The sequence below is a fragment of the Poecile atricapillus genome, chromosome 11, assembly GCF_030490865.1.
Source record: "Poecile atricapillus isolate bPoeAtr1 chromosome 11, bPoeAtr1.hap1, whole genome shotgun sequence".
In the NCBI taxonomy this organism is placed as follows: domain Eukaryota; kingdom Metazoa; phylum Chordata; class Aves; order Passeriformes; family Paridae; genus Poecile; species Poecile atricapillus.
This window is the reverse complement of record NC_081259.1, coordinates 18,825,459-18,954,374: the sequence shown is the minus strand read 5'-3', so window position 1 is coordinate 18,954,374 and position 128,916 is coordinate 18,825,459. Positions and strand designations below refer to the sequence as shown.

The window sequence follows — 128,916 nt, the reverse complement described above, 5'->3', positions numbered from 1 at the left end:
TCTGCTTTCATTCAGCCAACAGGGAGAGATTTGGAAATCCTTCTTCACGGAAATAATAACTAAGTTCAGAACTAAGTATTTGAAAATTGAGTGGCACTTCATGGTATACATTAAATACTGATGAGTGGTGCTTGAGCTTAAGCGATTTGGCAAATCTAGAAAAGGTCACTGAGCAATTAAGTAACCCCCAGAAGTTGTTTCAGGACATGTGTTCTTGCCTCTGGAAGGCAAATTATGAAACAGGTAGGAGACGGAGGATAAAGGTGTGCACGCTGCTGGAATGGATAATGTGTGCTGAGTGCAAAATTCACTTCCCCAGCTGCTGGATATGATATGCTGAGAGTTTCTTTCAGTTTGAGCTGTCTGGATATTTTTAAAGAATGAATAAAGGGATTTTATTCATCCTTTTAAAAAGGATGAATTAAATAGCTTCCCCCCCCAAAAAAACCCCCCGTAGTATTAATAAAGATGGTGCCTGGGCTTTGTGCCCGATTTGATTTCCTGCATTTTATACATGGCTAATACAACATATATTTCTGTATGCTTTCTATCACGCAAAAAAGCAACTAGAAAAATGTGATTCTGAGTACAAAAATGTTCATGAAGTAGACGAACAGACAGAGAGGTGCAGACTAAAGACTTGTTTCGAGTCCAGCCTCCAACATCAGCCAGTGGACACATTCCTGATGCACTTCACAGGGTCTCAAGTCCTGTTTCCTCTGAGAAAGATTGAGACCACCACAGCCATGTGCTGTGCCAGGCTGCATTCTTCCAGCCCTGTTTTTACCTCCCCATTTCTTATTTATATTCACCACAGAGATGCACAAAGACTTTCTTGTCAGCCAAGCTTGCTCTCCATAGCAGCAGGAAGTGCCTGAGAAACCTCTCTCAGAATCCACCACCTCCCTGGATACTTTGAGGGAGGCAGTGGCTACTGCTGGGAGTCTTTTGCAGGAAAATCCCATGAAAACACTTCCTTGATATCCTCTCAAACCTTCAGTGACCTTTGGCTCCAGGGCTCTCTGGTTCCAAGGGTTATCATCTCCACCTCTAATGGTCCATCACAGCTTTCTTGCCTTGCATTTCTTCAATAACTTTCCAAATCCACATAAATGTCCGGCATCCACAACACCCAGTGGCAAAAAGACCTATACATGAATTGTTTGTTTCTGTACAGTCAGGTGTATGCTCCGTATTTTTCTTAAAAATAATAAAACTTTTTAAAATAAGGAATATATTTTAATTTGTTTTGCAAGAAATTCTCAGATTAATGCATCCCACTTTATTTTTTAAAACTTTAAGAAACCTTGCACAACTTACATGTACTGGAGAATGGGCACAGATTGCTTTGAATGGGATGAAAAGCCCAGACAGATTTAAAAGCTCATTGTTTCTCAATAAGAACAGTGCTTAACTTCACTTGCAAACATGAGTCTGCTGTGCACTGTCCAATAATACCTTTAAAACTTTCCAACTGTGTCTGTTACTATCTCAAGTCCTGGGCCACTGTGGTATAATGGCTTTTGTTCCACTAGTGAGACGTCTACAAAAGGCAGCACTCATCCTGATAAAGGCAGGGTCACCTCACTCAACACCTTCCTCATGGCACTGAAGTGTCCTTGAGACACTCTGGACTTTCATGGCAGAAGCACAAATCCTCCAGACAACTTCCAGGTTGGTTCCCAGACACAGGCAATGCCAGCATTCCAGAAAACTGTTTTCTGGTTTGAATGGAATTTAATGCAGGAGCCTGGGTGATACCTTACTTCTACAGGGAGCATGAAATCCTTGGTGAAGGATATGCAGGAATCACACCAAAGCTGTCTCTTGGGGGAAGAAATGCCAGCATGGTGGAAAGTTTAGGTGATCTGCAGATTCTCTGCAGCAGTGGCTGTCAATCCCAGAGACACACTACACAGCACAGGAGACAAGACTGAGGCACTGGGAATGGTAGCACAGTAAATATAAAACCCTTCCCTTTCAGTCCTTTACCCTCAAGTTAGAATATTCTCCATCAGCCTCTTCAAGCACTTATTATTATTATAACAATTATTATATTATTAATATTATTATATTAATATAATATTATTAATATTATATTAATAATATTATATTATATTAACTTATTATATTAATATTATATTATTAATATTATATTATTAATATTATTATAACAATTATTTGACATTAGCACTGCTGGGATTAAGACATTTTTACATCTACCTTTATAATTAATGTAGTAAAGCCATGAAAATGCTTTTTTGGAAAGCAGCTGTGTTTTGAAAACACTGTTTTACAAACATATGAGGAAAAAAGCAGCTTGAGAATGATCTCCAACCTTCCACTGTGACCCCAAGCCTCATTTCTGTTCAGGTAGCAGAAATGCCTCTCAGAATGTACATTTTTCTTGATTAATATGAGAGCTTATGCCAAATGGCATCTGAGTTTTCCACTGACATCAAGCTGTTGTTAAACATTAGCAAATACTCTATCTCTGGAAAGCTGAGATAGGAAAACAAAATCTCTTCCATCACAAATGACATTCCAGCTATCACACTTGATATTTTGCTGAGAATAACAACTAAGATTTGATTTATTTGCATCCCTATATATCCAGGTTTTGTGTAACAACAAGAAGTAAGACTGAGTGAGGCTCTCACTCTTCTTTCTATCAAACAATATCAGAAGAAATCAGCTGAAACTGGCAAAATTAGGCTGTGAACTTGCTGGATGATCGGAATCATGCCCAGGTTCTGCACAGAATGACAACAGACATCTCTCAGTTTCCATGTAGAAAATAAATTAGACCGAACTGAGCAGCTGCCTTCCATATCAAAATTAGCAAAAACATGGAGTACAGAGAAGATACTCCACATTTATGAAATGGTGGTATTATCCTGACTCTATAAAACAACAGGAAAACAAAGGCAGCTCAAGTGCAAGAGGTACAAAAGGAGGTTGAGAAGTGAAAATGGGTTATAAAACTCTATCCTGAAGACATGTGCAGAGTTTAACCAAGCTTGCCCATTTGGCAAATGTCCCCTGTGAAGTCAGGGACAATGGAGGAATGCAGGAGGATGGGATGTTCATATTTACACTTGTCACAATTTCACAGATCAATTTCTTATGATGTGCAGGAAGAGAGCACCCTGAAGCAGAGAGATGCCCTGTGTCTGGTGCTGACTGAGAGAGGATAATCACAGAATCACATCCCCTTACCTTGGGTGCCGGTGAGTCAGTCAAACACTGCTGGGCTGTTTAGTGCAGACACCAGTGAGACTCCATTGGTGTGGGCTGAAGGGAACCGAACTCACAGTGCTGACAGGAAAAAATGATCAATCTCGTTTTAATTAACAAGAACAGACCAGTGGACTTTACAGCACAGCATCATTTCTACACTGCACCATATGCAATCCAACAGCAAGGCAGGAGCCTTTGAGTGATGGAGGAAAATCAGGCCTTTATTTGTGTTTTAGACTATGAAAGCAAACAAGGAAAATCCATGCTTTGGATCAATACTGCTCTCCTCCACATCCCCACTGTGCCATCTGTGGTGAGACAGGAATGTCTCCAGTATCTAATATTACAGGATTTGGGGAAGCTACACAGAGGTGAGATCCCATTCCCTGGCTGACAACAGAACTTCCACACAAGTTACTGGTCCTGCTGCAAGGGATTAAGCCCCCATTTTGTGTGTGGTAAATACGAGTAACTACATTAACCTTAAACTGAAGGAGAACATTTTGTTATATAAGCACATCCCTGCTCCTGTAATGCTATTCATATTAATACAAAACACAGGGGAGATTAAGCAAGTAAATTAAATTTATTAGCATTCTGCTGCTTGCTTCCTAACTAGTGTGGGATTCAGAGGACTAAAGGCTCCTTCTCATGTGGCACAGATTCCAGGTTAGGTGTCAGAGGGACAGCTCAACGTGGCAAGGTGGGTTTCAGTGTCACACTTTTTAGTGGAAGGCACAGCATCTGCTCAGATGCATGTCAGAATCTCTTGTCACTAACATTACACCTTTTTTTCTCTATTTTAAAAGGCTGCATATTAGGAACAGGAGCTGAAACATAATATTCTATTTCATTTTACTCTATTCAGGCACAAAGAGGCATAGATGTATTACACTAGCTAGACATATTTGGAGTCCTCTCTTCACCTGCTCCACTAAATCCTTGGTTGAACACATGATAACCCAGTAGTCTAGAAAGAGAATTCAGAATTAGGGTGGTGAGGAGGGAATAGCCTTCTTTGAAAATGCACAGAAGTTCAAGACATTTTCTTCCTCTTTATGCACACATAACTCTCCCTGACATCAGCTCTGGGACCGAGGCTTTAAGAAAGAATCAAAGATGTATTTCATTCTACAAGCTCACTGCAAGAACTGCTAAAATCAGTAAAATGCAACCTGAAGGGAAAAAAAATTTGGTTTTTCTTTACAAAAAAAACAAACTTTGACAGAGTTGTCCAAGCCAGAATTCCCATTATTGCTGTGTTTATATAGCAGTATGTAAAGGTTTACTTTAGGAAATGTGGTGAGTTAATCAGTGCAAGAGTTAAAAGCAGAGATAATTCCAGCTCCTCTTCATATCCAAGACTGTCAGGAATTCAGTTTACAACAATCCCTCTAAGTTCAGACTCTCCTCCTGCTAGGGTCACTCTTTACCCAGTGGTTAAATGAAAAACAGGGTTGATTGGGAGGGGAAGTCTTGGCAACAGCTTGGACTACTTCTCCTACAATCCTCATCAAATAAGGGGCACACAACAAATTGCTTATCTCAGATCTGCAATTCTCCCCTCCACCCAGCTGTAAATTTGAATTAATTAATAAACGCCCTTATGTTTTCAAGGTCATGGAAAATGAAAAGCACTCAGCAAAATGGATGCACTGACAGTGAAGGGTGTTTGTGGGTGGGGTTTTTATGTAAATGGAAAATCTCGGAGGCAGCAGCTCCTTCATCTGTGCCCCAAGTGCTAAAGTTAGACAACTTAAAAAGAAAATAAAGGAAATGCAAATAAATTATGTTTTGAACAAATGTGACCTTCCCTGGAAATAAGTGCAAGGCTTTATGCAGCAGAGTCTCAAATCACACAAGGAGGTCAAAGGCCCCATGAAGTCGCGGCTTCACAGTGGCTTTGGTGTGTCCCTGCCGACCGAGGGACAGAGGCCAGCTCTGCTTTCTGTCCCCAGCACCTGCTCCCCAAAGGCTCTCAGGGCTCATCACCGAGTGCCACACAGCCCGCAGGAGATAAGGCTTTTGTGGCACCTCTGTCCACCGAGCTGCTGCCAGCTCCTGGCTCTGTTTGAAGCACTCCAGCACGTCCCACAGCTGTGATAACCACGATACACAGAGCCACGCAGCTCCTCTGTCTGCCTGTAACAGCCACTGCTTTGGGAGCTTCCACAGCTGCCTCTAAAGCTCAAACACCTTCACAAATGATGTCATTTTGGGAGTAAGATCATAGAAGCACAGAATGGTCTGGGATGGAAAGGATCTTAAAGATCATCTAGTGAAGGTGTCATTGAGGAATGTGATATTTGACGAGTTAGGAATGCCAACCCTTAGATAAACAGAAACAAGGTGTGAACTTACGGGATCAGTCTCTGGAGAAACACTACAACTGAGTAACTTCTGAAAACAGAAAGGATAATTGAAAACACTCAGCTGGGAGCTCATGGTGCTTGAAGGGTGGACTCTCAAGCCAGTCTTAATCTTGATATGGTCACTGGAGAGACTGTGAAGTGTAAATGCAGATTAGTTGGGGTCCTCAGCACATTAAGGACTGGAGCTGCTGGAGCCAGTCCAGAGGAGCCACGGAGCTGCTCCCAGGGTGAAGCCCCTCTGCTCCAGAGCCAGGCCGGGAGAGGTGGGGGTGCTCACCTGGAGGAGGCTCCAGGGAGAGCTCAGAGCCCCTGCCAGTGCCTGAAGGAGGCTTATAAAAAAGAGAGGGACTTTTTGTATGGGCAGGTAATGCCAGAACAAGGGGCAATGGTTTTAAACTGCCAGAGGGCAGGGTTAGATGGGATAGTAGGAACGAATTTTTCCCTGAGAAGGTGGGCAGGCCCTGGCACAGGGTGCCCAGAACAGCTGGGGCTGCCCCTGCATGCCTGGCAGTGTCCAAGGCCAGGTTGGACATTGGGGTTTGGAGCACCCTGGGATAGTGGAAAGTGTTCCTGCTCATGGCAGGGAGTGGATGGGCTTTAAGGACCCTTCCAACCCAAACTATTCCAGGATTCTGTGGGACTCTGGTGCCAAACACAAGTCATCAGACTTTATTTCAACCTTACACTGATACTTAAAGTACGTGACATCAGAAACACATTGATTTGGTCTCAGATATTCACTTGAAAATGTAAAGCGTACTGCAAAGGGGTAGATTTTGTCAAGGAAAAAAGTGGAACAGTATGAAAGTGATGAGGAAAATCCAGTGCCTGCAGTTCCCACAGGTGGGTGGGTGTGTGAACACCTGACGTTCCTTAGGACAGCAGAGGCCACGGTACCAGAGCCGAGAACTACACTGGGGCCTTGCTTCAAATTTCTGAGTAAAAAACCTCAGAGTTCATCTGCCCCCAGGCTGACTCGTGCTGCCAGAACTGGATGAGGTGCTCTGGGGAGAGCAGGGCTGTGCAGTAACACAAGATGCTGCAATTTCGTCAGCACCCAGAGATCTGGGCAGGGAGGCTGCCAACCACAGACCACATTCCAAAGAAAGGAGGCACAACTGTGTGAAACATTAATAAATGGAACAAACCTAAGGAAACACCCCAACTACTAACAAAGCAACTAAAGCACAGGACAGCACTATTTATTACAGAAATCAAAGCAGTAAATCAAATATTCTGAACAGAACATTTTCACTAGCCTTTGATTTCCTCACTGTGAGGAATCCCATTCATGCCTTGCACACAGCTGGGTAGAAGCACATGGGAAGTGGTCAGTACCACGGGGAAACTTCCAGAATTGCTAAAAAGCACCTTTTGCTGCTTATTTTGATCCATTTCATGCATCTGTCACCCTTGACGTTGTTAATACATTATTTATCCAATTTGTGTGAGTTCCTCCAGTCCATGCCCAGCACTTGTGGCACACCTATGCTTGCATTTGACAATAAAGTCACGGTGATGTGATTTTATTGTTGCCATTATCACCACCACTAGTATTAAAAATCAATAACATAGACTGCTCAGCAAAATACCCAGTAGCAGAACCAACTGTTGTACACCTAACAATTATCAGCACATTATCAAATCCGTATGGATCTACGTCCCTGCACGGACAGCTCTGCTTTTGGCAGTTTCTATAATTTATTAACAGGAGCAGATACTTCTGCAGTGAGAAAATTAACTTGTATCACTGCAGCCGGTGAAGTTTCAGGCAAATCTGAAGCACACAGCAGTGACAAACCCTCAGCATCTAGATGGAATTTGCTATCTCATTTCTGATGAAACACATTTTAACCTGTCAGTCTCCTGACAGCTTTTACTTGTCTCTTTCTTCTACATTTTATTCTGTAATTTTTGAAAACTGGCAGCTTCTGTAGCCTTTTACAAAAAAAAAAAATCTAATCAAAACACATTGTAACCATTTTCCTCTATGTCTACTCTTCGAATCCAGAGCTAATCATGCAATTCCCCAAGGAAATTAGAATCTGCAAAAGCTTGTGTATTGGTCTCAACACAAAGCTCATTTAACTTTATATATATGTAAAATCACACACTGATGTCCAAAAAGTAGAAGCAAAATAGCAGAGGCTAATAAAGCAAAAATCTATCAGGAGATTGAAGTATCTGATGCCCTTGGTTTCCATCTGCCTCTCTCAGACCCACACTCTGAAATTTTTGCTTTAGTAAAGAATTAAGCTTTTATTTTGTTCATGCAGAAGCCAGAAATCACTCTTGGAAAATAGACACTAGAAACTGTTTTCCACAGAAAATTAATGCTGCAGTTTCCAGCTGAAATAGGGGAAAATATTTTACCTATATGTGCTTGTAACATTTTTCTCTGACAAAAAAAATGTTCAGCTTCTTCTATAGATTCCAACAAAGTTCCAAATCTACTGGCAAATTCTGAATGTTTGACAAGCACAATTTGAGAAAGCCTCGTGGGGAAGCAGTGATTAGAGAAGGCAACTGGCAGCTGGGAAGCCCACGCTGTATTCCCTGTTTCATTACTGATGTCTCTGGATGACCTTGTCAAGTCATTTAATGCCTTTCTGCTTGCCTTTCCCTATCTGCAAAATGCTTAGATAAACACCTCCCTTTTGGAAACACTCTAAAATTGTTTATTTTGGAAATAGTTCCTTGGATGCTCAACCAGCTCTCGAGTGCAACATCGGATGAAAAACACTAGGGCCACAGGACATAAATGTCAATCTAATATTTTCTAATTAAACCATCTAGATGAAACCATGCAGATTAAACCATCACAGCTTAATAGGTTAACCTCATCCCTGAAGGTTTTACTTCAGATGAGACAGTAGTTATTTTATTTTTATCAGCCAACACAACATCATCAATACAAAGCATACAGGTAAAGAAAAGCAGAAAAGAAAATGGCATATTTTTTCTGCTTAATTTGACTATTTAGCCAAGTTTCTTCTTGGTCAGATGTATTGTATTGCGGTGGTCAATGCACAGCACTGGGATTAAAGGAACTGGGATGGCGCCCTCATGGTGATGGTTTAACCATCAGGGGATGGTTAAACTCGTGGTGATGGGCATCCACAAGCCCATATGGGACAGTCCTGAATGGTACCTGGATCCTCCTGCCCCCTCAATGACCAGCTCGTGAACATTTTTATTGTTAATGGGCCAAGGTATGTAATATAAATGGAACATCAAAGTGCAGTCACGTCACCATCACTCCTTGTCCAGGGATAAAGTGTAGCATTTCATCATTGTACGAGCATCTAATAGCTAAAATGGGGAAGAGAGTGCAATTTTGATTTATTAATCCAGCTGTTTGCCCATGCTGGTTAAAACCATGACATACATTGAAAACAGTTTTTTCGACAGACCCCAAGTCAGGTACCACAAAAATCCCTGTTGTAACTCTAGGAATTGAAGGCAACCAAGAAGTGGAAAGGGAATCGAAGAGTGTAGGACACCGTTTTTACAGGGGCTTGCCGCGTTCTACCTGAGGACATACTGGCATCTTGGCCGGGTTCCACGGGCATGTCACAGGGGCGGCGACAGACAGCGAGAGCTTCACGTCCTCGTCCTCGTCCTCCTCCTCCTTGCTGCGCAGCTCCCACCGCGCTCCCTCACACGCCACAAAATGGCGGCCACGGTGTTCGCACTCCTCTCTCCCCTCAGCACCGGCGGGCGGACCCGCCACATCGGCACGGCCGGGGGCCCCTTTGGAGAAGGGAGAGGCTATAGCCACGCTACCCTCGGAGCGGGCGAGGAGGAAGAGAAAAAGTTAGGGGAAGAGAAAAAGTAAGGGGAAGAAAGGGAGAGAGCCAGGAGCTGTGCGCGGCACCGCTGAGGCGAAATAGGCGACAGCCCCTCATAAGGACGGGTCGCCACAGAGGATGCGGCGCGAGCCCCCCCCCCTCGCGCTGATTGGCGAACAATTCCCGCCACTCGCTCTCTCCGCCTTCCTATTGGCTCCTGCTTCCCGCCCAGCTCCCGCGCGCTGCCCGCAGCCGCCCCTCAGAGCCCTCAGCGCGGCATGGCGGCGGCGGCGGCTGGCGGCGGCTGTGGCTCCCAGCCCGGGCTGGCTTCGGCGCCGGGCAGCGCCGGCGACACCTCCCTCCTGGGCGGCGCCACAGTGTGGCCCTTGAAGCGCTACGGTCGCTTCCTCCCCCCGAAGGACGGTGACGATGAGGGGCAAAACACCTCTTGGAAGGTGCCGGCGGCGCGGGGAGGATAGCGGGGTGGTGTGGGGTAGCTGGCTCTGCTGTGAGGCAAACACGAATAAAATGAGGTCTTTCAGGTGTCTTTTTGCGAGTCCAGAGCTAAAGCAGGAATTGGGAGAGATTTTGCTTCGTGAATTATTAATGACAACACATCAGAGTGTTAGTGGCCCACTTTGTTTTATTCCTATATCGAGCAGTAACCTGTGGTACTAAAATCTAGAGACCAAGGTGGAAGAATCCAGAGGGTTGTTCTAAGTAGTTAAATCTGTATATGCAGGCATAATTAGTGAAAAAAATAATTTGATGTGCCTCTTGTCTGTGGGTGTGGAGGGCAAGTTGCATTAGTGAGATGTGAATTACACACCTGGCTTCTAACAGCGACCTTTGAGACCTTTCATTTGGCACTAGAAATGGGACTTGTAGGTTCTGTGCTTGCAGGGCTGGATTTTCCTTTGTCTGTCTTTTTAAAGGTGTTTGAATCAAATGAAGAATCAGGCCCTCTTGTCCTTACCATTGTGGAGTCTGGCCATTTCTTTATTTCCCAAGAGCGAACAGTGCTGGTAAGTTTGTCATCTATAAAGAGCATTTCTCCTTCATCATTTACCACCAGTATTAACTCTGTTTCTTTTCTCAGCTTCATTTTCTTTCCCCCTGAGTAGGAACTGTCAATCTTGTTTTGCTGATGGTAATTCTCATGTTCTCCTTTCCCTTCACATTTATCAGAACAATACTAAATACATGATTTCCTGCTGAGGATCAACGTTTCTTCTGCGGTTCTAAAAATCTAGGTGAAGAGGTAATGCTAAGTGTTGCTGATGTTGAAAGATGTTTGGGGTTTTTTTTTCATGATTCTTCTGACTAAGAAAACAGAAAAATGCTCTATTTAGAAATAGGTAAAACTATAATTTCTTACATCATTTGCCAATGACCTGCTAATATTTTGGTTTGACAATATGGTTTATCAAAGGGTTTGTGTTTTCTGTGTTGGATGATGAGATGTAACAAACAGCATAAGATTATTGGAGGCAAAATTCAAACTTGTGTCAGCTGGTTTTCCTGTAGCCTGCACTTGCTTAAGCATAACCAGTTACTAAGCTAAATGTTATAATGACAGCAAAAGGGAAATTGTGTGTAGGAGGAGTGGGTTTGATGCTCTTGACATAGAAGACCTTGCTGGAGGATGGAATTAAGTGTGTTCAGTGCACATCACCAGTACTCAGAGGTGATAACGAGTAGGAACTGGCTGATAAATATGTTAGAAAGGTATTACAAACCAGTGGAAGATGCTGCAGTATAAAGATAACAAAGCTTTTTTAATAGAACGTATAAGAGACTGTGTTGCACCTTGGAATATATGTAAGCTTATAAATTAGTTTTTACTGTGCCTCTTAAAGGGTCTTAAACTTGTAGAAATTAAAGTTTAGGGGAGAACCATGGATACCCTTGAAGTTTTTGGCCTGTGTGTTAGGAACATTGAATAGTTAATGCATGAGCTAACAGGGAGCTGTTACTGTGGATGGCCCTCAGGTCATTCAGTGAGGACAAGGTAAAAAGGGACCCTGGAAAGGTTTTGGCAGTTGTGTTGAGTAAGAGAAAGGAAATAAGTTTTGAAACTGGGGATGGAAATGAGACTTGCTGCCATCCCTTAGCACATTCTGCTTGGGATAACTCCGTGCAGGATGTTCCTGTTCCCAGTGGCTGTCCCTGTTAGTGATCAGTAACTGACATCACTCTAAAAGTCCTTGCAATAACCATATAAAAGCTAACAGCAACTTCTAATCACTAACCAAAGTGCAAAAAAGGCACAACCCAAAGCTGCAGCCCTTCAAAGACTTGTCTGGCAAAGGCTGAAGCTGGCAAGTAACAGGGCAGATAAAAGTGTGCTGTCAGAAAGGGTGAGGGATCAGAAAAGCTTCTAAAAACTTGGCTGAGAAAAGCACTTTTCTTGCAGCTCTTGTGTTTAGTGGCTAGTGAAGCTTTCAGGCAGCTCCTTTGCATGAAATGCCAGATGAGGAATTTCTGGGATCCATCAGGACTGTTCCAGCTTCTAAGAGACACTGAGATACTGCAGGAACTATCACATAGTGCAGGAGAGGAGGAACAGACATGCTCGGTAGATGTGACCAAAATACAGTACTGAGAGTTCAGAAGAAAAAGAGAAGTTGTTCTGGTTTTTTTCAAACATTTATTTTGGCAATACTTCTACGCCAACCTTAAAGTTGGAACACTGACATTTAGAGAGTTGTTAAAGGTTCTATCGAGTTGGTTTTTACAGGCTGTGGATTGGTGCAGCTGTTTGAGCAGGGGTGTTTGGGCTGGTGGCAGAGGTGTGTTCTGTGCATGCAGGACTGAACCGGTGGGAGAGGCACTGGTTCATGCTGGGGTTGTGTGTTTGTGAGATTGGACCAGCTGCAGCCCTCCCACTTGTCCTCTTAAACGTACCTGAGTGGCTGAAAACCCCAGCAAATACTCAGGGTGCTTGTTTTCATAGAATCCCAGGATGGTTTGGGCTGGGAGGGACCTCCCATCCCATCCAGTGCCAGCCCCTGCCACGGGCAGGGACACTTCACTGTCCCAGGCTGCTCAGAGCTCCATCCAACCTGTTGTTGAGCACTGCCAGGGATGGGACATTTTGCAAACTCCTTCCTGAGATGCCATGCGACAACAAACCAACTTGAAGTGCTGCTCAGGCTGCAGAAATCATCAGAAATGGTTAATCTCAGTGGTTCTGTCTCCCTCCAGTTGCAGCTGTCAGTGCTGTCACAAACCTGTCACAATATTTAACCAGGCTTTGCACGACTAAGTACAGACCGTGCTTGGAGGCTGTCACACACCAAATCCACTCACTGGGGGTCCATTATCCTGGACGTTCTGTCAGAGGGGATAATGCACAGCTTCTGCTCCAGAGGGAACAGATCAGCTTTGATGGAATGCTGCAGCTGCTGCCATGCTTTTACTTGTGCTCTCCTTTCCTCTTGCTGGCCTGGGCTGGGCTGTGTCACACCTGTGTGCTGCCTTACTAGGATTGAAGTTCCCTCTGATGTACTCACACAGCTGTTTTGTGCTGTGTTGGAACTGTATCCTTTAAATTGTTGATGTCTTGTCTTTTGATCTATCTCTTAATCCCTACTTTTCAGCCCTTTTGATGTGCTCCGTGCTCCCGGGTTTGAGGGAACTGGATAACAATTACTGTAGCTTTGTAGCTCTGCACAGGAACAGGGTGAGGCACAAGATCTGTGTCACAGGGCCACGTTGCCTTCTCAATGTGCAGAATGTGTATTTTTGTAAAATTGTTGCTGATGAATAATAAAAGGATTTGTTTCTGATTCTCATCTATGAACAACATTTCCACAAAACTGAAAGAGTTGGGAAAAAAATAAGAAATTTCTGTTTTCCTGATGGCTGGATTAATATCCATAGTAGGAACAATATTCAAGTGTTTCTGATTGCTATCAAAATATTTTCTCTATGATGGGTGTACTTACGTATTCTCTTAGTCCTTTTAATTTTATTTAAGTAGGAAAGTTAAAAAACCTTTTCCTTAGAGCCCACTGGCTCTTTTATGATCCGTTTCTAAGAACAATATTTATAAAATAGCAATAAAATACTCACATATCCTGACAACTGATTTTTTAATAAATACAGAAACAACTGTTTTCCTTTCAAAATACCATCTATTCCTTGTGTAATGGAATGAAGAGGAGGGTAAATGGAACTTCAGAGCATGGAACATAAAAATCCCTGATGTGTAATGCAAATTAAAGGGTGCTTTGATTTGTTTTGTTTTATTCTTTTTTAAACCAAATTCTTCATTTGGAATTAAATTACATAATGCATTTTTAGGACCTGTTTTTGCTGCAGTGTTGCCTAACAGAGTGGATATTTGATGGTAGGAAAACCTCATTCTTATATACTGTAGTCAGTGGAATTTTACAGGAATATCTCAACAGCTTCTCTGGTAATTTCTGGCCATGCTCAAGATACATTATGTTCTGTTTACCACAACTCTTATTTCCTTTCCCCTCTGTATCAGCACATCTTGGAAATTATATTTTGGTGTTTTATTCAGTGCAATTGTTTCTGGTGCTAGAATTCATGATATCCTACAAGTTAAACAAATTGAAATTGTGAAGAGGACTTAGTTAATAGGATAAAATTAATCCGGAGTAATTGATTTGTGACCCGATCTTTTGAAGAGTAGGCTAAATGTCCTTAGTGCCCTCCTGGTCCCCTCATGACTTCTAATAAGCTACCAGTGCTTAGGGTACAGTGGATTCTAACTCATTAATTAGGCAAGCATTCAGCAGGCATCCTCATGTTCCTGATGCTCTCTTTGCAGTGCCTGAAACTCAGGCACCAAATTTTGCAGATGAGATTCACCACAGTGCCCTGGGCAGAGATGGTCCCTGTGCAATAAATGAGGGCTCCTGAGAGAAACCTGGGCAGCGAGAGGCAGAGCACTGCAAAGCCACAGAAGGTTCTTCTTTTATTTAAGTTTCGTTGGCTTATTTAGTACCACAACCATAGTTCAAAAATCTCAATTTCAGTTTGTTTATTTCAACATGTTGATGTGACTGTTTTGGATGAGCTGGGAGTATCCTTCTGCATCAGCTTTCCCATTTCGGTTTCATGTCAAGGGCTTCTGCTCTTCCCTTTTCTCTTGCCCCAGTTCTCCTAAACCCAGCTCTCAGAATTTTTATTTTATTTGGAGATTATGATCAGTCTGGGGAAGTACATATTTTATATTGGGAATGGAAGAATACATTATGGGGACACCCTGAAAAGCTTTAGCATCCAGATCCCCTCTCTGTGTCCCTAGACAGATGTCACTGGGAAAAAAACCCCAAACAATTCAGGTTGTCGCTGTGAAGAGTCAAGGTTTGTGCTGGGGTGAGGGCTTATCTCTGCTGTCAGTGGCTGTGGTGTGAACCCACGGGAGCCCTGCTCCTGCAGGCAGGTTTGCACTTTGGCCAAAGCCATCCTCTGGCTGCGAGTCCCCTCAGGGGTGGCTCTGTGTCCTGGGTTCCCTCCCTCCTTCAGCCTCTGTGTACACACAGAGCACTCTGCCTAACGAGTTCTCTGCCTCTGTGTTCTCTGCCACAATCAAACAGCTTAAGAGCAACATTTGAGGGGGGGAAAAGGATCCTGCAAAGCTTAACATCCTTTTATTCCTTACTCCTGTTTGTCTGCCTCGATTGGCAGGGTTGGAAATGCGTGCAGGGACAGCTTTGTGCTTCCCTCACTCTACAGGTTGTCTTGTTTGGGGTTTTTTCTTGGCTCTCCTAATCTTGATTCAATTTTCAAGACAGCTCGTACTGCAGAAATCAAACCTGATGTATTTGGCCTTACTTAGATGCTGGAAATGGATACAAAAATGTCTACTTCCAGGTGTGTTACAAGGTAGTAATGAAGACTGCAGTGAAATTACATTAGAAGTTTAATTTTCACAACTGCAGTCTACAGTCATCAATTAAGAATTTTTACTTTTTAAATAGAAAATTGTTTATTCTAGGAAAAAACTGTAAAATGGTAACTCACATTCTCTTTTGGGAAGGCAAGGAGTTAAAAATTGCTATTTTTCAGATTTATGCAAACATTTGATTTAGAATCTATGTCATGTTTCAAGCTTGTCCAGCTTTTTTATTATAAAATAGAATATATATTTATTATAATTGTTATTATAATTATTATAACAACCTATTAATAACAAAATCCTTATTAAAGTGTCACCACTTACCTGTAAACACCTTCTCCAGTTTTTTGAAAGCATCTCAGTTTTGCCTGTCCTTTAACATTCTGTCTAATTCTTGAACATCATTCACAAGCTTTTTCTGCCTGCTTGCTCACACATCTTTATTTTTCCTGTCTCCTGAGGGAATGGTTCATAGCAGTCCTTGCAACTCCATCACCTCGGTTCTCTTTTGATAAGAACCACGCTGTGGGTTCACCTGGAAATAACATTTCCATTGCTCTGGTGCTCCCCCCTCATGTCATGGTACCTGACCTTGGGAAAGGCAAGGGTTAAGGAGCTGTCTCAGGTGCCTGCCTGGAAACTTTGGAAGCAGACTGCTCTGTTTTCCAGGGAATTGTGTCCCATGGTGCTGTCACAATGGTGTGAGCAGTATGTTGTCTGAGGCCTGTAGCAGCACCACCCTGGCACCTGTGCACTGTTAATTCACACAGTAAAACTCCCTTCATCTCAAACTGACCTCATTCTTTCCTGCACCTTCCAGAGTCCTTAATCCATGACATGATACAATGCATACATTCCTCGGAGCTGTGAACTTGGAGAACAAGCTGGTGTATTTGCATTTCATGGGCCTGCTAGAAGAGGCAGCCCAGACTGAAGAATGTGTCTCTGTATGGCATTCTGGGGTTTTGTTTGTCTTTTTTAATACTGCTTGTGATTTAAGGGCAGATTGGGTCGTGTTTGTGACCAAGCAAAAAAGCTTTTCCTCCTAAACTGTTGTTTACACTTAGTTTTGTTTGAAAACATCTGGCTTGTGCATGAGTGCATCCAGACTAACTGATGCAAGCCAGCATAGCTGAAATGCTACACAAATAACATTTCTTAGATACAGAGTCATTTTCTGTTCAGCTAGGGTTGCAGTCTAACAAAACATAGATAATCTATTCCTGCGTTGTTTAGCACCGTGGGGTTTCTAAATGCTACAATAAAAAATATTCATAAATCACACACAATACCTTCCAGCACAGCTCACAGCCCTCATTACACAGCAGGTTTCTGAATGCTGAAATGTGAAGTCAGAACAAAAGTATTTCCCAGTCTGTGCTGGACTCGATGGCTCTGAGGCTGGATCAGCATTTCTGGCTCCTGCCTCATGGCAGCTGTGGTCACATCTTGCCTACTTCCAAAACATTTGGGAAACATCTTGTTTTGTTTTCTCCTTCAGCTTAATTCCACCCAGTCCTCCCTCTGAGAAACTTAGATTTTGATCACAGATGTAGGAAAGTTTTCCTTTACCCAACTTCTGCTACAAGTAGTTGTGGACAACAACAGGGGTATGTGCCTGATGGCACTGGTGACCCAACTTAATAAAGTGCTGCCATTTCTCTCTTCACGTGGTGAACATTTGGGCTCCTGTGCCCCTGCCCTGTTCCAGGCTGCATTTTGGGGATATTCTGATTAATCTTACACTGCCATCTGGCTTTGCCCCTGCCTGGCTGACTGAAGCAGCTCCTGCTCAGGGGAGCAGGGACCAGCTGCTGTGTTCCCTACTCTGGCAGCCTGGTGGCAGCACCAATCCAGAGGGAACGCTGCTTTTTTCCGTGTCATCGCCCATGTCCAGAGCACGGTGCGAGCCAATCCATCACCTGTGGAAAGGCACAATGGACTGTAATCCCAAAATACTGCCTTGCACTTGCCAGGCCCTGCCCCACGCCCCGCTGCTGGCTGTTGGCAGAGACCCTCCTGGCTTCCAGCGTGGCTCAAGGGACACGTTTATTGTGCTCTTCCCTCCTGTTGCTCTGAATTCACTCACCTGGCTTCATATGCACTGCCCCAGGCCAGGCTGGATGGGGCTTGGAGCACCCTGGGACAGTGGGAGGTGTCCCTGCCCATGGCAGGGGTGGTACTGGATGAGCTTTAAGGCTCCTCCCAAACCAAACCAGGCTGTGAATACAGAGAAAACGATTTTAAAAATAAAGTGGTTAAACTTAAATTTCAGTTAAATGGAATTTTGGGGTTGGAGTTGGGTAATCAAATAAAAATTCTGAATGCTGGTTTTCCCCACTTGTTTTACCTCAGAAACAGGACATATAAAAGAACCTGGGAAACATCAATAAAATAGTTGGTAGGAAAGTTAAACAGTGACTGCCTTTTATAATTTCTTTGAAAACAGTTACTATTTTAAGTAGACAACATTTGTTCAACCTTCATCTCCAGTGAAAGGAAAAACACCGTAAAAGCAGACTGAATATGGGAATAGCTATATTTAAATAAACAGTTGGTGTGTCTCCAAAACATAAACTACTTGAAATGAACAGGACAAGCACAAGTGGCCACAAATTAAAGTGGCCTAGTGAAGGAATGGCTTAGAACTGCTTCACTGGCAGCATTTTGGGGCTTGGTTCAACCTTTCCCCATTGCTGACCAAGTGATCTCTCCCTGTTGTTTTGACCTTGAGGCCTTTTCTGCTTAGCACATCCTGCCTCAGGGCACTTTTGGTGTGTTCAGTCCAGAGACACTGCAAGGGACTGGCCCTCTTACCTGCTCTCACAGCACACAGGGAAATTCTTTTCTCCCTCTGACACCAGATCTTTTGGGAACGGTACTTCCCTGCTGGCTGACATTCTGGAGTCTGTCACAGCAGATGTCTGCCATCCAGTCTGCCTTTGGTTCAACTCTTCACAGCTTTTGAGAGATTCCTCTGTAAAGTTAAAAATGCAGCTCAAAATCTACATGCAGCTGCTGCATGAGACCGTAAAGCCAGTGCCAGCACAGTAAAGGAGCAGAGTCACTGAGGTGATTCCTGTACCAAAATAGAATGGCAGATGGTTTTCCAGCCTGGACCCACCTGAGATGGGTGGTGAATGTGGCAAACACCGCTGGCCCTTCAGGATGGACATGACTTGTGATGTTTGATCCTTAGGACCCCTTGAAAGCAGCCTGGGCTCAAGCCCTTGGTAATTGAAAGTATTGTGAGTTTGACTAAAACAGGTGCCTGATTTCCTCCCTGCCCTAACATTGATTAATGGTTGGGGATTTTCCCCTGTACTTTGCTAAATAATGGCTCGGAGTGCCTTGGGAGATGCAGTCCATTGCCTTGCAGTTGTTTTTCACCTTCCTGGGGTGTTTTTACATGAAGCTGAGCGGTCTGTCAAGTTTGAAGGGACTGACAGTGATGCAACTGGAGTATAAAAACATCTTTATCCAATTAATGAAGCTGCTGCTCGGTTCCCTGAGTTCACCTGGAGCCAAGGCCTCCCGGGCCTTGGATAAAACGGGGCCGCGCCATTCCCCGGATTCGCCTGCCCTCTGCTGCCCTCCCGGGCAACTTCAGCACTCAATGCTCCAACTACAGCTGCTTTATTCTGGTTTTCAGGAGCTTCCATAGCATGCACAAATATAAATGTAGAGGGGTACGGAAATGAGAACATACCTCGACACAGTATTGTTCCTGGATTTAATCCCTGGAGTGGTAAAACTTCCACAGTGGCAGCTGTTTGACAGCTCCAAAACCTGCAGTGACTGATCTTCATTAGGGCTTTAATTGCATGACAGAACTTAAACATGTGCTCCTGGGTGCTGCTGTTTGCTGTGCCACTGGTTTGTGCTTTATTCATTTCAGGAAGGCTTTTCCCTGATCGATTCCCACAAGTGGCTGAAGATTGTGAGGAGAGCAGAGTGCCTGCTGCTCCGGGCACAGGCCAAGGTGAGCTGAGCAGCTTGGAACATTCCTAATATGTAACACAGATATGGAAAAAATCTCTCAAATTTGGCTAAATTAAACTAGGAGGTGTTAATTATCTATTAGATAATTAGATTTTTTTTATTTTTTTTTACTCTAAATACTAGACAAGAGTGGATTGAATAATCTCAGTATCTTTTTTAACTGCTAATATTCAGTTTTTAGACCACTGTCCAAGAGTGAGCTGCTTAAACAGCCAGACTGGTTTTATTTCACAAGCTCTCTGCCATGGCTAACAAAAAGTCGAAGCAAATCTCTTCCAAGATACCTCTGAGTCAGACTGCACTTCAGCAAACAAATTCTCTAACCAAGCAATTACTGAGCCATTTTGTGGCTCCTGGCACAGTGGCAGCAGGCTGGTGGTTAAGGTATTTGGTACTCAAGGAAACAAAATGGACACGGGTTTCTGGTCTCCCATTCAGCTCTCCCAACGAAAAGCAGTTGGTTTGCCTTTAAATAATCAAACAGCACTTTCTTCTTACCAATTTGTGTAAAAATCTTAGGTTTTTTTTGTTCTTAGATGAACTCTGATACTCTCATGTATCTTAGTGTTTTAAATTCATGGGTTATGCCTGAAACCACAACACCTCTGCACTCTGCTTTCTCTCAGCTTGTTAGAAAGCCTGAAGACAGCTGGGGCAGGAATTAGTTCTGATGAACCAGCAGGTTGTTCCTTGCCAGCTACCAGAGCCAGTCCCCCAGTGCAGCATTAAGGGATTCTGCTGCTCCTCACCAGCCAGACAAAACCAACATCACCCTCACTGCGAGGCTGCAGCAAAGCTCTGAGGGGCAGTTCGGGAAAGGAGGAATATTAACAGCCTGAAATTAATTCTGTGCATCTCAGTGTTTACTTACCATAAATCCACACAACTTCAGCTGGATTCAGTGGCACTGCAGTGGTTCTACCACACAGCTTCTCTGCTTTATATCCTAACAGGATGCAGCTTCTGTGCTCATCTTTATGATAAATTTCTGATTTCTCTTGTACTCCTTGTTTTTTATAAGTCATTACTACTGCATTTACAGTGGAACTTACTCATCACTCCAAATATGGCTTCAAAAGGGCACCGTGGGCTCTTAGCCAGCAGAATGAGTTTCAAAACTATGAACGGGAGCAAGGTGAATGTTCTTCATAAGTTTACAATAAATTATTTCCCTTCATATTGTTTTCCTTGAGCTCAGCCCCCCACCCCAGCATGGAAGAGGTGCAAATTTAATGATTCCATGACCTCAGGGTTCTTTAATACTTGAGCTCTTGTGTGGTTCAGGTGTGACTGCCCAGTCCTGTTTATGCCATAAACCTTGACATATTGCAGCTCTCTTTCCACAGAGGAACAATGTTTAATTTTCAAGGTCTGCTGTTGTTTATGAACTGCAAACTCAAGTCTTTAACAGTCCTTGTGAGAAACCCACAGGAGTCCAAATAGCTCAGCCTCAAAATTGATTTGGGGATCTAAACAAGCAAGCACTCTTTGAAAGTGTCCTAGAGAAACTCCACTAAGTTCCTTTCCTGTCTCTGAAATCAGAACTCACCTACCTGTGTGGCACCCCACCACCTGGTGCCTGGGTCTGTGAGGCTGCCCCAGTTCCTTAATTAATAGTAATGAGGGCAAATCCAACGGGCACTGGCAAATGAGTGCTACACTTCACATTAGTTTGACATTTTCCCCTTTAAAAAGCATGGAGGCAGGGTTTTGTGCTTGCCCTGCCCTAAAAATCTCTTTATGTGAGTCAGACTTCTTCAAGCAGCAGGCATGTAAACACAGGGGCTGTCAGGAGGAGCTGCCTCATCTCTGAGACAGGAACTTTAAAGTGAGAGGTGCCCTTGCACTCGCGCTCCAGCAGCCCAGCAGTGTGGAATTAAAATGGGCACTGAAAATGGGTTTTGACATTGGAACCTCACGAAGATGAAGACCTAAATAAGACAGGCTGGGCCAAGGAGAATTTGCTGCTTTTCTAGTACTTGGAGTTCTTTAAATTTGAAATTTCAAGATCAAACAGAAAGTTCCATTAATTAGCTCTCTAAACACTGAATATGCACCCACCTTACATCAGCTTGAGGTGCTTAGGCCAAGCTTATCACCCACCATAGATTGCCATCCCCATTTCAGGGCAGTTTGCTGAACCTGGGGCACTTACTAAAACTACCTTTTATGGCACAGCCTGATAACCTACTCTGGGGAGGGTCAGAGCTATCTGTGAGTTTTCAATAATTTTTAGTATCATTTCACTCTTTGAAGTAATGCATTTAAATTTCCTGCACTCTCATTCAACATGTTGGTTTCTGGTCAAGGAACATCTAGGTGAGAGCCAAACTGAATGTGTTGGTTTAGCTACACACAGGTAGGATTGACTTTGATGCATCAGGAACATGAACCCTAACTGGAACATGCCATTCCCTGAATTTATAGTTCAGATCCAGAGTTAACTTCTGCTTACTGTTGTGTCATTTTTTGTCACAACTAACTGTGGCAGAGCTGGCACACCCTTACAGGATACTGTAAGGACACCTGCAGCAACAATAAAACTTAATTTTCCTGCTATGTGTAAAAGCTGAGTCCTGGCAAGGCCTGTCCACTTGGCTAAACATCGAATTACTGACAGGTGGCCCTGCATCACTTACCCTTTTCTTGCATATTTTTATCTGACTTTCAAGTCTGCAATCACAGCCTTCTGGTTAAGCTGCTGGGAATAAAGAAGATACAGCAAGGAAAACCTGTTTATTTGTTTTTAAATCGGTGCAGAGACACACAAATCTATTGCCTTCTTCCCAACTCCAACAAATAAGGATTTAGTCCAAGTAGTTTGAGGGGATTGCAGGTTAATTTGATTTCCCTGTGGTTGTGAGCAGAACGAGTGCCGCATGTTCCGTGTGCAGTTCGGAGGGAGCTCCAAGGAGGAGGTGCAGGAGCACTGCCGCAGCTGTGTCCAGAAACTCAGCGAGTACATCCCGGTGCAGGGGGCTGAGGAACAGAGCCAGCAGCTCTGCCACGGCACCAGCCAGGACACCCAGGGCATGGACACTGAGCATGCAGTAAGTGGCCACACACCCCCAAAACCCATCACCTCTGGCTGCCAGAGCTGGGCATGGCGAGTTTCTCACGGCTCTGAGACTGTCTGCTCGAAATAGGAGTTGGGAAATGAGTAGTACAGGGTAAAAAAGGATCAGAGCCAAAAAGGAACCCTGGATCCTGGCTCCTTTCTGTGCTTACCTGCAGCCATAGGAAGCTGCTAGGACTGCCTGCTTACAGTCTGAGCCTAACCTGGCACGCCAAAAAGCAATCTTAGGAGGAACAGAATATTTCCCCTCTCCAGGATAAAGTCCTGAGGTAACTGGGAAAGGCAGAGACAGTGTTTTCCAGGGTGATTATTCTGAAATCTCTGCTCTCTTGGGTGTTTAGATGCATGGAACAGCAGCACTGTGCTCTTGAGAGCATCCATACACAGCATTCTTTGAAGTCACTCCTAGGAAGTCATTTGCAACTTCAGTTTAGCCATGAACTAACAGGCCTGTAGTTAAAACTGTCATGTCTTTCATTTTTAAAGACTGGAGCAGATGTGCATGCAGGCTCCATAAAAAGATGCCTTTTGACTGCAGAAGGTAGCTGAGCACATTCCCTTCCCGTCAGCGCTAAAAATGGAACTGCTTCCCCCCCTGCACATACCCACACTCTGCTTGGTAACAAGCCCTTATTTGCATTTGGTATTTTCTAGCCAGATGAGCCTCTCCCAGACTCCTGCACAAGCCTTGGAGAAAGAAGATCTGTAGCACAGCTCGCACAGGTAAAAAACAAACATCTCGAGTCTGAGAATGAGCTGTCTCACATTCCATTTTCCATCTGGGAAATGCCTTCCCTGAACACTGGGATGCCATAATCCATACTAGCAAAACACTGGATCTGTGTAATGATCCAGAACCAGGGAATTTGCAGCAAAACAAGGTGTTTGGTGGTGTAATCACCCCATTTGAATAGGAACAAATGACAGGCTGAGAGCAGAGAAATACCCAGAGGCAACATCCAAATGAATGGCTCTGGCACTGGTTTGCCTCTGCAGAAATTACTTGTGCAGATCAGCCCTGAAGCCTGAAAGTATCAATCCTGGAATGACACAATATCCCATCTAACCCTGCTCTCTGGCAGTGGGAACCCATTCCCCCTTCTCCTGTCACTCCAGGCCCTTGTCCCAAGTCCCTCTCCAGCTCTCTGGGAGCCCCTTTAGGCACTGGCAGGGGCTCTGGGGTTTCTCTGGAGCCTTCTCAACCCAGACCCACAGCAAAGGATCCCCATATTCCACGGACAGCTTCACAGAGCAATTCTGGGTAAATAGCTGGAAGTCCACTGTTGCTCATTTACTGGGAATTCAGGCCAGTGGAGAAGCAGATGAGCAGAAAACTCTCTGTTGTTTCTGTCTTCCTTACCCTTCTTTTGTAGTTACTGGGTGAGCCCAGAATCCCAGACTTGTTCAGATTGGAAGGGACCTCAAAGGTTACCTCATTCCAAGCCCAGTGCCACTATGCCCAGAGTTCTCCCACCACCACGGGAAAAAGCTGGGAGAGGGGATTAAACAGGGATCAAAAGGATGTTTTAACATAAAAGCCCCATACTTTGTTTCTAAAGGACATTTGGCTAAATGAAAAGCTTGGAAAAGTGCACACTTGGTTACCCCTACACAATCCATGTGGCAACATGTACAGCTCATAAAGAGCATACACTGCTTACAGAACAGATCCCAGCAGGAAATCAGCATTTCCAGGGTAAACTTCCAACTGGAATAACTGCAGGGGCACTTCACATTGTGTAAAAGCTACTCTGGGATCACACCTGGGCATCAGAGAAAAGCTCCCATACACAACCACAGCTGGCTGCCAGCATTCCAAGAGCACCAAACGCAGGGCTGGGGGATGCCTGTGTCGTGGACGAGCTCACGGCCACATTTCCAACCTTCCCTTGGCAGTCGGTGCTGCGGCAGCGGCCGGAGCTGCCCCCGGCACTGCCGCACCCAGCCTGGAGCGCCCGGGAGCTGGGGCCCTTCATCCGCCTCTGCCTCATGGACCAGCACTTCCCAGCCTTCGTGGAGGACGTGGAGAAGGAACTGCACAGGCTCGCCGAGCAGTGAGGCACGCCCGGCACTCCGTGGGGAGCGCACCGCTCCGGCCATTAAAGGTTGAAAAACAAGGCCTACAGCGGTTTTTGTCGGTGTTTTATTTTTAAAAACAGGTGAATCCACTTTTTATACATCATTGCACTTCAACAAATACACAGAACACGAGTTCATGCAGCTACAGTTACGCACGTCATGAGAACCCTGGTAGGTCTATTTCTACAATCTTTAAATCAAGAGAAATTACAGTGTCAAACTAAAGAGGAATAACTAGTTGCATAGAATATCACCATGCTGTAACATTTCATCATTTAAACAAAAAAAAAAAAGGAAAAACCAAAAGAAAATTATAAAAGTTTGCCTGAATTGAATGTACAAGAATATGTCGAACACATCAGTGCAAAAGGATTTGAGAATTTACATGAGTTAACAAAAAAAAAAAAAACCAAAAAAAAAAAAAAACCAAACCAAAAATCACTGAAAAAGCAATCATATATATATATTTATAAACTGAAAGTTTGTTTTTGTTTCCAACTGCATCCCACCACCACCAGCAGCCCCTGGCACCACCCAGCCCTGACACCCAACAGGACACCCCGCGCTCCACGGTTAAAGCCCTTAAGGAAATTCCAATGTGCCGGCCCGGCATCACTCCCCTCCTTCCAGCCATACAGTAAGGAATGAATATCAGCAGCTTCAAAATGAACCACAATGACTTCTGGTTTCCCCTCCCCCAAATATAAATATATACTGTATATATCTTTAAGTTTTGCTGTACTTTACAAAAGAAGTCTCACTAGATGGCAGCGGTGCGGTTTGAGCGGTGCCGAATTTAACAGCTACAGGAAGTAAAAAACAGCGCATGCGTGAACCCGCCTGGCTACTGCTCGTGTAAAGAGAGGAAAGGAGGAAAAAAAAAAAGCAACATTCACAACACATCAAGCCCAAAAGAGTTTACACCTTCTACACGGAAGCATTATTAAAATTCATCTGGCTAGGTCATCCTTGCAGGAGAGGCTAAATAAGGCATGCGTTAGACAGTCATATTGTTGCTCACTTGGAAAGGAAAGAAAAAAAAAAAAGAAATCAGACAGAACTGGAGTTCTAGAACCAAGAGTTCCAACCCTTAAATTTAGCAGGTCATATTGCCATCAGTCTCTCAGAAACTTAAAGCTCTAAAAAAGAAACGAGAAAGAGGTGCTAGTCAATGGTGAACAGTGCGAGCCGCCGCAGCCTGCAATCCCCGCGCTCCCACCGGGGCACGGCTCCCGACAGCCCCAGCTCCACCTTTCAGTGGGGAAATCAGGAGGGCTCGGCAGCTTTGTCTACATTTTAGCAAGCAGGTCCTTAAACCACCCGCCTGTTTGAGGAAATGAATGTTTGGTCCCCCCCGCGCTCCCCGAGGCGCAGCGGGAATGTTTTAATCCGGGGAAGGAGTTTGCTGCCATGCCCCCAGCACTCTGGGCAGGAGGGCTGGGCCTGCCCGCTCCCGGCCGGGCGCAGGCAATACTTACATGATGAGCATTTTTAATTTGTGTTTCTCTGACGTAAGTTTTTGTCTTTGTGATTGTTTGTAGAATTGGTTTTCCTGCAGAAAGGGATGAGAGAGAAATGCACCAGGAATCAGTCACGGGTACAAGGGAAAATGGACATTATTTGTACTTCATTAAACAGCATTTCTGTCTTCCTCCCTTTAACTGGCTGAAGACAACGCTGCTTTAAACTTTGTATTTTAGCACATTTGTTTTCTAGCAAGATGTTTCTTTTCTTTCCTCCAGTGCTAAGAAACGCACCAGACGGTCCAACACCATCTGTAATGTCACATGCAATATCAATCCTATGATTTATCACCTCCCACAACCCCCCCAGATTAACCCAAAGAGGGTTTTTTTCCTGAAAACACACTTACATTGGCCCAGCTGGTTCATCATCTGCAGCAAGCATCCCGATGCACGCAGGGAGAGACAAGGGAAGGAAAGAGAGAGAGAGTCAGTGTTTGCAGGGGGCCGCAGTGTGAGCAGCAAACTGATCTATCTACAGCATCAAAGGCCATTCCAGTTGGGAGTGCAAGGATCATGGAGTTACTGCTCTGGATTCGGGTTTAATGGCAGGTATGTTGCTTCAATGGGTTTAGTTAACACTTGGAATGCTGGTCATGAAGGACTGCAACTGTAGCGGACAGATTGGTGCAACACGGTCAAGACTCGTCCCCAAGTTCCAGTGGTTCAATCTCATTAAAAATAAGATGAGGAGACAAACCAACGGTTCAGTTGTAAAATCCTGCTGGATGTTTGCTTGCATTGACTTTTTTTTTAATAAGTATTTTAATTTTTAAGCCATTTTTCCACTGCATCGCTTACTGATGGGTAACTCCTGGTGTATATACCCCAGAGGGTACATACCCCACACTCATTTTCCCCGGTGGATGAAACAACCTCTGCATTCCCCATTTTTCTCAGTGTTTAATTGGAAGGGACCCAGGTTAGGAGGAGCTGAAGGGGGACACTGGATTCCAGCCCCAGCCATGGGCAGCAGCATCCGAGGAGTCGGGAGTGCTGGGACACCTCCGGAGGACTGACGGCATCGTCCTGCCCATGGCCCCTGGCAAAACTCATTTAAGAACTGGTGGGGGGAGGGAGGGGAGGAAATCTGCCAATGATGAATGTTTCATATTAACTCTCATGACCAATTGGGCTTTTTTTTTTTTTGGAATTCTCAAACACTATTTTCTCCCACGCTGCAGTACAGAAGACAGAAATGCATTTCCACAACAGTACAAGAGTCAATCCAGGAACCGAATGCTCCCACAGATGGATTTTGGGGGGACCAATTCAGGCCCTGCTGGCTTTGGCACTTGACAGTTGCCATTCCCACCTTGTGCCGGAGGGATTTTTCAGGGAAGTCTTTGAGAAACTCTCAGCAGGATTCCACAAGGGTGCTTAGTGCACATGAAGCAGTTATGGAAATTACAGTCTTACAGTGTAGGCATCCGCATGAGCACACGCCAGGAGTAATGTCGGGGAGAGGGGACATTACTCCACCCGCGCCTTCCAGGCAACGGAGAGGCAAAGCCACCGCTAGCACAGACAGTGACCAGAACAAAAAATACTTCAAAAATAAAGAACTAACCACAAACCAAGAGCTTTACAGCCAAAGTAACAGACTAGCGACACACCGGTGTCCACAGAATTCCAGTACCAGCAACAGTAACTATCGGACACGGTACAGAGAACTGGGACCAGGAAGGACAGCCAGACATCAATGTGCTGTTGTATATACAGTGAGATATACAGAGACACATCAGGTACTCAAACACAAAGCACAGCTGAGGAATCTACGGCTTCCTTCCACAAACATCTTTGGGAATCAAGGATCCGAGAGCAGCCCAGCTCCGCACTCCGTGCGGGACGAGCCTGGGAGGGACAGCGAGCCCTGGCCCCCAACGCCAGCGCTGCCTCTGAGACCCAACTCGGCTCCAACAAGCACCATCAACAGCTTTGGGAGTTTGTTTGGCTGGACTTCAGCAATATCAAACTGCACTGTGGACACTCACTACAAAATAACCATTTTCCTTCTCTGCTCAAAGACTTAAATGCCCAGTTCAGATCAGCAAGTTTGTGTTGTCAAAAAAAAAAAAAAGAAAAAAGAAAAAAGAAAAAAAGAAGCTTCACATTTATAAAGGCTGCCGTCGGTGATTCCTCACGAAGATCCCACAAAAAAAGCCTACTGGAATACTTTAACTAGATAGATGGTGGATCCCCACCACTCCTCCCTGTCCCATCTCTAACCTAAACCAGAAATAAAAAGACCGAGGGAAATTCCCGGTCGGGCGTTAAATGCTGGAAAAGCATCCCCAGTACAGTACAGACACAGACCGAACCCTCAGTGAAACCAGGGGCAACAGAACAACAGAAAAACCAGTACAAAATCAGACTAAAGAAAAGGTTCAAAACAGCAAACTGAAATCCAAATTAGTCGTGAACGTGAATGAGGAAGTTTCCAAGAGTGTTAACGTTATGACTTGTGCGTTGTATAGACTGAAGCGGAGGTTAAACAAACTCCAAAGCATGCAGAGCTCTCACTTACCACCATTTTTTAAGGGTATGATGCAATTGAAGGGGGGAAAAAAAAAAAGAAGTCATAGTAACCGACAAGATCAATATAACCCAAAGCTTTAATGCCACAGCCCTGCTCTAGAACAGTCAGTACCACCTATGGCACGGGGACATCCCCCAGCGCTCCTCCTGCAGGATCTCCGCTGGGACCGGGCATCTGCAGGCTCCAAAACCCCCCTGAGGTTACAGAGCTCAGGAATAACCCCCACAGCCAGGCCCTTCCTGCGGGGATGGAGCGAAAATGCCCATTCCTGAACCAAAATGAGAGAACTGCTGCTTGGCTTTAACACATGTAATCAATCCCTGCAGGCAGAAATATCTGGGAATTAAAATTGCAAGATGATGACAAGTAGATCTCCCTTAGCTCCTCCACTTGTATGGGAATGTGTTTTGTGCCCCCCCCCTCCACTTTCAGCCTTAATTTACAAGGCATTTTGTATGTCACTCAGTTTCTTTCACCGCCTTTGGAAAGCTACAGGGTTTATTTTTAGTATCAAATTAATCCTGGGTAGCATCTTGTGACTGGTGGAAGTTAAAAATGAAGCACTAGCCGGTTCTTCCAGCTAAAATTCCAATTTTTGCTTCTGAAGGGATTCTACATCTCAGCTCATGCTTTAAAACCTGCAAAGAATCCCAGAATGGCTTGGGCTGGAAGGGACCTTAAAGCCCATCCAGTGCCATGGGCAGGGACACCTTCCACTGTCCCAGGGTGCTTCAAGCCCTGTCCATCCTGCCCTTGGGCACTTCCAGGGATCCAGGGGCAGCTGAATGCTCTGAAGGAGCAGCCAGAGCCTGTGACAAGGGTCCTGTGCTATGGGCCATTCCCCCTGGGATACACCGACGCTGCTGGGAACAGGTGATGGCTGTGGCCTCACTATCTGCTCCCCCTGACAAATTTTGAAGTGTGGGAGAGAAAGATGTGCATAAAAGGGAAAAAAAAACCCACCAAAATCACTGGTTACAAAAGGCAAACGGTTGCAGTTAAAACAGTTTGTTTCTTTCAGTTACTTACAGTAATAGCAGGAACAGGGAAAGTCAAGAAAAAAGCAAAAGAGGGTTAGAAAGAATGTGGGGATTTGGATGGAGCTTCTGCAGAGCCAGGAGAAGAAACACATTTATGGGAAGTCTTAGGGTTAGGCTGAGGAATGAGAGGGGAAGAATGAAAAGGGACATGTTATAACCCAGTCACCTCACGGCTTCGGACTTGAGATCACGACTACGGATTTACAAGTAAAAACCACTCCCACTGCTCAGGGGAATGGAGCCAAGGGGCTTTTACTGTCTACTTACCCCAGAAAACCCCCTTTAACCCAGGGCTGTGCTGATTTTAGACTGTTTGATCCAACACCAGCAGAAAGCCAACTCCCTTTGGGAGCCTTTGCTACGCTACGCTCGGTGGTGCCGGCTGATGGCTCCATCTGTGGTAACCAGGCAGGAGGAACAAAGCCATTCCCTTCTCCCGTGCCCGGGGGAGCACCCCGGCATTCCCTGCTGGCCCCGCGCCCCGCCAGCCATGCAGCCACGTGCCAGGGCATGCCACGCTCATGCAGCGCTCGCCCCCAAAGCCACGGAAGCCACACGTGGCCAGCCCCCTCTGGATCTGCCAGCCCCTGGCCGCTGAACGCTGCCTTACCGGGCGTAAGGCAAGTCAGAACTGGCGTTCTGAAAGGATGCGGGGATTCAAGCGCCAGCTGCCCTCCCTTCCTCCTTCCAGCACAGGATTTGGATGCGCTGGGAGAACCCCTCATCCACAGGCTCCGCAGCAAACCCCGTGCCGGGCACCCCCTGATGCCACCGTTTTGGTGGCAACAGGGATTTCACGGGTGCGACGTTCCTTTTCCTGCTCTCCAGCAGCAGGGAAAAGAATCGGCTCCCAAATCAGAGTTCTGAGAAGGAGGAAACATCAGCAAAAGAGCTCCTGAGCAGCCCTGGCCCGAGGCACGCCAAGCAGCTCACCGGACACACAAAGCAAGGGCCATGCAAAACCCAGCCCTGCAGTCAGGAAATGCCAAAGTTAAAGGAGCGTCCCCGCTCTTCCAGCACGGCAGCGCCTCCAACAGAGGGAACATCTTTCCACTGGGAAGTGTTTTGGGAACACAGCACTGCTCCAAGCGTACCCAGGAGTCCATCACCCTCCCAAACCCCCCAGGGATGGAGCCATGGGCACGCTGAGCCAGAGGGAAAGAGAATTCAATCAATTCTATCTTTGGGCTGGCCAGGCAGAGTTCCCAAGTGCTGGGGGGAAAGCTCCAGACACCTGAGGATCCTCTCACCCAGAGAACGCTTCTGTCCCTCCAGTCACGACCCCCAGGACTAACTGGGCACTTGTGCTCAGCACCAGACTGGTCTCACCTGAAGAACTGACCCGGCTCACCCCAAACACTGTCATTTGTGTAGCTTTAACTGAGCCGGCCCTAAAGTATCACCTGGGCTCATGGTGGGCACCTGCAGCTCCCAGCAGGCTCCAAAGGGAGCAGCTCATCCTGAAGTGCCCCGGGCAGGAGCCAAGGTGTGCACCTGGAGCTCATGAACAGCTCCTTCTCCAGAAGCCTTTGATTTTCCTGAGCACAGGAAGTGGCCGCCTTTAGCAGCACTGGCTTTCTGCAGCTTGGAACAACAATCCTTGGAAGTGGTCATCCCCCAGCAGGAGGATCCCGGGCACTCATCCACAGGGCAATCCGTGCTCACTCCTGCTGTGGGACCCGGGCTGACACACCACAGACACCTGGGCATTCCGGAAGGGCGTTCCAGAGTTATCCCGCCCCGGGAAGTCGGGGTGACGGTGGCGATGATGATGATGAAGCAATCTCAGTGACTAAATTTGGAGAGGTCCGAGGAGAACACTCCCATGCCATCAGGAAGGGCAGCACCAGCTCAATGGTTGTTGTAGCACCACCTCAGGTGGAGCTGTGCCACGAGAACGATCCCTAAAGCTGAGCACTGACACCGGGAGTGGAAAAGCCTGCGGAGAGATCCTGCCTGGTGCCAGATGCTGTGGATAACGAGTGCTGTGGTGTTTGGCTCAGCCTCAGCTCCCCGACGCTCCTTCCCCGCAGCAGCGGAGGCGGAGGGGTGATTTTGGAAGAGGGAGCTGAAATTCCAAACGCCGAGCACGCCACTGCATTCCGGCATTAACTTTGGCATTTCATAACCATGTCTTGAAAACAATCAAATTCGGGATAACCCATCCACACACGTGGGAATCAGGAGGCTCCTGATGATTTCCCATGTGTGCATTTGTCCGTGCCCTGCTCCCGGGGTGCTCTCCACCACGGCAGCACAGGAAGCTTCGATGCCAGGATGGAAAATGCACAGCTATCCAAGGAACGTGGGACTCAGGCGGCACAACACCGACTGTGTCCATCAGCCAGGCAAACCTCATCCACAGGGATGGACTGTCATACTCAGCATGGATTTCTCCTCCGGGAAAAGGGATGGGGAGAACACCTGACCCCCACGGAGGTGCCTCATGTCACTCTCCAGGCCTCTGCCTTCAACACAGCGGCCCCAGTGAGCACTGGAGCAAGCTCAGCTCCTTGGCTCATCATCCTGGACAGCTCCGGGGGGATGATGAGCCTGGATCCCTCGGGTACCTGAGGAGTGGCCAGACCAGCCAGGAAAACTCCCACCTTGGAAAGAGTCAGTGAATCCTTCACCTCCAGCAGGAGCTCCCCTGTGCCACCACAGCGGCTGTGCCGCCATCGGGTGACGTTCAAGCCAATTCCTGTTGGAGTCAGTCCGTTTGGGGCTGCTTCCAGGGAATATTTGTCTATCAAATTCCCAGGACCGTGTTTTGGTCCTTCTGAAACTTCATCCAATGAAAATTCTGAATGTGGGGAACTGCAACGACTGACGTGGAGGTGGGTACATGCAAGGGAAAATGAAAATTGTCCCAAGTTTTCCAGGCTGGTGGAGATCCCCGAGGCCACACTGAGGCACGGGAAGCTGTTAGTGATGCACAGGACATGCACTACGGTTCAATCAGGGGGCTCCATCCCGAGAGCAGCCCCCACACATGCTCTGGAAGCAGTTAGTAAGTGCTACTCAAGGCTTACAACCAAAGCTGGTTTCCTCTAGGGATGCACTGCTTCAGCCAGTTCTGATCCAAGCCTCGGCCCTTCTCCCGTGATACCATTTGTGTTCCACGAGCTCCTCTCCTCGCTGGGGGTCCCATGAAGGTGGCTGTGCCCACCCCGCATGCAGATCGCTGTCTCACACCTCTGTTTTCATGGCCTGCCAGGGCCCAACCTTGCAGCCCCACCCAGCTCTCCCTGGGAAAGGCTTGGCCAGCCCAGGATGGTGCTGAGGATCTCCAGCACGCTGCCCTCCACCTGCTCCACGCTTGGATCCATCGTGTTCCTACATCACCGTGACATTCCTGCTGCTTCTCCCAAGGAGTCCTTGCACAGGGTTTCTTGCTACACACTGGAGTAAGCTGCTAGCAGCACATTAAAGGCTGCTCCTCAGCAGGGATCTTGCAAATACTCAGCCTCACACTGCCCCTTTCCCCAGCTGTGCACAGGGAAAGGTGTGCAGGAGAAGCTTGTAGATAGAAGTTACTACTAGTTGTACATATCAAACACAGATTATATAATTAATTATTGCTACCATCAAACCTGATTAAAAGTCCTATTTTTATAAAATCTAATCAGTGGCTACAATTAGCTATGGGTTCCAGAGCATTCCTTAACTACACATTCAGCCACGCAGCAGCGTTAAGAGCCCTCCCCCCGTTGCTGAAGCCTGGACACATTTTAGTTCTGAAGCACCTTTGCAGCCCCAATCCCCTCAAGTGCAGCGATTCCTCAGTGTGAGTGCACTGCTCCCTCACAGCCCCTGCCCAGTGGCCGATGCCACGGGGAGGAGGGAAGGCCACCGGGGCCGAGGGCGCTGCCAGCTCTGCCCCTGTGCAGCCCCACGCTCCCTGGGGGCGGACGGACAGCGATTCTCAGGAGAGAGACGGGAGCAAAGCTTTAAAGATACCCCAAAACCCCCTCCCATGCCACGGTCTGCAATCCAGCCCTGTGGGCTTAACGTCCGGAGAGGGAAGAGAGGAGCAAGGCAGGAGCGTGGAGCGGGACAGAGCGGGCTGCTGGTCCTTCCTGAGCGAGGCCCCTCGGTTCCTGCGGCGGGGCCGCGCTCCCTCACGGGCGGCGCTGGGCGCACTTACCGTCGGGAACTTCGTCCGGCCGCTTCCGCTTCTCGTAGATGACGATGATGACCACCAGGATGACGATCTCGGCCAGGATGCCCAGGAAGGGCCACAGCGGGGCCAGGTGGCTGCGCACGCGCAGGATGGTGGTGACCGACACGGAGCCCACCTGGTTGGTGGCGTTGCACTGGTACTCGCCAGGGTCCTCGTTGATCTGCAGGTTTGTGATGCTCAGCTCGGTGTAGTTCTCTTTGTTGGAAATGAAGAACCTGCCCGAGGAGTTGTTGATGTCCTGGCAAAGGGATGGGGTGGGAAACAGCAACAGCTTTGAACTTCTGGGGCTTTGTGGCACGGGAACAGGAGATTTGAGGGAGGAGCAACACCACCAAACACCATGAAGGAGCCCCGCGCTCAGGGCCCGACCACTGCCAGCGCTCAGCCGCTCCTTCAAACCTTCAGCTCACGCCCAGCAGGGAACACTCATCCCACCCCCTTATTTGCTTCATGTTTGGGCTCCATCCATCCAACTCTGCCTCCCTGGCAGGTCATGCAGCAACAGGAAACAGGGGTTAGAAATTCCCAGCTCTTCTCTGCTGGTCACGTTTTCCTGCTCACTACATCGCTGGCTGCACAGAACAGATCACCCAAGCTCTAATGGCCATCACTGCCACCTCCTCAGATCAACTCTTGTGAGCTTAACCAGTGAAACTTGGAGGAATTTATAACCCAGTGTGGTTTTAAATCATGTTTCCTAACTCAGATCTTGCAGTCTGTAGCAAATTCCAGAAAACAGCTTTCAGGGTAAGTTCTTAACTTTGCCCAGCAATGCAGCAAGCAGCCTGTTTCACATACCAATAATAGAAATATCAATTTTATATTCACCCATCCATCCTCACCGCTACTGAAAATACCCACTCACACTCTGGAGGGACTGCACTTTGAGGAGTTACAGTGCACCTTCAACAGCCCATCCCTAACCCCAGGCTGCTGCTTTTCCTCCCTCTCTGGGGCTCTGGGCAGGTTGAGACACCCTGACCCCCCGTCCTTACCTCAAACACCCCATTGACCTTCTTGCGCCAGACCCACTCGGGGTGGGGGAAGCCCACGGACTTGCAGTACATCAGGGCCTCCTGCCCCTCGTTTTTGTTCTCGCTCCTCTTGTGGCCGGTGATGTCGGGAGTGGCTACGAGACAACGGAGCGGCTTGTTGAGTACAAACAGCCTTCTTCCACTCATTGGGACAAAAATCCCTCCAGCTCCCCGGAAGCTCTGCTCTCCCACACTGAGGGGATTTTATGGAAGAACTGTGTAGGTGTGGGGGAAGCAGCCCTAAACCCCGTGCCCCATTTGTGTCCCTGGGAGCAGCCCTAAACCCTGTATCCTGTTTGTGTTCCTGGGAGCAGTCCCAAACCCTCCCCAGCAGCCCTAAATCCTCTTCAGCAGCTCTAAATCCTGTGCCCCTGTTTGGGTGTGTCCCTGGGAGCAGCCCTAAACCCTCCCCAGCAGCCCTAAACCCTGTGCCCTGTTTGTGTCCCTGGGAGCAGCCCTAACCCCTCCCCAGCAGCCCTAACCCCATGCCCTGTTTGTGTCCCATGCCCTGTTTGTGTCCCTGGGAGCAGCCCTAAACCTCTGTGCCCTGTTTGTGTCCCTGGGAGCAGCCCTAAACTCTCCTCAGCAGCCCTAAACCCCGTGCCCTGTTTCTGTCCCATGCCCTGTTTGTGTGGGTCCCTGGGAGCAGCCCTAACCCCGTGTCCCGTTTGTGTCCCATGCCCTGTTTGTGCCCCGTGCCCCGTTTGTGTCCCTGGGAGCAGCCCTAACCCCTCCCCGAGCTCAGGCTGGCTCAGGGCAGTGCCTGGGCTGACCCCTGGCCCAGCAGATGGCCCTGGGTGCAGGGCCCATGGTTAAAGCTGCAGCTCCTAATTACAGCACACGTGGCTGGCTGTGTGATGGCAGCTCTGAGCTGTTAATCCAGCCAAGGCCAGCACGGCTGCTCCAGGAAACGGGAATTTCCTACAGGATACGCAGAGGGAGCACTTGCAGCTGCAAGCTGAGGTGATGAAGGCAATTTCACCGCTCTGCTCAAAGGGAACAAAACCTCTCGTGCCACCCAACAGCAGCTGAGCCTGCTCTTCCCAAAATTACAGCACAAATCTTTGGGAAAACAAGCTGACGTGAGATTGGGAAGCACAGGAAATCCACGGCTGCGGGAAAAGCTGAGCTGCAGCTCCCGCCGGTGTGCGTTCACCTGCCAAGGCACGCCAGGAGAGGAGGTCTCCAAGCGCCCGTGGAAATTCCAACAGCATTCCCAAGAGCCCTGGGCTTTGCAGGAGTCCTGAGCAAAGGATGAAGCTCAGCCAGATGCTGACTCATTCATTCCAAGATGATGCCAAGCAAAGCTGTGATAGGCAGGAATGGGCCGAGAACAAACCCAAGGGGTTGATTTAAGGAAACCCAAAATGAATCTTTCTACATTGGACATAAAAACACTCGGAGAGGCAAAAAACCTGACCTGAATGAAGGCACCAGATCCAAACAATGCCCAGGTCTCCTACAAAAAGGAGCTGCAGGAAGAGCATTCCCCACCTGCCAGGTGATCCCACAATCCCTGTGCCTGCAAGGGGCAGGAACACCTGGAGCAAAAGGAATTTCTGAGCTTCAGCTCCTCAAGTGGGAAATCAATCCAGCTGGGGAAGGAAATCAGATCAACTGGGGCTGGGTGTGCTGTGCTGCTCTGGGATCCCAGGCACTGCACAGCTCCTGCACCCTCCCAGCCTCCGAGAGGAAAATGGCATTGATTCCAAATCATGAGGGCTCCAGAGGACAATTCCAGCTTGGAAGGTGCCACCACTTCCCTGCTGGGCTCAGGGTGTTCCCAAAGCAGGAGCTGGGGGAGCTCCTGTGGCTTTTGCTTCCTGCAGGGAGCTCCTCCAGCCCACAGACACGGGAGCCCAGCGGGGACAAGGCAGCGATGCCGGGATGGGATGGGATGGGATTGATGGGATGGGATGGGATTGATGGGATGGGATGGGATTGATGGGATGGGATTGCACAAGGGACTGCAGACTGGGAACGATCCCATGAAGAAAAGGAGCGATGGCATTCAGCAGCTCAGAGCTGCAGCTCCCATGGGCTGGCTCCCAGCACCATCCCGAGCAGAGCCTGGGAAAGGGAACAGGGACAGCACTCCCAGCTGGCCCAGTTTGTGTCAGGCTGGGAAGGGGAAAGGAGGGAATGATTTCTGGGACACCACTCCTACTCCAGAGTGACCCAGTGCCACTGCTGGAGGGAGAGGCCTGATCCCAGGGGTGATCCCAGAGCCCAGGGGTGATCCCAGCCCCCTGGGGTGATCCCAGGGGTAATCCCAGCCCCCTGGGGTGATCCCAGAGGTGATCCCAGAGCCCCAGGATCATCCCAGGGGTGATCCCAGCAGAGCAGCAGTGCCCAGCACACCTCCCTGGCTCCTCGCTGGCTCTGCTGGGCCAGGGCTGTTCCTGGGGCTCCCTGGGATCATTGGGCAGGGTTTCAGGGCTCGGTGCCACCACCCAGACTGGAGCCCAGCATTTCCTCTCCCAAAGAGTGCAGGAAACCGTGTCCTGCTGTCCCCAGATCCCTGCAGCCCAGCTCTAGCAGGTTTTTCCTGGGAAGCTTTTCAAGTCAGGACTGCCCCTCGCACTGCCCCAGGTTTATTTGGGAAGGATTTGGATTTTCGGAGTCCCCTCTCTGCTCAGCTTCATCACTGGCACCAGGAGAATGCCCCTGGCAAAGGGAGGTTGGAATTCCTGTACTCCCAGCAGGCACAGAACTCAGTGTGCAGCACTTTTCTGAAGGCTCTGGGGGTCACACAGCCAGGAAAATTCATTTCCTCATCTACAGGAGGCATCCAGCCCCTCCAAGCTCTTTACTGGAAAGGTCAGGGAAATTTAAATGTGTAACGCCCCCAACGCGTGGCCCAGTTACCTTCAAGTTTCCCATTAAGAGACAAAATTAAAGCAAGGGAAAAGCACCTAAAAATATTCCTGCACTGCAAACTGGGATGTCTGACCTGGAACAGGGGCTTGGGAAGGTTTCTTTTTCTGGTCATGACTCCAATCCCTGCTTCCCTCTGGAGCCTGAAGATACCGAAAGCGCCGGGAGAAGGGGGGGATGTGAGAGGATTTTCCAAATATTAAAATGAATGTTGTGTGTAGAAAGTTGGAAAACTTTGCTGTATTAATATAGTTTTGTTTCTGTTCTTGATAAAACTTAGAAATAGTGGTGTAATATGTATATTTATGTATTTTTGAGGCTGTAGCATGGTATTAGGACTATCCTTTGTTAGTGAGGTTTGCTCTCTTGGCTGAATGCTGAGGCACCCGGCCTCATATAATGATATAATGATATAATGATATAACCTGGCCTTACAATTATTTAAATTTTTAATTTTAATAAAATTAAATTTATTCTATTATCAAAATAGTAATTATTTCTGCATTTTCTTGCTTTTTCTATCTATTATTTTATCTATTATTTCTATCTCCTAACTGTCTTTCCATTAAACTTTTTAAAATTTTATTAAAAAAATAAAAATTGAAGCTTGTTTTTGGAGGGGCTGGGGAGGCAGCAGCACGCCCTGGGCTCTGGGGAAGCTGTTCACGAGCTGTCAGAAAATCCCTATTTTTGGAGCCCCCTCCTTTCCCTGTGCAGCAGCAGCGAGAGCTGCACCGTAATTACAGCCAGCAATTAAATCTGGCTGTGATTGCTCCTGCACCAACACGACCCATGCAGGTAAATATTGGGTTACAGATGTGCACGGGCAGCCCAGGTGCCTGCCCCTCACATCTGCCCAAAGTGCAATCCCCATTTATTATCCCCAGGATAATTAACTATCCCCAGGAGCAGCGGTTGAGGAGTATTGAGGTGTAAATCACCTGTGGGAAGCGAGTAGGATCGGTTCTCCTCACACTTCAATCACAGAAATTGGTTTTTCTGCCCCCAGAGTGAGCTCCCAGCTCCCTGCCGAGCTCTCCTGCCTGGAAGAGCAGCAGCCAAGCACCAAAAGCTAACCCAAAAAACCTCAAAAGCTAACCCAAAAAACCTCAAAAGCTAACCCAAAAAGCCTCACAAGCTAACCCAAAAAGCCTCAAAAGGGCCGTGCCTGGATCATCACAGCTGGCACGGGCCATGCTCCACTCCCAAAGCTCCATTTCCCCTCTCTTTGTCACCTCAAGCAGCCCAGAGGAGGCAGCTGGAACTCACATTTTGAATTTTGAACATCAGGAGATTCAGCAATCAGAGGGAAAGGAAAAATCCCCAAGGAAAGGGAAAGGAGGGAAATGAAACCCTTCCACCCCAAACACCCAGCCAAGCCCTTCAGAGGCACGGGGTGCTGGAATCCCATTTCCCACAGGCTGAGGGATGCTCCCAGCCAGATCCCAGGGCACCAGCAATTCCCAAACTCCCTGGGCAGTGGGGAGGATGAATCAGGGAAACCTTATGAATATGATTGTTTAGCAAAAGATTCTGAAAATATGAAACCTAGAATTAGAAATGAAAGCTCTCTCTGAGCTATAGGATACTGAGTGTTAGTTACTGTATAACCAAAGCCAGCTGAAGGAGAACCCCTGCTGATTGAACAATGTCCTTCTGCAGATAGAGAATCCAAAGGTCCAGCAGCAAGAGAAGGATTTGTAAAGCTTTTAGAGTTTGAAATGTAACACTGTATGGTAATGTAGTAGTTCCTATAGGCTATATGTAAATTCTATAGAATGTGTGTCATGTACTGGTTGGTTACTGGGAATTGGAACATTCACTATAGAAAAGGGAATCATGGATTGCAACAAGAACTTTGCTCTCTTAACTCCCACGCTTCTCTTATTCTCTTACCCTCTCTTAACTTCTGTACCTGCACCTCTCTTAACTTTTATTCCCTTCTCCTACTCTCTCTTAAGTGCTCTCCCCTCTCTCTCACTTTTACCCACTCTCACTTCTCTTATTCCCTGCTCTTACCCCCTCTGGCCCCTCTTTCTGTACCCCCTTAATCACCTTCTTCCCCCATGCTCCCAGATTCCTCTCTCCACTCTCTCTCCCTGATCACGTGTAAGCTGTGGCTGGCAGCAGAAACCCAAGCAATAAACTGTTATAAATGATATAATTTATATTGTTTAATACCTGAACAGCCTGACCCTGGAGCAGTCTGTCACTGTGAGCGCGTTTTACACATCCACACCTGGGAGTTCAGAGCTGCCCTGTGGCTGCCCCAGCAGCACCGCTGGCAAACCTCACCCATTCCCAATTTCCCATTCCCAATTTCCCATTCCCAATTTCAGCCTCCTGGGAGCTCTCCCCACGAGCTGTCCCTCGGAGCTGGGTTTTTATGGATACAGTAAGGATTGTTTGGGAAGGCACAGGAAGGCTCGGGGAGGCTCAGGGTCTCTCGGAGCCGGGGTTTTTATGGATACAGTAAGGATTGTTTGGGATGGAGAGGGAAGGCACAGGAAGGCTCGGGAAGGCTCAGGGCTGTACCTCGGACCTCGATGGTGGCGTTGGCGACAGGCGAGGCGGAGAACACGAACACGCACAGGTACTCGCCCGACTCCTCGGCTCGGGCCTTGGCGATCCTGCAGCACAGGGACAGCACAGCCAGCTCAGTGCTCCACACACATCAATCACTCATTAACAATTAACACCTGCTAATTGCTCACTGGTATCGGAACCCACCCCCACCCCCCCAGCTTCGTCCTCCAAAAGGCTCCCCAGCTTCTGTTCTGCTTAATTGATTTTGAAGTAATTTTAATGCAATAATTTTAAATTTTTTTTAAAAAGTTAAATGTTTTTAATTAATTATTTTGTTCTTTAAATTATTTAATTTCATTGTTCAAATTATAAATATATAATAATTGTATTTAATATATAATATAATATTGCATAATATAACATATTTTATATATACTATATAATTTCTATGTAATTTCTATATAAATATATATTTATTATATTATATATAATTAGATATAAAATAATATAATATATAACTATAAATATTATATAATATTTAATAGTATTTTAATATTATAATTATATAATTAATTATTAATTATTAAACATATTTTTCATTAATTTGTAACTGCTTCATTTCTAGTTTTAATAAAATTAAAATATTTTACTCTCATTATTAAAATAATTATTATAAAATAATTTTTAAAGTTTTATTTTTAATAAAATATTTTAATAATTTTAATATATGTAATTACATTAAATTACATTATGAAATTAATAATTATTATAAAATAATTTTTAAATTAATTTCAAATATTTTAATTATTTAATAAAATATTTAATATTTACTATAATTAATTACTTTAATTTTATTATTAAAATTATCATTATTATAGAATAAAAATTTTAAATTAATTTTAAATTATTTTCATTTTTAATAGATTATTTTATTAAATTTATTCATTTTAGTTTAATTATTTAGTATAATTATTTAATATAATTTAATAATTTAACATAGTTATTCCATTAAAATTTATAATCAATTAAATGTTTAATTTTAATAAAATTAAATTTATTTTAATTTTATTATCAAAACAATAACTACTATTATAAAATAATTTTAAAAAATAAAAAGCAGCCCCCCTGGCAGAACACAAACCCTGCAATAAAATCATTTAAGTACAAAATTAAACTGCTCAGCCACTTGGCAAAAGCTGCTGACTTTGGTCTGAGCACTGACAGCATTTACTCACCCCCATCTCAAGTTATAATTAATCAATCAATTAATTAAATCCAAATATAAAATAATAAATAAATATAAATATAATTTATATTATATATTACATATTATAGTATAAATACATATATATTGTATATCATATGTAATAAATATATTAATAATATATAAAAATAAATTAAAAATAAATTATTTAAAGGATTAATTTCAGATCAGCAACTTTTCAACGGCTGAGCAGCCCAAGAGCCGCCCTTCGGGCACGGCTGCTCTGAGCCCCAAGGGAGGAACTGGAATTGGAACTGGAATTGGGATTGGAATTCGAACTGGAATTGGAATTGGAATTGGAACTGGAACTGGAATTGGAACTGGATTTGTAAGTAGAACTGGGAATGGGATTGGAATTGGAACTGGAATTGGAACTGGAATTTGGATTTGCATTGGAAATGGAACTGGAATTGGTGTTGGAGTTGGAATTGGAACTGGAATTGGGATTGGTGTTGGAATTGGCATTGGAATTGGAACTGGAATCAGAACTGGGATTGGTGTTGGACTTGTAATTGGAGTTGTAATTGGCATTGGAGTTGGAACTGGAGTTGGAACTGGAGTTGGAACTGGAATTGGAACTGGAGCTGGAACTGGAGTTGGAATTGGAGCTGGAATTGGAGCTGGAACTGGAGCTGGAATTGGAGCTGGAACTGGAGCTGGAACTGGAGCTGGAACTGGAGCTGGAACTGGAGCTGGAACTGGAGTTGGCATTGGCGTTGGAATTGGAGTTGGCATTGGAATTCCTGGATTTCCAATACAACCAAAGCACAGCTAAGGAGCAGATCCAAGGCAAAACCAAACAGCAGAGAGAGCCTGAGTCCAGCGTGAGCAAAGGAGCGCTCGGGAATTCAGGATCTGCTCTGCAAATGGAAATCTGGGATTTCTCCCGCCGTCCCTGGGATTGCTGGCAGCTCCCACAGTCCCCATTCCCTGGGGGTCTCTCACTTCCCCCCTTCCTTCCTTACCCAGCAGTAAAAACTGAAGCCAAGCCCAATCCCTTCCTTCACAGAGGAATTTGGCAGGAAAAATCCAGCCCAGAGGAGTCAGCCCTTCCTGGGAAATGAGGAGCAATTCCCAGGAACCCTGAGCACGGCTCTCAGCCAGGGAATTGCTCCCTCTCAAGCTCAGACCTGGGGCTGAACGCTGCACCGAGGGAATCATGGAAGGAAATGAGACACGGATTTTAACTGCAAAATTAACCAGGAAATTCAAAGCTAAAGGGGGAAAACAAAAGGAAAAACTCGGAGAAACCATTAGTGGGATCAAACCCAACTTCCACAATGCTGTGGTGGATGAGAGGCTGCTTTGCTAAGGCTGTGAGAGCCTGGAACATTCCCTGATCCCAAGGCAGTGAGGCAGGAGGGAAAGGGCCACTCTAGAGACAGAAAACAGCCAGCAGGGGTTAAAACATCCCTGAAGTGCTCCTCAGCTTGGCTTAACGTGGAGCTGAAGCTGGATTTGCTGCCCATCAAGGGGGGAAAAAGGGATGGAAAGGAAAAACAGCACCAAAAATCACAGAGGGAACCGACCCTGAGGGCAGCACTGCCAAGGCTGGGACCATCCCACAGCAGCAGCTCCCAAACTCCATCCCTCCCTGCTGGGGTCAGTGTGTGCCCTTATCTCTAGTACCTGACACCCAAGAAAACACTGAATTTCATATAACACCCTGAAAACAACTGTTAAATAGAAAAACTAAGAGTGTGAGTGCGTAAATTAGAGAGTTTTCTTAAGTCACTGGGTGAGAAATTTAAAGTTTAAGATAGTTTACAAAACAAAAGACAAGATGGAGGATCCAGGGTGTTGTCTCTTGTCCTTCTTCATCTTCTTCTTCTGTGGGTTTTTGGGTAATCATCAGTGATTGGGTAGAGAATGCCGCAGTGCAGCACACAGGTGTTGGGTCATTGGGTCACTAAGAAAAATAATTAACTTGGCATTTGTTAATTGGGTAAACAGACATATAAAAGACCTTGAAGAAGTTCATTGTTAGCCATTTTGCACCTTTCTATCTTAGTGCACGTAGCTCCTTGTACCCTGTATCCATGTAATGTAGATAAAAGAAGAATAAACAACCAAGTTTGAACAAGAGAAAACTGCCTCTCTCATCAATCTCAGTACAAGGGGGAGAAATAACCCAGCCACAAGTGTCCCATCAGGACAGCTCCCACTCCTCATTCCAGCCAGGATTCTGGGCTCGGGGAGGACGTAACAGATCCACCCTTAAGGAGAAGAGCAGCACAAACCCCAGCACATGGCAAGGACAACAAAACCCCGAGAAGCCGACAAGCGAACCCCCCCAAGAGCTCAACCCGCGATCCCCGAGCTGACCCGCTCCGAGGCACCCACCTGTACTCGGTGGTGTTGGAAGCTTTCCTGGTGCCAGGGATCTCCTCTCCGTTCTTCACCCAGTAGCTGGCGGCCAGGGGGCTGGGGCTGCTGCTCAGGTTGCACTGCAGCGTGACGGCGGCGCCGGCCACGTGCAGCACCACGTCCTCGCTGGCGTTGATGCGCGGCTCTGCAACACAGGCACGGCGCTCAGAGCTGGCCGGGGGAGGCTGCCCGCTACTCTACAGGGGCGCAGGGGAGGGCAGGGGAGGGCACCACACGGGGGATTGGCACTGCGGGACACACAACCACACAGCTCGGCGCCCTGCACGGAATTAATTCATTCATTAATTAGTGCTTCCTTGGGGAACGAATTCCCGACACCGGCGACTCTCCGGTTACTCCTCCGGAAGCTTCTTGCTGGTTGGCATTTCAGTCTTCTCCTTGAGGTTTCAAACAAATTCTTTTTTTCTATAGAAACGGCACTCAAATTTTGGTTTCTCGCTGATATTCTGGGTTTTGGCCCCTGCCCTAAGGCTGCTGCGTCCCTGAACGCACCCAGGAGATTCCAAAGGCTTTCCCTGGAGGCTGGAAGTGGGGAAAGCCACTGAGAGCCTGGAATACACAGCAGGGTAAAATCAGAGCTGCGGCTGCTCCGTGCCTAAAGCAACCTCGAACACCAGTGCTGATAAAGAACAAAACCTCAAGCCTGGGAGTTCCAGCTTTGGGGCTGTTCCATTCCACAGCCTCACCTGGCAACACCAAATCCCCACCTTTCAGGGCAGAGCCTTTCAGAAGTGATAAAATCAACGAGGATTTAAAAATTTCGCAGTTCTGGCTGTTAAGTCTTCCCAAAAAAATGTTTTTTAGCATCAGCTCGGTCTGCAGAGCCCAGAGGCTCGGTGTGTAAATGTGTGCCCGGCCTGGGGTGAAATCCTGGCTGTGGGGCAGGGAATTCCAGAGGTCCTCCCCTCTGGATGCAGGAGGATGAGGAAGCAGCAGACATCTCCCCAGTTTCTGCAAATCATCTGGGGGAGTCTTGGTTCTTGGGAAGTCTGCCATGCCCTGGGGTTTGGGATATAAATTTGTGATCCACGGAGCCTTTGGAATGCAGGTTATGAAACAAAACCAGAGAACAGAAAATGCAGATTGTGTCAGAACCATCCCAGCTTCCCACACAGGGAAGGAACATCATCCCTGTATCCCGTGGCACATCCTCACTGCCCAGGGAGAAAAAATATCCATCCACTGCTAATCTGGAGCAGCATTCCAGTCCTGGATATCCTTTCTGAGAATCCTCCTTCCCCCAGCTCTTTAAATCATTCCTGAACCACAGAAAAACTGCGGTCGCTGTTTGTGTTATCGCATTTTTCACTCTGGTTCTGCCTCATTTCTCCCACGCTGGGCATTTTATAAATACATTTATTTTATTTATAATCCTTTCAAGGATTGTTTGGGCCCAAAATTGTTGTGTTATTCCTGTATCACGCACCGTTGCTGGCCTGCCCTGTGTGCTTCTCCACCCCCAAAGAGCTCATCATCCCACAAAATCCCAGAGCTCTGGCAATATTTTTGGAGCGTGTTTGAAATAGTAACTCAGTGGTTGACCTGCAAACTTTTTGGTTTAGTGTAGCAAAACCGAAGGGCAGCTGCGAGTCTCGTTTCCAGCCTCACCTGTGTTTCTGTGACTTTGATTTGGGTGTTAAAAAAGCAAATTGATGGATCGGTCTCCTCACTGAATCCCAGGGGACAGACTGCAATGGGAACACTGGGACAGCAGCAGCCAGAGGAGGATGCTCACCCAGAAAATCACTTTTTACACATCACCTGAAGCGCCCGTTTTATGTAAGCTCGGCTTTTACACTTAAAACCCAAGCACAGCAACTAAGAAAAAAAACCCGGGAAGTGAAATTGTGGTTCCAAATCCGGAATGAGGTGGAAGGCAGATGGCGCTTCCTGGGTGCCAGATTTTCCAAAGGAAGCTGATCCCTGCGGAGGCCAGGATGGAGCCTGTGCTCTGCGGGGCTTTGCTGTCACAGCAGGGCAGCAGCCACCGCCCTCACCTGGAAATTCCAGCTCCACTGAGCCGGACAATTCCCATTTCCAAGACAAGCTGTGCTCAGGCACGTCATGGAACAGCTGAGGCCAGCTGGGCAGGCTCAGGGAACAGTCTCCATTCCCAGGGACACCTTGGAAACCTCATCCCTGATTTTTCACCTCCAGCATGCTGGGGTGGGCGCTGGTGTCCAGGGACTCCTCCTGCCCGGCAGGAGCAGCTGGGCTGGCCCGGCACACACGGGAAAGGGGTGCTCTGATCCCCTGCTGCTGGCTCAGCATTCCCAGAGCGGCTCTGCCGGCACAAGGCACTCAGCAGGGGCAGCAGCAGGCACAGCGCTACCACAGAGCCTCAACTTCACTCCCTGAGGGCCTGAGGGAGGGAAAAACCCCCTTTCCATAGGGACACCTCTTCCCACGGCTGGCCCCCAAGGCTGGCTCTGCACAGGAGTGGGGTCCTGCCCCCCAGAACCACTGGGGGGGCTGTGCCAGGCTGGGCACGGGGCGCTCTGGGGCTGGCAGCACTCCCCAGCAGACACAGCTGCGGGTTTGTCCCAGTGTGGCAGAGCTGCTGCTGGAGCCATGCAAGCATTGCAGCCCTTTGGGAGCCAAAAGGACACGGGAGGGGCCAGGGGTGGGCCGAGGCCGAGCGGCTGCAGCTCAGGAACGCCCGGGAGCTCCACACCGGCCGCTGTTCCCATTCCCCGAGGGAAGGTCTCTGATCCAGCAGCGCCCATGGCAGCACCAGCCTTTGGGGACAGCTTGGGGGCATTTTTCAAGGTGCTTAAATAAATAATCATTACACAGAGTTGATATTTTGTACCCTGTAGGGCATTAAAGTGTTACTTGTGCACAGAGCACAGGAGGAGCAAGACCACTCTTTAGCTCAGCTGAGGACACTGAGAAACCACACAAAACAAGTTCTCCTCTACCTGCACACTGCAGATTTAATTCCCTCTCCCTGGCACTCAGCAGCCATTTGGGCAAATGCAAGTTTTACCTCTGGCCCGGGATCCTCCTCTACTGACTGTGCCCACACCAACTCCCAAATCCACCTGGGATGAGAAAGGCAGGAAAGCCGAGAACAAAAAGCGATTCTGGGCCGGGCACAGCCTCTCAGAGCTCTGCTGCTGCCAGGAACTGCACCCTGCATGGAGTCACTGAGCTGCAGTTTGGGCTCAGCACCGGGCAGGACATTCCCACCTCCTCCTCCTCCTCCTCCTCCCACCACAGGCTGGATCAGGAATGGCTGCACCTCCTCAGCGCTGCTGCATCAGAGAACTCCTTAGGAACATGCTGCTGGCCAGGAAGGAAAAGAAACACCACAACTTCATGGGAAAATCCGAGCACGAAAGGTCACATGGAACTGAAAGGGAAGGGTTTATCCAGAAGCAGATATGGAACCAAAACCAGGTGAGGAGGCATTCCCAGAAATTCCAAGAGAACAGAAGAAATCAAAATAAAACGGTTAGAGTCGGGAAGAACGTGAAAATCAAAGAGCAAGGCACTGGTGGAGAAGCCAGGGAGGCCGGAAACCTCCTACAAAACTAAAGGGAGGAGGGAACAAACACAAATCTGGTTTGACACGGAAAGCTCTAACACACATCCCGAGGTTTCCCCAAGCGCTTGGGTCCTAAGGAGGAGAGACACGGGTGGCACACAGGGTCAGCACTACAGGTGGCAGGACAGCACAGGGTGGGGACACGGGGACAGGGACACCACACTGCCTCTAGACACTACAGTGCCACTACCGGGGGGCCGGACTCACTCTGCAGGACGCTTATAGTAGCCTGGGCTCGAATCCACGTAATGGAGGGATTTTGCCTCAAGTCATTCCTCCTGGGATCGTTGCTGGCCCTGCACTCGTAAGTCCCAGAGTCTTCCAAGGTAAGGCGGGTTACTCTCAGCACACTCACCCCATTGGCCCCGTAGGCAGTGTTAATGGTGACACGGCGCTTCCGAGCGCCATCCCACAGCTGTTTGAAAGCCTCAGCCCGGTTGACTTCTGCATACCACCACTGGATCTCTGGAGTGGGGTTCCCAACCACATCACAGTACAGTTCAAAGGCGTCCCCCGTGAGTTTAGTTTCTGACATGGGCGACTTGACAAACCCGGCTGCAGGGAGGGGCAGCAGAAACGCAGTGACAGAGCGGCAGAAAACAACACAGCTCACACACAACAAAGCAGCGCAGAAAACAGTTAGAGACATGGCATCGGCAGGGACATGGCTGGGGACACCCCTGGGGACAATCCTGGCATTGGCAGGGACACGGCTGGGGACACCCCTGGGGACAATCCTGGCATTGGCAGGGACACGGCTGGGGACACCCTTGGGGACACCCCTGGGGACAATCCTGGCATTGGCAGGGACAAGGCTGGGGACACCCCTGGTGCTGGCAGTGACACAGCTGGGGACACTCCTGGGGACACCCCTGGGGACACCCCTGGGGACAATCCTGGCATTGGCAGGGACACGGCTGGGGACACCCCTGGTACTGACACAGCTGGGGACACCCCTGGTGCTGGCAGTGACACAGCTGGGGACACTCCTGGGGACACCCCTGGGGACACCCCTGGGGACAATCCTGGCATTGGCAGGGACACGGCTGGGGACACCCCTGGTACTGACACAGCTGGGGACACCCCTGGTGTTGGCAGTGACACAGCTGGGGACACTCCTGGCACTGGCTTGGTGACACCCCTGGTGTTGGCAGTGACAGGGCTTGGGGACACCCATGGCATGGGCAGTGACACATTTGGGGACACTCATGGCATTGGCAGTGACACAGCTTGGGGACACCCATGGAACTGGCAGTAACACAGCTTGGGGACACCCATGGAACTGGCAGTGACACAGCTTGGGGACACCCATGGTATCAGCTTGGGGACACTCATAGCATTGGCAGTGACACAGCTTGGGGACACCCCTGGTGTTGGCAGTAACAGGGCTTGGGGACAGCCCTGGCACTGTCCTGGGGACAGCTGTGGCACACAGAACAGGGGTGCAGGGCAGGGAATTCCTGCCATTCCCGCTGCTCCTGCTTTCCCCAGCAGCTGCCCCTGCAGAGCCTCACCGAGAGATTGCCAGGCCTCCTCCAGGAATCCAGGACATCCAGGAATGCCGGGATGTGCCAGGGCCACGCTCCTGGTCAGGCAGGGCTCTCTGGGGAGCTCCCTGTGCCTGAGCCACCCACGGGGACACCAGGGGGAACATCCCAAAGCTGTGCCAGCTCTGCTCTGACCTCCTCTCCCGTCTATTTTGGGCTTCCAGGGCAGGCAATTCCCCAAGACACCAGTGACCCGTTTTCCCGGAGGAGCCGATCACCCCAGCTCCAGGAAAGAGGGAATTTCAGCGGAATGAACCCTCACAGGCCAAAAGGTCGTTCTGTCAGGAGCCCGCAGGAATCTCAGCATTCCCCTGCTGGGCTGACACCAGTGCTTGGCATCTCTGACATCCTTCCCCTGGACCTCCTGAATCCTCCCGCCCCAGAGCCCCGCCGAGCTGTCCTGCAATCCCATTTCCAAAGATATTTAGGAGAGCAGTGGGGCCTCGACACCAGGCCCCTCCTAAAAATTCAGGATTAGGACACAGCTGGCCCAGACAGATCATGGAGCAAAACCCGTCCTGGCGCTGGGGACCTCGGCCTGGGGAGGGACAGGGTCACAGCAGGAAAACTCCGAGCCTGTCACCTCTCTCCGAGGATTCCTGCCTTGTTTTAGGATGAGAGACGAATCCATGAGCTTTAGAAACGGGAATATGGACTCGGAGCACTGCAGTGACCAATGGCCACAGTGACCAGTGACCACAGTGACCAATGGCTGCAGTGACGAGTGACCACAGCCCATAGTGAGCAATGGCCACAGCCCCCTAATGACCACAGCCTGTAATGACCACCAGCCACAGGCTCCAATAACAAATGGCCACAACTCCCAATGACCAGCACTGACCAGCACTGACCCCAGTGACCAGCACTGACCCCAGTGACCAGGACTGACCAGCACTGACCAGCATTGACCAGCACTGACCCCACTGACCAGCACTGACCCCACTGACCAGCACTGACCCCTGTGACCAGCACTGACCCCAGTGACCAGCACTGACCAGCACTGACCCCACTGACCAGCACTGACCAGCACTGACCAGCACTGACCAGCACTGACCAGCACTGACCTCACTGACCAGCACTGACCAGCACTGACCCCAGTGACCAGCACTGACCAGCACTGACCCCACTGACCTCACTGACCAGCACTGACCCCAGTGACCAGCACTGACCAGCACTGACCCCACTGACCCCACTGACCAGCACTGACCCCACTGAGCAGCACTGACCCCACTGACCAGCACTGACCCCACTGACCAGCACTGACCCCAATGACCAGCACTGACCCCACTGACCAGCACTGACCCCAGTGACCCCAGTGACCAGCACTGACCCCACTGACCCCCACTGACCCCAGTGACCAGCACTGACCAGCACTGACCCCACTGACCCCACTGACCAGCACTGACCCCCACTGACCCCAGTGACCAGCAGCCTTACATACAAAGTAACAAACATTGCAGTTACCCAGGGCAGCATTGGGTGAAAAAGAACCAAGAAAAGGAGGGAAAAGGAGAATTTTTCCCGAGGCTGCAGCACAGGGGGGCTGGGAAGGGAAGAGCCGGTGAATTCCAGGCTGTCCTGGAGCGGGTGACGCTGGGCAGATCCCAGCCCGGCCTTGCCTTTCTTGGGCTCATCCTGCACAGCTGGCCCAGCTCCTGCTCCAACAAAATACCCCATAAAATACCCCATAAAATACCCCATAAAACACCCAAACCCACAGAAAGAGTGCAGGGATGGCCCAGGGACTGCGCTCGGTACAACCCCAAAGCTCGGGGACTGCTCGGTTTAACCCCAAACATTTGGCACTGTGCTCTGTTTGACCCCAAACATTTGGGATTGTGCCCTGTTTAACCCCAAAGATTTGGGATTATGCCCTGTTTAACCCCAAAGATTTGGGACTATTCTGTTTAAACCTAAAGATTTAGGACTGTTCCCTATTTAACCCCAAAGATTCAGGACTGTGCCCAGTTTAACCTCAAAGATTTGGGATTGTGCTCTGTTTAACCCCAAACATTTGGGATTGTGCTCTGTTTAACCCCAAACATTTGGGATTGTGCTCTGTTTAACCCTAAAGATTTGGGACTGCTTTGTTTAACCCCAAAGATTTGGGATTGTTCCCTATTTAACCCCAGAACTCCACACTGTGCCTGGTTTAACCCCAAAGATTTGGGACTGTTCCCTATTTAACCCCAAATATTTGAGACTCTGCTTGGTTTAACCCCAAAGATTTGGGACTGTTCCCTGTTTAACCCCAAATTTTTCAAACTGTTCCCTGTTTAATCCCAGATTTTTGGGACTGTTTCCTGTCTAATCCCAAAGCTTTGGGACAAACCTGAAACCCCTTCTGGAAGTGCTTTATTTATTCAAGATTTGATCTCATCCCCCTCAGCTGGAGATGAGGAGACATTAATGCCCCTAAAACCAGGGAATTCCACCCAAATTCCAGCGCAATTCCAGGAGCTCCTCACCTTTCCAAACTCTGCCTTAAAAAAATTGTGTTGAGGAAAGAAAATGAAACCCCCAGTGAGGAAAAACCAGGATTTTCAGGGCTCAGAAATTCTTGTAAAATCTGCCAGGGTTAAGAATACACAAGGCAGTCGTCCCTGAAGTGCAGAAATTATTGTTCATATTATTTATATTATATTATTAGATTTATTTATTATTATATTTATTTATATCTATATTTTTAGTTCTATTTCTATTTATTTATATTTATATATGTATTTCTATTTTAGCTATATTTCTATTTATTTATATTTTATTTATATTTATATTTATATTTTTTTTTATATATTTTATTTATTTTTATTTGTATTTATATTAATACATATTTATATTTATATTTACATTTATAGCTCTATTTCTATTTTTTCTATTTTATTTATATTTATATAATATATTTGTACAAATATTTATATTTAAATTTTAGTTATATATTTCTACTTTATTTATATTTATAATTTTTATATTTATTTCATTTATATTCATATTATTTTTTATATTAATATTTCTATTTATTAAAATATCCTTTTGGAACTCAAATTTCATCAAAGCACAGAAGAATTCCAGAGAATGACCCTGAAGGAGGAGCAGAGCAGGGAGAATTTTCATCTCCCCCAAATCCATTCTGGTGTAAAAAAGGGGTTAAAAAATAAAAGTGCTTTGCCCTAAAACCCAGTTTGAGGGAATATGTTAAACCAGGCTCAAACACAGCAAAACCAGGTTTATCCCACCCAAAGAATGGACAAATTAGGACCAAAATGAGGGGAAAACGAAGGAATTCCAAGGAATTTTTGCAATTCCAACCCAACACCAGCGCCCTAAAAATTCATATTTCACCTTTATTTCACCATTTTTATTTCACCTTTAGGAGGAGCTTTTCTTTCCCTAAATTATTCAGCTTTTTTCATTCAAAATTCAGATTTTTTTTTAATCCTTAATTCAGATTTTCATTCAAAAATTCAGATTTTTTTAAATTCTTCAAAGAAAAGAAACAGATGGAAAAGGCAAGGCCCACAAAGAGCTGGTTTTTGGTTTATTCCCACATTGCCAATTTGATGGGAATATCCCAGAAAAGTCCAGGAAGGAGCTGCCCACCCCCCCCCAGTTAATGAGGTACCCTTGCTAATTAATTAGGGCGTTAATTAGGGTCCTGAGGGTGGGGGAATCTGGGAATTTAGGCTGGAAAGGATTCCTAGGGATAAATCTGGGAATTCAGGCTGGAAAGGATTCCTGAACAGCAACAAGGTACAGGGATCAGATCCATAAATCTGGGAATTTAGGAAGGAACGGATTCCTGGGAATAAATCTGGGAATTCGGGCTGGAAAAGATTCCTGAATGGGGACAGGACACAGGGATCAGTTCCATAAATCTGGGAATTTAGGAAGGAACGGGAATAAATCTGGGAATTCAATCAGGAAAAGATTCCTGAAGGGGGACAGGACACAGGGATGAGTTCCATAAATCTGGGAATTTAGGAATGAACGGATTCCTGGGAATAAATCTGGGAATTCAGGCTGGAAAAGATTGCTGAACAGGGACGACACAAGGATCAATTCCATAAATCAGGGAATTCAGGATGGAAAGGATTCCTGAACTCAGGGATCAGTTCCATAAACCTGTGAATTCAGGATGGAAAGGATTCCTGAACAGGGAAAGGACACAGGGATCTGTTCTGGGGATAAATGAGGGAATTCAGGCTGGAAAAGATTCCTGAACAGCGACAGGGTACAGGGATCAGATCCATAAAGCTGGGAATTCAGGCTGGAAAGGATTCCTGTGGATAAATCAGGGAATTCAGGCTGGAAAGGCCCCTCAGATCAGCCTGAGACCCTCCCACAGCCCCTGGCTGCTTTTATCCAAAGTTTCCCCCAGGTGCAGGGATTTGGGAGGGAATTTGGTGGGAAGAACAAAGCTCTGGCACAGCCGGAATGTCACTGGGAGCTGAGTCCTTGTCACAGCTCCTGCTCCAATTTCCAGCTCCTTCCCTCCCTTCCCCTGAACTCCACAACTCCAGGGCTCTGTGCCTTGGGAATTTCAAGGTGATGGAGTTTATGGAAGTGCTTTTTTGGGACATGCCGGGCACAGAATCATTTTTATCCCCCTGCAGACTTGATATGAAAACATTCCCTTCTACAGGAAGCGTGGGAAATCTTTACCTGGAACCCTTGGAATAAATAATAGATGGATAACAATGCTCCCATGAACCCAGATCCACAGCAAGACCTTAAAAAGCACATTTTTTCCCATATTTCAATGGAAATATTAAGGAATTTCAGTGCAAAAGACACCAAATCCTGCTTGGCATTTCCCTCATATTTTTTTTTGTGTGGAAAAGCCAAGTCTGGGGAAGTTCCCGAGGCAATTCCACAATTGACATCCCTGAAACCACGGATGGCAAAGGCATTCCAGGGAATTCCAGTTACATTCCAGGGAAACTCCGGGAGTGACATCCCCTGGGATCCCATGGAAAATGCAGCTTTGTGCTGGGCTGGATCCCTCCCAAGGAGATTTCCTCGCCCAAGGAATTATTTTTCCAAGGATTAAACCTCATGCTCAGCAAAGGCAGGAATTGTTCTCCGGCAGGAAAAAATCCACCCAGCCAGCAGCCACCGCTTTAATCCCATTTTTTTTTAGGGAATACAGGAATATTACAGCAGCTAAGGAATAGACAAGAATCCCTCCGAAGCACCAAGAGCCAGGGCAGGAAAACTCCTGGAAACTGCCATAAAAAATTCCACGTTAACAACCAAAAATCCTGGAAAGCAGCGGGAAGGGATTCAGCTGCAGCACGGGAAGCAGAGCTCGGTTAAATTCTGATTTCTCTGCTGCCCCCATATCGCAGCACAAAAAAATTCCCAAATTTTCCGTCTCCGGGACGCCACGAACGCCTCAAAGGTTGGGAAGGGAACGGATTTTGAGCTCCTTCAAACGCTGGCCCCGGCTCTCTAATGGCGCCGTGGGAGGATTTGAAATAAGCGAAGGGTTTTTTCCAGATCCGCCCTGACCTCTCCTGATCCAGCAAACGCGGCTGATCCCGCTCCTCTCCGCCAAAGCCGCTTTGGATTCCTCCTTCTCTGCATCCCGCGGGAAGCACCGGAGCCTCCCGGGGAGGGAAGGGACGTTTTTATCCCGCGACCTTCCCCGAGAAATGCCCTCTGCTGAATTGTGGATTATGTAACTGAGGCTCCGGAGAATTCCGCCACGGAAATAATTCCGGGCTGAGCGCAGGGAAAGCGTTTGGGAGCCTCCGTGGGAATTTAAAGCCCCTGACCTGGCAAATCCTGGCAGCAGGGGGGGTTCAATTCCCATTCAGGGCTCAGAGATGCTGCAGTTATTCCGACTCCAAGCTCTTTGGAGCGGCAGGGAATTCCTGGCCCTGCTCAGTGGCTGGAGAACGACGGAATTCCAGTGCCAGGGAAGAGGGGAAGGATTAAATACCCATTTAAAAATAAAAATTAATTAAAAATTACATTTTCATTTTAAATTTTAAATTTAAAATGGAGCTGCTAGTTAAAAAGTTTGTTTTTAGTGGAATTTTTTCCCCCATCCACGCGGCAGGAGAATGATGGAATTCCAATGCCAGGAAAGAGGGGATGGATTAAAAACCTGTTTGAAAATTAAAATTAATTAACAATTAAATTTTAATTTCAATTTTTAAATTAAAATTCAAGCTGCAGGTTAAAAAGCACCCTTTTAGTGGTATTTTTCCCATCATCCACGTGTCAGGAGAACGATGGAATTCCAATGCCAGGGAAGAGGGGAAGGATTAAAAATCCTTAATTTTAAAATAATAAAAAAAATAAAAATCAAATTTAAAAATAAAAATCAAATTAAAAATTAAATTCTGCTTTTAAACTTTCAATTAAAAATCAAGCTGCAGGTTAAAAAGCGTCCTTTTAGTGGTATTTTTTCCCCCATCCACGTGGCAGGAATTCCAATGCCAGGAAAGAGGGGAAGGATTAAAAACCCATTTAAAAATAAAAATTAATTAAAAATTACATTTTCATTTTAAATTTTAAATTTAAAATGGAGCTTTCAGTTAAAAAGTTTGTTTTTCGTGGTACTTTTTTCCTGCCATCCACGTGGCAGGAGAACGATGGAATTCCAATGCCAGGGAAGAGGGGAAGGACTAAAAACCCATTTAAAAATATTAAAGTTAATTAAAAATCAAATTAAAAATTAAATTTTAATTTTAGAATTTAAATTAAAAATGGAGCTGACTGTTAAAAAGTTTGTTTTTAGTGGAATTTTTTCCCCCATCCATGCGGCAGGAGAACGACAGAATTCCAATGCCAAGGAATAGGGGAAAGATTAAAAATCCATTTAAAAATTAAAATTAGTTAACAATTAAATTTTAATTTTAATTTTTACATTAAAAATCAAGCTCCAGGTTAAAAAACATGTTTTTAGGAGTATTTTTTTCCCCCATCCACGTGGCAGGAGAACGATGGAATTCCAATGCCAGGAAAGAGGGGAAAGATTAAAAATCCATTTAAAAATTAAAATTAATTAACAATTAAATTTGAATTTAGAATTTTCAATTCAAACCGGAGCTGCCAGTTGAAAAGGGGCTGTGGCAGAGCCCAGCTCCTCCCTGCCCCGCGAGGTTTGATCTCCGTGGCCCACTGACACCGCTGAGATTACGGGGCCAGAAATATCCAGCCAGAAATAACCTCGCAGCATCCCACACCTCAATTCCCAGCTGGAATTCCAATCCTGGGCAGGAATCACCTCCCTGGACCCACCCCTCACACCTCACACAATTTCTGTGCTGAAAGGCAAAAAAAAACCACCCCCAAAATGTCATTTTTTGGTTATTTTTGAGCTTTGGGGGGGTTTCCAGGTGAGAGGGAGATTTCCCTGCTCCCAGAATTTTTCCCAGCAAAAAAAGTCAAAAATCCAATTAAATGTCAAACAGATCTGAACTCTTCAAATAGGAAAAAAAAAAATAATAAATTACTGAAAGAAACTTCCTTTGCTCGGTGTAAATATAAAATTTATTTAAATTTCAATAAATTTATTTATAAATTTAATTTATTTAAATTTATTCAAATTTTAAATATGGTGCCTAAAATGTTTAAATCGCTCTGCAGGGGTTTTGTGGTGTTTGAGAGGAACAGAAACAGTGACCTGAACAGAATCTCAAACACAAATTGGGGTTCTAATAAATAAGAAATAATAATTAATAAAAAAGAAAGAAAGAAAAGGTTCTGTTTCTGTTTTCTAGACAGAATTTTCTGGGTTTGTAGCCAGTGGGAAAAGCTGTCCCCTCTCAGGGGGACTGAGGGGTCCCTCCAGCTCCCCACTTGTGCAGCAATTTTACAGCAGCTTTAAAAGGTCTTTTTAAAAGGTATTTTTAAAAGGTATTTTAAAAGGTATTTTAAAGTATTTTAAAGGTATTTTAAAGGTATTTTTAAAAGTTTTTTTTTAAAGTATTTTTAAAAGGTATTTATTTTAAAAGGTATTTTAACAGGTATTTTTAAAAGGTATTTATTTTAAAAGGTATTTTAACAGGTATTTTTAAAAAGTATTTTAAAAGGTATTTTAAAGGTGTTTTTGAAAGTTTTTTTTTACAGGTATTTTTAAAAGGCATTTATTTTAAAAGGTATTTTTAAAAGGTATTTTAAAAGGTTTTTTTAAAAGTAATTTTAAAAGATATTTTAAAAGGTATTTTAAAGGTATTTTTAAAAGGTTTTTTTTAGAGGTATTTTAAAAAGGTATTTTAAAAGGTATTTATTTTAAAAGGTATTTTAACAGGTATTTTTAAAAGGTTTTTTAAAAGGTATTTTAACAGGTATGTTAACAGGTATTTTTAAAGGGTATTTATTTTAAAAGGTATTTATTTTAAAAGGTATTTTAACAGGTATTTTTAAAAGGTATTTTAAATGGTATTTTAAAAGGTATTTTAAAAGGTATTTTTTAAAGGTATTTATTTTAAAAGGTATTTATTTTAAAAGGTATTTTAACAGGTATTTTTAAAGGTATTTATTTTAAAAGGTATTTATTTTAAAAGGTATTTTAAAGGTATTTTCTTTAAATACCTGCACAGAGCCCGGCACAAGCACTGGAGGATTTATCCCAGGGATAAATTGATCTGACTGGGACAGGAATCCCCACTTTTTCTTTCCCTTTTTTAGCTCTTTTTGTTTGTTTTTTTTTTTCCCTTTTCCTCCATATGGCTCAAGATTGGGGTCACGGAATCACCCCTAAAAATAGGAATTTTGAGACCCCAAAGCCTCAGCTCAGAGCCTGGGGTGAGAACAGAAGCTCAAAGTGCTGAAAACCCTGTCAGATAAAAAAGGTTTGGAGTCATAATGGGGGCAAAAAAAAAATAGATCTAATTACAAATAGTTAAAAAGAATGGAAATATTGAATTAGCCTCGTGCCTGAGAAAAGCTCTGCCACACCCAGGGGTTACACACAGCATTTCTGCATAAAGAATTGGCACAAATGGGATAAAACCAAAATATTTAAAAAAAAAAAACAAAGGCAGGGCGAATTCCCTGATTACAGGATGGGTGGCATATCAAATAATTCGGTTTCTAGGCCAGAGGGAATAAAACCACCAAATATTCCATTTATTATGGCAGAATGGAGCCCCTGGAGCCTGAATTCCTCACCCAGTGCATCCCAGAGCAAATCCCTGCACCTGAAATTTCCGTCCCCTTTAAAGACTTCACCTTTAGAAAGGGAATTTTTGCCTTTATTTGACCTTAAATAAAGAAATTCCAAAGAGGAATTGTTTCTGTAGGGGTGGATCACACATCAGAAAAGAACAGATTTGGATATTTTTTTGCTTCCCGGTAGGAAAATGCGGCAGAGCTTCCCAATTCCCACAAAAACAAGGAAAAGCCCATCCCAAAGTGCAGCTGGGCTCTGAGTCACAACCCTGAGTTTTTGGGTGCTCTGGGATTCGGGAAACGCTTCCCAAAGATTTCTTTCCCAATCTTTTGCAGTGCTCAGCTCCTGGTTTCTGTGGCCCAAATCGAATGAATCAAATCAAATCTCCCATCATGAATTCCCAGTTTATTCCTGGGAATCCCTGGAAGCGGAGACCCAGCTGCCTGGGCAGTACAGACTGCACATCTTCAGCTCCAGAAATGTTCCTGACTCTGCTCAATTCCGCAGGATTTATGTTAATTATGTCAATATTTACATCAATTTATTTCCTCTCTGGCATTTATTCCTGGCTGGGAGAGCTGGGAATGTTCAGCTGGAGATGGGAAGGCTCCAGGGAGAGCTCAGAGCCCCTTGCAGAGCCTGAAGGGGCTCCAGGAGAGCTGGAGAGAGACAGGGATGGAAGGACAGGACACAGGGAATGGCTAAAAAGTGAAAAAGAGCAGGTTTAGGTTAAATATTGGGAAAAAACATCTCCCCTGTGAGGATGGTGAGGGTGTGGGATGGAATTCCCAGAGCAGCTGTGGCTGTCCCTGGATCCCTGGAGTGTCCCAGGCCAGGCTGGAGCGGGCACTGGAGAACTGGGACAACTCATCCTGCCCATGGATGTGGTTCAAGGTCCTTCCAAGTCCAACCATCCTGGGATGCTGGGAGAACATCAACCAGCTGCCTGCAACCCTTAAACTGCTCTGGGTGAACATCAGGAAACCTCAGCCACAAGTGACCCAAGCACAGCACAACAGGGGCTGTATTTTAGGGATTTTCTAATCCTTTTGACTGTTCAGGAGCTTCCCAACATCCCCAAACCCGCAGGGATTTCACCAGACAGAGCAGCCCAGCCCTGACTCAGAGCTCTTTGAGTCATCGCTTCCCTCATTCCCAACTCCAGGAATTCAAACCCCTTTACAGCCTGAACCTGAGGCAGGCACTGCTGAAACACCACAAAAGCTTTCCCAACAAACCACGAGGGAATAAAATAAAATAAAATAAAACCCCCGGAGTGCTCAGCCAAGCTGCTGCACGCTCAGGTTTAAAAATGCTCCCAGCATCTGTTTTGTTGGGTTTTTTTTGCAAACTCCCGCTGTCCGCCCTCACGGAATTATTCCGGGCTGCCTCTCATCTGCTGGGAGCTCTCTGTGCTGCCAAAAGCCTTCCCTGGGCACTTAAATCCATTTCTCTCAGCATTTCCGAGGCGCTCTCTGGGTCAGTTTTCCCAATTCCCACGGAATTCCGTGTGTTCACAGCTGTTTTTCTGGCTGAAGTTTTTGGGCTGAGTGTGGTTTTTTAGGTTCTGATATTCCCCTTTCCTCTCGTTTTGCTGTTCCATCAAGGCACCACGTCACAAAACGTTTCATTTTAGGTTTCCAAACCAGTGGGACAGCCCCGAGATCCCTGGGAATACCCCCAAAATGTGAGGAGCTACACCTTGATTCCATCCTGTCACCACTGTGAATTTTAAAACATGCAAAACTATAGCAATTAGAGAAAAAAAATTACCTTTTTTTTGTTTTTTTTTAATTCAAACAAGAATTTGATCTATTTTTCCTCTAGAGAAACATCTCACAGTGCAAATCTGCAACACCAAAAAAAAAAAAAAACAAAAAAAACCCAAACCAAGAAGCGCCAGGCATCAAATATTTAACCTGGAGTGAAAATAAATCACCATGACAATGAAATCACTGATAATTATCATTATTGGAATGACTGGATATTGGATTTGATAGAGCTTTGACAATTCCTGAGTTATGTTTTTACCAGCCAAGCTCCCTCCTCCAGCTTTACAGAAATCAGGATGCGCATTCCGGAGTTAACTGGGAAAAAAGCTGCTGTGTTTATTCCCAAATATTCCTGTTTTGAGGAGTTCTGACTGAACACACAAACTTCCAGAGGAATCCCACAATTCCAGCCTCCAGGAAGAAGAATTCTGCTGGGAAACTTGTTAAAAATGGGGAAGGGCTTGGCTGAAGGCAGACCCGAGCTGTGTGTGCTCCCTGTGCTTTGCTGCCCTTCTTGCTTTAATCAAAACCAAACCTGAGAGCAGCGTGGCCACAGGAATTGTCCTGTTCATTTCATTTATTGATTTGTTTATTTCATTTATTGATTTATTTCATTTATTGATTTGATAGATTTATCGACAGAACTTTAACGCCTCCCTAGAGAAAAAACACCTCCAAAAGATGAAATCTCAGCCTCTGGAGCCACGAGTTTGAATTTCAGGAGGTGCAAGAACGACTGAAAGCGTGAAATCAAATGGATGATGGGCTAGAGGGGTCCCTGAGGCTCACAAATCCACCTTGGGCTGGGTTGGGAAGATAAAACAGGACTTGGGAGAGCAGCAGAAGGAGGGACAGCCTGCCTGGATCACACAGGGAGTTGGAGGAGGAGGAGGAGGAAGAGAGGGAAGCACTGGTGGGGAGGAGAAGAGAACTTTGAACGTTCTCCTCGCTGCTCAGCCCACACTCAGGCTCCAAAAATGCTCTGGGAAACCATGGCTCTCATTCTCTGGGCACCTCTCAACAGCACAGCAGAGCCCAGCTGGAATGGGTGAGACTCAGCAGTCCCAAATGAGGATAAAAGTGAAGCTTTCCATGGCTCCCCCAAGAAAAAAATTAATTTTTGCTATTCAGGATTGACTTGGGGAATTTTCCTGATTTTATGGTCACTTTTAGACTGGTTTCTGCCAACAGAAAATCCGTATTTGCTGGTTCTAGCTCCTTCTTCATCCACGCAGAGGATGAACTAAACAAGCACCACCTGAATTAATTTAGTTTTATTTCCCCTCATGCCCAGCTCAGAACAACCCAAGCAATTTTAGGGCGAAGAATGGTGAAGAATTCTCTGCACTTCAGGGCAGAACTTGCCAGCTTGCCCCCACTCCAAACTCTTGTGTCAGTGTGCCAAAAAACCACTGCAGATTTCACAGGGAATTGCAGCAATTATAGACAATAAAATAACCTTTAAATCCCAGCCACTCTGGGGTGGAATCATCACTGAGCTGAAGCCTCTGGTTTTCCAGCTGCTGGTTTGAAATAAAGATACTTCAAAGGTGAAGCAGCAAGTGGAAAAGTCGTGTTTTCCTCCCCTCCACGAGGAGCTGCTGCTTTGAAGCATTAAAGCGATTTTCCAACAGCTGCCCTTAGAAAGTGCAGGGATCTTCCTGACTGGCTTTTTCCAGCTCTTCCTCCTCATCCTTCCCCATCTCTCCCCCAGCTCCTTAGGAACTCTGCTCTGGATGTAAGCCACGAGCAGAAACCGGTGGTTTTCCCAGCAGAATATTCAGGAAAAAGTGCAGTTCCTGACACGATTCCTTGAGATTTTAAGGTGTCCGTGCAAGAGCTTTCAAAGCCAAAAACCTCCTTCCACTTTTAGCAAGCTGAAATCCACAGGTGAGCCTGACTCTGGATACTCTGGATTGCGTGAAGTCTGGAAAACTCACTGGGAATTCAGCACCTCTCCTGTCAGAGGTGGGGAGAAAGCTGCTTCCCACAACCACTCAGCATTCCAGTGGGAATTTTCTGCTCCAGGTGAGCGGTGCCCAGGGTTGTGTGGCCATTCCTTCACCTCCCTGAGCTCAGCAGGGCTTGGACTATCACCTTTCATCACCAGTGGAAGATAAGGAATCCCTGCCCTTTGGGATCCTCCCCTGCCCCTTCACAGCACACACCCCTGGGTGAGAAGTTTGCAAAGGAAGAGCTGGAGGAATATCCACAATTCAGGAAATGGCTGGACCTGTTCTCCACACCAAAGAGGAATTGTTCTGTTTCAGGAAGCTTCCAATGGGCTGAAAAAAAAAGCCCAGTTCCTCTGCAGCAGTTCAAATTGGGGCAGCAATAAATATCAGTCAAAGATCTCAACCTTTCGCCTGGCTTGGGGTTCTCCACCCCTTCCCAAGCAGATTTTCATTCCCACAACACCAGAGAAACTCAGTTTCCCTCATCACTCAATTAAAAATAAAAATTTATGAGCCTTCAGGACATACCAGGGGGCTGCAATCTCCCCTCATGCCAAGACACTTTGGTTGGCTTCAAGGCCAGCGTGGAAGTGACGATAAAGGCCCTTTCCAGCTCTCCCCAAAATTCACTTCATCACCAAAGGTTTGTCCCGGAGCCAGCCGGGATTGTCATCCCAGCTGCTGGCATTTGACACCTTCCCTGCCCCTCCTGACCCATTTCCATGTCACTCCGTCCCGGGGAGCTGCTCCATTCCCTCCACCCCAGCCCAGGGCTGGAATTTCTCTGGGAATTCAGCAGAACTCGACCAGTCCCAGCACCTTCCTGGGAAGCTCAGGGAAGCGGGATCCCCAATTCCCCCCAGCTCCAGCAGGCTTTTCCCAGACTCCACAAAGGACAGCCTCCGGTTTTCATTCACGGCGCGGATGCCAAACTCTGCTCAGCAGAGACACGAGGTTCGCTGCTGCTTTCACGCTGCAAAATCTGCACGTGCTCGGGGAATAATCCTCACCTGGGATCTTTTTCCCAGGATTTTTCCCGTCTGGATCTCACCTACCAATGTCAAAGGCGCCGAGAGCCTCAATGCTGGCCTGGTGGAAGGTGAGGGGAAATGGGCTCTAAGGTCCCTTCCAACCCAAACCAGGCCAGGGAATTCCACAACCCTGCGATTTCAGGATTCCCCTGGAGCAAAGAGCCAACCTCAACAGCCAGAAAAACCCTAGGACTGAATATTATCTGCAGAGCAGAAAGGAAGGAGACGGAAAGGAGGCCGAAACGATGAGACTAGCATGGAATTGGCGTATTACCAAGGCAGCCCTTTCTCCTAGGCAGATTTTCCCAGGTCAGAGCCCCCCAAAAGCCCAGCTCCCTGCCTTTCCCGAGCAGCCCTGGCCGTGATGCTGCACATGGAGCATCTCCGGGAGCAGCCAGGCATTCTCCTGGGCGCTGCAGGATTTCCTTGGAGCAGGAGGCTCGGCTGGAGCAGCCTCTTGGCCCCGCTTCTCTGTGCCACTAATTGTCATGCACTTGGCTGCGAACTCGCCGGGGAGGAGGCAGCCGAGCTGGATTTAGCTCATGCTATCCTACAAGGAACGGAGAAGGCTTGGGGTGTGGTGGGTTGGTTGTTTCTTTCTTTTTTTTCTTCTTTTTTCTCCCCCCCCTTCCTTTTTTTTTTTTTTTTTTAATTCCTTCTTTTACGCTCCTATCAGAAGGACCTCTCCAGTTGCTAAGGAACTACGGGCTTTATTGCATTATAAATGATTTAAGGCGGCCCGGCAGATGCAGGTTCAGTAGGCGGGAGGAGATGAGGAGATGTTCCATTTTACCGGCGGCACGAGGCGCCTCAGGAGGAGCCGGGGGGGGCCGACCCTGTCCCCCCCGTCCTCCCTTTCTCCTCCTTCCCCCCCTTCCCCCCGATGGGCCCCAGATCACGAAGGATTCCCCCCAAAGCCGGGGTCGCCCCCCACCCGCGGGGCTGCCCACAGCGCACCCGCCGCCATAGCAACGCGCCCCCCTCCCCGCTCCCCCGCCGCCGCCCTCCCTCACCGTTCTGCGCCGCGGCGGGTCCCGGCAGCAGCGCGGCCGTCGCCAGCAGCAGCGAGAAGGCGGCGGGGAGCGGCCCGGAGCGCGACATCTTCCTGAGGCAGGGGCAGGAGGAAGAGGAGGAGGAGGAAGGTGAGGAGGAGGGTGAGGCGGCGGCGGGAGCGGCGGCGGCTCCGTCCGTCCTTCTCCGCCGACCTCCTACCGCAGCGCAGCGCCGCTCTCGCGAGATCCGCGGGGCGGGGGGCGACGCCGCCGGGGAGGGGAGGGGACGGCCGAGGCGGGCGGGCGGGCGGGCGGTGTCAGCGCTGGCCTCGCCCGCCCCTGGCCGCCATGTTGGCACAGTTCGGCGCGCTGCCCTCAGCGCCGCCGCGTCCTCCAGCTCGGGGCTCCCCCTCCTTGCCGAGCTGTCGAGCTGGCGGCGGGACGGGGACACCCAGGCGGCGGGGAGCTGCTGCCTGCCCTTGCTACCGTGCCCTCATGGGGGACATGGCGGAGGCCGCCTGGGGTGGCCTTTCCTCGGGCGCAATGGCAGAGTTGCCTGAGGGAACCGTCCATTCAGGGGACCGATGGCAGAGTTGTCTGAAGAATCCATCCCCTCAGAGATGCCATGGAAGAGCTGCCTGAGGGATCCATCCCCTCATGGCCACCATGGTGGAGCTTCCTGAGGGATCCATCCCCTCATGGCCACCTGACAGAGCCACCTGAGGGTTCCATCCCCTCAGGACCGCCATGGCAGAACCGCTTGAGGGTTCCATCCCCTCAGGGCCACCTGAGGGATCCATCCTCTCATGGCCACCATGGAAGAACCACCTGAGGATTCCATCCCCTCATGGCCACCATGGTGGAGCTGTCTGAGGGATCCATCCCCTCATGGCCACAATGGTGGAGCTTCCTGAGGGTTCCATCCCCTCATGGCCACCATGGTGGAGCTGTCTGAGGGATCCATCCCCTCATGGCCACCATGGCAGAGCTGCCTGAGGGTTCCATCCCCTCAGGACCGCCATGGCAGAACCGCTTGAGGGTTCCATCCCCTCAGGGCCACCTGAGGGATCCATCCCCTCAGGGCCACCATGGAAGAACCGCCTGAGGGATCCATCCCCTCATGGCCACCATGGAAGAACCGCCTGAGGGATCCATCCCCTCATGGCCACCATGGCAGAGCTGCCTGAGAGTTCCATCCCCTCATGGCCACCATGGTGGAGCTGCCTGAGGGTTCCATCCCCTCATGGCCACCATGGTGGAGCTTTCTGAGGGATCCATCCCCTCATGGCCACCATGGCAGAGCCCTCTGTCTGGGATATCAGAAGCACCACACTCCTCCTCGCTTCTGTTCTTCATGGGTATAAAACACTGGAAAATACAGAGCAAGGGCTGATATTTGGCTCTGTTCATACTTCAGGAGTTTCTGTGCCCTTCTGCAGGGGCCACAGTGTTTCAGGGGAATCCAATTCCACGCTAAATTTTTCAGCTTGAGGTCTACGCACACACAAAAGACAGATATCATTTTAAACACCATTCTATCCATCACTTCTGTGCTTCCATACAAAAGATTTCCAAGGGCTGTGTCATGTGAGCAGGAAACAGAAGCTGCATAAAGCAAAAGTTTTTGCTCCATGTTAGCAGTGGAGTTGTGGGCAAAGAGCACAATCACTCACTCCTGGATGACTGGACAAGGCAAGCATGCTGGAAATCGGCTGTTGGTGAGCTTTGGGTGGCTTTTCTTTATTTTCCTGTCATAAATCACGGACACCAGGTCCAGTTTGCTGCTTACTTTTGCTTTGTTTGTCAGCCCAGGTGATGGTGGGGAGATACGAGGCTTGTAGGAGATCACAGGACAGCAGAGCAGCAGAGAAGGAAACTGGGGGGAAAAACAGCGGAAAAACCCCTCAAGATCAGATTTTCAGCTTTCTGCAGAGCCCTGTGTCACCAGCATGCCCAAAGTGGGGTGGGCTGGGAAATAATGGGTGGTGACATCCCAAACTCTCCTGGTTCCCTGACTTTGTCTCCCTCCTCCTTCACCCTGCCCAGGTCGATCTCAGCCGACCATCAGCAGACTCCACGTCGTTCCACTGCTCACTGAAAGCCAGGATCAGGCACACTTTTTCCATGGAAAGCCTGCTGAAATCCCTGCCTGAACGCTTCAGGACTCAGATGAGGATGGCAGGGGCGAGGTCACGCGTGAGGAGGAGCAATTTTTGGCCCTGTGCTGCTGCTCCACGTCATCCTGGCTGCCCCTGGCTCCCCAGGGATGCCAGGTTTGATGTGCCTCAGAGATTCCACTGGAGAATTTCCATGGTGCATTTCCATGACTCACTGTTGCTGCCAGCTGATTCATCTGTGTGACACTACTCTGCTTTCTCTCACTGCGGTGCAGAAACATCCTCTTTTTTTTTTTTCCCCAGCTGTGTGTGGAACAATCCTGATAGCAGCCCTTTCAAACCAGACAAAATGGGAGCAGAGCTCCATTAATGCCGGGTTTTCACACTGCTCCCTGCCGTTTTCCCGGGATTTTGCTGTAACTCTGCTCCTCGCAGGCACCCACTCGCTATTAGGCCTTCCCTCGGCTGCCTGTTCTCCAAGTTTGGAAGGAGCGAGCGCTGGGAGCAGGCTCTGGATCTGCTCGGAGATCCTTGTAACCATGGCAGCCCAGGGTGACTCACGCTGCCACAGGCCCGCGCCCAACTTAGCACGAGGAATTTTTCTCCCCCCGTCCCTTGTCAGCAGCTCGCTTTCTCTGCCACGATTGCATAACTCACTTGTGTTCCTCCGCTTCTGCCCTGCTCTCCTCTCACCTGGAGCTTCCCTGGCAGCTCTGCCTTTCGAGTTGTTCCCCAGGCAGGGAATGAAGGCTCAGCACGGAGCTGGTCCATGGGTTTGTCATCATACAGCACAAGAAAGCAGAGCAGAAAGTCCCCACAGCCCAGAGGTGTCCTCACGGGTCTGATCCCCACTCTTCTGGAGCACAGAGTTCCTACAAATCCCTAAAATTTATAACTTAATATAATAATGTAATGTAATATAATAATATATAGAATAGAATATGTTAATATAACATAATATATTATATAATATTACTATAATAATAATATTAATATTAATGGCAACATTAATATTAACATCATAGTACTATTATATATTTTAATGTTACTAATATAAATATATTAATATAATATAATATAATATAATATAATATAATATAATATAATATAATATAATATAATATAATATGTACTATATTATAATATACTATATTATAATATACTATAATATAATATATTAACATGTAATATAACATTAATATATTATATTATATTATATTATATTATATTAATATTAGTATTAATATTATAGTAAAATCATATGTTAATGTTAATAATATTAATATATAGAATAAAATAATATATTTTATAATTTTTATCTTATAATTTGTATTTTATAATCTATATATTTTATAATATATAGAATGAAACTCTGGTCTCCAGCCATATAAACGGTGGCCAAAAAACCCCTCTTGTTGTCCCATGGATCAGGGAATCCCCTTGCAGCTGGAGTTGTGCAGGAAAAGGGGATTTGCCAGCCCTAGATCCACCGCGGTGGTTTGGTGGTGAAGAAAACCGTGGTGATTCCCAGCTTCAGGAATGCCAGGAAAAACTCAGGCACGTCCAAGTTTTCCAATCCCTGCATTTTCCCTTCAATCAAGACACATATTTTCACCTCGGGGTGGGGGGTGTGTCTCAATTTTGATTATTCTCTGCTCATTCCTTCAGAACGAGGAAGACGGAAAATCTTGGAAGCAAAGAGGAAGGGAAAAAAAAAAACAAACCCAAACCCCTGTAATCAGCAGGAAATTCAGGAGAGTTTCAGTTCTCAGAGAGCAGCAAAGAGGCATCACCCTTATTTTGTGGGGGAATTTTGAGCTTGTCTTCTTGCAGCTGTGAGTGTTTGAGAGATCCCTGTAATTTTGATGTGTTTAGTCATATGCTTTGGCATTTGAAAGCTTTCACAGAATGGGTTGGGGTGGAAAGGATTTTGGGGTTATCCTTTCACTGTTCCAGGGTGCTCCAAGCCCCATCCAGCCTGGCCTGGGACCCTTCCAGCTGCTCTGGGAATTCCACCCCAGGGCCTCCCCACCCTCACAGGGAAGAATTTCTTTGCTTTGCCTCACTTGGACTCACTTTTTGAACGTGTCCTGGGCCGGGCAGAGCACGAAACAGAGTCCAGCACAAAACTCCTCTTTTTCAGCTGCTCTCAGGGCTGAGAAACCCTGGATAACATCAGATAACGCTCCCAGGGCCGCTTGCCAGGAAAACAGCGATCCCAAAAGGTAACTCCGACCCGATTATTGGGTATTCATCTCCCCAAAGGCACAATGGCAGCTCGGGCAGATAACATCGGGGTGAGGCACCGCAGAGGCTCCGTGCCTCATTCACACCCTGCTGCACAGCTGAGCCCCGCCGATTTCATCCTAAACAGCCGGGAAAAACTTAAACTGGACAAAACCCCCGTGCTCTGAGGAATGAGAGGAGGGAGAGCTTGTAAAATCACACAGCGACGTGCTCTGAGGGAAAAGAGTCGGAGGCAAAGCTGCTCAAAAAAAACCCCCAAAAAACCAAAAATAAATAATTCTAGATGTTCTTTTCCCCTCAGCAAAAAGCTGAGCTGACACTTCCCAATCGCAGGGAGAATGGCAGCTGGGTTATTCCCACCTCCTCCCAGTGCTCAGTGCTCCTGTCAGACTGGACATCTCCTCTGAGATGGCTTTCGGTGCAGAACAAACGAGTGACACAAGCGGTGATTTGGGGCAGGCTGCTTTGGGATGCGCACACAGAGTCCGGGGAGGAATCTCGGCTGAGATCAGCTCCGTGCTGACTGAACGCTGAAGTTGGCCTGAACTCCTTTTCTGCAAGGAAAGAGCAAGAGGGGCACAAATCAAACTGCTTCTCCCCCCTCTCCCTCCTCTCTGACCCAGCCCCAAATTATTTGTCTCCATTGCGAATTCCTCATCCAGCTCAGGCACGCTGGAATGTTTTTCTCCACCCAGTTTTTTAGGGAATGGGGGTCCAATAACTCAGCGGTTCCCTGACCTCATTACCCCGAGGGAAGGGATAGCTTTTGTTGGGAGCAGCTCCGTCCAGCCACGGGCAGGCTGCATGGGGACAGCTTTGCTACACCCCGGCTTGCTCCTGGGCGCCAGCGAGGCCCTCCGGGAAGGCACAGGGGGAAAACTTGGAACATCTGGAGGAATTTTCAGGATGTGGCTGATGCGGTAGGAGCAGACGGCAGGTGGCAGCCCTGGATTAGCGCAGGGCTGGCTCCAGCCAGGCTGGGCACTGCCTGCAGCTGGGCTCCCTCTTCCTGAGGAAAAAAACAGGGATTTGAGCTCTTGTGGTGGCTGCAGGGACAGCCCCATGTCCCGGGGTGCTCCTCACGGCTGTTCCCGTGGCATTTTAATAGCCTGGGCTGTGGCTTCGGACACGGGGTGCCCTGGTGGGGCGGCAAGGAGGGCTCTGCTCCCGCGGAGGGGGGAGGAAGGGGAAGCACACCGTGGCTGGCAGGGAAGGAGAGCAGCCAGGAGTCCCCACATCCTGCCCAAAACAGGCTGGAAACACCAACCCAGGATCAATCCCAGCCAGGGCACCTAGGGCTGGACAGATCCAGGAGATCCCTGGGCAGATTCCGGGGCACGAACCACACCTGAGCCCAAGCTGGGAAATCAACCCAGGCCAGGATTCAGATCCCTGCGGCCCAGAGGTGCAGGGGCAGCAAGGGTTAAACTAGACACCAGCAGCTCAGAACAAACCAGGACCAGCCCTGGGCTGAGCTTAAGAGGGTTCCCGTGGGTGGGAATGCCAGCCCAGGTGGGGCTGCCCAGGGCTTCAGGACCGGTCACTTAGCACGGGTTTGCTCCAGAGGCAGAAGAGCTGGGGCATCCCTGGTGGTTACATCCAGGGACACCTCAGTGAGCTGCTTTCCCTCGTTTTTCCTCAGGGATATATTTGGCCGTGTCTGGGCACTTCTTTTATTCAGCCTGGAGAATGGGAAGCTGAGGGGACACCTCCCTGTGCTCTTCTTCACTCTCCTGGCCTGGGATAGCCCCTAGGGAGCGGCTGGAGCTGGGCCAGGGAGGGTCAGGTGGGAGATCAGGGAAAGGTTCTTCCCCAGAGGCTGCTGGGGACTGCCCAGGGCCCCCCAGGGAATCACAGCCCCGAGGCTGCCAAGGACAGGCTGGGGTCTTTGGGGTGTCTGTGCACGGCTTGGACTGATGATCCCAACGGCTCCCTTCCCATCAATGATTCCATGGTTCCCTCATGGCTCACGGCTCCGGCCCCACACGGTGTGGGGTCACTCTGGGGGTGCTCAGGGCTGCTTTGGGAACTGGACACAGCTCCCAGCCATCGATGGAAGCTGTGCTATCATGGCCATCACTGAGCACCAGGACTCCCTCCTGGCTGCTCCTGCCCCACAGGGTGAGATCCCTGAGGGGTCACTCTGGGGGTGCTCAGGGTTGGTTTGGGAACTGGACACAGCTCCCAACCATCGATGGAAGCTGTGCTATCATGGCCACCACTGAGCACCAGGACTCCCTCCTGGCTGCTCCTGCCCCACACGGTGAGGGGTCGCTCTGGGGGTGCTCAGGGCTGCTTTGGGAACTGGACACAGCTCCCAGCCATCGATGGAAGCTGTGCTATCATGGCCATCATTGAACACCAGGACTCCCTCCTGGCTGCTCCTGCCCCACACGGTGAGATCCCTGAGGGGTAACTCTGGGGGTGCTCAGGGTTGGTTTGGGAACTGGACACAGCTCCCAGCCATCGATGGAAGCTGTGCTATCATGGCTATCATTGAACACCAGGATTCGCTCCTGGCTGCTCCTGCCCCACACGGTGAGATCCCTGAGGGGTAACTCTGGGGGTGCTCAGGGCTGCTTTGGGAACTGGACACAGCTCCCAGCCATCGATGGAAGCTGTGCTATCATGGCTATCACTGAGCACCAGGACTCCCTCCTGGCTGCTCCTGCCCCACAGGGTGTGGGGTCACTCTGGGGGCGCTCAGGGCTGCTTTGGGAACTGGACACAGCTCCCAGCCCCAGCCATCGATGCACGGGAGCGGTGCCATCATCGAGCGCTGCCGCAGCCGCCCCGGGGCGCAGGCAGTCGGGCAGAAAGGCCGATAATCCATCTGCCTAAACAGCAGCGATTAACATGAAATGAAGACAATGAGCCGCGATCGGTGTGACAGTGACAGAGGGGACAGCCACGAGGTCACTGCCACTATCCTGCTTCCAACGTCTCTTGTGGGGGATGTTGATTTTCCCCAGCCCCTGCAGCTCATCCTTCAGCAGCTAAATCCAGGTGAAAGCTATCTGTTGAAATGATAAATCTCATTTTCCTGGTCCTGCGTGCAGCAGGTTGCATTAGCCAGGGGTGTTTGTAACCCTAATGGCTCGCTCCCATCAGCGTTCTCTGCTGCCCTGGGGCACGTTCACTTCAGCCAGCGATGCAATTAAAGTGATTGAATGAAAACCTCGTTAAGTCACTCCTCCCTCGACACCTAAAATAAACCCCTGTGCTGAGGAAGAGCTGGGGCCACCACTGGTGGATTTTAATGGCCTCGAGCAGCTGGAGCTGGGACCCCCAGCCCCAGGGAGCCGCTCTTGCTTGGAGCTGGAATGTGCTGAATCGGGCCCAGTTGGATCTTCCAGCCCTAGAAAGGGCCATTTTCATCCTGCTGGGATCTGGAAGGGTGCAGACTGTCCCAAGATTGAGGTGTGATGAATAACACGGCTCCAAAAACCTTCTCCCACTGGCTGGGTGTGTAATGAATGGAATTGATTCGTGCTAAGTTGTAACTGTTATTAAAGTTATTATTAGAAGCAATCAAAAGAATCAGTGTTACAAGGCAGATGCACCCCTTTACAGAGGTTGCATGTTAAAATTGAGGTACAGGATGTAGTTTGGAAGATAAGTGATGTGTCAGAATGAAAACGGCCTTGAGATGGACAAAATTAGAACAAATTTAGGCATTGGGCATAAAAACCAGTAAATATCAGGCTAATTAGTATCTTTACATAACACAATGCTCAGTACACACACACAAACCTGTAAGGTTATCCAAAGGACAACGAGGGAGAGGAGAAGCCTTCGCCAAAAGACCCCCAAAAGAAAACTGAAGACCCCCTAACAACAGGTGAGGCATGTGCCATGAAGAATAGTGATATAAAGTCAGAAAAATGGGAAATAGGAGGAAACTTAAGGGAAACATTAATGAATATTTATAAGCATACAGTATATCAGTTTAGTTTGAATTGTTTTGTTTTGTATGTGAGGTGGGGTGGGAACCTCCTCCGTATCCCAGTCAATTTTGCTTATGCTTTAATCATACTTAATTACTGGCAAATTATATATATAAATTATAATTCTTACTAAATTGTATTCTTTTACTAAATTTATACCAAATTACTATTCAATTTACTAAATTGTATTAATTTTTAATTAAACTCTTATTAACTCAAGTTGTCAAAATTCTAATTTCATTTATAACGGATGTTACCAAAACCATGATGTTTGGCTTTGGGATTCCTGAGAAATGGAAATTGCGGTGGAGAGGATTGGGAAGAGCTGGATGCACACAGTAAAAGAAAAGCAATTTATGAAGAAAAGATTTTTTTTGTTTTATCAAAAGGAGAAAACGAACAAGAGTGAATGACCAGCCTGGGCTGAATATCCCAACTCTTTCACCTCCTACAGCTCAGAGGAGTGACAGGAGGGGAGGTTTAATTGATGGCAAACATTACAGCCGGTGCTGAATTCTCCAGCCAGGGCAGGAGAGACTTTTATAGCAGGGAACACAGGGAGCATTGTGAAAGATGACTTTGGGCATTTCTGGGTTAGATTGCAGCAAAAAAAAATAAAATAAAATAAAATAAAGCAATTTTGCTTTAATCAACTCTCTAACAAAGCCCTGACACAGTGAAGAGCAGAAGGCATCAGAAGATAGGAAATTGTCAGCCTTGCTGGAGCTGAAAGATAAGATTGTATTCCCTCCAGCTCCACTAAGAGAAGATAAATTATCCGTGGGGGCAATTCAGAGAGAAAATAATATACAATTAAAGTTGTTTGAATGAGCTTTTAGGGAAGCACGAGTGCAGGAACGAAACAGCCTAAATGGAAAAGCTGAAACCTCCTTCCCATGTGCTTCTAGAAAGCAGAACTGGGGGGGGGGGGGGGGGGGGGGGGGGGGGGGGAAATCATAATTTTGGGGGAAAAAATGATAAATTGGGCAGAAAGAAGAGCAAAGGATGGTCTCTATAAGGGACCCCCAGGGAGATGCTGGGCCTGGGGCTTTGTGCAGAGGAAGAGAAGCAGCTCTCTCCAGGAGCGAGAGGCAGGGCTGGGAAAGGCTGGAGAGTGGCAGCTGGGCTGGGAATGTCATCCCTGCAGGTTCCCTTTGCCTCTCTGAAGCCGGGGCTGGGTGTGGAGCTCTGTCCCCATCCCGCTGGGTCCATGGGAAGCTTCCAAGCTTCCAAACTTTGGGAAAAGGCCGGGAAGCCAGTGGGTGCAGAGGTTATTTCAGGCTGTGCTGCCATCTGCCCTTCTCTGGGCTCTGCTTGAGCAAACAATCCCGGTGTAAAGGTTAAAAATGCTCCGTGTTTCCATGGACAGCTGTCCAGTATTCCCGAGGCCCATCCCGAGGCCAGCAGAGCACGAAGGGGGAATGAAGAGGAGGAGGAGGAGGAAGGAAGATGGTGCTGAGGTGGAGGAGCCGCTTTGGGAAGGGTTTTTCTTGGGGAAAAGCAAGCTCCGTGCTGTGTGCCGCAGGGTGGGCTCTGAAAACATGTGAGCCTGGAAATGTGCTGTGCTGACAGCCAGCTGCTCCACGGGGTTATTCCATCTGTGGGATCACTTCCTGCTGTCCCTCTGTCCCTCTGTCCCTGTGTCCCTGTGTGTCTGTGTCCCTGTGTGTCCCTGTGTGTCCCTGTGTCTCTGTGTCTGTGTGTCTGTGTGTCCCTGTGTGCCTGTGTGTCTGTGTGTCTGTGTGTCCCTGTGTGCCTGTGTGTCCCTGTGTGCCTGTGTGTCCCTGTGTGCTGGTGTGTCCCTGTGTCCCTGTGTGTCTGTGTGTCTGTGTGTCCCTGTGTGTCTGTGTCCCTGTGTGCTGGTGTGTCCCTGTGTGCCTGTGTGTCCCTGTGTGTCTGTGTGTCCCTGTGTGCTGGTGTGTCCCTGTGTCCCTGTGTGTCTGTGTGTCTGTGTGTCTGTGTGTCCCTGTGTGCCTGTGTGTCTGTGTGTCTGTGTGTCTGTGTGTCCCTGTGTGCCTGTGTGTCTGTGTGTCTGTGTGTCCCTGTGTCCCTGTGTGTCTGTGTGTCTGTGTGTCCCTGTGTCCCTGTGTGCCTGTGTGTCCCTGTGTGTCCCTGTGTGTGCCTGTGTGTCCCTGTGTGTCTGTGTGTCCCTGTGTGTCCCTGTGTGTCCCTGTGTCCCTGTGTGTCTGTGTGTCCCTGTGTCCGTATGTCTGTGTGTGTCCGAGTGTCTATGTGTCCCTGTGTCCCTGTGTCCCTGTGTGTCCGTGTGTCCCTGTGTGTCCGTGTGTGTCCCTGTGTCCCTGTGTGTCCGTGTGTCCCTGTGTGTCCCTGTGTGTCCCTGTGTCCCTGTGTGTCTGTGTGTCCCTGTGTCCGTATGTCTGTGTGTGTCCGAGTGTCTGTGTGTCCCTGTGTCCGTATGTCTGTGTGTGTCCGAGTGTCTGTGTGTCCCTGTGTGTCCGTGTGTGTCCGTGTGTCCCTGTGTGTCCGTGTCTGTCTGTGTGTCCGTGTGTGTGTCCGTGTGTGTCCCTGTGTGTCCGTGTGTGTCCGTGTGTCCCTGTGTGTCCATGTGTCCGCGCTCCTCACCTCGTCCAGCCTGTCCTGGTTTAGGGCACATTTGGGAGAGAATCTCCAAATGGGGTCCCCCAGAAAAGCAAATCCGAGCGGCCCCTCCACCAACTGCTTTGGGAAAAGAGATTTCCTTGGAGAGAAGTGGAAAAAACCTGTTGATTAAACAGAAATGGAATAATATTAAACAAGAAAACCTCTCACTGTTGGATGAGATGGCAAATCCAGAAAATTCCTTTCCATGTGGGGTCGCTCGGCTGACTCAGGAGCTGGAAAGCGCCGAGGTCCCGACCCCACAGCCCCGAGCTCTGGGGGCTTGTCCGGGATTTCAGTCCAGAGCAGGATTGTGCAGGAATCCAGAAATGGAGAAACATTTCTCTGTTTGTCCTACTCTCCAAAAAGGTATTAATCTTATCACTGACAGAAAAGCTTCCAAATATCCTTGAGTAAACCAAGATTTATAAAAAATTAAGTAAAAAGTAGTATAATGTTTAGTATGCCACTGAAGTGAAAAATATAAATTTTAGTGTGTTTAATACATGGAGTAAAAATAGAAGTAAAAAGATGCGGTTCTTAACTCTCCTTCTTCCTTCTTCTCCATGATTCTGCAGTTTTTAAGAGCACAAAAAGTGATTGGTTGAAAATTAGTTGCAGTTTTAATTACATAAGTAGATATAGAAAACTTATTTGTTAATATATAAAAACAATTCACGTGTTTATTGTTAATTGAATAAAAATAGATATAAAGATGAAACAGCCGCCGAGCTCAGAGCCATTTTGTGCCTTCAGAGCCAAAGTGAACCAAGTTTAAGCTAAACTTGTGCAGAAAATCTAAGAAAGCCAAGTCTTTTAATAACATCCTAATAAACACAACAAACAAAATCCTAACCAACTTCAGAGTTTTCTTCCTGACCCAAAAACCTGAGCTAAACGGAGCTCCCCGTGAAGGAGAATCCTGAAAGAGCTTGGCTCAGAAGAGACCGAGAAATCAGTTTCAAAAAATGCAGCATAGAGCAGTGAAACAGTTCCAGATCGAGCTGATCCAAGGAAAATCAAAAATTCCAGGGAATTTCTGTGCCTCAGCCAGCTAAAAACTGACTCACAGCAAAAGGAGCTCTGTCCTGCTGTCTGTCCGTGCTGCAGCCAGCCAGGAGCAGGATGTGGGGACGGAGGGCTCTCCTTCAAGGCCTTTTATATTTCTATTTATCCAATTAACAAATGCCAAGTTAATTATTTCTCTTTGTGACCCAACACCCGTGCGCTGCACTGCAGCACTCTTGATCCAATCAATTTCTACCCAAAAAGAGGAAGGTGATGATGAAGGAAGGAGAAGAGGCAACACCCTAAATAAAATAGAATTAAAATTTTCTTTTATTTTCTTTTCTTTTCTTTTCTTTTCTTTTCTTTTCTTTTCTTTTCTTTTCTTTTCTTTTCTTTTCTTTTCTTTTCTTTTCTTTTCTTTTCTTTTCTTTTCTTTTCTTTTCTTTTCTTTTCTTTTCTTTTCTTTTCTTTTCTTTTCTTTTCTTTTCTTTTCTTTTATTTTATTTTTTTCTACTTAAGGGATGATTTCCTTTGCCTCTTGTTTTTTAAACTACATTAAACTTTTTTCACCCAGTGGCTGAAGAAAATTCTCTGATTTACACACTCACATTTTCCTTGGATCTGTTCAGTCCTGCTCTGGACTGAAATCCCGGACAAGCCCCCAGAGCTCGGGGCTGTGGGGTCGGGACCTCGGGACCATATTTCCCACATGGAAAAGAATTTCCTGCATTTGCCATCTCATCCAACAGTGAGAAGTTTTCTTGTTTAATATTATTCAATTTCTGTTTAATCAACAGGTTTTTTCCACTTCTCTCCAAGGAAATCTCTTTTCCCAAAGCAGTTGGTGGAGGGGCCGCTCGGATTTGCTTTTCTGGGGACCCCATTTGGAGATTCTCTCCCAAATGTGCCCTAAACCAAGACAAAGAGAAACCATCCTAAATCCTCCACTTTGTCTCTTGTTTTTTAAACTACTTTAAACTTTTTTCACCCAGTGGCTGAAGAAAATTCTCTGATTCACACACTCACATTTTCCTTGGATGTGTTCAATTCTTTCATTTCTGGACTGAAATCCCGGACAAGCCCCCGGAGCTCGGGGCTGTGGGGTCGGGACCTTGGCGCTTTCCAGCTCCTGAGTCAGCCGAGCGACCCCACATGGAAAGGAATTTTCTGGATTTGCCATCTCATCCAACAGCGAGAGGTTTTCTTGTTTAATATTATTCCATTTCTGTTTAATCAACAGGTTTTTTCCACTTCTCTCCAAGGAAATCTCTTTTCCCAAAGCAGTTGGTGGAGGGGCCGCTCGGATTTGCTTTTCTGGGGGACCCCATTTGGAGATTCTCTCCCAAATGTGCCCTAAACCAAGACAAAGAGAAACCACCCTAAATCCTCCACCTTGTCCCTTGTTTTTTAAACTACTTTAAACTTTCAACTTTTTTCACCCAGTAACTGAAGAAAACTCTAATTTACACACTCACACTCCTTGTTTTTGTGTTTAACAAGGTTCCAGAGGCTGGGCCAGGGTGTCACCGCTTCCCTGGGGACATGGTGACGCCCTTGGGGGTTCATTTATCCCCCCTGGTTGCCCCCAAAAAATTTGTTTGTCGTAGCGATGTGGGGTTTGTGGCTGACTGAAGAAACGACCTCAAGGAAAGGTTTTGGAGATTACAGCTCTTTTCTTTTATTCCCAAAGCCTGAAAGGGATGAAAGCCACGCTGGAAGCGGATCTCACAGAGGTTTGTAGCGCTAAGGAAAAAGCAGGTGACTTTTCTCTGATAAGAAAACACCTGGCTGATATTTCACAGATAGCTGGGCCGCTCTGAGCTGCAGCAATTTCCTGGGAGATCAAAACGCTGCGCACGCTGTGGGATTGAAGCAGGAACCTCTGCTGCTCTGGGAATTTCTCTGGCTCGGATTTGCCAGGAGCAGCGCTCCTGCTGCCTTCCAGAGGATGAGGAGTATGGATGCTAACTCTGAAACAGAGAGCATGTAGAAACTGCAGGCCACATAGCTTTCTCAGTCCTGCCTGAGAAAGTGGCCTGGGAAATCATGAGGAGGAATTAAAACAATCCTCAGAGACAGAAAACAGCCTTGCAGGTGCTGTTTGTCTGTTCCTTGTTTTCCTGCAAGAGAAGGTCGAGGGGTGGTGAACCCCACTGAGCAATGATGGTGATGTGTTTGTTTACTAACCAATAAGAGTTTCTTTTCTGTACTCATCACGTATCTGTCTATAAAAAAGATCTGAAGCAATAAACTGGGAGAAATTCTCCTGATCGACTCCTGAGAGAGTCTGTGTGGTTCATCCAGCCGTTCCTAATAGAGTGACAGAGGAGGGGCACCGTGAGGCTGCCTCTGGGACTGAGCATGGAGGGATGATGCCTTTGAGGGAGAAACTCTCACATTTCTTAAATTTGGGGGCTGTTATATATTATAATACATGATACATATTGTATTGTTGGCTTTTTGCAAATATTAAAATGAATGTTGTATGTATAAGGTTAGAAAACTTTGTTGTATTAATACAGTTCCTTCTATTTCTGTTATTGATGAAAATTAGAAATGATGGTATAATACATATATGTTGAGCTATGGCATAGTATTAAAACAAAAACTATTCTTGTTTGTATTACCCAAAGACTGAAAAAGATATTTAGAGAGTCCCCTGCATTCTTAGATTATCTTATCCAGATGAAGACAGCAGTGACCAGAGCTCTGGGGGAGGAATTTATTGCATTTCTGTTATCAGGGAATGTGAAACTCCTTGGTGGAGCCAAGCAGATTGATTTATTGGGGAGGGCATGAGTCAAAAACTAAACAAAGAAACATCCAAAACTTAAGAGGAATGTTTGAATCGTGTATGAGAATTTATGGTTATTAATAAGGTTCTGTTTTTAAGGGACAATCCTTTGTTAGGTGAATGCAGAGACACCTGGCCGTATCTGTACACTTACTTTTTATCTCCTAATTGCCTTTCTATTAAACTTTTACATTCCATAAAAAAATATGTGAACCTCGTTTTTCACAGGGATCAAAAATCTCCTTTTTTGCCTTCTCCCTGCTGTCCTTGCTGGATGTGGAGCTGGTGAATCCCAGCCCGGAGGGGTTGGGGGCTGGAGGGGAGGATGTGGGAAAGAAGCAGGAGGAAAAGAGAAGGGAAAAGGCTTTGTTTTCCACGCCTGGGGGAGGGGAAGGAGCTCAGAGCAGAGCTGGCTCCTCATCCCTTCATGAAATTGTGAAAAACGAGGTTCACATAATTTTTATAGAATTTAAAAGTTTAATAAAAAAGACAATTAGGAGAAAAAAATAAAATATACAGATACAGCCGGGTGTCTCTGCATTCACCTCACTGACAAAGGATTGTCCCATAAAAACAGAACCCTACTACATATCCATAAATTCTCATCCATATCCATAAATTCTCACACATATTCATCCATTCTTCTTAGGATCTTTGGTGTTCTTCTGTTCAGTTTTCTCTTGCCCCCTTCCCAATAAATCAATCTTCTTGTCACCATCGAGATTTACATTCCCTGATACCAGAAACGCAGTAAATTCCTTCCCCCAGAGCTCTGGTCACTGCTGTCTTCATCTGGGTAAGACAGTTTACAAATGCAGGAGTTCTTCAGTTATTTTTTTTTTCCTCAGTTTTTGGGTTATACAAACAAAAGCAATTTTTATTTTAATACTATGCCATAGCCTAACATATATGTATTATACTACTATTTCTATATTTCATCAATAACAGAAATAAAGAAAACTATATTAATACAACAAAATTTCTCATTCTTATACGCATAACATTCATTTTAATATTTGTGAAAAGCCAACAATATAAAATGTATCTATAACAGAATAGAGGAGCTTTTCATCCCGCAGGCTGTGGAAACACCTCTGTGAGCAGGGCACAGTCCAGGGAGAAGCCAGAGCACGGAATGCCAGGGTCAGGCAGCAGAGACACATCCCCAGAACCCAGAGCAGGATAAAACCCCCTTGGGAAGGGCTGAGCCCACCCAGGAGCTCAAATCTGATCCCAAATCCGCAATTTAAATCCGCAATTTAAAATTGCGGGAAGCAATTTTAAAGCAGAGCCACCTCTGGGCTGGGCAGGAGCTGCCCTTGGCTCTTCCGAGCGTTTTCTGGGAATGCAGAGCCTGAGCTGGGGGTGATGCTGAGCTCACCCTCCCTCACTGCCCCTTGCAGCCCCCTCCGGGCAAGTTTGGGGCAAAATAAAATCCAGGTTGTTGCACTGTTCCCCCTTCCCAGGGCGTGTTCCCAGTTCTGCCCTCGCACTGGGAATCTGGAGAGCTGACCCCTGAAAAACTGTTAATAATTTCAATTAATTCAGAGGGGTTAGTTCATCTGCATTGTGGGAGCATCCCAGAGCTCTGGCACCTCTTGCCATCCCGGCTCCTATCGGGATTCGGGGATGGATAAAAGCTCCATGGATTTAGGGAAAAGGGTTTTGTGGAGCTGCTGTGATCCGAGGGGCAGCTGAAGGCTCTGAATCCTCGCTCCAGCATCTCCTGGCTGTGGATTTGGGAAGGAGCTGCAGGAGCCACACCTGGGAGCTCATCCTTTGACAGTAAAAGATTTTAAAATCATAGAAAATTGGGGAGTTAGGAAGAAAGATAGGCTTGGCAAGCCCTGGGAAAAGTGTTCAAAGTGGGCCCTGGGAAATGTCAGGCCTTGCTAAGATCAGGTGAAACTGCACCAGTGTAATCTGAATATGATAAATTATATAATTGTTAGATGGGATTAGATATAATTATTGTTTAAAGAATCATGAGAAACAATGTTAGGGGTTTGGGGGGAATAAAGAGAAATCCATGCTTGGGTAAAATCAGTGTATACAATAGAACAATGTAAGTTTAATAATTAATATCTAAGTTATATAATATTATATATATAGCATTATAATATTATAATAATATTATTAATATTATTAATAATATTACTATAAAATTATAATATTCTAATAATAGAATAGAATAGAATAGAATAGAATTATTAATAATGTAAGTTTAAAAATAAAATAAAATAATAAATAAATAAATTATAATAATAGATTAGAATAGAATAGAATAGAATTATTAATAATATAATTTAATTAAATAATTAAATAATAATACAATTAATTATAATAATGTAATTATTTATATAGAGTATAAAAACATGTTCAACTCAAAACCAGGTGGGGTCAGTTTTGGGTCTGTGTACCCCTGACACCCAGAGCTCTTAATGAAGCACCTTCATATAATCATTCCGTGATTTTGTGTTCCTGAATGCTAACACCATTTCCATTTTAGTTTTAATTTTGTTTATTTAATTTTTATTTTATTTTATTTTATTTTGGTTTATTTTAATTTAATTTAATTTAATTTAATTTAATTTAATTTAATTTAATTTTATTTTATTTTATTTTATTTTATTTTATTTTATTTTATTTTATTTTCTGGTGTTTCTATTTGAAAGCTCCAGGTGCTCAGAGCTCCCTTTGTGCCCTCAAACTCCAGCAGGAGCAGGGCTGCCCTTGTGATTGAGAAATCAGAGTTGTGCTGCTGCCTCCATCAGCTGGAGCAGCAGGAGAAGGGACAAACTCGGGATGAGGCCAGGAATCCCAGGATCCTTTTTGGGGGATTTATTGTCTTTTTCTTGTATTCCCCCTGTGATTTTGGGCAGCTGGGGTTTGATGTGGGAGAGGTGAGAGCTCTCCTGCAGAGCTGCCTCCAACAGCAGCGGGACCTGGAGCTCCGGGAAAGAATCCTGAGGGTTGGAGCTGCTCCCGGGGCTGGAACCAGCCTGGGAGAGCTGGGAATGTTCACCTGGAGAAGGGAAAAATCCAGGGAATGCTCAGAGTCCCTGAAGGGGCTCCAGGAGAGGGACTGGGGACAAGGGTTGGAGGGACAGGAGCCAGGGAATGGCTCCCAGTGCCAGAGGGCAGGGATGGATCTTGGGATCTTGGGATATTGGGAATTGGGAATTGCTGGCTGGGAGACCCTGGGCTGGAATTCCCAGAGCAGCTGTGGATTCCTGGATTCCTGGCAGTGCCCCAGGCCGGGTTGGACAGAGCTTTGGAGCACCTGCCATGACAGGGGGAGGGATGAGCCAATCCTGAAGGTCCCTTCCAAGAAATCCTCTGGATTTTCTGCTGCTGTCCCCGCAGGTGCCCAGGTCACGGCTTCCAGCACCTCCCTCACTGCAAAATCCTCCCTTGCCTGCCAGGGGGAGGGGAAAAAAACATGGAATGGTCTAAAAATAGCACGTCTGGGGTTATTTTAACTCGCCTTCTAATTTTCAGCTCTCCAGCTTTGGCTGTTGCAGCTTTCCCCTGTAATTAAAAGGGTGAGGAGCTTCCTTTGCTCTGCAGCAGCGGCAGGAACCCAAAGCACCCTCCTGGCTGTTCCCTTCCCAGCTCTCAAAAACTTCTGGGGTTTTCCCCCCCGTGTCCCAGCAGCAGCTTCTGCCCAGCAGGGCGTGGGGAAATCATTAACCAGGATCTTCCTGGGAAGCAGCCTGGGCTCCACCTGCCACATTCCAGCTGTGTTTTGTCCTCCCCAGAGGAGATGGATCAGTCTGGTTCTGTGTGCTTCGTCCCCAATCTGAGATCTCCAAAATCCCTGGTTCTGTGCACCCCAATCCTGAATCTGGGATCTCCAAAATCCCTGTTCCTGCACACCCCAACCCTGAATCTGGGATCTCCAAAATCCCTGGTCATCCCGAAACTGAGATACCAAAATCCCTGGTTCTGTGCACCCCCTGGTTCTGTGCACCTCATCTCAAATCTGGGATCTCCAAAATCCCTGCTCATCCCGAAACTGAGATATCCAAAACCTCTGGTTCTGTGCACCCCATCCCAAATTTGAGATCTCCAAAACCCCTGGTCATCCCAAATCTGACATGTCCAAAACCCTTGGTCATCCCAAATCTGAGATCTCCAAAATCCCTGGTTCTGTGCACCTCATCCCGAATCTGACATTTCCAAAATACCTCATTCTGTGCACCCCAATCCCAAATCTGGGACCTGCAAACCCCCTGGTTCTGTGCTGCATGCCCCAGCTTTGAGGGCTCCAAGCACCCCGTTTTCCCAGCTCTGTGCACCCCAACATTCCCTGCCCCTGTGTACCCCAACCCTCTGGATTGCCGTGTCCCACTCCCCAGGCTCTGTCACCCCCACATCCCCCAGCTGCTCCCCTTGCACCCCAAATCCCCCAGTGAACCCCAATTCCCAGCTCTGTACCCCAACCCTCGGGCTCCACACACCCCCAATTCCTCAGGCTCCCCAATTCCCGGCTCACTGCTCCCTGATCTCCCTGCTCCCCGATCCTCATCTCCAGGCTTCCCCATCCCCTTTCCTGGTCTCCCCAGTTCCCTCTCCGGGCTCCCCAGTCCCCTCTCTCCCCTTTCCTGGCTCCCCAATCCCTTCTCCCGGCTCCCCAATCCCCTCTCTCCCCTCTCCCTGTTCCCCAATCCCCTCTCCGGGCTCCCCAATCCCTTCTCCCGGTTCCCCAATCCCCTCTCTCCCCTTTCCTGGCTCCCCAGTCCTTTCTCCCGGCTCCCCAATCCCCTCTCCCGGTTCCCCAATCCCCTCTCTCCCCTCTCCCGGTCCCCGTTCCCCTCTCCGGGCTCCCCAATCCCCTCTCTCCCCTCTCCCGGTTCCCCAATCCCATCTCCCGGTTCCCCGTTCCCCTCTCCCGGTTCCCCGTTCCCCTCTCTCCCCTCTCCGGGCTCCCCAATCCCCTCTCTCCCCTTTCCCGGTTCCCCAATCCCATCACTCGGTTCCCCAATCCCCTCTCCCGGTTCCCCGTTCCCCTCTCTCCCCTCTCCCGGTTCCCCGTTCCCCTCTCTCCCCTCTCCCGGTCCCCGTTCCCCTCTCTCCCCTCTCCCGTTCCCCTCTCTCCCCTCTCCCGTTCCCCTCTCTCCGCTCTCCCGGTTCCCCGTTCCCCTCTCTCCCCTCTCCCGGTTCCCCGTTCCCCTCTCTCCGCTCTCCCGGTCCCCGTTCCCCTCTCTCCCCTCTCCCGTTCCCCTCTCTCCCCTCTCCGGTTCCCCGTTCCCCTCTCTCCCCTCTCCCGGTCCCCGTTCCCCTCTCTCCCCTCTCCCGGTCCCCGTTCCCCTCTCTCCCCTCTCCGGTTCCAGGCTCCTCCCGCCGTTCCCGGCAGGAAGCGGCCGCATCCAATCGAGCCGGGGCCGCCGCCCGCTCCCGCTCTGCCTCCGCCGCCGGCCCGGTGAGTGCCGGGGGGTCCCGGGGGGTCCCGGGGGGCTCGGGGGGCTTCGGGGGGTTCGGGCTCCGGCAGGGAGCGGAGCGGCCCCGCAGCTCCCCCGGGCCCGGAGCCTCCCGCTGCCGCTGCTCCTCCCGCGGGCCGCGGCTCTCGGCGCCGGGCGGGGTTCCGGGACGGCCGGAGCAGAAAGGGAGGGAGGAACGGAATGAATGGGGCTCCCCAGAACCGGAGCGAGCGGGCCCGGGGGGCTCGGGGAGCCCCGCGGGGGTTGGGGAGCTGCGGGGATCCCCCCGGCCCCGCTGCGGGCAGTGCCGGGGCGCAGGGGGGGCTCCGCGGCGGGGGGGGGGGGTGCGGGGAAGCTGGAACCCCGAGATGCTTGGAAATCCCTTTGGAAGCGCCCTCTTGGGAAGCTTGGGAAATCCCTTGGAAGCGCCTTGGGCTGAAAGTCCCGAGAGGAAGTGCCGGTTCCCTTCTTCCCCGCGCCGAGCCATGGGATAACCCCCACCCACCCTTCCTCTGCATCCCAAATCCCAATCCCTTCCTCCCCAATCCCAATCCTTTCCTCCCGAATCCCAATCCCTTCCTCCCCAATCCCAATCCCTTCCTTCCGAATCCCAATCCCTTCCTCCCCAATCCCAATCCCTTCCTCCCGAACCCTTGTCCCGTCCTTCTGTCCAGGGCTCCCCACTCCTTCTTCCTTTGCGCCCCAAATCCTCATCCCTTCCTCCTGCCAGGTGAATCCTCGGCCCTTCCTGACCCCAAACACTGCCATGGGATTTGGGATTTGGGATTTGGGATTTGGGAGCTGTATCCCATCTTTCCCCACAGAGTCCCAAATCAGGGATTGCTCCTGCACACCCTGAACTTGAGCGGGAACTAAAAATAGTCCCGAGCAGAGCCGGGCTCTCGGCTCCAGAAGAGGAACAGAGACCCAAAAACTGGGATCGAGCAGGGCCGAGGGGCAGGGATCTTCCTGGATCCTTCCCTTGGTGCCTCAGGGTGGTAATTAGCCCGTGGATAATTTGGGGATTATAAAAAAACTGAATGGGTGACGTATTCCCGGGGGATTTAATTATTCCTCGGGTTTCCAGAGGGTTCAGCCATCCCTGGCACATCCAAGAGAAGTTTTCCTGGCATTCCTTATATCCCGGCTTGAGCTCAGGTCTTTTGTCCTTGGATCCCACCGCAGGCCTGGGGAAACTGAGTCACGGCACGGTGACATTCCCGGCAGGAAGGTTGGGGACCAGAGGTCACTAAAGCTGGAAAAGCGGATTTGTTGAACATTCCCGGGAAAAGGGAAGGATTCCAAGGGGGATGAGTCAGGGTTTCCCTCTCTGGGGCACGGTGTGATGCCCCCTCGGCCTTTCCCACCACGGATCCCCCTTTCCCTGGGGCGTGTCCCGTTGGGAAAAGTTAGGGATGGGGGTCATGGAAAAACCTGGATGATTTCCTTTGCCTCCTGCTTTTGGGGAGGGGAGGAGATGGGAAACTCTCTGAGGGCTCTTGGAGTAGAAATGGGCCTCAGTTTCCCCCATCTGCTGTGCCTCAGTTCCCTATTGTGCCTCAGTTTCCCTCTATACCTCCGTTTCTCCCCATGCCTCAGTTTCCCCTTGTGCCCCAGTTTCCCCCATTGTCTGTGCCTCAGTTTCCCCCTCGTGCCTCAATTTCCCCCATTTGCCATGTCTGTTTCCCCCTCGTGCCTCAGTTTCCCCCCTCGTGCCTCAGTTTCCCCCCCGGGAGCTGAGCCGGGCCGCCCTTTGGCTCTGCCCTTTCCTCAGTTTTAGGGGATTTTTAGGGAATGAGGCCGAGGCTATTCCCGCTGCACCCCAGGAAGGGCGTGATCCCACAGATGTGACAGTGACAGTGACAGTGACAGTGACAGTGACAGTGACAGTGACAGTGACAGTGACAGTGACAGTGCCAGCGGCTCCGGACAGGCAGCGGGAGCCTGCGAGGGGACAGGGAGGGGACAGGGACAGGGAGGGGACAGGGACAAGGACACGGACACAGTGGGACCCTGGGACAGGGACAGGAACAGGGACAGGGACAGGGACACAGTGGGACCCTGGGATGGGACAGGGACAAGGACACAGTGGGACCCTGGGACAGGGACAGGGACAGGGACAGGGACACAGTGAGACCCTGGGACAGGAACAGGGACAGGGACAAGGACACAGTGGGACCCTGGGATGGGATAGAACAGGGACAGGGACACAGCAGGACCCTGGGATGGGACAGGGACAGGGACACAGTGGGATCCTGGGACAGTGATGCAGCAGGACCTTGTGTTGTGCTGGGACAGGGAGGGGACACAGCGGGACCCTGTGCTGGGACAGGGAGGGGACAGGGAGGGGACAGGGAGGGGACAGGGAGGGGACAGGGAGTGTCCGGAGCTCATTCCTGGCGCGAGAGGAGCGCGGGTCACGCGGGATCCTCGGGAATCCAGCGCCGCCGCCAGCGGGGCCGGGCGCTCTGCCCTCCCCTTCCCCACATCCCTTTAATCTCCCTTCTCCGGGACAATCCCAGCCCGGGGGTTCTCCTGCCGCCAGCAGGGATGAGCTCCGCTGCCCTGGAGCCGGGAATCCGCATCCCTCTCCCTCTGAGCTCCTCCCGCTGTGTCCGGGGCTGAGTTCCGGAGCCGGGGAGCGGCTCGCTCCTCCTTGAGCGCGGGGATGGAGCGGCCCGGAGCTGCTGGGAAAAGCTGGGAAAGACAGGAACAAAAGGGGAGGAGGAGAAGCGGCAGCGAGGAAGGGAAGAGGCTCACGTGGCTTCCCCAGGGCACGGCCGCCGCCTCCGGAGCTGCCGGGAATGCGGCGATCCCTTGGCCCGTGCCAGGCTGGAGATGAACCGCTTCCCGTGGTTCCTGACGGGATGGGTGTTCCTTGGGAATGGCTGGTGAGGGATCCCCGGGAATGGCTGGTGAGGGATCTCTGGGAATGGCTGCTGAGGGATCCCCAGGAATGGCTGCTGAGGGATCCCCAGGAATGGCTGGTGAGGGATCCCTGGGAATGGCTGCTGAGGGATCCCCAGGAATGGCTGCTGAGGGATCCCCAGGAATGGCTGCTGAGGGATCCCCGGCCTGCTTCCCTTGCCCTGTGTCCCTCCTTCCCAGCACCATTCAGGCATTTCCTTGTGTTTTCCCTCAGCTCAGGCTTCCCAGAGCGGAGCCTCCCCGCAAGGATTCTCGGTGCCATTCCCACTCCCGCTTCCTCATCCCGACTTTCCTGGTGCCAAGGATGCTCTTCCTGCTGCTCATGCTGGCACTCGGCCTGGCAGGTGAGTGGGGCTCAGGAGATGCCCCCAGTGCCACCCGCAGCCCCACAAAGCTGTGCCTCGAGCTCCATCCCAGTGTTTTTCCGGGATCTGTGCTCCGGTGGCACCTCCAAGCAGAGGACGCCTCCTTCCCGGTGCTGCAGCCACGGGAGGACTCAATCCCGACGGATTGCGCTTCCCAGGAGAGCGGCCGGCAGTGCCGCTGCGGTTCTGGCCGGGCTGGCTCCTGGCATTTATTGTGATCCGGCCGGAGCCGGGATGTTCGGGATGTGGCTGGAGCCAGGCCGGCTGCCCCGTGCCCTTTCCCTGGCAGGGCTCCTTCCCACGCTCCTCATCCTCCCAGCTCGGGATCTTGCCAAGAATTCCCTGTCCCGTCCCTGCTCTCGTCCCCACACGGGAGGGGTTTGCCATGGGAAGGGACTGGAATTGTTCCGTGGCACTGGGATGGGGCTGGAATGGCACTGGGATGGGGCTGGAATGGTGCCAGGGCACTGGGATGAGCTGGAATGGTGCCAGGGCACTGGGATGGGGCTGGAATGGTGCCAGGGCACTGGGATGAGCTGGAATGGTGCCAGGGAACTGAGATGAGTTGGAATGGTGCCAGAGTACTGGGATGAGCTGGAATGGTGCCAGGGAACTGAGATGAGTTGGAATCCTGCCAGGGCACTGGGATGTGTTGGAATGGTGCCAGGGCACTGGGATGAGCTGGAATGGTGCCAGGGCACTGGGATGGGGCTGGAATGGTGCCAGGGCACTGGGATGGGGCTGGAATGGTGCCAGGGCACTGGGATGAGTTGGAATGGTGCCAGGACACTGGGATGTGTTGGAATGGTGCCAGGGCACTGGGATGTGTTGGAATGGTGCCAGGGCACTGGGATGAGCTGGAATGGTGCCAGGGCACTGGGATGAGCTGGAATGGTGCCAGGGCACTGGGATGAGCTGGAATGGTGCCAGGGCAGTGGGATGTGTTGGAATGGTGCCAGGGCACTGGGATGGGGCTGGAATGGTGCCAGAGTACTGGGATGGGGCTGGAATGGTGCCAGGGCAGTGGGATGAGTTGGAATGGTGCCAGGGCACTGGGATGAGCTGGAATGGTGCCAGGGCACTGGGATGAGCTGGAATGGTGCCAGAGTACTGGGATGAGCTGGAATCCTTCCATGGCACTGGGATGAGTTGGAATCCTGCCAGGGCACTGGGATGAGCTGGAATGGTGCCAGGGCACTGGGATGGGTTGGAATGGTGCCAGGGCACTGGGATGTGTTGGAATGGTGCCAGGGCACTGGGATGAGCTGGAATCCTGCCAGGGCACTGGGATGTGTTGGAATGGTGCCAGGGCTCTGGGATGAGCTGGAATCCTGCCAGGGCACTGGGATGTGTTGGAATGGTGCCAGGGCACTGGGATGAGTTGGAATGGTGCTGTGCCACTCCGGTTGGCACCATGCTGGAGCACTGGTGCCACCTAGCGCCTGCCAGCCTGGCCAGGGCTGGGTCCTCCTGGGGACCGTGTCCCCACCGCTGCCACCCTGTCCTGCCCCACTGGGGCCACTCCGGGCTCCAGGGCAGGTTTGGGTGCCCTTGGCAGCTCCTGGCAGCCGGAAGTGTGTCCCTTCCATGGGCATCCCTCGATTTCCTTGGCTGTTATCCAGCTTTGGGTGCTCCTGGCAGCTGGAATTGCTCCCAGTGTCACTGCCCTGAGATGCCACCTGCCCACGTGTCCATCCTATGGGCATTGCTTGGGTGTTATCCACCTTTGGGTGCTCCTGGAAGCTCCTGGAAGTTTCTGGAAGCTCCTGGAAGTCTCTGGAAGCTCCTGGAAGCTGAAGGTGCCCCTGGTTTGGTACTGGATGTGGGATTGTCCCCCTTCCATCAGGGTGGCACATCCCCTGAGATGCCACCTGCCCGCGCGTCCCTCCCACGCGCATCCCTGGGTTTTCTTGGACGCCATCCAGGTGCAAACCTCAGGAGGTGCTCCTGGATCCCAGTGCGTCCTGGTGCCCTCCCGCAGGTGCCATGGAGATCCAGGTGCCGGAGGAGCCCGTGGTGGCCCTGTTTGGCCACGATGCCACCCTGCGCTGCTCCTTCTCGCCCGAGGCCAACTTCAGCGTGGCGGAGCTGAGCCTCATCTGGCAGCTGACGGACACCAAGCGCCTGGTGCACGGCTTCTCCGGGGGCCGCGACCTGCTGCAGGACCAGGGCCGCGGCTACGCCAACCGCACCTCGCTCTTCTACGACCAGCTGGCCCGGGGCAACATGTCCCTGCTGCTGCGGCGCGTGGAGATCTCGGACGAGGGCAGCTTCACCTGCTTCGTGCGCGTGCGCGACTACAACAGCGCCGCCGTCACGCTGCAGGTGGCGGGTGAGCTCCTGAAACGCCCCCAGTGGAATCGGGGACCCCCAAAATATTCCTCAGAGGAGAGGAGAGCCCGTCCCGATCCTCACGCAGCCCCCCCATTGTCCTCCCCACCTGCAGCTCCCTACTCCAAGCCCAGCGTGCACCTGGAGCCCAGCAAGGACCTGAAGCCGGGCGACGTGGCCGTGGTGACGTGCCACGCGTCCCACGGCTACCCCGAGGCCAGCGTGCTGTGGCAGGACGGCCACGGCGCCAACCTGACGGCCAACGTCAGCACCTCGCAGGTGGCCAATGAGGAGGGGCTCTTCGAGGTGCGCAGCGTCCTGCGGGTGCTGGTGGAGCCCAGCGTCACCTACTCCTGCCTGGTGCTCAACGCCGTGCTGCGGCAGCATGGCCACGCCTCCGTCACCATCACGGGTGAGCCAGGGGCCGGGGGAGGTGACCCTGGTGACACCCTGGAATCCTTGGGGAGGTGACCCTGGTGCCATCGGTACCAAAGCCACATCGGGGAGGTGACCCTGGTGGCACCAGCACCCAAAGCGAGCCTGGGGAGCTGGGGGAGGTGACCCTGGTGGCACCCTGGAAGCCTTGGGGAGGTGACCCTGGTGACACCCTGGAAGCCTTGGGGAGGTGACCCTGGTGGCATCGGCACTCAGAGCCGCCCTTGGGGTCTGTGGGAGGTGACCCTGGTGGCACTGGTGCCCAAAGCCATGCTGGGGGTTGCTGTCCCATATCCTAGGTTCCCTCTGGAATCTGGGGGTCCCTACCAGGCTTTTCCAGGACCTGGAGGGAGCTGAGGAGAAAGGTGGAGAAAAGCTGCTTAAAAAACATTGGAATGACAGGACACAGGGAATGGTTTCCCACTGCCAGAGGGCAGGGATGGATGGGATAGTGGGAAGGAATTTCAGGCTGTGAGGGTGGGGAGGGGCTGAGATGGAATTCTGAGAGCAGCTGGAGCTGCCCCTGGGTCCCTGGAAATGCCCAAGGCCAGGCTGGAGCAGCCTGGGACAGGGGGAGGGTGGGGGTGGCACCGGTGACCTTCAGGTCCTCCCTGGTAACATTGCCCTGGCTGGCTTGTGATCCATCCTGGATGTGGGGTCACCCTGGATCATCCTGGATTTGGGGTCACCCTGGGTGTTGGGATCATCCTGGATGTGGAGTCACCCTGGATTTGGGGTCACCCTGGGTGTTGGGATCACCCTGCATGTGGGGTCACCCTGGATGTGCATGGGATCGCCCTGGATATGGGATCACCCTCAATGTTGGATCATCCTGGGTGTGGGATGGGATCACCCTGATGTGGGGTTACCCTGGATTTGGGATTGGCCACCCTGAATGTTGGATCATCCTGGATCATCCTGGATGTGAGGTCACCCTGGACGTGGGGTCCTCCTGGATTTGGGATTGGCCACCCTGGACCACCCTGGATGTGGGATGGGACCACCCTGAAATATTGAACCACCCTGGCTGTGGGATCACCCCAGCTGTGGGATCCCCCTGGCTGTGGGATCCCCCTGGCTGTGGGATCCCCCTGGCTATGGGATCACCCTGGCTGTGGGATCACCCTGGCTGTGGGATCCCCCTGGCTATGGGATCACCCTGGCTGTGGGATCCCCCTGGCTATGGGATCACCCTGGCTGTGGGATCCCCCTGGCTATGGGATCACCCTGGCTGTGGGATCACCCTGGCTGTGGGATCACCCTGGCTGTGGGATCACCCTGGCTATGGGATCACCCTGGCTATGGGATCACCCTGGCTGTGGGATCACCCTGGCTGTGGGATTCCCCTGGCTGTGGGATCCCCCTGGCTGTGGGATGGGCTGCCCCGGGCGCTGATCCGGGTGTTTTCCCGTGGCTCCCGCAAGGCCAGCCCCTGGCATTCCCGGCGGTGGCTCTGTGGGTGACGGTGGCCCTGGCCGTGTGCGTGGTGCTGCTGCTCGGCGTCCTGGCCTTCGTGTGCCACCAGAAAATCCGGGAGAGCTGCCGGGAGGACGCGGAGCGCGCAGGTAAACCTGGGGAAAACCTGGGAAAGGGATGGATGGGCCGGCCCCCGCTTCCCTCTTCCTGCGGCCGGGACATCTCCGGCGCCTCTGGAAGCGGCTCCGGGCTCCTTCCCCTCTCCCTTTCGGGCCGTATTCCACATTTTTATGGATTTGTTCCCTAAAAAGCTCCCAGAGCGGCTGCGGGAGTGGCTGTGCCACTCTTGGAAATGACCTTTTTTCCATGGATTTTGCTCTACTGGGAGCAGGGTCCCTTCCCGCCAGCCTGGGAAGCAGGGACAGCGATTTTTCCCACTGGGAATGGTGGCAGGGGGTGGGAAACTCCCGGGATCCTGGTGGGTGCTGGAGGGAGGGAAGGGTATCCCAAGGTTTTGGGGGAATCCAGGGATCCATCTCCAGGTGGCAACTGCGCTAAAAACACGGACGTCCCTCGGAGCTGCGGCTTTTCCCGCTGGGATTTTTGGGAATGTGCCTCCCTGATCCATGGAAAACCCAGGATCACAGGGATGCTCCAAGGAGGCACCCACAGAATCCCGGGAATGGGGTTTGGTGGGAGCTTCCCACCTCTGGATCATTGTTTTCCAGGGCCGGAGGAGCGGGATGAGGAGGGGGAGGAGCCCAAGACAGGTGGGTGCCCGATCCTGGTTTGGGGTGGCTCCAGGTGCTCAGCCCCTTCCGTATTCCCGATTTTTCCGACATCCCTGACCTGGCAGATCCCAGATAAACCTCCCCATTCCTTAATAAACCTCCCCATTCCCAAATCAAACCTCCTGAACCCTTAACAAAACAACAGAATTCCATAATAAAACCTCCCAATTCCTTAATTTTCCAGCATCCAGCAGGTCCATGATAGGGATTCCCTTTATCCACAAACCCTTGGAATTCTGCAGGGAAACTGGAAGTGGATGTTGCTGTTTTGGGGTTTATTCCCCCAAAAATGGGGTCTTGGAGCCATTTCCTTTGCCAAGGGGCTGGGATTGACCCTCGGGAAGGGGCTGGGATTGACCATGGGATGTTTTTCCCTTTTCCCAGCTCTGCAGCTGCTGGAAAACACGGAGAGCAGAGAGGGTGAGTGGATGTTTCTGGCAAATCTGGGATAATTCCCTAAAATCCATGCGGGAAGCATTTGTGGGTTTGGGGGTGGATTTTCCCCCGGGTTTTCCATCGGCATTTCCCAAATTAGGGATTCCCAGCTCCCATTTCCAGCCCGGTTTGGGCTCTGCCGGTTTCTCCCGGCGTCCAGCAGCTCCTGCATCCTCATCCCTCCTTTTCCTGCTCACTCTGGGCTCGAGAAAAACCTCCCAAGACTCGGCCCTGAGAGGAATTTGGGGTTTTTTGGTTGTTTCCGTGGATTTGCTGGGATGACGGGAATTGCTGGGGTTGGTCCTGCCATTCCAGGGAGCCCCCAGCAGCATCCTGGTGCTGAATTCCAGCTGGAATTCCGTGGGAATTGGCACCTCAGCTCCTGTTGGTGCCTTTCCCTCTTCTCCCAAGCCCCCCTCCCATCCCAGCCCGGAAAAGGATCCTGAGTTTTCCAAGCCTGCTCAATCCCAGCTCCTTCCCGTCCCCAAATCATGATTTTTCCACTCATTCCCTCCCTCACTGTGGGATCGGAGCTTGGCCTCTGCTGCTGGCTGATTTTAGTATTGGGAATTCCCCCTTCCCAATCTTTTTAGATCCATTTTTTTATAATCTACTTTTTATTTTTTTTATTATTTACTTTATTTTATTATTTGTTATTATTTGTAATAATTTATATTATTATTTTTTTATTATTTACTTTTTTAGAATTCCCAAGTTTTATTGCCGGGAATTAACCCTTCCCAATCATTTTATATCCTTGGGAACGAACCTTCTTTCCCTCGTTTCCCAACCCAAAAATCCCACTTTTCCAGCAGAAACGAGGCTGGAACAGCACCACCTTCTGGAATTTCCAGCCGGGAATGGGGATGAAGGGATAAAACCCCACCCGGCTGCGATTCCCAGGGTCTGGAGCCGCCTGGGGAAGGTGGAGCCAAATAATTCATTAATTTATTAATTATCTATTAATTAACCCATTGATTTATTACTCCCAGCCTGGGAATTCCCTGTTCCTGTCTTTCCTCTCCATTCCCTTTCCCTCCCCCAGGCCGGGAGCAGGAGATCGATTGACGGGGCCGGGATCTCCGTGCGGACACCGCGGGTCCCTCTGGACTCGTTCTGCCCTTAAACGCTGGATCCCGGCAGGATTTGTCCCACCGGGAACGATCCCGGGGCATTTTTGGGAAGGAGGCACCCGCTGGCCGGGTGAGGTCCTGCTCTGGGGACTCGCTGTTCCCCTGGGATCGGGCCCGTCCCGGGATCCCCCCGAGGGGGACACAGCCACACCCCGAGTGCCGCTGGAGCGTCCCAGTCCCGCTGCCGCTCCCGCTCCGGAGCAGGGGGAGTCCCCGAGGGCTCCTCGGCTCTGAAATCCGGGATCTGGGGAGGGTTTCTCGTGCCTTGACAAATAAATTTGGGATCATGTCGGTTGATCCTTCCTGGCTCCGTGTGCTCTCCGGGGTTTGGCTAGGAATGGTGTGAGGCTCGGGATTCCTGGAGGAAAAGCTTCCCCATGCCTGTTGGAGCCCTGAGGAAAATCCCGAGCTGGCTCCCGGATTGAATCCTGCTGCCGAGATGGGATGGGAATTCCCAGGGAAACCTTCCCGGGGCCCTTCCCAAATCCTGGTGGGAGATGATTTTTGATTGTCCTTCCCTGAGCTCTGCATCCCGATGGGAGAACATTCCCAAAATCCAGCCCAGGAGAAGCGTCTGGGATCGAGAGGGATGGACGGTGGATCCATCCCAGGATTTTATCTCCGGCTCCATCCTTCCTGAGGTGCTGGGATGGAGCCACGATCTCCTTCCTGGTGGGATTGGGATCGGTTCTGCCCATCCCTGAGCTGGTGACTCCAGCTGCCCCAAATGCGCTTTTCCAGAGGCCTCTGCTCCCAGCAGCACTGGCTTGCGGTCCTAGCCCTGATCCCAACCCCAGGAGATGGATTTTTGGATCACAGGATGAATTTTCCGGGTGGTGGCCGGTGATCTCCCACCCCAGGATAGCGCCGGGGCTGCCAGGACATGCCCTGGGGACACCGTCCATGGCTGCTCCTGGCATTTCTGCCCTGGGACGTCACCCGGCATTCCCGGTCCCCTCTGGGATGCCCCTCCCAGCGCCCCAAGGGTTAACGGTGTCCAGCAGGGTGGCCCCTCTCTCCCCGTGTAACCTGGCCAGCCACGGGGCCACCATGGGGACATCCAGGCTGGGACATCCAGGCTGGGACGTGGAGATCATCCAGGCTGGGACATCCAGCAGGGAAATCCATCCCTCCATCCCAGCCAGCATGGGGACATCAGGGACATCCAGGCTGGGAAATCCCTCCATCCAGGCCAGCACTGGGACATTGAGATCATCCAGGCTGGGACATCCATCCCTCCATCCAGGCAGGGATATCCCATCCTAAGGCCATCAAGGCCAGCCGGACCCCCCTGGCCCTCCCAGATCCGACTGCGGCCCATGAAGCTCTCCCGGACACGTCGTCACCGTCGCTCCTGCCCCTCCGGATCCCAGTGGGAATTCCCCTGCATCCCGGCGGGGTGCTGGGATGCTCCAAGCCCCACCCGTGCCCGGTGTCCCTGGGGCGGCAGGGAAAAAAGAGTTCCCCATCGGTCCTCGGCATTGGGATGGAGCAGGGGATATTCCTGTGGGAACCTGCTCCAGGCTGGTCCCCCCCAGTATTCCCAAAAAATAAAAAACCCATTGGATCCGGCACAATTTAGGGGGAGAGCTCCATTTCCCTGCTCGGAACGGGGCTGGGTTGAGACGAATTCTGCGCATCCTGCGGTCCTGGCTCTGGGATGACACCTGGAAAAGCTTGGGAATGCAGCTTCTCCGACCTGGACTGACAGTCAGGAGCCGAGGTGGAGACTTTTGGCTCAGAAAAACCTTGGAAAAGCCTGGTGCCAGGAGTGCTCCAGGACGTGAATGTCCTGGATCTTGTCCCTGCGGGAAGAGGCGCCAGTGGGAAGGACACCGGGACTTTGTCCTGGGAGCAGCTGCTGCTCCAACCTCTTTGGATACCTTGGAAAAACAGGGAAAAACGCCCAGGTGGATTTGGAGCTCCAGATTCCTTAATTTTCCAGAGCCGGACCAGGTTTCTTTCCCTGAAAAATCAGCGTTTGGATGTGGAAAAGTGGGATTAGGGAGCTCAGGAAAAGTGGAATTTTCCGGCTTTTCCAGGTGGATGAGTGACTCCAGGTCAGGGATATTTCCCACGGAAAACGTTGGGAATTGAGGGGGGAGGAGTTCCCAAGGCCAGCTCCTCATTCCTGGGGGATTTTGGTGATCCCCTCACTGTCCCTTTTGGAGTTGGGAATGACATTCTGGTGACATCTCAGGGATATCCTGGAACCATCCCGGTGCCATCCCAACTCCCCTCAGCCAGGGATCCAATCCAATCCCACTGAATTATCCTAAACCAAACAGGGATAACACATCCCAGGGAAGGGAAATTCCCTGTTCCAAATCCTTCCAGCCCTTCCAGCATTTTCCACATCCCAATCCGTGCCCCATTCCTGCCCTCTGGAAGTGCTGGCCAGCCCTTTCCTGGCACATCCCAATGATTTATTGAGCACCTTCTATCCATAACAAAAAAAGGCATTCAAAATTCCCTGAGCTTGGAAACAGTCGGGATATCGGGATATCGGGATATTCGTTGCCACCTTCTCACTCGGCGTTTATGAGGAGTACGGATTTATTGAAATATATATTTATATTTATATATAGATCTTTTCCAACCCCTTTCCCAGGGATTTTCCCCCCTCCCCCAAACCCTTCCCAAACCCAGATCCGGGCTCAGTTTTTGTTGGGAATTCTCTGCCTGGCCGGGACGTACGGCAGCAACGTCTGCGTGCTCTTATCAGCCACAGTCTGGGTGCTGCTGTTCCTCGTGGCCCTGCGGATCGGGATGGCTCCCGGATTCCTCGGGAGCTGCTCCCGAGTCCCCTTCCTGCCGGGATCGTCGGGAACGTCGGGAACGTCGTTGTCGCCGTCGTCATCACAGCACAGGGCATGGTAGAGCACCTTGTCGCTGAAGCGGACGCGCTCCCGCGTCCCTGCCGGCCGCTGCGCTGGGATTTTGGGAATGGCCGTGCTCCCGAAACATTCCTCGCTGGAGGAATCCGGGGTTCCCTCACCCCCACGGGGGCCGTTGGCCACGGGGACCCCCCCGTTCATCAGCCGGGCCGGCGGTGGCCGCAGAGGCTCCGGACAATCGCCGGGGTCCGAGGGCGTGGAGGCGTCCAGGAAGGAGCAGAATTCCCAACTGTCCGAGAGGATGTCGGAAGCGGCGAAGTCCAGCGGGCCCAGCTCGAGGCTGGCGCCGCCCCGGTCGCTGCTGGACGTGCTGCTGGCCGTGGCCGGAGTCCAAGCATCCGGCTCCAGGTCCAGAGCAAAGTCCGACGTCAGGCGGTCAATCTGGGACACGACCTGCGGAGACAGGGATGGACACAGGGATGGATGATGGATGGATGGATGGATGGATGGATGGATGATGGATGGATGAATGGATGGATGGATGATGAATGGATGGATGGATGGATGGATGATGGATGATGGATGACGGATGGATGATGGATGGATGATGGATGGATGATGGATGGATGATGGATGATGGATGGATGATGGATGGATGATGGATGGATGATGGATGATGGATGGATGGATGGATGATGGATGGATGGATGATGGATGGATGATGGATGGATGGATGATGGATGATGGATGATGGATGATGGATGGATGATGGATGGATGATGGATGGATGATGGATGGATGGATGATGGATGGATGATGGATGGATGATGGATGATGGAAGGATGATGGATGGATGATGGATGATGGATGGATGATGGATGGATGATGGATGATGGATGGATGATGGATGGATGGATGATGGATGATGGATGGATGGATGATGGATGGATGGATGGATGGATGGATGATGGATGATGGATGGATGGATGATGGATGGATGGATGGATGATTGATGGATGATGGATGGATGATGGATGGATGGATGGATGATGGATGATGGATGGATGATGGATGGATGGATGGATGATGGATGATGGATGGATGATGGATGATGGATGGATGATGGATGGATGGATGATGGATGGATGGATGGATGGATGATGGATGGATGGATGATGGATGGATGGATGGATGGATGGATGGATGGATGGATGATGGATGGATGGATGATGGATGGATGGATGATGGATGATGGATGATGGATGGATGGATGATGGATGGATGGATGATGGATGGATGATGGATGGATGGATGGATGATGGATGATGGATGATGGATGGATGATGGATGGATGGATGGATGGATGGATGATGGATGGATGGATGATGGATGGATGGATGGATGGATGGATGGATGATGGATGGATGGATGATGGATGGATGATGGATGGATGGATGGATGATGGATGATGGATGATGGATGGATGATGGATGATGGATGGATGGATGGATGGATGGATGGACGGATGATGGATGGATGGATGGAATCCATGGATGGATGGATGGATGGATGGACCCAACTTCTCCTCTTCTACTTCCACATTGTTTTCCCATCCCATATCTTCCAGGGAAAGTTCCCTGGAAAAGGGATACCTCCATCCCTCAAGGTTTGGCTTTGAGGCTCATTGGGAATATCCCCAGGTAAGCCTGGAATTCAGGAAAACTCCTTTTCCGTCTTCCACATCCCTTTTCCTTTCATTTTTTCCTTTTTTTTAGGGGGGAAAGAAAAGCCTAACCTTGAGAAAAAGAGTTTATAAAAAGGGATTTTCTGACCACTGCATTTTTGGGAAAAGAAAAAGATCGGGAAGAAGATCTGGGAATCTTTGGGAATACCCCATTACCAAATGGTTCTGATGGAATGGGATCCCCTCTGTTTCCACCTGGAATTTCAGTGCTGGGACAGGGCCAGAACATCCCCGTCACCTGAGGACCCATCCCAATCCCAGTCCCTTCCCAATCCCGGTCCCATCCCAATCCTGGTCCCGTCCCAATCCTGGTCCCGTCCCAATCCCGGTCCCATCCCAGAACCGCTGTCACTCACGGCTGTCCTCATCCCAGGATTAATGTCACTCCAGGTTATTTTTAGGATCATTCCCTATTTTAAACCAGGATTAAGTCCCTCGGTGACACTCAGCTCCCGTGGAGGATTTACACGGAAAGAAGGATTTGGGATTTGCTACCCCCCCTCCCTTTTCCTCCCTCACCAAGGCTGGCAGAGCTTTTCCAGTTTGGAGGGGGGGGAAAATCCTCCTGATTCCCTGGGAATATCCCCAGGGATTCATCCCAAACCCTCTCTCCTGCTTGTAGGGGACAAATTCCCAGGAAACTGGGAAGGATTCATCCCCCACAAGCAGGGGCGGAGGTTCGGGATGAGTTCCTGGTGCCAGCCAGAGGCTTCCCAATAAAATCCCAGCTGGAATGTTCCTGCCCAGCTTGGGCTCATGTGGGACAGCTGGAGCCCCATCCTTGGGGTTTTTTGGGATTTTTGGGGTTTTGGCTGCAGACCAAACCCAAGGTCCCTTCCGGGGGTTGGGATTGGTGGCTCCTGATCCCGGATTTTGGGCTGGGATCAGAAGGGGGGGAATCCTATGGGATCCAAGGGTGGGGTCCAATGGGATCAGAGAGGTGGGATCTGATGGAATCAAAGGGTTGGGATATCGGGATCCAAAGGGTTGGGATCTGACAGGATCCAAGGGTGGGATCTGACGGCCCTTCCATCCCCACAGGGATTTGGGAAGAGGACTGGGAAGTGGATCCAAGCCTGGGATGGGGAGATCCAGGCCCGGCACTACTTGGGGGAGGATCCCCTCCCAGCATTCCAGAGGGATGGAATGGTTTTTCCCAATCCCAAACCCAACACCTCGCCTTCCCAGGGATTTTGGGGGATGTCCCACAATCCCTTGGCTGCTGGTCCCATCCCGAGCACCTCTGTCCAGGCATTTTGGGATCCAAAGTTTTTCCAAGGAATTCTGGATTGGTTTGGATTGGAATCCTTAGTTCCCATTCCCACGGGCACACTTCCCACTATCCCAGGTTGCTCCAAGACCCAAAGCCCAGCCTGGCTTGGGACACTTCCAGGGGTGGATTTTCCAGCTGATTTTCCAGGCTGGATTCCATCTGGATCTGTCCAGGACCTAAAATTCCCTGGCCCTATTCCAAATCATCCCAAAGGTCTTTCCTGGAATCCATCCATGGATAAAACAGCCAAATCACCAAATCCCAGCTCCCAAAACTCCCCAAATCCCAGCTCCTAAAATCTCCAAATCTCATCTCCCAAAATCCCCCAAACCCAGCTCCCAAAATCCCCAAAAAAGTGCTCCCAAAATCCCACAAACCGATTCCCCAAATCCCCCAAACCCACTCCTAAAGTCCCCCAAACTCGCTCCCAAAATCCCCCAAACCGATTCCCAAAATTCTCAGAACCCAGCTCCAAAAATTCCCCAAAACCCAGCTCCTAAATAATTCCCAACCCTGTCCCAAAAGTGCTGTTTTTTGGCAAAACAAAACCCTGGACCTTCCTGAGCATTCCTGGTTAATTCCCAATTGTTCCCAGCATTATTAAGGAATTTTTTCCCATTGGGATCATGGTAGGATTTCTTCAGGGAAAAGGCTGGGAGGGAACTCCTTGGGGTGCTGGGATCCCATGGATCCCAATAATTCCAGATGGAATGGGCTCTTCCCATGGGAATTTTTGGGGGGTTTTGAATGGAGATTCGGGGATTTCTCCATCCAAGGATTTTAATCATCGTTTTCCCCAACACAGAACACCCGGGAAAAATTCTGGGCACAAACGGATGGGAAGGAAGGAGGGAGACTGGGAAAAGCAGGATGTGACAAATCCAGGACATTTTGGTGGCCCTGAGGAGACCCCAATCCATGATCCCACCTCATCTCAGAGCCACCAACCTGGGACATTCCAAACATTCCATGGGGTCACCTCAACGTCACAAATCCAAGATTTTGGTGGCCTTGAGCAGAGATGGACACTGGGATGGACATTCCAAGCATTCCATGGGGACACCTCAACGTCACAAATCCAGGACATTTTGGTGGCCCTGAGGGATCCAAATCCATGATCCCACCTCATCTCAGAGCCACCAACCTGGGACATTCCAAAGATTCCATGGGGAAGCCCTAATGTCACAAATCCAGGATTTTGGTGGCCTTGAGCAGAGATGGACACTGGGATGGACATTCCAAACATTCCATGGGGACATCCCAATGTCACAAATCCAGGACACTTTGGATTTGGGATCCCAATCCATGATCCCACCTCATCTCAGAGCCACCAACCTGGGACATTCCAAACATTCCATGGGGTCACCTCAACGTCACAAATCCAAGATTTTGGTGGCCTTGAGCAGAGATGGACACTGGGATGGACATTCCAAACATTCCATGGGGACACCTCCGTGTCACAAATCCAGGACATTTTGGTGGCCCTGAGGGGACCCCAATCCATGATCCCACCCCATGAATTCCCAAAACCCAAATTCCACACTTTTCCGGAGCTCTGGCTTTTGGAATTCTGGGTTATCCTGGTGGGAGCAGCGAGGTTTAGGACAGGAACCTGAATTTTGTGAGGTTTCAGATAAATTTTGGAATCAAAAAAGGGGGAAATTTGGACCAATAAAAGGGGGGAAATTGGATCAATAAAAGTGAGAATTGTGGATCAATAAGAGGAAAAAATTTGGAACAAAAAAAAGGGGAAAATTTGGGTCATGAAAGGGAAAATTGGGCCAAAAAGGAGGAAATTTTGGCTTGAAAAAGAGGAAATTTTGGATCAGTGAAAGGGGGAAATTTGGATTGATAAAGGGAAAAACGGCAATCAATAAAAGGAGGAAACTTGGATCAAAAATGGGGCAAATTTTGGCTCAAAAAAAGGGGAAAATTGGAATCAATAAAAGGGGGGAAATGGGTCAATAAAATGGGGAATTGACTTGAAAAAAGGAGGAAACTGGAACAAAAAAAGGGAGAAATTTGGGTCAAAAAAGGGGAATAATTGGCTCAAAAGAGGGAAAATTTGGATTCATAAAAGGGGAAATTGGACTCAAAAAAAGGGGAAAAATTTACCCCAAAAAAGAGGAAATTTGGAATAGAAAAAGGGGGGAATTCGGGTGAATAAAAGGGGAAAATTTGGATCGATAAAGCAGAAAAATGGGGGGAAATTTGGGATTGCTTATTTTCCTCCTTTTTTTTTCTTTTTTTGGGAAAATCCAACTCATCCAGAATCCCCCTGGTGCTGCCACCGCTGCCCCATCCCAAGCTGGGAATGGGGAAATTTGGGACAGGACATTCCCAACGTTATCCCAGGGATTTTCCTGCCTCGGGATTTGACAAATCACAGCCAAATTTCCTCCTCCCGAACTGGGAGTGGGGAAATTTGGGACAGACATTCCCAGCCTTACCCCGGGAGTTTTCCTGCCTCAGGATTTTGTGATTTCCTCCTCAGATTTTGGCACCTCAGCCGGATCCTTCCTGGGATCTCTCTGCCATCCCAGCCCAGCCCAGGACGGGGGGAAAATTTGGGACAGGACATTCCCAGCGTTATCCCGGGGGTTTTCCTGCCTCGGGATTTTGCCCAAATTTCCTCCTCTCTTCGGCAACCTCAGCTCGGGGAGATCCCCGCGGGTTCCGCGGCTGCCGCCACATCCCGAGCCGGGAACGGGACAAACCCGGGACCCTCTGGGGATTATCCCGGGGTTTTCCTACCTCGCGGAGCTCCTTGGCCACCTCCTTGAGCTCTCGCAGGATTCCCTCGAGCTGCCCGATCACCATCCTCATGCGGCCGCGGATGCGCTCCCTCTCGCCCTCGCTACGGCCGCTGCCGGTGCCGGTGCCGGTGCTGCCGGTGCCGCTGCCGGGCCGCTCCGTGCGCTGCGCATCCCGGCGGCTCCGCGAGTCCATCGTTCCCTACGCGGCCGGGATCGCCGGGCCGGTGTCCATCCCGCTGCTCCCCGCCCGGCCCGGCCCGGGCAGCTCTCACCATCTTAACGCCGCCGCCGCTGCCCGGGGCGATCGGGGCGCACCATGCGGGGGGACGCGGGAGCTGGCCCGGGGGTGACACCGCCAGCAGCAGCAGCAGGAGCAGGAGGAGGAGGAGGAGGAGAGGAGGAGAGGAGGAGGAGGAGGAAGAGGAGGAGGAGGAGAGGCTGGGATTTGCCAGGAAGGGGACTTGGCGCGGCTCGGTGTCTCCAAGGAGGGCTGGCGGGTCCGGCGTTGGCCGCGGGTGGTCAGCGGGGGGGTCCGGCTGTCCTGGGTGGCGCGGGGGGTGGGGGTCCCTCCTCCTGCGGGGACAGAGGGAATGGAAAAGAGCCGGGAAAATCCTCGGGAAGGGCTCTGGGCGCTCCCCTGGTGTCGCGGTGTTCGCCCCGGGCTGAGGAGGGGACAGGATGGGGCCTGGGAATGTCGCTGTCACCCCCTTCAGTCCCCCCCTGTCCGAACCTGGGCACGGCGGGGCCTCCCGGGACACCCAGGGGACACCCAGGGGGACAGAGGGACACCCAGAGGGACAGGGGTACACCCAGGGGGACACCCAGGGGGACACCCAGGGGAACTGGGGGACACCCAGGGGGACACCCAGGGGAACCGGGGGACACCCAGGGGGACATCCAGGGGGACAGCCAGGGAGACGGAGGGACACCCGGGGGACACCCAGGGGGACACCCAGGGGGACACTCAGGGGGACACCCAGGGGGACAGAGGGATAGGGGGACACCCCAGGGACACGGGCACAGCTCTGCACTCACCGGCGCTCTCCGGCCGCTCCCGGGCTTCACTCCCAGCTCTTCCCTGTCCTGTTATCCCCGGCTCCTTCTCTCGCTTCCTCCTCCTCCTCCTCTTCCTCCTCCTCCTCGCCGCCCGCTCCCGCCTTCCTCAGGGCTTTTCCGCGGGGGCCGGGGCCGCTCCGCTCCGCTCGCTGCGGCGAGGGGACCCGCGTTACCGGCGGGGGGACCCGCGTTACCGGCGGGGGGATCCCCGTTACAGGGGCCCCTCCCGGAGCCCTTCCCGCAGTCATTCCCCCTCCCCGGAACGCTCCCGATCCCGGCCCCGCCCCGGCCGCGGCGGGGGGAGAGCGCTCCGTGCCCCCGAGTGCCCCCCCGGGAACCGGGAACGGCTCGGGGGGAGCGGGGCGGGGCGGGGGGCGCCGGTTCGGGGGTGCGGACGGGGAAGGGGAGCTCGCTAGGGCCGCGTTTCCCTCGCCGGTAGCGGCATCCTCCATTCCCAGTATCCCTCAGCCCCGGTACCGGCATCTCTCAGCCCCGGTACCGCCATCCCTCATTCCCGGTACCACCATCCCTCATTCCCGGTCCCGCCATCCCTCATTCCCGGTACCACCATCCCTCATTCCCGGTCTCCGCGCCCTCCGGGGATGGAGGCTGTCGCTATCCGCAGCTTCCAGCCCCGCTCTCCGAATCCTCCATCTCCACATCCTCCATCGCCGGTTCCCGAATTCCCAATTCCCGTCTCCCTCATCCTCCATGCACGCCGCTCCCCGCATCTTCCATCCCTGAATCCTCCATCGCGGTTCCCGCATCCTCCATCCCTTCTCCCGCATTCTTCCATTCCCGAATCCTCCATCCCCTATTCCCGAATCCTCCAGCCCTCCCTTCCCTCTCCCCGGATTTTCCATCCCCGGAGCCTTCATTCCCTATCCCCGCATCCTCCATCTCCGGAGCCCGGATCCTCCAATCCCGGAGCCTCCATTCCCGATTCCCGCTCTCCGCATCCTCCATCCCCCATTGCCACATCCCCTCTCGCCGTGTCCCCTCTCCGGGACCCCCGGGACGCGCTGTGGGCTCGGCAGGGCCGGGCTGGCCCCGTGCTCCTGCCGGGCGGAGCCCCTCCGTGTCCCCATCCCCGGACCCCCATCCCCGGACCCCTGTCCCTCTCCCGGTGTCCCCATCCCCGGACCCCTGTCCCTCTCCCGGTGTCCCCATTCCCGGACCCCTGTCCCTCTCCCGGTGTCCCCATCCCCGATCCCGCAGCCCCGGAAGCCCCCGGGCCCCTTTCCCTGTCTTGGTGTCCCCATCCCCGGTCCTGCACCCCCAGGCCCCTCTACCCTCTCCCGGTGTCCCCATTCCGGTCCCACAACCCCAGACTCCCAGGCCTCTTTCCCTGTCCCGGGCCCCCCATTCCCGGTCCCGGAGCCCGGTCCCGGACCCCCATTCCCGGTGCCGCAGTCCGGTCCCGGAGCCCGGTCCCGGAGCCCCTATTCCCGATCCCGCAGCCCCATTCCCGATCCCGCAGCCCCGTTCCCGATCCCGCAGCCCCTTTCCCGATCCCGGCTCCCCCGTTCCCGGTGCCGCAGCCCGGTCCCGGAGCCCCCCGCACGCACCGGCGGCGCTGCGGGCTCAGGGCCGGGCTCTCCGCGGGCTCCGGGCGGGCGGAGCGGGCCCCGGGCAGGGCCATGAGCGGCGGAGGGCCCGGCCCGGCCCCGCTCCGGCCGCAGCCTCCCCGCGCTGCCCGGCCCCGGCGGCGCTGCTGTGTCACCGGAGGGGCCGGGCCTGAGCCGGGAAACGGGAATTAAAGGCACCGGGAGCCGGGAATGGAGAGGGGATGGAGCGGGAATGGGAATGGAGAAGGGATGGAGCGGGAATGGAGCGGGAATGGAGCGGGAACGGAGCAGGGAATGGAGCGGGAATGGAGCGGAAATAGAGAGGGAATGGAGCAAGGAATGAAGAGGGAATGGAGCAGGAAATGGGAATGGAGCGGGGATGGAGCGGGAATGGGAATGGAGAGGGGATGGGAATGGAGTGGGAATGGAGCGGGAACAGAGCAGGGAATGGAGCAGGGAATGGAGAGGGAATGGAACAGGAAATGGGAATAGAGCGGGGATGGAGCGGGAATGGGAATGGAGTGGGAATGGATTGGGAATGGATTGGAAATGGAGTGGGGATAGAGCAGGAATGGAGAGGGAATGGAGTGGGGAATGGGAATGGAGTGGGGATGGAGCGGGAATGGAGCGGGAATGGGAATGGAGTGGGAATGGATTGGGAATGGAGAGGGAATGGAGCGGGAATGGAGCAGGAATGGATTGGGAATGGAGCAGGAATGGAGAAAGAATGGAGCAGGAATGGAGCAGGGAATGGCGAGGGAATGGATCGAGGCTGGAGCAGGATTAGGATTTTGGGAAACCGGGGCAGGGCTGGGGACATTCCCTCAGGATGAGTCTCCCTTTTCCAGCTTTTCCCCCTCCTCCACAGATGCTCCCCCCGCCTCCTCTCCAGGGGGATTTGGGGATAATTTTTGTGGGATCCAGGAAAAACCCGGCTGGGATGGGAGAGAGGCATCCCAGGAAAGAGAAACATCCATGGATGGATGGATGGCTGTAATCCCTGGGTGGATCCATGGATCCATGGATGGCACAAATCCATTTCCGTAGCCAGGCCGGGTTTATCCCATCATTTCCCCGTTCCCGTTTTCCCCCTCTCCTGCTCCCATCCCTTTTCCCGGTGTTGCTTTAGGAATTGATGGATGGGGCTGTGAATTATTGATCGCATCCCATCGGGATCATTCACAGCGTTCCAGCAGAGCCCAACGGCCCCGAAAACACCCGGAGAGGCTTCGGCTCCTCCCGGAACAACGGGATTTCCCCGGCACGGAAGGGAAGCCCGGGACAGTGGGATTTTTGCGGAGCTTTGAGACCCCTTTTCCCAGGATTTGGGGTTTTTGGGAGCTGTTCCGCCCCCCTGGAAGTGTCAGCCCCGTTTTTTGGGATGGATGAGCTTTGGGGAGGGATTGGGGCAGGGAAAAGCTGATCCCGATCCCACAGCCCAGTGACTCCGGGAATAACATCCTGGATCCTTTGGGATCCCTGATGGATCAGGAATAACGTCCTGGATCCTTTGGGATCACTGATGGATCAGGAATAACGTCCTGGATCCTTTGGGATCACTGATGGATCGGGAATAACATCCTGGATCCTCTGGGAACACTGATGGATTGGGAATAACGTCCTGGATCCTTTGGGATCACTGATGGATCGGGAATAACGTCCTGGATCCTTTGGGATCGCTCCCCTCCCTCCCCTCCCCCGCTCCAGGTCCAGCAGGGGGGACCAAGGGACAGCGGGGGGGGGGGGGGGGGGACCGATGACGCTGATGGCACCGATGGCACTGAGTGTCACATGTGGTAGTGTCCCCAATGTCCCCAGCAGTGTCCCCAGTGTCCCCAGCGCTGTCCCCAGCAGTGTCCCCAGTGTCCCCAGCGCTGTCCCCAGCAGTGTCCCCAGTGTCCCCAGTGTCCCCAGCAGTATCCCCAGCGCTGTCCCCAGCAGTGTCCCCAGCAGTGTCCCCAGCTGTGTCCCCAGTGTCCCTGGCAGTGTCCCCAGCAGTGTCCCCAGCAGTGTCCCCAGTGTCCCCAGCAGTGTCCCCAGCAGTGTCCCCAGCTGTGTCCCCAGTGTCCCCAGCAGTGTCCCCAGCAGTGTCCCCAGTGTCCCCAGCAGTGTCCCCAGCAGCTCCAGCCGCTGTGCTCAGGGGACCCCTGCTGGTGGCACTGCCCTGTCACAGCCAGCCCCGCTCGGCGACACCGCCCGCGCCCGGCACCCAGTGCCACCCCTGGGGACACCTGGGACACCCTGGGGACACCTGGGACACCCTGGGGACACCTTGGGACACCCCGGGGACACCTGGGACACCACTGGGGACACCTGGGACACCCAAGGGCCGGGATGGGGACAGGTTCAGGTGCCACCCCCGGGGCGATGTCCCCATGTCCCCAAAATCCTGGGAAAGGCGGCAGAAAGGATGGGATGGGGATGGGAGCAGCCTTGGGAGCGAGGAACGGGAATTCAATCCATGGAAAACATTCCTGGAGCTGGGGGTGTCCCGAGAATCAGGATCTGGGATAAAAGCAAAGCCCTGAACTCATTCCCTGTTTTCCCTCAGGACAATCCCAAACCCTCGGCCTGGGAAATGGGAATTCCAGGATTTGTGGGAATGAGGCTGGAACAGGCTCTGCCACTCATGGAATGTTGGGACTGGATCTCTGGGATCTCCCATCCCCAAAACCCTGGGATCAGCAGGGAGCAGGACAGATGGGTTTTATCCCATTAATTATTCCCGGTTTTCCCTCTGCTCAGGATGGATTGGAAAAAGCAGGGTGGGAAGAACTGGTGGAGGAAGCTGGGAAATTACAGCAGGGCTGGAATTTTATCCTGGAATGGCTTTATTGAGGGGAGGCATTAAAAAAACCGGGATTTTAATCCCTCGTTACATTGGAAAACCTGATCCCAATCCCAATCCCAATCCCAATCCCAATCCCAATCCTGATCCCAATCCTAAGGAATTCCCTGCTCCAGGTACTGATGGGGGATCCCAGAGGGGATCCCACCCTTGGGATCATCTCCCCACCTTTGAGGGGGGCTTGGGAATGGGATCCGCCAGCACAGATCCCAAATCCCATCCTGGATTTTATTTTGGGATCAAGCTGAATGGGATTGAAGAGGAGAACATCATTCCCAGGAAACCCCAAAGGGGAGGTGCCAGCAGGTCCAGGCGGGATTTCCAGACCTTCCAGAGCACTGGAAGCTCGGTCCAGCGATAAAATTGGGATGGGGCAAGAAGAGGAAAGCCCAAGCAGGAATCTGGGAATTCCAGGATGAAGCGGGATGGTTCCAGGGGCTGTCAGCACGGAGGCGGCTCCGGTGTCACCGTCACCACCGTGGTGTCCTCGTCGCTGTCGTCCGAGCTGCAGATGACGATGATGCTCCCGCCCTCTGCAAGGAAAATCCCAAAATCCTGGATCCCACCGGATCAGCGCTCCCGAGTTTTGCTCCAGGAACCAAACAGAGCTTGGGGGCAACCCCAGGAATGGTGGTGACTCCATGGATCCTGAATTCTATGGATCCTGAATTCCATGGATCCCGCATCCCATGGATCCCTCATTCCATGGATCCCTCATCCCCATGGATCCTGAATTCCATGGATCCTGAATTCCATGGATCCTTCATCCCATGGATCTTGAATTCCATGGATCCATCATCCCATGGATCCTTCATCCCATGGATCCTGAATTGCGTGGATCCATCATTCCATGGATCCTTCATCCCATGGATCCTGAATTCCATGGATCCCTCATCCCCATGGATCCCTCATCCCATGGATCCTTCACTCCATGGATCCCTCACCCCATGGATCCCTCACCCCGTGGATCCCTCACTCCATGGATCCCTCACCCCATGGATCCCTCACTCCATGGATCCCTCACCCCACAGATCACTCGCATCCCCATCCTTGGCCAAAGTTCCCATGCAGTGGGGGCTCAGGAAGGCCGGGAGCGATCCCACGGATCCCGGGAAAAACGGGATAACAAGTCTGGTGCCGTTCCCGGTCCCCACCTGGGTCACCGGCCCTGACGTGGTTGTGCCACGACGTGGAGGGGCCGGGCTCCGTCCGGAATTCCCAGTGGGATTTGGGGTGGCTGGGGCCCGGCTCTTGGTCACATTCCAGCTTCAGGATTTTGGGAGACATCTGGCTGCCCCTCTCCGTGCAGGGAGCCGGCCGCTTGTTCCAGGGGTGCGGGAGAGGCTGGAAAAGTGGGATTGGTGGGATTGGGAATTCCCTCCGGATCCCACCCGGATGGGACGGGCCTCACCTGCTCCACGTGGATCTCCTCAAGGCTGGGGGAGATGCTCCGGGTTTTGGGATGAATCGGATCCTCCTCCTGCGGGAAGAGCTCGGAGTTAGGGCGGACTCGGATCCCAGCGGAGGGGCGGGAACAGCCTCGGGAATGGGGAAACTGAGGCACGGAGGATTTGGGCTGGATCTGGGCGCTGCTCCCGCGGTCATGGAATTCCCCGTGAAAAATGGGGAAATCGTCCCTACGGAGCAGCGGGATGGGGCGGGACCATGCCTGGTGGGATGTGGGAATTCACAGGAATTGAGGAAAAACGGGGAATACCGGGGTGGGAAAAGGGAAAGGAGAGGTCCAGGTTTGGGATGGGGCCCCGATGTCTCACCGGGTCGTTCTCCAGGGCCTCCTGGAGCTCGGGGATGTCCGTGGCTGGGATGGAGAAAACCGGGATGAGATCCCAAACCAGAGCCTGCGGAGCCGGGAAAATCCCGCCCGACGGCTCCGGTCCCCTTCCCTCTGGATTGGGATGGCCCAGGGGGTTTGGGAGGATCCAGGAAGCCGGGAAGGAGCATTCCCAGAGTCCGCGGGATCAGGGGGACACCCCAAAGGGTCTCCGGGAAAACAACGGAGCAAATCCCAGCTCCGGGGGGGATGCGGAGCCGGAGGAGGGAAACGGGAGAGGAGGAGGAGGAGGAGGAGGAGGAGGAGGAGGAGGAGGGAGGAAGGTTTGGGAAAGGAGGAGGAGGAGGAGGAGAGGAAGAAAAAGAAGAAAGAGAAGAAAAAGAAGGCGAAGAAAGAGGAGAAGGAGGAGGAGGAGGAGGACAACCAAACCCAGCCCAGCCAAACCCAGCCCAGCCAAACCCAACCAAACCCAGCCCAGCCAAACCCAACCAAAGCCAGACCAACCAAACCCAGCCCAGCCCAGCCCAGCCCAACCCAGCCCAACCAAACCCAGCCCAACCCAACCAAACCCAACCAAACCCAACCAAACCCAGCCCAACCAAACCCAGCCCAGCCAAACCCAGCCCAGCCAAACCCATCCAAACCCAGCCCAACCAAACCCAACCAAACCCATCCAAACCCAGCCCAACCAAACCCAACCAAACCCAACCAAACCCAACCAAACCCAACCAAACCCAACCAAACCCAACCAAACCCAACCAAACCAAACCAACCCAACCCAACCCAACCAAACCAAACCCAAGCCAGCCCACCCAAACCCAGCCCAACCCATCCCCTCCCAGCCCGGCTCACCGGGGCCCCCCGTGACGCGCTCCACCAGCGCCCGCAGCCGCGCCCGGCACTCGGCGAAGCGCGGGGGCTCTTGAGGCTCGGGGGGCCGGGGCGGCCGCAGCTGCCGCAGCCGCCGCAGCGCGCCCTTGACGAAGGGCTGCATGTCCATCAGCTCCTGCTCGCCGCCGTAGCGCCCCAGCCGCTCCGCCAGCCTCTCGGCCGCCTCCAGCCGCTGCAGCACCTCCTCGGCGCCGCGCAGCTCCTCGTCCGGCCCGCTCCGGCCGCTCTCCGGCCGTGCCTCCAGCAGCGCCTGCAGCTCCTCGGCCTCGCCGCGCAGCAGCCGCTGCAGCCGCTCGCAGCTGGCGTGGACGCTCTCCTGCAGCCGCCGCCGCCGCTCCTCTTGCCGGGCGGCCTCGGCGCGGAGCCGCCCCAGCGAGGCCTGGAAGGCGGCGCGGAGCTGGCGCAGGTCGCGGCGCAGGGAGCGCAGCTCGTCCCGGCGGCGCAGGGTCTCGGCACCGAGGTCGCGGAAGGGCGCGTGGCGAGTGTCCAGCAGCGCGCAGGGACAGCACAGCGCGCGCTCGCAGCGGGGACAGTAGATGCTGCGAGGAGGGGACACGGGTGACACCGGGGCCAGAGCCACGGCGGGGGAACGGGGGAGAGGGATGGGTGGGGTGGGTGGGGTGGACAGGGGTCAGTGATAGACACAGGTGAGGGATGGACAGGGGTCAGGGATGGACACAGGTCAGGGATGGACACAGGTCAGGGGTGGACACAGGTCAGGGATGGACACAGGTCAGGGATGGACACAGGTCAGGGGTGGACACAGGTCAGGGATGGACAGGGGTCACTGAGGGACAGGGGTCAGGGATGGACAGGGGTCAGGGATGGACACAGGTCAGAGATGGACACAGGTCAGGGGTGGACACAGGTCAGGGGTGGACACAGGTCAGGGATGGACAGGGGTCAGTGATGGACACAGGTCAGGGATGGACAGGGGTCAGTGATGGACAGGGGTCAGTGATGGACAGGGGTCAGGGATGGACACAGGTCAGGGATGGACACAGGTCAGGGATGGACACAGGTCAGGGATGGACAGGGGTCACTGAGGGACAGGGGTCAGGGATTGACAGGGGTCAGGGATTTGGGGACAGGATGGGATTTAGGAACAGGACTAGGTTTGGGGACAGGACAATGAGATCAGGATGGGATCTGGGGACAGGATGAGGTTTGGGGACTAATCTTGGGAACAGGATGGGATTTAGGGACAGGATTTGGAATTTGGGAACAGGATGAGGGACAGAAGGGGATTGATTTAGGTACAGGACAGTGTTTGAGATCAGGATGGGATTTGGGGACAGACGAGGTTTGGGGACAGGACAATGGTTGGGATCAGGACGGGATTCGGGCACAGGATTTGGAATTTGGGCCTGGGGACGAGCTTGGGGCAGCACACCCACCTGCAGACACGGCTCTCCTGGGGGTGGCTGCTGGAGGAGCAGAAGATGCTGCAGGAGGTTTTGGTGTCCCGCAGGAAGCTCCGCGCCGAGCCCGCCCGCAGCTCCTCCACCTTGAGGAACCTGTGCTCCTTCTTCTTGTGCCACCAGCGGTGCTCCTCGGAGCAGCGGCCGCACAGGAACTCCTCGCACTCCTCGCACCACACCAGCGCCTCCTCGGCGCGGCAGCGGCCGCAGCAGGGCCCGCGGGAGCTGCGGATCTGCTTCCAGAGCTGCAGGCGGCTCCGGAGGTTGCTGAAGAGCAGGTTATCCACGGCCGGAGCGGCCGCGGCCGCCTGGCAGCGCGGGCACTGCTTGGCATCGCTCAGGCAGCCGGGGCACAGCGTGTGCAGGCAGCCGAGCAGCCGGGGGTGAGCCGAGTCCTGCCCGCAGCCCTCGCACAGCAGGAACTGGAAATCCTCGTCATCCTCACCACCATCATCATCCTCATCCTCCTCCTCCTCCCGAGGCGGGGCGGCGGCGCCCGCGGAGGGTCCCGGTGCTGGCGGGGCCTCGCTGCCGTCTCCAGTTCCGTCTCCATCTGGGGAGGATGAGGAGGGAATGTTTTCCCCCGTGGGATGGGCCCCAGGAACCCGGCTCGGGGTTCTGCGCTCGCTCCGCCCTCCCCGAGCTCTTCCTGGAATTCGGGATTTCCAAACCGCCCCCGCGCCGAGGTGGAAGCGAAAGCAAAAGGGTTTTGGGGCGGCCACCGCCCCTTCCTGCCCCGACAGAGGGAAAAGCGGGGACACCCCTGGCAGCGACCCCAAAATCCCCCTGGCAGCGACCCCAAAATCCCCCTGGCAGCGACCCCAAAATCTCCCCGGCAGTGACCCCAAAATCCCCCCGGCAGTGACCCCAAAACCCCCCGGCAATGACCCCAAAATCCCCCCAGCAATGACCCCAAAACTCCCCCGGCAGCGACCCCAAAATCTCCCCGGCAGTGACCCCAAAACCCCCCGGCAATGACCCCAAAATCCCCCCGGTAGTGACCCCAAAATCCCCCCGGCAGTGACCCCAAAACCCTCCCCGGCAGAGCTGTCCCCAGCACCAGCCCTGACCCCAGAGGTGTCCCCAAGATGTCCCCAAGGTGTCACCAAGTGTCCCCCCCGGGCCCTGCCCCCGCTCGGCAGTGCGGCCAAGCCCCTCCCCCTTCCCCACACAAATATTTGGGGAGGACAAAAAAAAAAGCCCAATGCGGGGCCGGGCCCACCCCCAGAGATTCCGCACCCCAAAAACCTCCCCCGAGCGGGAGGGGGGTTTGGGACGGGGGGTTTGGGGTGGAGGTTTTGGGGAGAGGGTTTTGGGGCTGGGGTTTTGGGGAGGAGGCTTTGGGGCGGGGGGTTTGGGGTGAAGGTTTTGGGGAGGAGGTTTTGGGGCGGGGGGTTTGGGGTGGAGGTTTTGGGGAGGGGGTTTTGGGGAGGGGGTTTTGGGGAGGGGGTTTTGGGGAGGGGGTTTTGGGGAGGGGGTTTTAGGGAGAGGGTTTTGGGGAGGGGGTTTGGGGAGGGGGTGGCGGGGGGCTCGGCGCTGTCCCCGGTACCTGTCGGGGCCGGCGGGGGCGCGGCGGGGCTGTCGGGCATGGGAGCGGCGAGGCCCGGGCGGCTGGAACGGGAGAGAAAAGGAGGAGCTGGGGAGAGGGAGGGGAGAGGGGCGGGAGAGGGGCGGGAGGAGATGGGGAGAGGGGCGGGAAGAGATGGGGAGAGGGAAGAGGGGAGAGGGAAGAGGGGAGAGGAGCGGGAGAGGGGCGGGAGGAGATGGAATAGGGAGGGGAGAGGGGCGGGAGAGGGGCGGGAGGAGATGGCGATAGGGAGGGGAGAGGGGCGGGAGGAGATGGCGATAGGGAGGGGAGAGGGGCGGGAGGAGATGGCGATAGGGAGGGGAGAGGGGCGGGCCCGGAGCTGTGCGGGGGTTCCCGGAGAATCCGGGGGTGCGGGGACCCGGATGGGAACGGGGGAATGAGGGAATTCTGGGATCGGGATGGGGATGCAGGAATTGTCACCCCAGATTTGTCACCTGAGAATTGTCACCCGGGGTGGCACCGCTGGGAATTGTCACCTGGGAATTGTCACCGGTGAATTGTCACCCGGGATTTGTCACCGGGATTTGTCACTTGGGAATTGTCACCGGGAATTGTCACCGAGGTGACACTGCCGGGATTTGTCACCCGGGAATTGCCCCTGAGGTGGCACCTGGGGGGTGTCATGGCTGGGAATTGTCACTGGGAATTGTCACCGGTGAATTGTCATCCGGGAATTGTCACTGGGAATTGTCACCGGGGAATTGTCACGGGGAATTGTCATCCGGGAATTGTCACCAGGAATTGTCACTGGGGAATTGTCACGGGGAATTGTCACCGGGGAATTGTCACCGGGGAATTGTCACGGGGAATTGTCACGGGGAATTGTCACTGGGAATTGTCACTGGGAATTGTCACGGGGAATTGTCACCGGTGAATTGTCATCCGGGAATTGTCACCGGGGAATTGTCACGGGGAATTGTCATCCGGGAATTGTCACCGGGGAATTGCCACCTGGGAATTGTCACCAGGAATTGTCACTGGGAATTGTCACCTGGGAATTGTCACGGGGAATTGTCACCGGGGAATTGTCAACGGGAATTGTCACAGGGAATTGTCACAGGGAATTGTCACCTGGGAATTGTCACTGGGAATTGTCACAGGGAATTGTCACCTGGGAATTGTCACCGGGAATTGTCACAGGGAATTGTCACCTGGGAATTGTCATCCGGGAATTGTCACCGGGAATTGTCACCGGGGAATTGTCATCCGGGAATTGTCACCTGGGAATTGTCACCGGGAATTGTCACCGGGGAATTGTCACCTGGGAATTGTCACTGGGAATTGTCACCGGGGAATTGTCACCTGGGAATTGTCACAGGGAATTGTCACAGGGAATTGTCACCTGGGAATTGTCACCGGGGAATTGTCACCGGGGAATTGTCACCGGGGAATTGTCACTGGGAATTGTCACGGGGAATTGTCACAGGGAATTGTCACCGGGGAATTGTCACTGGGGAATTGTCATCCGGGAATTGTCACGGGGAATTGTCACCGGGGAATTGTCACCTGGGAATTGTCACAGGGAATTGTCACCTGGGAATTGTCACGGGGAATTGTCACAGGGAATTGTCACCGGGGAATTGTCATCCAGGAATTGTCACCAGGAATTGTCACCGGGGAATTGTCACTGGGGAATTGTCACCGGGAATTGTCACCGGGAATTGTCACGGGGAATTGTCACCGGGGAATTGTCATCTGGGAATTGTCACGGGGAATTGTCACCGGGGAATTGTCACTGATCTGGGGACAGGAGGATTTGGGGACAGACCCAGGGACAGGATGGGATCGGGGCCAGGGATTTGGGAATGGGATTTGGAGAACGGAACATTTGGGGACAAGGATTTGGGAACAGGGATTTGGGATTTGGGGACAGGAAGGGATTTGGGAACAGGGATCTGGGGACAGGGATTTGGGATTTGGGGTGGGATAAAATTTGGGGAACGGGAGATTTGGGGCCAGGAAGGGATTTGGGAACAGGAAGGGATTTGGGGCCAAGGATTTGGGGGACGGAACATTTGGGAACAGGATGGGATTTGGGAGCAGGGATTTGGGAGCAGGGATTTATGGCCAGGATGGGATTTGGGGACAGGATAAGATTTGGGAATGGGAGATTTGGGAACAGGAAGGGATTTGGGGCCAAATTGGGATTTAGGGCCAAGTTAGGATTTGGGAACAGGATGAGATTTGGGATTTGGGGCTGGGATTTGGGATTTGGGGGATGGGATTTGGGGCTGGGATTTGGGATTTGGGGACAGGGATTTTGAATTTGGGGCTGGGATGAGATTTGGGGCTGGGATTTGGGATTTGGGGCTGGGATGGGGTTTGGGGATGGGATTTGGGATTTGGGGCCAGGGATTTGGGATTTGAGGATGGGATTTGGGATCACCCCGCTGCAGCCCCTTCTGGCTGGATTTCCCGGGAATTGCCGCTCCCACCTCCCCAGGAAAAGTGGGAAAAGTGGGATTTTCTCTGTAAAAATTCCAGGATTTTTCCTTGTTGCTTCTGCCACCTCCAGGGTGGAAAATTGGGATTTGGGCCTGGAGCCGCTCCCAGTGGGAATGATCCCCATCCCTGAGATCCCAAAGTTTTCCATGGACACCTTGAAATTCCCAGGAAATCCCAGGATTGGGAAAACTGGGAATGCTGGGATGGCCAAATCCCAGCGTTTTTCCTGGATTTTTGGCACTTGGAAAGGGGGAGAGATCTGGGAATTCCCAGTGGGAATGCGGGGTTGGGATCAACCTTTTTCCAGCTGGATTCCCATGGGAATCTCCCGGGGAAAAATCCCGAGAAAAGGAAGGAATTTGGGATCCTGGATCAGGCTGGAAGCGCTTCCCGATTTTCCTTCGGAGCTCCCGGGAATTCCTCATCCATGGGAATCCCAGGAAACCCTTGGGAATCCGATTCCCCGCTCTCCAGCTGGAATTTTTCCCTGGAAAACCTGAGGGAAGAGGGAAAATCTCTTCCCACGCTCCCATTTTTCCACGGATTTTGCTCCTTGCTGGAAAATCTGGGAATGGGATCGAGCCCAGGGCCGTTTTTTTGGGACAATTCCAACCCCTCCTCCCCCCTCCCAGGAATTCCAAGCTGGGGAATTCTGTTCCTCGCTCCAAGGATTGTTTGGAATTGTTGGATCCCACCAGGATAAACAATCCTTGGAATTCCCGTGCTTGGAATTCCTTCCCCTGCTCCCAAAAGCTCCTCTGAAATTCCCTTTTCCTGCTTTTTTTCTTCTGGTTTTCCTCGTTTTTTTTTAATGGAATTCCGGGTTTTCCCACTGCCATCCCCAAATCCTGGGATTCTGAGGGAGCTGGGAAAGGGTTTTGGGAATTGTGGAGCAAATTCCAGGGGTTTTTTTGGAGATTCGGGGATTTGTGGGAATCCGAGCTGGGATTTGCTTCCCTTTGGATTTGGAATTCCAGGGAAAACTGGGAATTCCAGAGGCCAGGCTGGAAATCCCAGGATAAGCTCACCTGGAATTCCTTGGGATGAGATTCCAAGGGGGATTTGGGGTGATTTGGATCCTTGGATTGGGGAAAGAATTCCCGAGTTCTTTCCCAGGCCCCAAATCCTCCTGGATTCCTTCCCGATCCTGGGGGTTTTTTGGGATCATCCCTGGGTTTTATCCAGAGGGATTTGAAAAATTTGGGAAGAGCCCAAATCCCAAGGCTGGAGCTGAGAATGAGGGAAAACCTCAGGAAAATCCATTCCCTAAGGAAATCCGGGATGAGGGAAACCCTTCGGAATTCCCGGAGCTCCCGTCCCATTCCACTGGCTCCCGGAATTCCCGGGATTAAAATTCAGTTTTTAGGGAAAACGGGATGGGAAAACCTCCTGGATTCGGTACTTTCCCAGCTCCCTGGGAATTCCCGGCCTCTGCTATTCCCAAAAAAATTCCCCGAATTTTTCCCTCTGGAATTCACCCCCCACCGCGGGATCCATCCCGAGGGATTTTTTTTTCCCGAAATCCCGAAGGAATCCCGGAGTTTCCTGGGATGAGCCGAGGCCTTGAATCCAAGGATTCTCCCCCCTCCGGCTGCGGAATTCCCGGAATTCCCGGTACCTCCCTGACGCAGGAGCTCAGCCTCTGGAATTCCGGGAATTTCCACTTCCAAAGGATTTGAAACACAGGGAAAGGGGGAAAAAAAAACCCAAAACAAAAAACCGGGATTCGGGGATTTTTGGGATGAGTGGAAAACCCCTGGAAGCAGAGGAGGGGTTGGAGCTGATCCATAAAATTTTCTGGGAATGCTGAGTCAGCTCCAAACCCCTCCAGAATTCCCCTTTGCCTCTGTTTTCCCGGGATTTTCCAGCTGGGAAAAAAAAGGAAAATCCCAAATTTTTTTTTGAGGGGGGTGGGATTTTTGTTTTTCCCAGGTTTTCCAAGGACATCCCAAAAAAAAGAGGGAGAGGAATTCTGGGATTTGGGAAAAACTGAGCCGGTGGAAAACCAGAGGGAGGGGGGAAGTGAGGAGGGGCAGAAATTCCATAAAATAAAATGGGATTGGGATAACAAAAGTCATTAAATAACCCCACAAATATGAGGAAAATTGGGAATGAGCCGGGAAAATCCATGGGATTCATTCCTTTCCCTGTTTTTCCCGGCCTCTTTCCCTTGGATCCAATGGAATGGGAATTTGGGGGGGGGAGGGTCTGGGTCATTCCCGACGATCCAACCCCAAATCCCGGGATTTTTTTTGGGATAGAACGTGGGGAAAACATCGCCCGGGGGGTGCCGGGAGGGAATTCCTTTGGAATTCGGGTTCCCGGGAAAAAGCTGAGCCTTGGATGAGAATTTTTGGGAAGGGAGGGGGAGGGAGGAATCACGTTTTATCCCATAAAAAAATCCGGGATTTACGCATCCCGAGGGGTTTGGATCATCGGGAATGACGGAGATCCCAAAATTCCAACCCCGGAACCAAAATTCCATCTTTTTTTTTTGGATACAACGTGGGATCCCCCTCCCTCCTCCCCCAGATTCCTCATCCAGGGGAAAACGAAGGAATTTTGGTGGAATTTTGGCGGAATTTTATCCCGAATTCCCGGGATCATCCCGGCTCCCGTCTCGTTGTATCCCAAAAATCCCCCAAAAACTCCGGGATTTGGGTTTGGATCGTCGGGAACGCCAACCCCGAATTCCAACCGCAATTCCTTCTTTTTTTTGGGGGATGGGGCGAGGTGAAAGCGGCGCTCCAGGGGTGCTGGGATGATCCTTGGGATTCGGGATCCCGGGAAAAGCGGAGCCTTGGGATGAGGATTTGGGGAGGGGGAAGGGAAGCCGCTTCCTATTCCCAAAAAAAAGAAGGAATTTTGGCTCCGACCTCGCTCCCGGGGTTGGAATTTTGGGTTCTCCGTCATTCCCGACGATCCGACCCCCTCGGGATACGCAAATCCCGGTGTTTTTTTTGGGGATAGAACGCAATTCCTTCTTTTTTTTTTTTTCTTTTTTTTTTTTTTTGGGAAAGCGGCGCTGCGGGGGGTGCCGGGATTATCCCTGGAATTCGGGATCCCAGGAGGGGGGGAAAAAAGCGGAGCCTTGGATCGCTCCTTATCCACCGGGAACCCAAACAATTCCCTCAGCCGGCTCCGGCCGGGATAAACAATTCCCAAAAAAACCCCAAAACAATAAAATCCCGCCGGGAATGCTCATCCCGATCCCTCGGAAATGACGGGAGCGCGCTCGGGGGGCGCCCTTGGAATTCCAGAGGGGGATGAAGAGGCGGGAGGGGCTCATTCCAAGCGGGTTATAAATCCGGGAAGAACCTCCAGGCTGGGAATTCCAGTTTTTTTTTTTTTCCAGGATGCGCTCCCAAATCCGCCTCCTCCTGGCGCTGCTCTGCGCGGCCCCGGCGGCTCCGGCTCCTCCTCCTTGGGAAGCGGCTCGGAGAGACCCAAATCCATGGATTTGGGAGGGCGATTCCCAGTCCCCGGCGCTTTCCCAGCAGCATTCCCAGATTCCCGTGGAAGTGCAGTGCCAGGAAGCGCAGCTGGTGGTGATCGTGCACCGGGATTTATTCGGGAACGGCCGCTTGGTCAGCGCCGCCGAGCTCAGCCTGGGTCCCGCCGCCTGCAAATATTCCCGCTTGGATCCATCCCAAAAAACCGTCACCTTCAGCGCCGGCCTCCACGAGTGCGGCAGCACCGTCCAGGTGAGCCCCGCCGGCATTCCAGGGATTCCCGGCAGAATTCCCAGCGGGATTCCCGCCCTGCAGAGGCTCCCGGAGAGCCCTGGCCCGATCCCGGAATTCCCACCGGGAAAGGCTCCGGGAGATCCCGGTGGGGTCGGGAGAGATCCAGGTGAGTCCTCGGTGCCGTCCCGGAATTCCCGGCGGGATTCCTGCCGAATTCCCAGTGGGATTCCCACCTGGAGAGGCTCCCGGATTTAAGGGAGATCCAGGTGAGTCCTTATTCCCATCCCGGAATTCCCACCCGGAGAGGCTCCCGAGGTTCATCCCGGCAAATCCCAGGTTTTGAGGGAGATCCAGGTAAATCCCTGTTCCCATCCCGGGATTCCCACCGGAATTCGCGCCTGGAGCCGCGCACATTCCCGGTTTTACGGGAGATCCAGGGGCTGGATCCAGGATTATTTCAGGGGAAGGAGGAGCCAGGATTTCCTGGGAATCAGAGCGGTTTTCCTGCAGCTTTTCCCATTCTTCTGGGAAAAGTCCCTTTTCCATCGGCTTGAAACTGAGATTTTTCCATCCCTTTTCCCATTTCCCCCTCTTTTTCCCTCCTTTTCCATCCTCTTTTCCATTCCCTTTTTCCATCCCCCTTTCCATTCCCTTTTCCCCCTTTTCCACCCCTTTTCCCCCCTTTTCCATCCTTTTCCATCCTTTTTCTATCCCTTTCCCATCCCTTTTCCCTGATTTCCATCCCTTTCTTTCCATCCCTTTTTCCCCATCCCTTTCCCGTCCCCTTTTCCATCCCTTTTCCCATCTTCCCCTCCTTTTCCATCCCCTTTTCCATCCCTTTTTTTCCCATCATTTTCCCTCCCTTTCCCACCCCTTTCCCTCTTTCCCATCCCTTTTCCCCCTTTTCCATGGATCCCCCACCACTGCTGCTGGCCCAATCCGTGGCCCCTCCCACGGAATTCCCCGTTCCTATTCCCAGCTCACCCCGAATTCCCAGATTCCCCCCATTTCCCATGGAGAATTCCCGGGTTTTATTCCCAGGTCACTCCCGATTCCCTGATTTACCGGACGCTCCTGAGCTACGATCCCAGCCCCGGCAGCAACCCGGCCATCGTGCGCAGCAGCCCGGCCGTCATTCCCATCGAGTGCCACTATCCCAGGTATCCCAGCCCGCATTCCCGGGAATCCCGGGAGTCCTGTTCCCACCCTGGGATCCCAGCCCGCATTCCCGGGAATCCCGGGAATCCTGTTCCCATCCTGGGATCCCAGCCCGCATTCCCGGGAATCCCGGGAATCCTGTTCCCATCCTGGGATCCCAGCCCGCATTCCCGGGAATCCCGGGAATCCTGTTCCCACCCTGGGATCCCATCCCACATTCCTGGCATTCACATTCCTATTCTGGGCTGCCCATTCCCCCTCCTCTGTTCCCATTCCCGTCCCAGATTCCTGGCAATCCTGGGAATCCCATTCCCATCCTGGGATCCCATCCCACATTCCCGGGATTTACACTCCAAATCCAGTGTCCTGTTCCCATCCTGGGATCCCGTCCCGCATTCCCAGGAATCCCATTCCCATCCCAGGATCCCATCCTGGATTCCTGGCAATCCTGGGAATCCCATTCCCATCCTGGGATCCCATCCCACATTCCTGGGATTTACACTCCAATCCCCATTCCCACACCAATGTCCCATTCCCAATGTTTCATTCCCATCCCAGATCCTAATCCCGATCCTGATTCCCTTTTCCAGGGGGGGACCAGTGTCCCCCATTCCCAGTGTTCCCAATTCCATCCCAATGTTCCTATTCCCAGGGCTCCCATTCCCAGAGTTCCCATTCCCAGAGTTCCCATTCCCAGAGTTCCCATTCCCAGAGTTCCCATTCCCAATGTTCCCATTCCCAATGTTCCCAGTCCCATGGTTCCCATTCCCAGGGTTCCCATTCCCAGAGTTCCCATTCCCATTCCCAGTTTTCCAGGCGGGATAACGTCTCCAGCAGTTCCCCATTCCCAGTGTTCCTATTCCCAGTGTTCCCATTCCCAGTGTTCCCATTCCCAGTTTTCCAGGCGGGATAACGTCTCCAGCAGTTCCCCATTCCCAGTGTTCCTATTCCCAGTGTTCCCATTCCCAGTGTTCCCATTCCCAGTTTTCCAGGTGGGATAATGTCTCCAGCAGTTCCCCATTCCCAGTGTTCCCATTCCCAGTGTTCCCATTCCCAGTGTTCCCATTCCCAGTGTCCCATTCCCAGTGTTCCCATTCCCGATTTTCCAGGCGGGATAACGTCTCCAGCGGTTCCATCCGTCCCACCTGGGCTCCCTTCAACTCGGCGCTGGCGGCCGAGGAGCGGCTCCAGTTCTCCCTGCGCCTCATGAACGGTGCGGGATCGGGAATCTCCGGCCTGTTCCCACTTTTCCATCCCTTTTCCCATTGGATTTCCCAAGGACTGGAGCTCCGAGTGATTATTCCCAGGGTTCTATCCCTTTCCCATCCCTTTTCCCACTGGAATTCCAGAGGACTGGAGCTTGGATTGGGAATTCCTGGGGTTCCATCCCTTTTCCCATTGGAATTCCAGAGGACTGGAGCTCAGATTGGGAATTCCCGGGGTTCCATCCCTTTTCCCATTGGATTTTCCAGAGGACTGGAGCTCTGAGTGGGAATTCCTTTTTCCCATCCCTTTTCCCATTGGATTTTCCAGAGGACTGGAGCTCTGAGTGGGAATTCCCAGGGTTCCATCCCTTTTCCTGTTGGAATTCCAGAGGACTGGAGCTCAGATTGGGAATTCCCCTTTCCCATCCCTTTTCCCGTTGGATTTCCCAGGGACTGGAGCTGGGATCGGGAATTCCCGGGGTTCCATCCCTTTTCCCGTTGGATTTTCCAGAGGACTGGAGCTCGGATCGGGAATTCTCTCCGTTCCGCCTGGGGGAGGTTCTGCGCATCCAGGCCGAGGTCGGCTCCGGGGGCCACGTCCCGCTCCGGCTCTTTGTGGATTCCTGCGTGGCCTCGCTGGGCCCCGGTGCCGGCAGCGAGCCCCGCTACGCCCTGATCGACTTCCACGGGTGAGCTGGGAATGTTTGGGGATGTTTGGGAATGTTTGGGGATGTTTGGGAATGTTTGGGGTCTGGGACATGGTGGTGACACCTCATCCTGCCCCGCTACGCCCTGATCGACTTCCACGGGTGAGCCGGGAATGGGCGGGAATGTCTGGGAATGTTTGGGAATGTTTGGGGTCTGGGACATGGTGGTGACACCTCATCCCACCCCTCTACTCCCTGATCGACTTCCACGGGTGAGCCGGGAATGGGCGGGAATGTTTGGGGATGTTTGGGGATTTTTGGGGATATTTGGGAATGTTTGGGGATGTTTGGGGATGTTTGGGAATGTTTGGGGATGTTTGGGGATGTTTGGGAATGTTTGGGAATGTTTGGGGATGTTTGGGGATGTTTGGGGATGTTTGGGGATGTTTGGGAATGTTTGGGGATGTTTGGGATGTTTGGGGATGTTTGGGGATGTTTGGCGATGTTTGGGAATGTTTGGAGTCAGTTTGGGGGACATTTGGGGACATCTGGGGACATTTGGGGATGTTCGAGGATGTTTGGGGTCTGGGACATGGTGGTGACACCTCATCCTGTCCTGCTATGCCCTCACCGACTTCCACGGGTGAGACAGGAATGTTTGGGGATGTTTGGGAATGTTTGGGAATGTTTGGGGATGTTTGGGAGTGTTTGGGAATGTTTGGGGTCAGTTTGGGGTCAGTTTGGGGTTTGGGACATGGTCAGGGGGTGGTGACACCTCATCCCACCCCACTGCGCCCTCATTGATTTCCATGGGTGAGCCGGGAATGTGTGGGAACATTTGGGGATGTTTGGGAATGTCTGGGAATGTTCAGGAATGTTTGGGAATGTTTGGGGATGTTCGAGGATGTTTGGGGTCTGGGACATGGTGGTGACAGCTCATCCTGTCCTGCTATGCCCTCTTCGACTTCCATAGGTGCAAGGGCAATGTTTGGGAATGTTTGGGAATGTTTGGAGACATTGGGGGACCTTTGGAGTAGTTTGGGAATGTTTGAGGGCATTTGGGGACAGCTGGGGATGTTTGGGGTCAGTTTAGTAGAAGTTTGGGGTCATTTTGGGACGTTTGAGGATGTTTGGGGATGTTTGGGAATGTTTGGGGTCTGGGACAAGGTGGTGACAGCTCATCCCTCCCCGCTCACCGACTTCCATAGGTGAGCCGGGAATGTGCGGGGATGATCGGGAATGTTTGTTTGGGGACATTTGGAGTTGTTTGGGAATGCTTGGGGACAGCTGGGGGTGTTTGGAGTAGTTTGGGGACATTTGGAGTAGTTTGGAGATGTCTGGAAATGCCTGGGAATGTTTGGGGACGTTTGGGGTGTGGGACATGGTGGTGACACCTCATCCTGCCCTGCTGCCCCTCATCGACTTCCATGGGCGAGCCAGGAATGTTTGGGGATGTTTGGGGACGTTTCGGGACAGCTGGGGACATCCAGAGTAGTTTGGGAATGTTTGGGGACGTTTGGGGTGTGGGACATGGTGGTGACACCTCATCCCGCCCTGCTGCCCCTCATCGACTTCCACAGGTGTGAGGGGACAGTGTGGGAACGTTTGGGAATGGCTGGGGATGCTTGAGGATATTTGGGGACATTTGGAGACGTTTGGGGACATTTGGGGACAGCTGGGGATGCTTGGGGTCATTTTGGGGTCAGTTTGGGGACATTTGGGGACATTTGGCGACACCCAGGGACATTCTGAGCGCATTTTTTGGGGGAGCTCCACGCTCGGCCCTGGTGGCTCTGCTCCCTTGTCACCTCCCCGCGGTGACCCGTGATGCCACCTGTGATGTCACCTCGGTGCCACCGCTGTCCCCGCAGCTGCCTGGTGGACGGGCGCTCAGATGCCACCGCCTCGGCCTTCGTCACCCCCCGTCCCCGGCAGGACATGCTGCGCTTCCAGATCGACGCCTTCCGCTTCGCCGGTGACGCCCGCAGCCTGGTACCGCTGTCCCCGCCGTGTCCCCACCGTGTCCCCGAGGGGGTCCCAGTGTCCCCACAGTGTCCCCAGCAGTGTCCCCTCCCCACAGATCTACATCAGGTGCCACCTGAAGGTGACGCCGGCAGAGCGCAGCCCGGACGCGCTGAACAAGGCCTGCTCCTTCAGCAAGGCGCGCCAGGCGTGAGTGACAGCACGGGGACACCGCGGGGACACTGCGGGGACACCCTGGGGACACCCTGGGGACACTGTGGGGACACCCTGGGGACACCCTGGGGACACCCTGGGGACACCCTGGGGACACCCTGGGGACACTGTGGCGACCCCAGGTGGCAGTGGGTGACAGGTGTCACCTCCCCGCCACAGCTGGGCGCCCGTGGAGGGGACAAGGGACATCTGCGGCTGCTGTGAGCTGGGAGAGTGCGGCAGAGAGGAGATGGCCCGGAACCGACGGCCAGCGGAACCATGGGATGGCCACCGGTACCGGAGAGACGGTGAGGGGACAGGGACAGGGGACATGGGATGGGGACAGGGGATGGGGACAGGGGATGGGGACAGGGGATGGGGACAGGGGATGGGGACAGGGGACATGGGGATAGGGACAGGGAATGGCGACAGGGATAGGGGACGGGATGGGGACAGGGATAGGGACAGGGACAGGGGACATGGGGATGGGGACAGGGGCAGGGACAGGGGATGGGGACAGTGGATGGGGACAGGGACAGGGGATGGGGACAGGGGATAGGGATAGGGGACAGAGGACAGGGACAGGGGACAGGGGACAGGGGGTTGGGGACATGGGGACAGCAGGGACAGAGAGGACATGGAGACAGCAGAGACACTGGGGACAAGGGAACATTGGGGACACTGGGGACAGAGGTGACAGTGGGGATGGGGTGATCCCTCTTCACTGTCCCCTCTCTGTCCCCTCACTGTCCCTCACTGTCCCCAATGTCCCCTCTCTGTCCCCTCTGTCCCCAGCTGCCACCTCCGAGGCCGACGTTGTCCTTGGGCCGGTGCTGCTGTCCAGTGAGCAGCGGGGCCAGCGCCCGCAGAGCCACCAGGGTGAGTCCCCACGGGTGACAATCGGGGACAGCTGGGGACAATCGGGGACAGGCGGTGATGTGGTGACAATCAGTGACAATTGGTGACAGTCAGTGACAGTTGGTGACAATTGGTGATAACTGGTGACAATCGGTGACAATTGCTGACAATCGATGACCACAGTGTCAATCGATGACAATTGGTGGCAATTGGTGACTGCAGGGACAACCAATCAAAATCAGTGACAATCGGTGACAATCAATGACAATCGGTGACAATCAGTGATGATCGGTGACAATCAATGACAATTGGTGGCAATCAGTGATGATCGGTGACAACTGGTGACAATCAATGACAATTGGTGACAATCAGTGATGATCGGTGACAATCGGTGACAATCAATGACAATCGGTGACAATCAGCGATGATCGGTGACAATCAATGACAATTGGTGACAATCAGTGATGATTGGTGACCATTGGTGACAATCAATGACAATTGGTGACAATCGGTGACAGCAGTGACAGCCAGTGGAGGTCCCCAATGATGTCCCCAGTGATGTCCCCAGTGATGTCCCCGCTGATGTCCCCGATGTCCCCTCTGTGTCCCTTTGCAGGCGCGGTGACGCCGCTGGCCCTGGGGATGGCGCTGGCCGCAGCTGTGGCCACAGTGGTGGTGGCCGGAGCCGTGCTGGCCATCGGCCTGAGGCGCCGCAATTCCCAGTAAATCCCAGAATTCCCAGGAAATCCTGGAATCCTGAACAAATCCCAGAACTCCCAACAAATCCCACAAGGACCAACGAATTCCCAGTGAATCCCAGAATTCCCAGTAAATCCCACAGGGACTGACAGAATTCCCAGTAAATCCTGCAAGGACCAAGGCAATTCCCAGTAAATCCTGGAATTCCCAAGAAATCCCACAAGGACTGACAGTGTCCGAGGGGTGGCTCCGGATAGGAATCCCAGGAACGGGGCGGGGAAGGTGACAAATCCTGTCCCGGTGTCCCCATTCCCACTGTCCCCATTCCCAGTGTCCCCGATCCCAGTGTCCCATTCCTGATGTCCCCATTCCATCCCAGTTTCCCATTCCCAATCCCAGTGTCCCCAATACCCCCAATCCCATCATCCCCATTCCCAATGTCCCCATTCCCATCCCAATGTCCCCGATTGCAATCCCAATCCCAATATCCCAAATCCATTCCCAGTTTCTGCAATCCCAATGTCCCCATTCCCATTCCCAACGTCCCCAATCCCACCATCCCCATTCCCAATGTCCCCAATCCAATCCAATCCCAGTGTCCCCAATCCCAGTTTCCCATTCCCATTCCCAATGTCCCCAATCCCAGTGTCCCCATTCCCAATGTCCCCAATGTCCCCAATGTCCCAAATCCCACCATCCTCATTCCCAATGTCCCCAATCCCAGTTTCCCATTCCCATTCCCAATGTCCCCATTCCCAATGTCCCCAATCCAATCCCAGTGTCCCCAATCCCAATCCCAGTGTCCCATTCCCAGTGTCCCCAGTCCCATTCCCAATGTCCCCATTCCCAATGTCCCCAATCCCATTCCCAGTGTCCCCAGTCCCATTCCCAATGTCCCCATTCCCAATGTCCCCAATCCCATTCCCAGTGTCCCCAATCCCAGTTTCCCGCTGCCCCCATTCCCAGTTTCCCATTCCCAATCCCAGTGTCCCATTCCCGGTGTTCCCAGTCCCATTCCCAGTGTCCCCAACCCCAATCCCACCGTCCCCATTCCGTCTCCTCTTTCCATTCCCACCGACCCCATTCCCAGCCCAAAAATTCCCAAAAATTCCCAACTTCTGGTCGCTCTGGGTTTGGAAAAGGTGGGAAAACAGAAGAATTCCCTAAAAAGCAATGGGATTTCCCTCCCCAAATTCCTGGAGCTGTTTCTTTTCCCTGCTCGGGGGACATTCCCAAAAATCCCCAAGGATTTTGAGGATCAGGAGGATTTTATGGATCCCTGGAGGGAGTGGAGTGTCCCTGCTTTTATTCCAGCCTTGGATTCCCTCGAGAAATGGGGGAAAAAACCAGGAATAACAGGAAATTTGGGATTAAAAAAGATTCTGAAAAGTCCTTGTGGCTTCCCCGCTTTTTATTGGGAAAAGGGGGAATTTTGGGAACACGTTGGAGCCACCCCAGGAGCTTCCCGGGAAAGGGGACGGGCGGCATTCCTGGGATTCAGCGGCCATCAGGATCTGCAGGGAAAAAAAATGGGAAAATCCTGGGGAATTCCGTGGGAAATGACGGAAAAAACAACCCCAAATGGCCAAATTCCATGGAAAATCCCAAATTCCACCCCAGATTCCAGAAAACTCCATGGGAAAGGAGCAAAATCCCAGCCCCAAATGGACAAATCCCAGAAGATTCCATGGGAAATTCGGAAAACGTCAAATCCCAGGTTTTTTCCTGACCTTCACCACCAAAAATGCACAGGAAAAGCCGGAAAAGTGGGGAAAAAAGTGGGAAAAACCAGAAAAAAATGGGAAAAAGCAGGAAAGAAGTGATAAAAATGGGGGAAAAGCAAAAAAGTGGGAAAAATTGGGGAAAAAAGCAGAAAAAGCTAAAAAAATGCAGGAAAAAGAGAGGGAAAGGCGGAAGAAAAGGGAAAAAAGTGGGGGACTAAAAGTGTGGAAAAAGTGGGGAAAAAAGCAGAAAAAGGGAAAATACTGAGAAAAAAGTGGGAAAAAAAGTGGGAAAAAAGCAGGGAAAATTGGGGAAAGAAGTGGAAAAAAAGTGGGAAAAAGAAAAGGGAGGGAAGTGAAAAAAATGGGGAAAAAAAGCAGGGGAAAAAGCAAAAAAAGTGGGGGAAAAAAGGGAAACAGAGAGGAAAAGGTGAAAAAGGTTGGAAAAACCTAAAAAGTGGGGAAAGAAGTGGGAAAGACACAGGAAAAATCAGGGAAACTGGGAAAAAAGCCAGGGGAAAAGTAGGGAAAAAAGCGGGAAAGAAATGGGAAAAAAGTGGGGGGAAAAGGGGAAAAAAGGGAAAAAAAGTGGGGAAAAAGGAGGGGAAAGTGGGAAAAAAAAAGGGGGGAAAGGGAAAAATACCGGGAAAAACCTGGGGAAAAAGCAAAAATGTGGGGGGGGGGAAAGCAGGAGAAAAACAGGGAAAATTGGGGAAAGAAGCAGGGAAAAAATGGGGGAAAAAGAGGGAAAAAGCGGGAAAAAGCAGGAGAAAAAGTGGAAAAAATGTGGGGAAAAA

At 51.1% G+C, this 128,916-nt stretch overlaps 7 protein-coding genes across 11 annotated transcripts in view; 3 read left to right on the top strand and 4 right to left on the bottom strand.

Moving 5' to 3' along the window:
* Nucleotides 1–8,756: 8,756 nt before the first annotated feature.
* On the top strand, nucleotides 8,757–24,494 carry REC114 (REC114 meiotic recombination protein). Its single transcript, XM_058846464.1, has 8 exons — nucleotides 8,757–8,824; nucleotides 9,192–9,428; nucleotides 9,636–9,858; nucleotides 10,339–10,428; nucleotides 19,180–19,263; nucleotides 22,151–22,333; nucleotides 23,014–23,082; nucleotides 24,256–24,494. Exons 1-8 carry the CDS (start codon nucleotides 8,757–8,759, stop codon nucleotides 24,415–24,417), a joined length of 1,116 nt encoding a protein of 371 aa, XP_058702447.1. The 3' UTR covers nucleotides 24,418–24,494.
* On the bottom strand, nucleotides 24,487–64,029 carry NPTN (neuroplastin). 2 transcript variants are annotated; one of them, XM_058847069.1, is made up of 8 exons: nucleotides 63,805–64,029; nucleotides 43,768–43,936; nucleotides 40,170–40,264; nucleotides 34,719–34,852; nucleotides 33,688–33,961; nucleotides 26,312–26,333; nucleotides 25,917–25,990; nucleotides 24,487–25,577 (listed from the first exon to the last, which is right to left on the bottom strand). In XM_058847069.1, the coding sequence occupies exons 1-7, from the start codon at nucleotides 63,890–63,892 to the stop codon at nucleotides 25,930–25,932; spliced, it is 843 nt and encodes a 280-aa protein (XP_058703052.1). In that variant the 5' UTR covers nucleotides 63,893–64,029; the 3' UTR covers nucleotides 24,487–25,577; nucleotides 25,917–25,929. The 2 variants fall into 2 exon arrangements, with proteins under 2 accessions (XP_058703052.1, XP_058703051.1); XM_058847068.1 differs by having other exon boundaries at nucleotides 24,487–25,990.
* Nucleotides 64,030–83,835: 19,806 nt separating this feature from the next.
* CD276 (CD276 molecule) lies at nucleotides 83,836–94,041 on the top strand. Of its 3 annotated transcripts, XM_058847066.1 has the most exons (9): nucleotides 83,862–83,919; nucleotides 84,742–84,915; nucleotides 87,060–87,189; nucleotides 89,192–89,542; nucleotides 89,657–89,953; nucleotides 91,401–91,541; nucleotides 92,121–92,162; nucleotides 92,568–92,603; nucleotides 93,664–94,041. In XM_058847066.1, the coding sequence occupies exons 3-9, from the start codon at nucleotides 87,150–87,152 to the stop codon at nucleotides 93,684–93,686; spliced, it is 930 nt and encodes a 309-aa protein (XP_058703049.1). In that variant the 5' UTR covers nucleotides 83,862–83,919; nucleotides 84,742–84,915; nucleotides 87,060–87,149; the 3' UTR covers nucleotides 93,687–94,041. The 3 variants fall into 3 exon arrangements, with proteins under 3 accessions (XP_058703047.1, XP_058703049.1, XP_058703050.1); XM_058847064.1 differs by lacking the exon at nucleotides 84,742–84,915 and having other exon boundaries at nucleotides 83,836–83,919; XM_058847067.1 differs by lacking the exon at nucleotides 84,742–84,915 and having other exon boundaries at nucleotides 83,866–83,919; nucleotides 87,065–87,189.
* Nucleotides 94,042–96,343: 2,302 nt separating this feature from the next.
* Nucleotides 96,344–105,127, bottom strand: INSYN1 (inhibitory synaptic factor 1). Its single transcript, XM_058847070.1, has 4 exons — nucleotides 104,986–105,127; nucleotides 103,397–103,566; nucleotides 102,360–102,934; nucleotides 96,344–97,041 (listed from the first exon to the last, which is right to left on the bottom strand). The coding sequence occupies exons 3-4, from the start codon at nucleotides 102,552–102,554 to the stop codon at nucleotides 96,409–96,411; spliced, it is 828 nt and encodes a 275-aa protein (XP_058703053.1). The 5' UTR covers nucleotides 102,555–102,934; nucleotides 103,397–103,566; nucleotides 104,986–105,127; the 3' UTR covers nucleotides 96,344–96,408.
* A 2,683-nt stretch (nucleotides 105,128–107,810) lies between these two features.
* On the bottom strand, nucleotides 107,811–113,622 carry PML (PML nuclear body scaffold). 2 transcript variants are annotated; one of them, XM_058847060.1, is made up of 7 exons: nucleotides 113,487–113,622; nucleotides 111,914–112,490; nucleotides 110,478–111,055; nucleotides 109,609–109,652; nucleotides 109,245–109,313; nucleotides 108,988–109,177; nucleotides 107,811–108,366 (listed from the first exon to the last, which is right to left on the bottom strand). In XM_058847060.1, exons 1-7 carry the CDS (start codon nucleotides 113,524–113,526, stop codon nucleotides 108,275–108,277), a joined length of 1,590 nt encoding a protein of 529 aa, XP_058703043.1. In that variant the 5' UTR covers nucleotides 113,527–113,622; the 3' UTR covers nucleotides 107,811–108,274. The 2 variants fall into 2 exon arrangements, with proteins under 2 accessions (XP_058703043.1, XP_058703044.1); XM_058847061.1 differs by lacking the exon at nucleotides 108,988–109,177.
* A 5,704-nt stretch (nucleotides 113,623–119,326) lies between these two features.
* Nucleotides 119,327–127,030, top strand: LOC131582889 (zona pellucida sperm-binding protein 3-like). Its single transcript, XM_058846463.1, has 9 exons — nucleotides 119,327–119,674; nucleotides 120,698–120,816; nucleotides 121,924–122,027; nucleotides 122,531–122,708; nucleotides 124,538–124,658; nucleotides 124,747–124,838; nucleotides 125,022–125,149; nucleotides 125,637–125,720; nucleotides 126,316–127,030. The coding sequence occupies exons 1-9, from the start codon at nucleotides 119,327–119,329 to the stop codon at nucleotides 126,423–126,425; spliced, it is 1,284 nt and encodes a 427-aa protein (XP_058702446.1). The 3' UTR covers nucleotides 126,426–127,030.
* Nucleotides 127,031–127,452: 422 nt separating this feature from the next.
* LOXL1 (lysyl oxidase like 1) overlaps nucleotides 127,453–128,916 on the bottom strand; it is a 14,676-nt gene continuing 13,212 nt past the window's right edge. Inside the window, exon 7 of the mRNA XM_058847059.1 lies at nucleotides 127,453–127,912. Within this exon, the coding sequence (XP_058703042.1) occupies nucleotides 127,906–127,912 (7 nt within the window). The 3' untranslated portion in view covers nucleotides 127,453–127,905. The remainder of the gene's footprint in view (nucleotides 127,913–128,916) is intronic.

Bases quoted from the DNA above. Each gene is read 5' to 3' on its own strand.
- REC114 (XM_058846464.1), top strand. From the start codon at position 8,757: ATGGTACCTGGATCCTCCTGCCCCCTCAATGACCAGCTCGTGAACATT. The intron at 8,825-9,191 runs GTATGTAATATA...GGCATGTCACAG, and splicing joins TTTATTGTTAATGGGCCAAG to GGGCGGCGACAGACAGCGAG. The intron at 23,083-24,255 runs GTAAAAAACAAA...TTCCCTTGGCAG, and splicing joins CTGTAGCACAGCTCGCACAG to TCGGTGCTGCGGCAGCGGCC.
- LOC131582889 (XM_058846463.1), top strand. From the start codon at position 119,327: ATGCGCTCCCAAATCCGCCTCCTCCTGGCGCTGCTCTGCGCGGCCCCG. The intron at 120,817-121,923 runs GTATCCCAGCCC...CCGATTTTCCAG, and splicing joins ATCGAGTGCCACTATCCCAG to GCGGGATAACGTCTCCAGCG. The intron at 125,721-126,315 runs GTGAGTCCCCAC...GTCCCTTTGCAG, and splicing joins GCGCCCGCAGAGCCACCAGG to GCGCGGTGACGCCGCTGGCC.
- PML (XM_058847060.1), bottom strand. From the start codon at position 113,526: ATGCCCGACAGCCCCGCCGCGCCCCCGCCGGCCCCGACAG. The intron at 111,056-111,913 runs GTGGGTGTGCTG...CCCTCCTCGCAG, and splicing joins CAGGAGAGCCGTGTCTGCAG to CATCTACTGTCCCCGCTGCG. The intron at 108,367-108,987 runs GTGGGGACCGGG...TTTTCCTTGCAG, and splicing joins CGTCAGGGCCGGTGACCCAG to AGGGCGGGAGCATCATCGTC.
- CD276 (XM_058847064.1), top strand. From the start codon at position 87,150: ATGCTCTTCCTGCTGCTCATGCTGGCACTCGGCCTGGCAG. The intron at 87,190-89,191 runs GTGAGTGGGGCT...GCCCTCCCGCAG, and splicing joins GCTGGCACTCGGCCTGGCAG to GTGCCATGGAGATCCAGGTG. The intron at 89,543-89,656 runs GTGAGCTCCTGA...CCCCACCTGCAG, and splicing joins CGTCACGCTGCAGGTGGCGG to CTCCCTACTCCAAGCCCAGC.
- INSYN1 (XM_058847070.1), bottom strand. From the start codon at position 102,554: ATGGACTCGCGGAGCCGCCGGGATGCGCAGCGCACGGAGCGGCCCGGC. The intron at 97,042-102,359 runs GTAGGAAAACCC...CTGTCTCCGCAG, and splicing joins TGGCCAAGGAGCTCCGCGAG to GTCGTGTCCCAGATTGACCG.
- NPTN (XM_058847068.1), bottom strand. From the start codon at position 63,892: ATGTCGCGCTCCGGGCCGCTCCCCGCCGCCTTCTCGCTGCTGCTGGCG. The intron at 43,937-63,804 runs GTGAGGGAGGGC...CCTGTGTTGCAG, and splicing joins ACCCGCCGCGGCGCAGAACG to AGCCGCGCATCAACGCCAGC. The intron at 40,265-43,767 runs GTGGGTGCCTCG...CCTGTGCTGCAG, and splicing joins TCCAACACCACCGAGTACAG to GATCGCCAAGGCCCGAGCCG.